Source organism: Sceloporus occidentalis, unplaced genomic scaffold, assembly GCF_023333645.1.
Source record: "Sceloporus occidentalis isolate IW3139 unplaced genomic scaffold, rSceOcc1.0.p SCAF_5, whole genome shotgun sequence".
In the NCBI taxonomy this organism is placed as follows: domain Eukaryota; kingdom Metazoa; phylum Chordata; class Lepidosauria; order Squamata; family Phrynosomatidae; genus Sceloporus; species Sceloporus occidentalis.
Genome location: NW_028316985.1, coordinates 75,876,535 through 76,020,713, shown reverse-complemented (window position 1 = coordinate 76,020,713; position 144,179 = coordinate 75,876,535). Strand labels below are relative to the sequence as shown.

Sequence of the window (144,179 nt, the reverse complement as noted above, 5' to 3'; positions counted from 1 at the left end):
CGAGATATCATAGGTAAGGGAGCGATTTCTGAGTGCATGCTTTATCACTATTATTTCTTTACATGTTTTATCACTGTCACTTCTAATCATAGTTCAGGGAAAACATAGTGATGAAAATGAGTAACAGGCTAAATCATAGTGAATGGATGCTCAACTCAGCATGCATTTTGTCAGTAGGTCTGCTGATTTGGAAATGTGGCTATAGTCTCTTTTGGGTAGGTTTGCACTCCACTTGAAAGATCAGGATTGACATTTTAGGATTCCAAGAAGAACATGTGGCCAGGGGATGCTTTTGATTTTTTCATTTTGCTATTTCAGTGACTCCACTGATATCTTTCATTTGATTTTATCTTTATTATTTTATTTATTTTTGAACTAAAAGCTGCCATAGGATCCCAAGGGCATGGACAAAAGTTGAGATAGACATTTTCTTCAATAAATAAATTAAGGGATGTCATATTGAAGAAGAAGCCAACTTATTTTCTGCTGTTCCAAAGATTAGGATAGGGATCAATGATTTCAAACTACAGGAAAAGGGATTCCACCTGAAAAGAACTTTTTGATGGTAAGATAGTGGAATACACTGCCTCAGAGTGTGGCGTTTCCCTTTTTTGTAGGTTTTTAAACAGAGACTGGACAGACATCTGTTGAGAATGATTTGGCTGTGCATTCCTGCATGGCAGGGGATTGGACTGGATTGGATTGGATGGCCCTTGGGGGTCTCTTCCAATTCTTTGATTCTATGAGCCTGTTTTACAGATGAAGAATATTGCTGGGGGAAATCAAATGAGTGAAGGATGTAGAATTTCTAAATGAGAGCAATTTCTAGGCTGGAGAAAAGACTCAGTGAGCCATAATTTTATGGAAGAATGACACATTCCTGTCTGTGTCAATGGGACTTAACATCTTCACTTTCTGTATTGTGTCCTTCCTTTCTCTATTCTCTCTTGCTTTTCATCCATCTAGCCTTTCATATCCTGATTAGATTGTGAAACATGCAATAGCAAGTACATGTCAACTTTCTTTCACAACCTGCTAAGTATGTTTCTAAGACCATTGGACATGGTCCAAACAAAAAGTAGTCCAAAAATTGCTGCAACAGTTCTTATTACCATTTTGAAGATGTCAGCCATTTTCATATTGAGTAATAGACTTGCATTATGTCAAGGGAGTTGGTTGGCATATTGCTCTGTCTCAGAACATTGTGCCAGATGTATTGGTGTCCTTATGAACTCCCACTTGCAGTTCTTAAAATTGGCTTTGTAATCAATTATTGCCTTTGGAACTTCTCTATGTGACTGCAACTGGAAAATATGGGGTGTGCCAATGTATAATAGTGCGATCCCTACTTATTTGTCTGTGTATATCAAGTAGTTAAAAGAACATGTTGTACTTACTATAGGCATGTTCATCATTGTGTTACTTTATTTGTTCCCCCTCTTATATTTTTTAGACTTTTAGGTTCCCCTTCTTTTTCTTTTCTGGAGACAGACAGATCATTCTCTCTCTCTCTTCTCTCTTATTATTGATATATATAATTATAGATAGATGCATCCTTCATTTGACACATTCTAGAATCTGAGTCTGTCTCCAAAACATATTTTTGGTGTATTTTATTTTTGTATATTAAGATAATTAAGAATAAAACAACTGAACATCACTGTTTCCAAGCAGAAACTGGATCACCAGAAAATACTGAAAATCGCCTTCATAAAATGAATGAATACAGGGATGAAGTGTATATGAAGTAAGAGCAATTAGGGTGCTCTAGTGTTGTTGTTTTTTAAATTGCAGACAGTGAGGTGATTGAACTCTAACACTGCTGACATGTGGCGGTTTTATTACTTGGCTCTCATTAGTATACTAGGTCAGGAATTAATTGAGGCAAATGCAAAAACAGCCCAATGAAAATTATTAAATTGGGTCCTTTATTAGACAGAATGTAAGGCCAAGCATGTCTAAAAAAATGCATTTTTCCCTGTATATGTTCTTTGTAACATGTATTTTAATTTTGTCTTTCAGGATAATTAAGATCTCCAAGGTGCAAGGGGGTAGTCAATGGGAGTCACAATCATTTCCCCCACTTTAATCCTCCACTCATACTAATGTAAGAAGAAGAGAAGCCTTGTTCTCTCATTTCAGATGGTCAGTGTTAAAACAATACAGCCATCGTTGTTTTAAAGTGGTAAATATGGGTGCCAACTCTGTACCTCTTTAAAATAATATACAAATCTTCACTTATTTTATTCTAACATGCAAGAACAAATACCTTCAAAATTTTTCTCCCCACTGGGTGAATTTATGAGAGGTTTTATGTCAATGATGTCACTAGGGTTGGTGACAACCCAGTGCAGTAACTCATGCTGCCATCTCAAACTGCCAGTCACCCCTCCAATGGACTAATAGGAGTAGATTGGGCCACAGTCAGGCCAGTGGTCCAACAAATTGGGCCACTGTGGAAGAGAGAGACTCTGGTCTACTTGCCACCACAGGCTGATGCACTGGGACACCCAAAGGGACTGTAAGTGTTCTGGGTTGACCTGCTCTACCCACCTTGTTTGCAGGTCCTGAAGGTGTGCAGGCACCATTCAGCAATAGAAAAGGCCTCTGGGGGTTCACCATAGCATGCCAACAGCATCTCAGTTGGCCTCCTTGCCACTTCTAGTAGGGTGGACTGGGTACTTTTCAGAACCTTCAGTCTCTGGCAGTCCTGGTTCACCCATGGAGAGGTGCAGCAGTATACTCCACTCCAGAAGGCAGACACTTCCCTCTGAGGTGTCACCCAGTACAGTCTGCACTCCCCACACCCCTATAGAAACACCCCTGTTTTATGCATTCTTGGTTTATTTTTCACATGTTGGGACCTTTTTTTGCAATATATCTATCTATATATAGATAAATATATATATTGTAGAGAAGAACCTGTGTTCTATGCAAAAAGACCCCCCCCCCCCCCACAGAAATCAGTATATTTTTGTTTGTCTGAAAGGCCACCCATCCCAATCTTTTGGCACTGATAATTTTCTGATCAAGGAGTCTTGAGCTGTGGGGGCACCCTTTTTTGTTGTTGTTGAGGATGAGCACATTTGGAATCATTTTTTTTAAATCCTTACACAACATACACAAACACATATGTTCAATCAAGTCCCTTATTCTTTTTGCTTTTAGCTTTCAAAACCATGTCTTCATTCTTACAGCAAAGTCTGATAATAGCACCCTTGGACAAATAACATCAGCAATACATGCTGCAGAGGTTTTTCCATTCTGCGCAGACTGGGTGAGAGCCTTGTCACCTGTAGCCTTTTAGGTTTCCTTAGATCTTTGCCACTGTTTGATTTTCCAGTTCTTGTCTGAATTGCTTCACATTCACCTGTTAGTGTTGGACAAGGTACAGTTCTTGGTACCCAGAGACGTGTCATCTTGAGAAACACTGTGTTTGACAATGGAAACAGAATGGCATTATCTTGCTTCTCAAATAGAAAAAGAAAGCTTTGAACACTTCTCTGGTGATGTCAGTGTGTTTTAGCCATACAAAAGCAAACTACACACACACACACACACACACACACACACACACACTTGTACTGTTAATTGGACACCTTTTTCTATTGAAAAATGACCTAGTACAGAGGCTGATAATAATGACAATGTCAAAGGTAAAGACCCAATACACTGTCATTATCTACATATATTCCTGAATGTGCAGTTTATGGGAGAAAGTGCAGAGATGTACAGTAAGTTTCTCTTCAGCATATGTATTACTGAATGCTGTTTGGATTTCTGATTTGCTAGCTATCTACATCCTTGCTTGTGGGATCTAATCCATGCCTCATTTTTCCACTGACGATTCATTACAGAAAAACAAATAAGAGTGAAAAAGCCACTACTTATATCTCAAAAGTCACCAGACTTATCTGCACTGTAGAGGTCAAAGTTTTAGGATTGTATAATTTGTTTGGATTGTATGCCTGTGCTTTACATATGTTATGAAACTTACAAGGTCTTCTGAGAAGCTAGAAGAAGCTTCAATGGAATACATACTTCCTGCAGGCAGAGATAATAACAGTAAATTCAATAGGCCAAATTGATTTCAGAATTATCAGTTGATCAAATTAGGCTACAGTCCACCAGGGAATAAGTCCTACTGAATTCAAGGAAGCCTGCTTCTAAGCAGAGTTCCAGAAGATTGTGTTGTAAATTATTACAATTCATTTTCCATTATGAGACATGCCAGTGCCATATACTAAAATAGTAAATAACGGCAAGGGATTGCTGATCTTCAGGAAGATATCTTCATAGAGTTTAGAGCCATTTCGGATACAGGCTGCATATGCACACAAACCTCCATCACCACCTACGTCAGTTTAACTATCATGGCATCTTGCCTTGATCTGTTTTTATTGAAAGGCAGCATACAAATGTTGAAATATATAAACAATGAATTCGGGGAATTGTTGTTTTGTGAGTATATTGATTCTCTCTCTCTCTTCTCACCCCCCTCTGCCCAGATCCTTAGCTGTTGTTTCTAAACACAGAATTATAATGCTGGGTTTCTTTGGGAAGAGGAAATGGCAATTAAATCAATTGAAGTCTGAATTACATTGCATTTTAAGTATGTACTAATATATGTATGCATTTTATTTAACTGAATATGTTAATAGGCTGCTTAAGTGCCAGATAGACTGCTAAGGAACCTGACAAAGAATAAAATTTTAACATATCATAAATGCTGTCTTGAGTCACATTAGCCTAATGAAATTTACATGTGCTGACTTACCATTCAACAATTGATTCAATGGGTCTGTTCTAGCTGGACCTTATTTGGGTTAGTTAAATTAAATCTGTTTGTTTTCAGTGGGCCACAAGCCACTTTATTGTAGTAGAATGGATTAATATGGTTTCCCTATAGGCTTTTTTGTGTCGTTTTAAGGGGTGATGAAGGCATTGGCTAGGACAGTGATGTGACATGTCAGCTCACAAGTCCGTAGATAGTATTGGTGTTCTTGCTGTACAAGTTGCTCTGATACAAATGTGCTACCTGGAATTGACAGCTAAGTAGCATCAGTTGACTTTGGCCCTAGTGAGACAGGCTTTTCTTCATTCGATCATTCTACAGCTTCTGGATGATCCTTTTAGCTGGATTCGGAGTAGATGGATCATGCAGATGCTAAGTAGATGGATGATGCAGATGTAAAATATCCAGTCCTCCGTCTATGGATAGACTGGATAGGTCAAACCCTACTGCTCTGTAAAGTTATCCAATCAGATGATAGATGATAATGTTCACAAAACACTAAAAACAGATTTTGTGTTGCTTTTGAGGAAATATTGTGAAAGGATCCTTTAGATTATTCCATTTTATTGATGTGCTTCCATGCAAATGACAGTTGTATGTGATCCTACCATGAAGAAAGTTACCATGCATGTGTTTACGAATACATTTTAGGGATGTAATTCCAAAATCAAAACTATAAGAATTAAAAGTACTAGAGCTCAAATTATGTTTTAAAAAACAGATTGGATTTATAGACCTGCTTAAATTCAAGAGAAGAGCTAGATGTGAAGAAACTGTAAGTTTTCCCCATTCCAAAACCAGGGAGCTGGTTATGTTCAGCCCGGAGAAAGAGATGATTAAGAGGTGATATCATAACCCTGTTTAAGTATTTAAAGGGGTGTAATACTGAGACTGAAGCAAGCTTGTTTTCTGCTTGCTTCATGGAACAATGGATGTAAACTCAACATTAGGAAGCACTTCCTGACAGTAAGAGCTGTTTGACAGTGGAACATGTGCCCTTGGAGTGCAGTGGAGTCTCCTTCTTTGGAGGTCTTTAAATAAAGGCTGGATGGCCATCTGTCAGGAGTGCTTTGATTGTGAATTCCTGCATGACAGAATGGGGTTGGACTGGATGGCCCTTGTGGTCTGTTCCAACTATGATTCTATGATGCAATAAATATTTTCTGGGTTTGATTCCAGACCTCAAAGAAACTAGCTTTTTTCCTTTCCAACTTCATATAATATTCTTCTCATCAGATGGTTTTTGACTGCTAGCTTTCATGAACTACCTTTTTTTCTCCATTGCATCTCACTCTCTAGGTTACTGTTTTGGAGGGTTAGCATCTAAAAAGAAAAAAGGACTGATGACTATTTTTAGATCATTTCCTGAGGCTTAAATGCATGAAGGCATTTAGAGTGCACATTTTGATGCCCCCCCCCCCCCATAAACAGCAACTGGGATGTCAGGAATCATGATGGGCTATGCTTTCATTAATACAACTTCCATATTCTCCTAGAAAGTGCCACCAATAGACATGGTAGCTAACGGGATCCAGAATGTTGCAAATCCCTGTAGTAATTTTTCCAAGCTATGTCCTCTCACCTCTAATTCTCATTGCAAATATGTAAAATATTGTCCTTCACATGTATTCCTCTCCATGAGAAGCACTATTTTAAAAAAAGTATTCATGTATTGTTTTTGAATACGTCTCTTTGGGATAAGATCTACTTTGTGTCCATCTTAAGTCTTAACTGAAACTGTGTTGTACATGAATAGTAGCAAGGCAAACAGTTGCAGCTGAAGATCTGTGTTTTTTGTTTGTTTCAGCTCTAACAGTGACATCAATTACTTTGTATCTAATGAGATGGCGTCATACAGGCATCACTCTAAGTAAGACAATCCTGTTTGTTGTGTTCCATGTTGGAAAGGTCAGTTGTAAATCCTAAACAGTCATAACATATTGAAGAGATTGCCAAATTTCCATGGCGTTGTTGCACCCTTTGCCCGGGTGAACCCAGCACAGCAAGCCTTTGCCAAGATCTGACATTTAAAAGTCAAGCTCTGCTTTGCTGTTTTTAATGATAATATTTTGATAATATTTGAATTATTTGTTAGTACAACATACATGAAAGACACTGAAAAGAAAGCAAGAGTAACTTGCTCCCATTCTTCTGGGTTTCTTTTGACTGATGAGATCCTGTTGTGTTTCTTGCTTTTACAAACCTAACCACTCTGTCCTTTAGTTCATGCTTTCTGGTGCACAACCACAACACAATAGTAGTTTCCTGTCTAGGTCTGGGTTAAATTGTAAATACACAAGGCAAAATCCAACAAGTTTCACTTCAGAAATGAAAGGTTTCTGCCAGATAAATGGAAAAGAAGAATTATCACGATTCCCAAATGGTCTTCCAAAAGTTATTGAATTGAAACTACTAGCTTTTCTTACAATCGTATGTACTGGCTAGGGTTGCAGAAACGTGAGGTCAAGAAATGTTGGGTGAGCTTTATGATTCTCACCCCTGATTTAAACAGTGAAACAAGAACTACATGAATTTCAGGCAATTACATTGCTCTTAACCCTATATAACTGACTATGCCATTCATGAGAATAAATTAGGTGAAAGCAAACAGTGTAGTCATGAAATGAAAAGGATGGATACTGAATAAAGCAAAACAACAACAACAACCCAGGGCTTTAGGAGTTATAGTACTTCATCTTTAGACAATTACCATATATACTCATCTATAAGTTGACCTCATGTATAAGACGAGGCCATGCTTTGGGACCAACATTATGGATTTTGATATGAACCATGGAGAAGTCGAGGGTAAAATTTAGGGGCACACAACGAAGGATGTAAATGATGAAGCAAAGAAAAATGATGCCAAGGAACTTACAAAATTCCAGCAGGCATAACTATTTGTGCTCATCCTAAAACCTGGATAGATGACAGAGTAGAGGCATTCAGTGCTTCCAGAACAGATCATACTCTTGACTTTCACTGGGGACAGTTGCTTTTTAAATAAGAGTTTAAGTACAATACTTATACTGAACCGTGGATAAGTTGATTCAGGGTTTTTTGGATCAATTTTTAAACTAAAATTTCTAGACTTATACATGAGTATATACAGTATATCAATTAGCCAGAATTTTTTTTATTATTATTATCAACAAAATCAATACCGTAGAATTTGCCTGAACTAATGCAGAACTCCAAATTATTAGAATGGATGGATTCAAAATTCCAAAACAGTGATGAGGTTAAACAGTAATTTCCAAATTCCTCTTACAAAACAATAATAATAATAATATAATAATAAATTTTTATTTATATACCGCCCTGTGGCGAACCAATCCAGGCGGTTTACAACATTAAAATAACATACAGCATAAAAACAATATATTTCCCTCCCCCCTTAAAAAGTTATTAAACAACATATCTAATTTAAAACCACAATAACTAGTTAAAATAACAATAAAGTAAACAAAATAATACCAACCAATAAACAAGGTAGTGACAAGGTAGTGTCCTAAAGATCTGGGGGGGAAATTAAAGTTCTTCCTGAAAATTATATTTCTGAATCAGGCTGTGAGTGGTATCTTTCTCTTTTTAGAAGTTATAAGTTCTTACTTTCTAATAAATAAAGTAAATGAGAAAAGAAAAAAAGCTAGTGTCGTATAGTCGTTTGAGTCTTGTAATAGAATTCCAGGACATCTAGTTTCAATTACTATTTGAGCCATGGAAAACCACCGGGTGACTTTGGGAAAGTCACATTCTCTCAGCCTAAAAGGAAAGGGATGGCAAACATCTTCCAAATAAATCTTGCCACAAAACCTTATGAGAGTGTTGCTTTAAGTCAGAGTCAGCTTAAAGCCACAACTATAGTAACTATACAATAAGCTCATTTCAGGGGAAAACAAGAAGGAAAATCAGTTGGCACAGAAAGGGCTATGCCTCTTACTCTTCTGCTTTGAGTCTTTCCTCCAAATGCTCCTCTTTGCAGTTCTGTGTCTGCGGCACCTTGCCAACAACACACATTTGGCAAAGAAACATGCTGTTCCACCCTGAGCCACAATGGCTCGCATGTAAATGTATGTTTAAGTATTTCTGTTGGTGGAGGAATCAAAAGTAGAAAGCCCCTTCAGGCATCTGGCTGGCAACAACAGCAAATGAATCGGCTGTCTTATCTGCAGATTATCAATTCTTCATCACCCTAGGACAGAATCAATCAATGTCCCTTAATGCCTTGAAATGTTTTCCTTTTCAGATGGCTCCTTCCATTTTTCAAGGCTTTTGATCACCAAGGAATGGGAATTAATTCCGCAGACAACAAATTAGTCCAATCGATCCAACCAAAAAGCTCTAAATTATTAATAATTTGCCTTTCTGTGGGTCACCAGGTTTGCTGATGTATGCATGTGTGCGCACGTATGCCTTTCTAAAACATGCGTGATCGGATAAGAATCCATTACGCCATACTTCCCAGATAGAGAGAGGGAGACAAACAGAGACAGAGAGATGGCTCTGCACCAGGTTGCCAGGAATGCAAATCCAGTTTTTTTTTAGAAAAGAAGAAGATTGTGCCAATTTTCCTTTCATGTTTTGGCAGGTGACTGGAATTCTTAAATGCCTTCCAGTTCTCCCACTGGGGAGAAAGATTTTTTAAAAAAATAAACAAGTAAGTCAATACTCTTTAATGGCATTCCAGCTGTCTCTGTTCTCAGATCCTTGTTTGTAGACAGCCATGTCAGCATTCTAACTGAAATAAATGTTATTGGCCTGAAGTGCCAATACAGAATGGCTCCACAACAATTGCTGATGTGCACACTTTTGTGCCAAAGATTGCCTAGGCAAAATGAACATGTCTATGTATACATTTAGATATGTATATATCCCCTTGGGACATGGGCAGGGATCAGAGGAGAAAAGATTCTGACCTCCATCATCTGACAAACAAAGGGAAGACAGTGTTCTCCTTATATCAAGTTGTGTGTGTGTGTATTTAAAAAGTCCAAATTAATACAGAGAAAAAATACCATTCCTTTGGGTTTACTTCTCACAATTACCAATGCAAATTCAACATTGTCATTCAGTGCTTCAGGGTTTATCTAAGATTCTTTAATGTGGGTTGCTTGACACATTGCATGTAGTTCAGTCTCTAATTTATCTAGACTTTAGTATAAATATGTAAAGGAATTGTTAGAAGGAAGTGCCTATGAGGATGTGAAGAAGACTTCCTTTCCCCTCCCCACTAGATTTGTTAGATCATCATTAAATATTGCTTTTCCTTTAGGCCAAAGATGAGGAGTGACTGGCTTTTCTGATACTCTCCTGCACTGGCTATCATACCTCTTCACTAAGTATATGGAGCTTGGAGATTGTGTGAATTACAGTCTTCCAGCATTGGAAAGCCATGCATTCCCCACCCCTACTTTAGGCATGGAGGAACCAGGTCAAGCTACTTGTCCATTAAACCTAACGTTCTTCACTCTGACTGGAGAAAATTTTCTGGGTCTCTGGACCAAACTACTTCCAAATGTATCTTTGCATCTAACATGCATATTTGGGATTTGTTTTAAAACAGGTAGTAATAAGTAATGGAAGGAATAATAACTGATAGAAATAGAGTAGTCATGGTTGATTAAGCTTTTCATCTCCTGTTTGTGGTCTAGAGGACAATTTTTTCTCTAGTCCTTTCTGGAGGAGAGGGAATTTGTCATCAGCATAGTTGTTTCAGCAATGTTACAACATCAGGTATTGGCAAAGCATTCCAACTAAACATGTACCTTTCACTTATTCACCAATAGGTCTTTTAAAATGATTTTCAGAGCAGTGAAGACAGTGAATGCATTTTACTCCCCGTGGCACAGTATTTGTGATTGCTTCTTTACCTATGGAAGCCAACATTTCTTGGCTGACAGATCATGCAGTGAACAGAGATAAAGAGGCATGAAGATATTTCACCAGTGTTTCACTTGTGTTGAGACAGGCTATCTCAGAGTGGTTTGTGCAATTTGTGAAAACAAACAGACAAAAACACACAAAACCTTCTCTGATGTCTTTTCCTTTTGTGAAACTAAGCACACACACACACAGAGAGAGAGAGAGAGAGAGAGAGAAAGCAAAGAAAGGATGGAAGGCTTACTCGGAAAGAAGCAAACAACCCATTGAATGTTTCTACTTTTCAACAGTCCGTGTTAAGGGGCAGCAACTAGACATATATTGCTTGAAGTGGAATGTCTGCATTCAGTTCAAGGTTGTGGGATCAGAGTTGTACATGCTGTGCCATTGTTCATGCAGTGCCACTGGGCATGTGGTATACATGCTGATGCACATCTGGTTGTGCATTCAGGTGCACAGTACATTGTGCATTCAAGTGTACATTCAGTTGCACAATATTGCAATTCTGCCCAAGGGTTACATAGCAGTACAATCATAACTCCATATGTGCAAATTTACTCCATGAAATCCCAGTGAGAAATCTTGAGCATTGTCTGTGAAATCCCTATCATCTCATAGCTGCATATATATATATATATATATTGGCACATTCTTGAACAGCGAGCTAAAATTTATTTACCTACAAAGAAGCTATAAAACTATATTGTACACTAAGATTCTCAGTGAATATCTTCATGGCTTAGAAAGCTAGTTTAGAATTATTTAATTGCTACAGGAGTACTTGCTTTTAATGCAACAGACTAACATGATGTTAGTCTTTCCAATCCCCTTTATTTGATGCCAACTAATTCCAAAGGATTATTTAATTTTATAAATTCTACTCTCAGAAATAGGTGGGATGCACAACCCTTGTGTTTTTCATTTGTCTGTTTTGCTCAACAAAAGCCTACACTTCATTCTTGACTCCTCACAGTTGTATTTTCTCCCTACACTTTTTCTATTTATGGGCATCGGCTTTTGCAAAAGCTTTCAAATGTCGTCAAATTGATAGCTTCTGAACTCAAACGTAGAAATGTCAACAAAGTTTGGGTTCAACTGAAATCTAACAAACCTTTTGAAGTTTACATCTGTTTAGGTTTTGTTCCCAACTGTCAGACCAGCCCAAGAATAAGAAGATATAAATAGCCTGGCAGCATCTTCCACATCCAAACCATCTACACCTAATTTCAGTAAGTTTTATGTCTTTGTCGATTAATATTTTGGAACCTGGCCAATCTGTGTGCTTAAACTTAGGCAGGGATGCTAATAAGAAGTGTATTTTAAACAGTGGAACAAACCTCTGTTGTCTTTGAAAAGCATAGTGCTTCCTTTGGTCATGTAAATAGTCCTCCTCCTGCTTGTTTTCTTTCAGTCTTTTTTTAACTTTGGGTGGCAGCTGCAAAAGAAAATTCAAGGCTTAGATTTCCTTCTGAAGTGCTGTTTGCCAACAGGAAAGGGGTGAGGAGAAAAGAAGTAAATCTGAAAATAAAAAGTAGTGTCCAATGTATTGTCTTTAATATAATGAGGAAAGTGTATTTGTATTCTTGCTGAAAAAGATATTTTTGGCCTAAAAAGAAAATTTAACCTAAAATTAGCAGAGACCTGGAAATTGTGTCTGGAAGGTATTGAGTGGTAACAATTCCAAGAATTAATACTGTATCTTCAGGTTCACCCTGAGAATCAATGCGGTATAGTGATTAGCATTTTGGACAAAGGGTTGGACAATTCGGATAAGCAAAGAAATTCAAGGTTGGGTGTGCTGGTGAGATATTTCATCTGTTCAAAGTTGCGGTCTAACATTTGGCTGTCTGTGGGATTACCATCTTTGTGTTAAAAGGTCTGCATTGTCAGTGAGGAGACCAACTGGTAAAAGGAGACATGGGATGCATATCTCACCTTGGGCTATTGGATGTGCAGCCCACATTACATCTGAAGAAGATACTGTAAGCAAACCAAATATTCTATAAAGCAACTTTAAAAGGCAGACTTCTGAGTGGGATATTGCTGGTATATAGATAGGGATTAGCTCATTAACCTTTTATAATAAATAATAATAATAATAAATTGTTTATTTGTTAACCACTTTTCCTATGATCAAAGCGGTGTACAGTATCGTTAAAAACAAACAATAAGAACAATTAAAATTCCACATCTAAAAATACATATTAAAAGAAGTAAATTCAAACAAGATTAAAAACATATTATAACATATAATAAGCTATTAAAACCATGACATATTTGAAAGGATGTCATATTGAGAAGGGAGCAAGCTTGTTTTCTGCTGCTCCAGAGAACAGGACCCGGAACAATGGATGCAAGCTACAGGAAAAGAGATTCCACCTGAACATTAGGAGGAACTTCCTGACAGTAAGGGCTGTTCGGCAGTGGAATGCACTTCCTCGGAAGGTGATAGAGTCTCCTTCCTTGGAGGTCTTTAAACAGAGGCTGGATGGCCATCTGTCAGGGATGCTTTGATTTGGATTTCCTGCATGGCAGGGGGTTGGACTGGATGGCCCTAGTGGTCTCTTCCAACTCTACGATTCTATGATTCTATTCTATGATTCTATGATTCTATGAATTACTATATATCAAAGACAACAGCGGGGAGATGGTCTCAGACGGAATTGGGAGGGTAGGCTTGTAGGAAGAGATGAGTCTTTAGAGCCTTCTTAAGGCTTCCACCGTTCCACTGAGGTGAATCTCTTCCGGTAGGGCATTCCATAGAGAAGGTGCCACTGCTGTGAATGCCCTTTGTTGTGTGATCGCCAGTCTCACCTTACAGTAGCTGAGTAAGGATGAGCCAACATGTGATTTGCAAAATAATTATGCAAAATAATTTGCATAATATACAAAGTCTGGCTACCTGGATGGGAGGAACTAGACTATGGAAACCGTAAAAGGAAGAAAGAAAAATCCTAGTGCAGATCTCAGTCAGAACTATTAGATGTTGGAAAGGCTGACAGAAAGAGCAGGGTGGAAGGAGAGATTAGCAAAAGTATTCTGGTCAATTAACTATTTACTGTTAACTATTCCCAACCCAAATGTATAACTAAAGGTAACTCCTCTTGCTGTTCTTCCTGCAGAGTGTTTTACAGTGTTCCTTTAACAGTTTGTTAATTTCAGATGGGGGGAAAAATAGATCTGTCCTGCTCTAAGTAAAAGTGTGAATCATATGTCCCATAACTAGCTGTTTATATGGGCAATTATAAGAATTACATTGTTTGCACATTAGGTGTGCTTTTTGCAGCCATGTAAATTATATATGAGTTTACACAGGGATATTAAACACATCTGGCTGGGTATATTCCCCATATGGCTTCAAGTGACACATATTTTACTAATAATTTACCCATCTTGCCAATGATCTATACTCTTTCTTCCTATTTTGTTTAACTTTTTTTAGAGAGATATTCCTTGTAGCCTCCTGGCTCTTCTTTCTGTTTATCATTTTTTAGACATGCACATCAAATTTCACATTTGCCTCTCCTTGGGCCCATGCTTTCTGACTTTCCTCAATTGACCACATTTACTATTTTATACTTTTATGATCTTCATTCACTCTCTGGCAGATATGTAAATCTTGGTTTATTTCATTCTCAAACACAGAAACAAATTTCTTCAACTTTTTTCTGCCACTGGGACACATTATAAAACACTTTCAGATCAAGGATGAAAAATGAACAGAGCTTCACACATTTTCATAAGCCTTTTGCACAAAGTGTATGAAGGACTCTATTCAAACTACCATGGTTTTGTACAAAGTATTACTTTTGCTACCTTCTTCTTTGTATACACTTTGTATACACATTCACATACAGGAGGGCATTTTGATGTGTTGTAAGATGCTTTCTCATTGAGGATGAGAAACTGTGGATCTTCTAGACATTTCTGCTCTAAGTAGAGAGGTTGGAGGATTTTGGTTGGTCCACATTTTAAATGAACTGACTTGATTCACACTTCCATGAACTATTTGCAGTTTGGTGTTTTGTGTCCCCAAGTTATTTTTGACATGATGACCCTATCATAGAGTTTTCTTGGCAAGCTTTTTCAGAGGGAGTTTGTCATTGCCATCCTATGAAGCTGAGAGAGTGTGACTTGCCCAAGGTCACCCAGTGGGTTTCATGCTTGAGTTGGCAATTGAAACTTGTACTCTAGTGCTCAAACCACTACACCATGTTGGTTCTCAAGTGCCATAGCTGAAATTAAATGAGAAAAAGATGGCTTGGGTCCTACCCTGGGAAAAAAATTGGGATACATATAAAATAATACATTAAATACATGGACTAATATATAAATCAGAATGCATGAAACACACCCTGACTTTTCTCCCAGGGCGGTGTGATACTGTGCCCCACTCCACACAGCATGCGGTGTCATGGCACTTCTGTGATGCTGTATCCATATGATGTAGTGCCAAAGGAGTGCATTAAAGCCACAGTGCCACAGCAATTGTGCACTGGAAAGGTCAGATCATGGCTGCAGCATGTGGTTGCTGCGGCCCCAATCTAGCACAGCTGGGGGTGTCTGTGGGCCGCCCCTTAGAGGCGGTCTGCACAGCCTCTATATGTCTTTTCAATTTCTGATGCAGTTCTCAGCTCAAAAATTGTATAGAAATGCATTGAGTAGTGAATTTTCAGTAAACCTAAAGAAACCACACTGGGGTCAACATTTTGAAGGGCTCTGCACATCCAGAAAATGCATTAGGCAGAGTGAGGCACTTCCTGAGGTGAAAAAATGACAACTTTAGGAAAGACAGAGCTGAAAGAAGATCCCTTGAGCCTATGTGGTGGAGCAAACTACCCTGTTGCTAGTATTAAAGTAAGACTAATGGGAGAGGTACTATTTTGTGATAGAGGTGCTGTTTTGTGCATCATACCTAGCAGCAAAATGTCTTGATCTGGCCTTGTTTACCAATATCATTACTAGATTTTGCTGAAAGCAAACCTTAAAGTGAATGTGGGCAGATTTTTTTGGAGATAAAATATCTGAGGATTTTTGCTGTTTTTGATGAATGAGGCCCGAAGAGTAGAGTGTCTTCAAGAGTGTATTGAAAAGATATGCAATTTAGCTAAGGGGGGTGGGGAGAGCTGTTGCACAATGCCAGTGTTCTCAGACCCTTTGGAAAGAGGCATGGGAAAAAGGAAAATAATGTAGTAAGTAAATCAAGTAAACAAACAAATGCAGGCCTGTGCCCAAGATCCTGAACCAAACCATGCAAGCCAAAAGAAACTGAAGTATAATCTGCCCATTAATAACAAACATCTGCATACGTGAATGAGTTTCTTCTGCAGTAATCTCTTACAGGAACTTCTTTCATTCATGTGCGCACGTCACAGCTTAGAAAATACTACTAGAGTGCATTGACCTGCTAGGTAAACACCATCCTTAATAAATCCTATGAACTGATCTTTTGTTTGCCAGTTGCTGTGCAATGTGTCCCTTGAAGATGTATGAGATAGCGAAGTGTATAGCAATGGCTTAGGCCACTGGCATATTTAAAGGTCCTTCCCCCTTCCTCATGTGGCCTCTTAAACTGCTACAATGTGGTAATGGCTATGTCACAGCAGGGGTGAGGGATGTGTGTGGAGATGCTGAGCTAAGCTTGAGACAAAGGAAATATATTAAACAGTGCAGCCGTGGTCTGCTATTGGTGCCCTAATAGGATTTATGAACAATGAGGAGTGCTGCTGATGGTACTGCTTTTCTAATGATGTGGAATCATATTTCGCTTCCTCCAGCAATGATTTAGAATGTCAGCTTGTCTTGTACTTATTCCTTTTGACAGCCTTTGGACATTTGCATGGGAGGGAAAGTTAAAGGCAGAAAGCACCGGGATATAGTGGACTGCAAGTGACATTGTGGAAATGAGCCATTTTTTGCTGGGAAAAGCCAGTGTGCTAATTACAAGTGTTGTTCGGATGCTGCTAGCTGCCCAGGATCCCAGCTTTGTAAGTCAGCACATGGTCATGATACAACTTGACAGGAAGGATGACTGCGGTGGCTCATCTCCAGCTAGATGTACAGTAGCTAAGAACTAGCAGCTCCTTGGTTTCCTTGACTGAAAATACGAGTTTCAAGTCATTTGGCAGGACTCATGATGACAGGAGGCAAGTAAGGGCAGGGAGAAGATAAGGTTTTGTAATATGTTCAATACATGTGGACATGGATTATGAAAGCCACCAAAGTTCTTCTGTTTTTATCCTGTACTGTAGGGATGAGAATACCTGTCGGTTTTGCTTTCTATCACATTCAGTTCTTTTCTGTCCCAAAGATGGAGATATTTGGGGATTCCATCCTCATTTTCATTAGCCAGATTCAGTAGGTACCTCTGTTCCCAGCATGGTCAGGACTGTGATGTACACAGGTCAAAAAGATGAGCAAATATTATTTCTCCAAAACAATATGGCAGCAACCCTAAACCTCAAATAGTCTTCAAAAACTGTGTGATTGGTGTTGTTATTTCAGAATGTTCCAGTAATCATAAATAAAAAAATATTTCAAAATATGGCAAACAGAATTATCTAAATTTAGATGGTGGTTGTTGGTGGTGGAGGCACAGAACAAAATGCACAACATTAATTTAACCAAAAGAAAAAGGAGGATGTGCACTGCCAGATGTAACAGTATTACTATGGCACTGAAGACTGAAGAATGGATAAAAATGAAAGACCAAAAAATGTTGAATTTGGAAAGCTTTGATACAAAGTTCAGTTGGCAAGCCTTTGTACAGAACAATAAAATGTAAGAAAACAAAGAATATGAGCAACAATACATAAGAAAAGTCAAAAGGAAATTATATAAGAAAATTCCTTTTTGGGTGTCCCTGCAAGAGGCTTTCTACACTAGAAGCAGACTAAATGGAGAGCTGTGGATCAGATGTGAAAGCATCTTGATAAAGGAGCATGCAAACCACTTTAAGTTGAAGAAAAAAGAAGACTTCGATGCAGAGGGCCTAAATGACAATTAGTTGTTCTATAAACAAATAATAGAGAGGTATAAAATGGGCAGAAAATTAGAAGGTTTTGAACCAGTTAAAAATGAACAAAATACTTTTAGATGACGGTAGAGAGAAAAATTCTACGAAATCTTAAGAGAACAAGAATTAGAACAGGATGTCATAAAAGATACCATATTGAAATGGATCAAGGACATAGGAAGAACCAACAAATTACAATCTTGGGAATAAGCATGGAAAAACAAAAGTTCACCTTGTGTCAAAATCTAAAAGATAATTATTTTAAAATGATCCACTTAACACCAACAAGATTATATGCATTGTACAAAACAGCTGGCAAAACAGGGAAAATAAGATTTTGGAATACACACACACACACACACACACACACACACACACCATCAAATAACAGAAATGATACAAGTGAAGATTCCAGTGAGTCGGGAGCTATACTTACTGAACATGACTAGTTCAATTAGTTGTGTCTAATTCTATTAGACTAATTTATTGAGCAGAAATATTGGAAATTGCTTCTTTACATGAACACAGCAAGTAGGATGCTGTATGCCTAGAAGTGGAGGAAAAGGGGAAATACCAACAATGGAAGAGTGGCTAATAAAACTGAAAGTGATGATGAACTTAAGACATTAATTGCTCTTTTAAAGGAGAGTACAACAAAACAAACAGAAGAAGACTGGAAACTGGTTAGTTTTTGGAATAAGAAATGAACAAGTTTAGATGCCATAGATAACAGAATAATAAAATCTCAGAAGATCCAGAAGAAAAATTTATGTAAGAACTGTAACAATGGGCAAAGGAAAGAGGAGGAGTGTTGAAGTTGTTATAAGTATAGAGGTTGTAGTTATGACTACAGAAAAAGAAATCCAGGAAACTATACAATTGAAGAGTTCCACAGAAGCTGGTAGGAAGTTGACAATAGAACATAACATAACAAGAGGCAGATGATATGAATATGAGAATTAGTTTATTGGTAGGAATTAGAAATTATTCACAATCACACATTTAAGGTATAGCTCTGTAAATATGATTTATTGAATTAATTATTTAATGATATGTGACAGCACATTTATGATATACTTCTGAACATATCATTAATTGATTCACTGGCATGTGTTATCAATCCCAGAAGAGATTATTACAACTGACATTATTTTATTCAATAAGGAATATATTTAAAAATCTGTGCCATTTGCCAAAGTTTTCTCAAAGCAAGATGAAGATCACTAAAATTACTAATTGTTTGCTTCAATGAGAAAATTAATGATGAATTACACCCTGTTCTGCAGTGACCAAGAAAACATCTCTGGAAAGACTGCAAAAAAAAAAAAAAAAAAAAAAAAAAAGGAAGTTTCCAAAACAGATGCTTGAAGACTTCATTGGGTTGCGACCTTTAAGAAAACAGTCCCTCTTTCAGTTCCCAGACTAAGGCCCCATTCTCACTAGCCCACTTGCCCTGGATAGAACTGAGTAGATCCGGTTGCCCCCATACCAAATCAGCCCAGTTACAAGTGCTCACTACCCTTCACCTTGATCGGGGCAATTTGCCCCTCTGAAGTTCACATTTGCAGTACCGCTTTAAAATAGAACCTCCTTTGTTGTCAATCAAAGTCACTTCCGCTTTCGTCAAAGGTGACATACCCTACAGCCATTGGCCAGAGGAATGGGTGCTTTCCTCCCTCCTTTTTGTAAAAAAACCTGGCAGCAGTGTGTGCATATTCTGTCAACTTGTCAAATTTAAAAACCTCCAGGTGTATGTGTGTGTGTGTGTGTGTTGTGTGTATTACCCTAAAACGACTCCATCCTGGGGGTTTCTTGGCAAGATTGTTTCCGAGGAGATTTGCCATTGCCTTTGCCCTGAGGCTGAGAGAGTGTGACTCTCCCAAAGTTTCCATAGCCTTCCCTCTGAATGCCAGTCTCTAGCTTCCCCTTCACTTCCAGCCCAGCATTTCCTCCTCTTTGGAACCTCTTCCCTTCCCTTCTCTTCCAGCCCAAAGCATTGGCATAATCTGTCACAATAATAATAATAATAATAACAACAAATGTCACTTGCAGAGGAAGCCACCTGAACGCCATCTCTGTATCTGCTTTCCCTCTGATTGCCACCCCAGAATGCCACCTCTCCTTACATACACACATGTAGCACAAGCATTCACACATGGTATCAATTTGCCAAATTGAAAGGGAAACATTTGTAACATTCACATTGTAGCATTTGCATATTACACACACAAAAATAATTTTAAAAATGCCACTTGAAAAATGACCTGTTGTGCCAGCAGCAAGCAAACAAAAGGGAAATGCAGCACAAGCAGACACATTCTATCAATATGTATCAACCTGTAAAGCAAGAATTTGGATAAACTGCCACAACAACACCAATAATAATAATACCTCACCTCAGAATGCCATCTCTGCATCCTCTTTCTTTGCTTTCCCTCTGATTGCCACCCCAGAATGCCATTACATACACATATGTAGCAAAAGCATTCACACATTGTATCAATTTGCAGAATTTAAAAGGAAACAGAAGCATTCGCATATTCTGTCTCTCTCTCACACACACAAAATGCTACTTGCAAAGTGACCTGCCATGCTGGCAGCAAGCAAACAAAAGGGAAATGTAGAACAAGCAGACACATTCTATCAATATGTATCAACCTGTAGAACAAGCATTCGCATAATCTGTCAAAAATAAAATTACAAAAGAGAGAGAGAGAAAGCATATTCCTCCCTCTGCCCTCCCTCTGACCTAAATCCCTTCCCTGAACTTGACCCGATCATGACCGGGGTCAAGTTCACATTTGCCAGCAGCAGGGAAGAAATGGGTTTTCCTAAAAGACACAGGAAATAATCCACTTTCGGAAAAACTGCTCTAAGGGGGATTTGCCCTGGTTCGGGTGTGTAAAACCCTAAATCTGAGGTGTTTAAACTGGTGCCAATGGGAACAATTCTGTATAAAAGGTAGTCTGAATGGCCCCTAACATACAGATTGGAATATTTAAGTTTTCAGAGTTCCCCAAATTCTCCACCCCCATGCATTGTTTCATAAACTTCATAACCCTTAAAGTCATAGTGTGTGTGCGTGCGCATGTGTGTATGTGTTTCTGCCTTCAGATCCACTTTACAGCAACCCCATGAGTTTCATAGGGTTTTCTCCAGACTATAAAGCCCAAAACACTTTCCCTAAGAGGAAAGGTATTCTAACCTGTTGATCTAGTTAACTAGATCAACTAGATCCCATATTCATAGTTCAATGGTGCTGTTAGAAATCTATTCAGTATTTCTTTTAAAATGCAGACCCCATACTTCTAACTACCAAGGTCCCCCACAATAACCTACTATAATTTTTTTAGCAGGTTTTAGTTCAGGGACTGTATGGACTTCCAGATGCTGAAATTCTCATCAGCCCTAGACACTGTAGCCAAATGTGAAGAAATGCTGAGTGTTGCAGTCTGGAAGGGTTGCCAAATGTTGCCCACATTACAGTAGGTATTCAAATGCACAGCAGTGTTGTTTTGTAGGACATAAGAACTCTGCTGTAACAGGGGTGAAACAGATAGGCAGGAAGGAGTGGCCAGAAATTGCTCCTGTCCCAATTGCCCCGAGACTGTGGCAACCACATGCTGCAGCCCCAAAGGCGCTTGCTGCTGTGATGCCAAATGTGCTGAGAGAAGAAGCAGGAAATATCCACTCCATTTTGGGCCACTGAAGGTGGCTCCAGTGCAGCCCTGGCATGGCTACAGCACAGTTTGGGAGCATGATCATCTAATCACCATGCCCCGAAGCTGCATGGAAGGCACCTTCTTTTTTCTGTTTCAGACCCCAGTTAGCCACCCTGAGTCCCACTTCTGGAAAGACGTAAGATAAAAATAAATTGGTGGATAAATGGGGTGGACAAAAGATCAATCTTGTCCATCATCTTGTTTTACCTAGAGGCCAAGGAAGCTCACAAGGAAGACACAAACACAATTGGCATGCAGTGAAATGAATATTCCCTTTAGCCAGAATCATAGAACTTGTGTGCAGCACATGTCACTCTCAACCTAATTTTGAAAGCCCCTTTTCCACAAGTGATCAGAGCTGTGCCTTCCCCTCCACGGAGTTAGTATGGCTGTGTGTCCCATGGGATGGTCCTGCATTTAAAGGTATTCTCTATTTGAAGGTTTGTCCAGCCAAAGCTGGAATGCCCTCCTCATACTTGTGCCCCACTTGACAATGGCTCACACCCGGTCCACTTATGGCCTGCAGCTCTTGATAGATAAACCTTGAGAGAATGTGGCTTTTAACATAATGTGCCTCCCTGCCTTTGCTGTATACTATCATAGCTGCTCGGTATTGCTAAAGAGATCATCTATTAATTTGTTTACTCCCTTAAAAAGCTGATTAGGACAAACCCTAGAAGTTCGGCTTGAAGAAATACCTCCTAATTTACAGATATAAAAACAAATATGACAAAAGCAAGGGGGGGGGGAACACTTACACATTTTTCTCCATTATTCATTCTCTCCCCATTTCATTTTGTATGGTCTTGGTTATTATTTGTAGGTGAACATGACTCTGAACATCTTCAGTTTACATTCATTACCTCCACCACCACCCAAGATTAAAGCAAGAAATGAAATCCCTTTGGACGAGGGACTGTCAAGTGCCAGCAGACCTTTAAACTGTAATGTGAAATCTGGCAAGTCCTCAACAAGCTTTATATGTGTGAATAATGGATGGAGCCAGAGAGTTTGAGCTGGCTTTGAAAAGCTGAGGAAAAATAAGCCATGAGTCCCTACGCAGATAGTGAATAACTGTTTAAGTCAGCCTCTCTATTCTCATGGGACGTCTGCATTCTTTTAGGGAGAGTGATAAGAACCCTTTGCTATTTACCCCTATGAACACATGCCAATGACTTCAAAGGACTTTCTTAATTGACTTCAGATTGAATAAACAGAGTGCTTTCTGCAAATGCTGCTGCAGTCTGCTTTAACTCTCCAATGTGAGCACACTGTTGGCCCCACACATGCTTTTAAGAGCAGGGAGTGAATTTAGGATTTGCCAAAAATGACAAGAGATTGGTGCAATCTGCTAGCTTGCCCATCTGTGGCACAAGTTTGCAAGCTTGTTTTCTTGTTTCCTGAATGCCACCATGATAGAAGTCCACATGAGTTCACTGGAGTTGATGATAACTCCAAAGAGAGATTATAGCTATGTCTGCTGTCTATTCAGTTGAAGCATGACTCTGAGGCCCAGCTTTAATCAAATTTCTTCCCCTCCCCTCACCTGACTGTAAGTGAATTCATTATTATATTTATTTTCTTTAAAAGATTTAAAAGCCACTCTACAAAAGAGTGACCTTTCTAGGTGGTTTACAAAATTAAAAATACAATCCCATGTATTAAATTAAACAAAGTGATATTCAATTAACTGTAAATGCAGATTAAGCAGAATTGCATCATGGTGGGGTAAAACAACATTTCTTTTATTCTCAAATGTAGGAATAAAGGATTCATATCAGAGGTTGGCAAAGATTTTGCACATTTTTTGTTTCATCACCTTATTGTGAAAAAATTGTTTGCATGAAAACATTGAGATGTTTTGCAAAGCTCTTTTTTAAACAAAAGTAGTGTCTTTTATACTTACTGTAGTTTAATATATTTTTGCAAAAAAAGAAAAGAAATCAGAAATACAAGCAACCTCATAGCAGCTGACCTTTTTTGATGTGATGTACTGATAAGCTGAAAACACCTTCTTGTGTAGGATGAGAAAATCAGTAAGTATGATTTATATCCATAATAGTACCATATTGCTCTTTTTCGAAGGGAATCTGGCTTTTCATAGGTCTCATTTGACCCTGGCCCTTGTTCTTTTTGAAGGGTAAGCAGGTGATTTCTGTTTAGGAATGAAAGAAGCTGAGGTAGCAGAGGTGCTTGTGGTTGTTTTGGGAGCCTGAGTCCCTCCATCTTTTCATGATGAATGGGAAAGTTCTTTATCCTAGACTATGAGGGAAGGCATGGTGAAGGGGCTGGAACAGGTACTTGGTAGCACTGAAGTTCAGCCCAAGAAACTGGCAGCTAAACCACCTCACGTCCTCTGAAATGAGGACTAAAGGGCCCGTGTTAAGGTCTATCAGAAGAAAAGGTAGGAAATCTCCCTTCCAAACCTGTTCGTCTGTCTGAGATACCCCATGTCAGCACAACATGACTCTATTTGGCTCAGTAAAGCCAATGTTAATTGTACCAGACCCACACTTCTCTCAACACAAAGACATAAGAGGAATGCAGCATGACCATGGTTTCACTTACCTATGCATGAAAAAAATATGTTCTCTTTAAGCATTTTCTAGGTCCTCCAGTGCAATTCTATGCTATGCTTCTGATGGATGTTGGCCATAGAGTTACACTGGAGGACCTAGAAATGCCTAGAGAGGTGTTGTCTCAAGGAACCTTTAGGTCCTCCAGTGTAATTCTATGGTCAACTTCCACCAAAACATGTTGTTTTCTGTGCAGAAAATGAAGCGCAAATCTCAGCTAAATATTTTGCTATACAGAAAATACTGTTTGTTTATTTTTTGTGGGGAAAAATACCATGTGTGAATTGTGTACCAAAACAGTCTTTAAAAACCCACATTTTTCTAAGACTTTCTTGCAGTAGGAAGAAAATTCCTATCATTGCCAGTTACTTCCACTGAGAACAAAATTAGCAAAGAATGAAATCCCTACCATATATACAGACCTTCATATTAAATGTGCAATTGTTTAGAAAGAAACAGTAGGGCCAGAACTTATATCCACACTCATGCCTCTGAATACAGTTTTGCCCTACATGCAACCAGATAAATACCTGAATAGGGATAAAGAGGCATGTCCTAATAAGAGAAACTGTGGAACATGTACATCAAACTGACTGAGATTTTCATCTTCTTATCACTGTGATTTAGGATTGTAACTTTCTCTAAAATAGGCTGTTTTATACTAAAGAAAATTTTACATGCAGCACTAAATAAAGCAAAATGTGTCCCTTCAGAAGTTGTTGAAATGCAATTCACATCATTCTCTACCGTTCAGTGCCCCTGAAACCTGATACTGGGCCATGGGTGAAATGCATAATTGTGCCCCTATTCCTCAATCTTCCTATAAACCAGAGGTTAATAATTCTATTTCAAGGCATATGTTGCACTTTGCCAAGTCTGAATTATACTAATAAAGATTTGCTTTTTGGATATATATATATATATATATATATATGTCATAGATGGTTGAATCTGTGGATAAAGAATCCATGGATATGCAGGGCTGACTATAGAAAACCTTGAGTTTCTGAGATATACTGTAGTACTAAATGATATAGCCACTCTGATCTGTTGAGATGGGAACAATTATTTTGTAATGTATTTGATTTTTTTTTCCACTGCCCTGGTCTCTAAAGGCCCAGGCCTTTCAAATATCTCCTGCTCCTTCCCTCCTTCATTTCTGCCACCTTTAGCTGTACTAGAATAGCTAGAGCTGCGGTCCAACAATACACCTCACCCACCCCAGTGGACCAATTGACTAAATACAGTCGGGACGTCCCTTACATGGGGATCCGTTCTTGCCCCCCCCCCCACGTAAGGGAAAAAAAGAGGATGCTCAAGCCCCATTCAAATGAATGGGGCTTGTGCCCATGGCAGAGCAATGGTGGCACGTGGGACACACACCACAGGATCGTGTGCCATTGTTTCCTTCTGGCACACAGCTCCCTTCCTTTTGGGTGCGGCTTCCAGCATATGCTGGAAGCTGTGTAAAACGCACCTGCGTATAAGGCAGGCACACTGTACTAGCAGAAATGCAAGCTTTCCCTGGATTAGAATCCCTTCATTTCTACTCCAGCTTTGTGCTCTTTCTCTTTCACTCAACTCTCCTTGGCCTCCTGCACTGTTTCTCTATCCCACTTAATTTTCTGTCTCTAACCTGATGTGATCAATCAACCTTTTCTCTTCTTCTCTATCTCACATGTACCAAGTGCAAGGAACTCTCCTCCCCATAAAGCATGTCCCCTTCTCTGGGATCTGGTGAGGGAAGCAGCAAGTGGAGTTGTCTAAAAGCCCACTATAGAAATACAACTCCTCAGCCTCTTCCAGCATTGTTTTTAGGCTGGATGAGGGATATCTACTGTCTAAAGATGGTACTGCAGGCTATACATAAATTTCAATTAATAAACCAGAGATGCCTGCTACCAGGGCTTCCTTAATATCTATGCCAAGTTTGAATTGGCTAGGTTTAACAGCCTGAGAGTGTGACTTTTTTATATTTTCCTTCTTCAAAGCATCTGGTGAAACATATATTGCTCCCAGATACTAAATCCTTGCAACAACCCAGTAGAGGTTGAATATTTTCTATCCAGAATGCCGAAATCCAAATACACCAAATTGAAAACTTTTTGACGTACAACGCAAGTAGTGTCGTATATACTTGTACTGTATCTATGAAGTTGAACAGAAGCATGGTTGGAGAAAGATGCAAGAATCTGAAACGGTGGGAATACATGCCTCCCGCCATTTTACAGATCCTCAGTCTTTCTCCAGCCCCATTATGTGTCATTATGTATATGCAAATATAGGCATTTCAAAAGGATACTCAACCTTTAGATCAGAGAAAGAGGGAATGATAACATATGTTTCAGTTCATATCAGAATGAATCCAATTTGGGAGCCCTTGAGAACTGAATGCAGGCCAATATCCAGTCTAAAGTACTTCACTTCAAGCTTGTAATGCAATTGGTGTAACAGTAAAAATGTGTTTGAAAAATATGTACAGTTGGCTACAATTTTGTGTACATTTGAAAAAATGTTTGAAAAGCTGTGATTATTTGAAAAAAATGTGTAAATATAATCAAAAATGTGCAAATATAATAAAATAAAAATGTGCAAAAATAAATTGACTAAAGCAGAAATTTAGTCAATGGGAGAGCAATGTATGCATTTCAAAAATGTGCATAGATAATTCATTATAAAAATGTGCATGAAAGTACACATGATGAATTTGCATCAAGTTTGTGATGCAATTTGTGCAACAATAAGGATGGTTATGAAAAACCTCGTATACATTTGAATAAAAACATGTACTGGAGGGGATTTCACAAACATGTTGCAGCAAAAGGTAGAGAAAATCAGGTATTCCAAAAATGTATACAATTAATTCATGCATTTTGAAAAATGTGCATGAAGGTATACTTGCATTTTTAGTCCTTGGAAATTTCAGGGGATGCAGAATCCCACTGGGAGAGTTTGGAGGGCCACATCTCCACCAGCAACCACACACACAAAAAAATCAAAAACATACTTAACCCCCCTCGATGTCTTCTAGGACATTTTGGGGCAATTTTGGGGGCATTTGTTTTAAAATGAAAAACTTTTTTTTGCATTTTCTGTACTGGGAATCATCAAATTGTGGCCCACATCTTTCCCTCCACTGCTTTTTGGCCATGCTAACTGTGACATTTTGGGAACTGTAGACCAAATAATTAACTTCCATACTCTGTGATTTTTTGTGTCTCTCACACACGTAGCTTATGTATAGCAAGCACAATTTATCATATGCCACATACTTGTAATACATGTTGAGATGGAAACTGAGACACCTTGATAAGACCTTAGCTGCATATGGGTTGGAGCCTGCAGTCAAAAATTCTTTATGGGACATTAGCAGCATGCAGTTTTGTCAGACTGAGAACAAGAAAAGTTTCATCACTACACCATCACCGGGTGATTTTAACATTTGATCTCATATTCAACACACACTTCTGTGTTCTTGTGTTATCCACCTTACTGTCTCTTAAATCTGTTGCCTTTAAATCTGTCTCACTATGTTGCTTGCCAGCTTTTTGCAACAATGTCTGTCTCAGCTGTAGATCATTGCAGTGCTACTGTGATGGCTGGTTCTTGGCACAGTTGAACTATGCTGCACCAATACACCTCCATCTGCACTGCATGTGGTTGCACTTTTGATTTGTATGCTGCTTTTTTGTGTCTGTGGTTCCTTGCTTTTTTATTGTAACAGAAATTGTTTCATTGAGTGTGCAGTATATGTAATACATTGTGTGTCAATACACTGCTTTATCACCAGTTTGCTCTTTAATAACCTCCTGGGAGTTACACCCCATTTCCCTACAAATGTTACTCCCTGTTGTGTGCCCAAGGAGTTTTCCCAAGGTAAATATTGCCAGTAAATAAGCATTGCTATGACTCAAATGGCAGCCCAGGAAGGGATTAGAGAGCATTTGGAATAAGGAAGGCTAAAATTACTGTGCAGTCACAATTTCTTAGTGTCAAAGATCTTAGTGAATCAGATAGGAATCTCTGCCACATCAAAGAACACATTTTTATATGCATAACTAAGTACTTCACCCTGTTTCACTTTTCCATTCGGACTCTTGTACGTCCTAGTGACTTTCTGAAATGCAACTCTTTATTTTCCACATTACTGACCCAATGAAAGAAGCACCTTTTCCTTGAGTTGTTACTGTGGTGGACACAATTACCAGTCATCTTTTGAACTTTTCACCATAAGTAAAAACATGACAGCTGTGCTTTTCCAAAAGGTAGAGGAACTGGTGGGTTCCTACCATCTGTGACAGAATATTTGAAAGGTTGTGGAAATGCTTTAGCTCAAAGGATGCTTGCAAGAGGCTGGGTAACCATAGTATCATTTGCACCTATGTATACCACCAGTATTTACTGAGCCAGACTCAAGGTTTTGGGTTAATAAAAGTTATTTATTTAGAAATATGCAAGAGTGCAACCAAACATTTGAGAGTGATTCAGACAGATACAGCATTCAGAGCTAACCAAAATAAAGGTATGGAAATTAGATAGCTGAGTTTTAGGAGTGCAAAGGGGTGATAGTTATCTGTCCTGGAGAGGTGACCATGGAAAGTGGGATGTGGCTCAGACTGGGGAAGAAACAGTGAGTAGAAAGGCCTCTCTGGGCTAGGGTTGCCATCCCCGAGGACCTCCAAACCGGGAAAAATGTAGGACAAGGTTTTAAAATGTAGGAACTTTTTTTAAAATTTCCTTGCCAGGAAATTAAAAAAAGGTCCTACATTTTAGAACCTTGTCCAAGGCCTTCCTGGGGCCTGGGAGACAGCGTCTCCCAAGCCCCAGGGAGGGCTTGGAGGACTCTGCGATCGGGAGCCGCTTCCAAGGCCTCCCTGGGGCCTGAGAGACAGCCTCTCCCAAGCCCCAGTGAGGCCTTGGAGGACTCCGCAATCATGGAGCCACCTCCAGGGCCTCGCTGGGGGGGGGGGAATCCTGGGGGCGGGACCAAACCGGGGTGGGACCATGCGGACCCGCCCCAAACTGGGAAAGTCCCACCCCCAGGCGAGATATGGCAAGCCTACTCTGGGCACACTGTATCTATGCTCAACCATGCTGTCTTTGCAACTGATATTTATACCTGGGTTCCTAGGCTTGAGGAGTGCTAGGTGCTATAACAAAGACCTGATGGCTTTCTCATGGAATCATCAATGGGAATTTGGAATGGTTGATGGTTTTAAATTCAGAGTTACAGAAACAGTGATTGGAACCCCAGGACCTCGGCTATTCCAGTTTCTAGGTCATGTTCATGACTGCCCAAAGGCATCACAGGTGTCCAGGGAAACATTTGTGGGCTGTATAATAAGGAGCTATGGTTTTGTTGTTGTATTTCATCAGTGTCATCACTTACAAGGTAGAAAAGCATCAGGATGTTTAGATTCCAAGGGATGCACATTCTTCAACTAAAAATAAGAGGTGTAAATCAATAATCAGATTAGGTACTTCCTCTAGAGACCAAGGGATTTGATCTTCCTGAGTGACAGCAGTAATGTAGTTCATTAGTAGGATTAGGTCTTCTGCCAGATCTGTGCAATTATGACAGTAAATGAACAAGACTATCCCCCTCCCCATAAGCCTCTTCTGGCACATGAATACAACTTCTGAGATAGAGTTTCAATTTTTTTAGTCTTTTCTCAAGATTGGTGGACAAAGCCATTGAGAGTGTGATGTTTGTATTTTAAAACTGATAGAATTTGGCATTTTGAAAGATGCTCCCAGCAAGAAGGCCACCCCTGCTGAAATATGTCAGTAGCCATCTCTCCTCATTATCCAAATAGCCCTTTTGATGGATGGCAGTAGCAGTCTTTTCCTCCTAGTGCCAGTTAGTGCAAGGCTCACCGCTATTGTTTTAGCATAATTATCATCAGGGTGAGGTGGAGGCCAGGCAGTTCTCCATGGATACAACAAGCTGAGGTTGATTTCTGTTCATCACTGTTTTGCCATTAAGAGTCAGACACAAATCCAGACTATGAAAGAGATAACAGAGATTGCAAGGTCACACAGGATTTGGGAGGGGGGGGGGGGGCAAGGACACTTTGGATTCTGTTCCTCATTTCCTTAGAAAGCATAATTAACAAAATTCTTTCTAGTGTGTAAAATTTAAATGCTTCCCTTCAGATCTTCTTTGACAGGAGAACAACAAGAAGGGGAGCATTCCTGAGAATTTTTTTGCTACTTGAAAAAATAAATCTCTCTCTGCTTTTTCATATCCCGTTAATGTCAGAGATGTATAGTATACATCTATAAGGCCAGGTCTATTGTATGCATGTCACTGGAATAGAAGCCAACATTTGTTTGCTGGCCCAGTCACAGGTGAAATAGAGGGCACCTTCTGTGAGATCTCCAAACAAGGTTTTATAAGCTTACTTCTAACAAGTTTCCTCTCTGCTGCCAATAGCTGGGGCCAGTTTGATTATGCAATGGTTTTATTAACATTTGCACTGATTGCAACTATCTCTCAAAGATACAAACTTTTACCAGCTTAAGGAAACAATTTCCAATTGGAGTGGGGGGGGGGGTCAACTGCTTGTTTTATTCTAACTCAACTTAGGTTAGCTGGAAAGAAAGTAATCTAAAACATAACAAGTATGATACTTAAGGAAAACCGATGGATGTTTGTGAAATTTCAAAGGAATTTCTTTTCATAGTTGGTTTTATTTACATTTAAACCTTAATCTCTTGGAAGAGCCAGGGATGGTGTAGTAATTTGAGTGCTGAATTGGAGACAGGGGACTTACAGGTACATGAGACTTGGAAAGTAGAATTAGAACAGAACATGTCTTCTCACATGACATTGTGTCTGTCCAGTAGCTGTATTCCATCCAGTTCTGGAGTGTTCCAAACCCATCAATGCTTCCCAGTCACTCTTTTTCACTGTTGATACACACATAATAAGTTTCTCCTGAGACTGTACTGATATGTGGACAGTCATGTGGTGTGAGAGGCATATTTATGCTCCTTTCCACCTCTCTCTCCTTCCCTGTCACTATTCCCAAGTAGGCTGTTTTTCTTTTTCTTTTCCCCTCCAACTTACTTTCTTTCTTTCTTTCTTTCTTTCTTTCTTTCTTTCTTTCTTTCTTTCTTCCTTCTTAATGGATTTCCACAATGTGCAGATGCAATGAAAAATAAAAATATATACAGACCTGTGGAAGCTGGTGTGCAGAAGACAGAGGCCAAGACAGAAGGCAATTTGGGAGAGCTCTGCAATAATGTCTTGTCGCCAACCTAGCTTGGTGTGATACATTTCTATGACTCTGGAGAGCAGGGTTCAATTCCCCATTCAGCCATTGAAACCCACTGGGTGACCCTGGGTGAGTCAAACAGTCTCAGAAAATCCTGTGATCAGTTTGTTCAGGCTTCCTCTAAGTCAGAAATGACTGAAGGTATACAACAAAAACAACAACAACAACAACAACGTCTCAGAAACAGAATACATCTGCTTTTGCTCCTCAACTCTTTGCACTTACAGTTTTGCCCTCAGGAGCCTAAAATGGGATGGAGATCTGGGTGGGATGAGACAGTATATGTCACCTGTTTCCAGGTTACAGCTGTACCTCTCTTGATAGCAGGATTTTGCACCAGCAATACTACAGTTTTAAATTGCTGCAATGCTAAAAATTTGGGACTGAAAGAAATGTTTATGGGAGTGGCAGAATTCTCATTTGGAGGGTGTCCCCAGATTGCGATATACCTGATGCATATTACCCATAGGTCATATCAAAATCCATAATTTTGCTCCTAAAACCTGCCCCTAAAATTTATACAGTGGACTTTTGTTATATGCTGAGGTTTGGTTCCAAGATCCTCCATGTATAACAAAATTCATGGATGCTCAAGTCCCATTAAATATAATGACATAGCAAAATGGTGTCCCTTATAAAAAATGGGAAATCAAAGTTTGATATTTGAAATTTATACTTTTTTTGAACATTTTCAAACGTGGATGCTTGAATCCATATATAAAAAAATCTGTGTATAAGAAGGGCCGACTGTACAGTGCCCCCTTCCCTTATGTGGGGATCTGTTCCAGACTCCCCCCCCACATAAGAGAAAAAACGTGTAAAGTCAAACCGCATTAGAAGTAATGGGGCTTGTGCCCGCGGTGCACCACGGGGCACATGCCCCATTACCTCTTCCTGGCACACCGAGGCTTCTTCCAGTGCAGGCTTCCAGCGTATGCTGGAAGCTGCGTAAGCCATGCTCGCGTATAACCCGGGCGCACTGTATTTGAAGTTGACTTATAGTCATGTATATGCAATATAAAAAACAGAAACAAGAGACCCATGTGACTGCAGGCGTACAATCCACTCTGGCCACCTTTGCTACTCACAAGTCCTCTTGTTTCAAACAGCTCTGAATTGTGGCCCTCCTGTCAGCTGCATCTGTTTCTTGGCTCTTGAGCAACTACTATAGTTTTGTTTTGTTTTCCCTCTGATGGAATTAACTTTTGTGTTGCAATAGGGACTCTATTCTTCACAACACTAAGAATAAGATTTTAAAAAAAGAAAAAGAAAAAGAAAAGAAAAAGAAAATCAGTTTCATATTTGGCTGTTTCCCAAAAATGAGTGAAATTTTAATGTGGGAATTTTAAACTTCAGAGGAGGTGGCTAATTGGTGTTGTAGGTGTTGAAATATGAAATAGTTTATTTACTCTGCTCTGTAGAATGCTGTTCACTGCAGTTTCTCCCCCCCTCCGCCCCCACTACCTAATTTGGTGTGTCTTTACTCATGCAATTTTTCTGCTATTCATGAGTGATGGAATTTGCAAATATCTGCAGAAGTCATATAAGGACAGCAAACTGCCTTTTCATATAACAGAACTGGGAAAACCATTCTGAGAATTTTATCACATGAGGCTAAAAAGTGAAATTTTAATAGGATAAATGTGTCTTGGGCTGGCACTTATCACATGGATGTTTATCACACTATGCTCTTAAAGAGGTACTATTCCAGTGTGACTCCTCTAGCTGCCTCCTGTTGCATGCTGGGATTGGCAGTTTTAAGGAGGGGTATTTAGAATTCTCAGGCAGAGAAGTTCAGCTCCTTAAAACTGCCAATCCCAGCATGCAACAGGAGGCTGCTAGAGGAGTCACACTGGAATAGTAGCTCTTTAAGAGCATAGTGTGATAAACATCATGGTGTCATGTCCATCCTGCTGTTTCCTTGCATTCCATCCATTACTGTTGTGCACCTTTTCATTGGTGGGCAAAACCCACCAATAGGCTCTCAATCTCTCTGGTATTCTATTGCTGTTTTGGTGTGGTAAGTCCCATCCACTGCAGCTCCACTTCTCAGGCAGTCACATGATGTGAGTGGACATGGTTCTGCTCCTCTGCTCACCTCCCAACCCCACCTTCACCCCAATAAAGATCATAGCTGACAATACCTTCCCAAAGCAGTGTGCTGTGTGCATGTTCACACAGCAGCTGGCTTGGGAAAGATGTTGGCAGCTGGAATTGTTTGTCCCCCCCCCCCACTTCCTGCAGAAGCATGGGGCTGCTGTGTGCACATTCACACATCCACATGGGAGGAATTGGGGGGACAAGTGAGCCTTACAGCCAACACCTTTCTGAAGCCAACTTCTGTGTATACCTTCACACAGCAGCCATCTTCAGGAGGTGATTGGTTGCCATGACTGTTTGTCTACCCTTCCTCCCAAAAGGCAATGTTTGGCAGTGCAAAAAATGGATCACACAACCATGAATTGCCAAAGCACTATCGTGGGGGAAATGCCCTATTTTCTTGAAATTCTAAACTGCTCTATTCTCTTCCCCCCCCCTCAGTTATATGGTTCTTGTGAAAGAAATTATGAAGTACAGCCAGTTATAGTTGGAAAAGGTATTCACTCTAGACAAACACTGTCTGTGGTTTCCCACTCAAGAAGGTTATGCTTGAGAGAGAAACCATAGATCATGGCAAGATAGAGTCCAGTTTAGCACCCAAGCCGCTGCCACACTGTAGAATTAATTCAGTTTGTCACTAATTTAAATGACTCCATCCTATGAAATCCTGGAATTTGTAATTTGTTGTGGCACCAGACTATTCTGACAGAGAAGGCTAAATATCTTACAAAACTACAAATCCCAGAATTGCACAGCGCTGAGCCATGGCAATTAAAGTATATCAAATTACATCAATTATGCAGTGTAGGTGCAGCCCCGAGGAGCAGAGATGTGGCAGCAGCAGCAGCAAAAGAAAAGGACATTGAGAGGTCCATCAAGGGACCCAAAGACTACAAGATTCCTCAAAGGCATCATGAAGCCTATGGGACACTCACATATGATATGTATAGAAGGTGTTATTTCTGCTTATAATTACAGCTCAATTTTATCAATATTTATTCAGAAGTATGTCCAGCTGGGGTCACAGAACTTACTCCCAGGTACATGTGCAAAGGATCTTAGACTGATCATAGACTTCTGTGGCCCAATTGTAAGCTGAATGAATGAATGAATGAATGAATGAATGAATGAATGAATGAATGAATATCACTTTCCCCTGCTTCACCAGTAGGAAAGGAAGGAAGCCCAGTGGGATAATAAATAGCCTTTACAAGTGTATAATGAATATTTCTGAGTAAAGGAAAGATAGTGTTGACAATTGTTGATCGGTGGAATAAGTGTTTTTAAACTTTGGCAACTGGATGTTGTCTCCTAGGTAGTGCACTTTGCTCTGATCACTCTCTTTTGTAAATTAAACTCGGTTAAATTTGGCTTCACAATCTCAGCTAGAGAGATTTGTGCCATTTCTAACTGAAGTTCCCTCCCTCTTGGCATTTTTTGATTTAAACGATCCAATCAATTTGTTTACTACACAGGGATGGTATTTAAGGACATCTTATGCAGTTTTCCAGACCTGCAGGTGCTGTTTATTGGCATTTGGTAGAAAGCTTTTAAATGTACAGTTTTTCCTTGCAATTAGTAACATGGCATCTGGTGTCAGATGAAAAATAGAAACTCTGTCTGGGCCTGCTTTTAGTGACTGGGAAAGTTCAACAGGATGGGTAAAGGCGTTAAAGAGGAATTAATACAATTTGCATTGTGTGGTTTAATATGGATATACATTCATGTAATTGCCTTGTAAGAGTTCAGTATTACATAGACTCAGTGTGAGACACTAAAATATGATGAGGCATTATTGTACTAATGCTGGCTCCAAATAGAGGGGGGTTCGTTTGACAAAAGTACCTTTAATACCCTGCTTCTTGGAGTAGGGCCCCATCCTTTTGGTCACTGTCATTGTTTTTTGAGCATTGTTCCAAAATGTAGGAAGATTAGAAGAGCTCGGTTGGTTCAGCCAAAAGGCCCATCTAATCCAATGTCCTGTTTCTCCCAGTAGCCAACTAGCTAGGTAGCCTAAATACAGGCTGTCTCTCAAATGCCACTGCTATTTTCCCAGCAATTGTTATCCAGAGGCATTCTACCTCTGACAGGAGGAAATGTAACATAACCACCATATCTAATAGCTTTTGATAGTCTGATGCTCCATGAATGTTGTCCAGTCATTGTTCAAAATCCCATGTTGATGGCATTATCACATGTGGCAGTGATGAATTTTGTTCCTTTAACCTTACTAACCAGCATCATTAGGTTTGAGATTGGGATTGAATCCTGTGAGAGAGGGAGGAGAAAAAACAACAAGACTTCTCTCTGTCAACTTTCTGCACCCAGTTTACTTTTATAAATGACTGCTGTTGTTGTTGCATCTTCAAGTCATTTCCAATTTATTCCAACTTTTTTTTTCCATTCTGGGCCAAATCTACACAGCTGCCCAGAATAAAAAGGCAAGGCATATGGAGGTCCATCTCCATTGGACTTGTATGTTTGTACTTTCGAAGGGGGCAAGTGAACATGGCAACTGCAAAACAGGCAGGGAAGGCCCAGGGGATCGAGGGGTAAGCTATCATCCCCCAGGAAGGATAAGACCCTCCAAAAATGCATTTTGAAATGCTGGCCATTGATTCATGCCATGGGGGACATCTCTCTGAGACAACTAAATAGGTGCTACTTGTGAAACAGCTGTGATTTTCGTAAAGATCTTCATAGATATTTCAGGTAAAAAGCATCTGAAAAGTCTCAGCTACAGAGTATGAAGTGATACTTGGATGCATTTGTTAGCAATAGCAATAGCAAGTACATTTCTATACCACTTATCAGTGAACTAACACTACCTAAGTGGCTTACAAGGTGTAAGCCAATTGCCCTCAACAAGCTGGGTACTCATTTTACCAACCTACAAAAGGATGGAGGGATGAGTGGATCCCGGAACCCTGCCTGGGATCAAACTCAAAACCTTGTGGCTGTGTATGGCTGCAGTATTGGCATTTAACCACCGTGCCACAGGGCTTCAAAGTGTTCCAAAGTGATTTTAGTATCTACTGGCATCCTATTAGTGAATTGTGAAGGCTATTACAACTCACTTTTCTGGTTGGTATGAAGGTCAGAATTCTATTTCAATGATAAAACAACAGAAATTACCAACAAAATCCACTTTCTAAACAGCACAGCTCCCAATCATTTTCTTGTAGCTGGATGTGCTACAAGGATGTATGCGAGCAGCACAGACATCCAGGAGATCACATTGCATATGGCTACAGGAAAATAGCTGGACATATCCCCCTTGATCTCTCCCACTCTGACAACATGGAAATTGCTGTGTTGGAGGGAGGGGGCTGCACTGCTTACAAGATGAGTTTGGGGGTAGTAGTAACACGATACACAGCTGTAGAGATGTAACTGCATGACACATGTAGTCTCTTGAACCATCATCTCAGTTGATATTAGTGCTCATGTCTCAATTTTCTCCATTTAGAAATGGCATTACACAATTTAACAGGGGAATTTTAGATGTAGTGGGCTGAGACATAGCACATTTTCATTTTAAAAAGAACCTCCTACACACTGCTTTCTCTGTTCTCTTCACTCTTGCTGCTTGTCAGGTAAACCTCATTTAATTGCTTTTGTAATACTAATGTAGCAACAGCACGAAAAGATAAAAATCTTATCCAAAGGAGGGGAGATTGAATACTCAACAAGTTTCAACAGCAACGTGCACATCACAAATGAATGTCTTCTCTCAAACGTGCCTCTCATGCCTGTTAACAGGTGTAAGCGATAGGTTCATAGAGACCATCAATCATGTCATTTGTAGTACCTGAAATGAGTTTTTTCTAACATCTCAGCTGCTACAAAATGTTTCCAATGATTTAGATGTACACTATGTTCCTGTCCTCTTTGTTCTGAAAGGTATTTGGTCCCAAAGCTGCCGTTTCAGTCTTGTTCAATATCTATGAGAAAGTCTATTCATCACAAGGGTCTCTGAGAATAATAAATGTTGCTGCTGCTATTTGTTTTTGGCAAAGCCTTCTTTGTGCAAGGCAATGCACTTTGGGCTAACTTGAAGTGGTGTGTCCCACTTCTCTTTCTCAATACACTATTGGATTTCAGTGGAGTAAAGAGGCAGGAGGTTCAGCCTGCAGACCCAACTGAAATTGACCATCCCTAATTTAAATTGTGCTTTCACAACAGGACATGATATGAAAGGATAGCTTGATCCTGGTTTGTTTAAACAAAACACCCATTTCCTGGGTGATAAGAGGGATGTCTGGCGATAACACAAATGCAATAGGGTTGGAACTTTCTATAAAAGAAAAAGTGAAAGCTTATAGTTTTGTCATAACTGTGCAAGAAGTGGGCAGGAAGTGAAAGCACATGAAGTCACACAGGTTCATTCACATCAAGGTTCACGTTTACCACAGAAAACATCATTTTCTGCACATACAATGCTATTTTGAAGCACAGTTTATATTTGCTAGGGACTGTAAGACACCATAGGAATTAACACTGCTGTTCACTGAGAACACAGGTACTTTCTTTTGTATTTGTATTTGTACTATAAATCACAGATTAGTAACATGGGCCTTGAGGCCACAAATGGCTCTTGGGACTGTTTTTGTAGCCCTCAATTCTTTCAAACTCTCTAGGCTGCCATTTTTATGTCCACCAAAAAGGCAGAATTGCCAGTTTTGGACTGTATGTCCTATGTCTCCCAGAGTGGCATTAACTTTTAAAAGTATTTAAACTTTTAAATGTACCTTCCCTCAAACATTTTAACACTCAAACACTCCAGTAATTTTTGATGTATAGCAGTGCAGGAGACTTGCAAAATATTTAAACTCTGCAGAATTTCAAGATTCTTACAAGCCACATTCCTGGACTTCATGTGACTTCAAGCCCCTTTCCAGGACTGCAAGATTCTGAAATTTCCCTCAACTTTTTGGTAGTCCTTGTAGCCCCCAATAGGTCCCAGAGGCAGAAACTGGATTGCAGTTGGCCACTTCTGATATAAATAATCATATATTCACAGGAATTGTCCTAAGTGTGATAATGACTGAGATACATGCATATATAAAGTGAATTCACCATGATGCACACATTCTCCCACCTTAACATTTGTCTCTACTGTGCCAGCAGATGCACATTCAGGAGTTTATGTCATTGACTTTGCTCCCGTGATAGAAACGGGATGTAACTTTAAGAAGGCGGATGTTATCACATTTTCTCATCACTGGAGAGTATGCAGCCCATTTTCAACCCAGCCGTCTGCCATCTTGAAAAGATATGAGAGGAGTCTGAGATGCCTAGGTTGCAAACAGGCTGTGTACTCCCCGGCGATGGGGAAATGCAATAAGATCCGCTTTCTTAAAGTTACATCCCACGTCTATCATGGGAGCAAAGCCAAGGTGATAAACTCCTTACATATGAATTTGGCTTTTCCTTCCTACTTCCTTGTTTGTCTGGTAGTAGCTGCTGCAGCCATGTCCATTTCCAACTCCATTTGTACAGACAGCCAAATGTCATATTATTTCCAGACAAAGGGCATTCTTTGAAAAGGGCTTCTGAATCACAGTTTTCTCATGGAAAGTATACTTTCAGTCTCCCCAGTCAACATATTGTCATAGCATGTAATTTCTCATCTCAGCTGGTAGCAACCAATCATTTGAAGCAAGGATAATGAAACATATAATATGACTGTGTCATGTCAGAAATAAAATGAAATGTTGCTTTGCCTGAGGCAATGATTTCACTGGAAGATGGGATGATGTGAACTGAAGATGAGGCTCGGTGGGAAAGATCTGGAACTTTCCACCCTTCACTTTTCTGTCTCTCAAACTGGATAGGCCTTAAGCTATTCATACATAACTGTTGCCATGACTAGTGCACTGAGGCATTTTTTCAGGACTGGCAATTGCAGTTCCTGCTGCTCCACAATCTGTACTACTCTTTCGTACAAGACCTTATATGACACAACCAAAGTGATCCTGAACAGAGTAAATGTTTGAGCTCTATCCTCATTTTGCTCCACTTTCACTGACTGCACTTAAGAGCAATAAGAAACTCTCCTTCCCTTTTCTCCCTTAGGCCTACTTGTTATGTACACAATGTGCTTGAAGGTACTCTCAGAGAACTGAACAGCTCCAGTAGGGTTTCAGGTTATTAAACCAGAGTTATTGGTGTGAACAAAATAATTGCAGTGGGAAACAGATAATGGCATTAAGTCATTACAACTATCTGTGCTACAGACCTTCTTTCAGAATATCTTACTGAGCTGTGCCTGAGGCATTAAGATTTATAGTGCTTTCCTGACACAGTTGCAGAGTGAGCCCAGGTTGAGGGGGGAAATCGTAGTAAAACATGTGCAAATGGAGGGCATGGCTTGAATGTAGCCTTACTTGCTCTAAACTATTAATTTTGCCTAACACATAGCTCAGAACTCTGAAATCCAATGGCAGTTTTGGCAGCAGTGTGAAGTGTTAATCTCTCTTGGACTAGAACCTACTGCTACCACCACTACTAGTCATAGAATTGTTGTGTTAGATTGGGCCTTAGTCATGAGTAAAGAAGACCAGTTGATCAACAAGGCAAGTTAATATTTTGGTAGTTTTTGTTGTAGTGTGCCTTCAAGTCATTTCAGACTTATGGCAACCTTAAGGTGACCCTATTATGGAGTTTTATTTGCAAGATTTGTCCAGATGGGTTTTTGTCTTTGCTTTCATCTGAGCTTGAGATAGTGCAACTTGCCTAAGAGCATCCACTATGTTTCCATGGTGGTGTGGGGATTTGAACTCTGATCTTCCAAGTTATAATCCATCATGCTGGCTTTCTATCACACTGGCTCTCAAAAAAAAAAAAGTATTTTCTTTTTTTTAAAAAACCCTTATTATTGTAAGACACCTACTAGCACGATGTATGTTTCTTTTCCCCTATTCAGCTTTATCATTTTACACCCTTCCTAGGTGCCTGCATTTTCTGCTATAGAAAAGCCTCAAAGGTAAGTGTTATCTCATGACATCTTTCCATTTAAATTGAAGCCAAGTGGCCCAAAGCAGCTTTATTTTGGCCTGTCTGTTTAGGCCCTAAGATGTCTAAACAGAGACTGTTGTACCATGGCCATCATGAAAAGACATGACTCACTAGAAAAGGCAATAGTACTTGGTGAAACAGAAGGCAGTAGGAAAAGAGGAAGACCACATTACAGATAGATAGACTCAATCAAGGAAGCCATGGCCCTGACTCTGCATGACTTGGACAGGGCTGTTGATGACAGGGTGGTTTGGAGATCTCTTTTTCATAGGAATACTATAAGTTGAAGCCAACTTAACATCAGATAACAACAACAACAAAATTTGTAGCAGCAACCTGCCACACCAGCATTCCAGGCACATGAGTAACTCCAGCTTTAAACCTCAGAAATATTAAAGGAATCAGCTGGTTTCTGAGAAGTTGTGGGAAATGACTTTCTTAACCAGAAACTCAAACTATAGAAAGAACTTCAAACATTCAACTACCAATGTACTTTTATTGAACCAAAATAATCCGCAATGCCTTGCTTTTGGACCATATGTAGTTCTACATATTTGAATACCCTGAAACCCAATTACAAACTGAAACAAATAGAACATCTATGCTATTATAACCAATTAAAATATGGACAGATAAAGTGACAGCTTTATGCATTTCCTCTACTTAAATAGCACTTGAAGCAGGCATAGCTGTGTTAGTCTGTTTCAGCATAAAAAGAAATAAATTCTGTAGCATCTTTGAGACTAGCTGAGCAACAAAATAAAACAAACATAGCACATGTTTTCATGGACATAAGTTTTTGTCATCTTAATTTATAAAGGTATCTAATGAGGTGGACTGGAGTAGGTTTGTTTCTATGAAAGGTTATGTTAGAAATGTCTTTTTTTCAGTTAGTCTCTAATACTGCACAGGATTCCTGTATTTTCATATACCACCAGTTATAATTTACATTAAAACAGTTTACATGCATTGGCCTCTATGTGTCCATGCACACACATATGGGTGGTCTAGGAAGAGCAACTGCTGGTGATAAACAGGTCAAAGGTGTCATTATGCATTTTTGTTGCATTCTGTATTTTGTCTGGTCACTATTGAAATGAGTCCTCTGGATTAAATAGTCCCTGGCTTGAAACATCATAATTTTATGTCTGGACTGTATGGAGAAAAGAGCTTATTTAGAAATGGGATGTTTATCTGTATTTCCCAGAATCCCCCAGCCAGCATGACTGGTTGCCAGGGTGGCTTGAGCAGTTTGTGCTGACTTCAGAGAGAAACCAGATCATAAAAGAACCCATCATTCACACTGGACTTCATATGCAGGTGTGGATTTGCATGGGGGAAATTAATTGAAATTCTAATTGACATGGTAATTAGAATGGAACCAGAGCTTAATGCTGAAGCACATGCTTTGCATGCAAAAGGTCTCAGTCCTTGACACCCCCATTTAAAAGATATGATCCAGTTTATAGGAAAGAACATTGTCCCAAATCCTGCAAAGCTACTACTGGCTAGAACATGTAACATTGCCCTACATAGACAAATAGTTCAATGCCATATAAAGTAGCTTCTTGTGTCCCTATAATTATAGCCACTTATGCAGAAAGAACAAAGTGATTGAAAATGTTTCTCCAGTTCTTAGTATTCTTGTTCAGTTTCAAATTTCCCTCCTCAATTCCCATTCTAAGAATTTTGGTCTTTGCAGTAATCCTATTTTGATTTATTTATTTACCAGATTTTCTTAGCTGCTTCTCAAGTTTCTCTCTTCAAAAAATAGCATATGAACAGGAGCACACTTGAGCAGATGGCATAACAGTCATGGCAGCAAGCATGCAAAATAGTTTTTTTAAATCCACTGAAGCCAAAGAAAACATTAATTCAAGTGTAACTTGAAATTTAACTTTGAACAGAAAGGTCTATATGCCTTGTAGAAAAGGGGCTACCTGCACATTGAAAGAAATTCCATCATGTTGGGCAACCATTAAGAAGGCCCTATCTCTTGTTCATGCTGACCTAAAATTCTGAAGAGTGGACGCTCAAAAAGGATACTTGACATAGGTCCAAAACATACTGGAGAAATAACCCAAATTGACTGCTTAAACTGCCCTGGCTCAATGCTAGGGGATTCTGGAAACTGTAGCTTTGTGAGACATTTCACCTTTCCTGTCAGAGAGCTCTGGTGCCACAATAAATTACAGTTCATAGGATTCCCTAGCACTGATCCAGGGCAGTTATTTCTGCAATGTGTTTTGGACCTCAGATATTAGTTTATAGACAAGATGGTATGGCTTGGGATGGTTCTTCAAAGACACTGGTCCCATGGTGTTGAGAGCTTTATGTGTTCAAGAGAATTTATATGTGTGTAACAAGCTTCATGTATAAGATGTTGCTGTACAATATTGCAAATCAAACTACTTCCTGAGTAAGTCTTATCTTCAAATACAATGTTTGATTTAACTCCAACAAAAAAAAAAGGGGGGGTGGATGTCTGAGCAGTCTTTTTTGTTTGTTTTTTGCAAGAAAAATTTGACTACTGCATAATTTTCCATCATTTCAATATAACAGAAGAGACAGAGAACAACTATTCTCTGGATACAGAGTAGGTAATAAAAGGTTAATCCATTTTCCTTATGACTGTTGTAGGACTGAAATAATAGAGATCACACGTGCATTGCTGACAGAATAAATAATTGCTCAGGACCTTTAATTGTGTAAGAAATTGTGGTGAAGAGGAAAACAAACCAAGATGCTTCGAAACATGCCCTTTCAGCATGAGATTTAACCTGCCCCACCTATTTCTCTATCCTGGTTCCCAAGGATTCGCCAGATATTGGATTCAACCACCATGCTGTGCCGTAAAAGCTTCCTTAAACATGACATTTAGAAAGTAAATATTGTACTGTATTATGTGTCATTTGCAACTTCAGGCAGGATTTGCTAAACTATATTTTTTATCTAACATAAGTAAATCCCAGCTGTAAATAGGCGTTAAGTTCTACAGGAGTTAAAGGTGAACTGGAACTGGCTTTAGATTATTAGGTTTTATACTTAGATAACTTAAACATGTTGTCTGGTGGACTACCCCATCCTTTTCTTTTAGGATAGAGGGGTCAAAGCTTCAGTGCTCCTGTGCTAATGTTGGTGAACCACTACTGCTTCCATGCTACACTATTATTTAAGGCTGATGGGAACTGGAATTCAATAACATCTTCAGGGACATAGATCCCACAGTCCTCTGTAAAGGATAAATCAAACCATACTTAGGAACAGCTTTTAGAAAGTCCTTCAACTGTTAGCAAATCTGAACATTTTCATTCCAGGGCTAGGAATTTATGTTAGGATTTTTAATTTTTAGTGGTAGAGGGCATGGTTTATGGTGTACACAGTTTCAATAAATGCATGGTTGGAGAAGTTACTTTTGGGGCCACAGCACCCAGATTTCCCAGATTAACATGGTAGCAGTACTCCTAAAAGGAACATTATTATTATTATTATTATTATTATTGTTTAGTTTATAGCGCTGTAAATGTACACAGCGCTGTACATACAAATGATCAAATCAATAAAAATGAAACCTGCCAATGGCGTACAATCTACAAAATACATATAAAACAATAGGTAATAATATAAGATAGAATTGGTTAAAATAAGCAGGCAATAATTAAAAACATTAACATTAACTATCCAATCAAATATCAGATAGATAATCACACAGTGCCTGGGAATGCTTTTCTGAACAGGATAGTCTTTAACTCAGATTTAAAGGTGGTCAATGAAGTGATGACCCGTGTTCGTGGGGGAAGAAGGTTCCAGGAGTGAGGGGCAGCAAGTAAGAAGGGGTGAATCCGGGACGGAGCAGTGGAGATCCTAGGCTGGGACAGCAGACCTTGACTACTAGAACGGAGGGTATGAGTGGGAATGTAAGGAGAAAGAAGTTCAGATAAATAAAGAGAGGCCAGCCCACGCAGGGCTTTAAAGGTCAACAACAGAAGTTTATACTGAATATGGAAGGGAAAAGGGAGCCAGTGAAGGGATGATAATAAAGGAGAAAGCCGTGTATATTGCTTGTCAGACCTCACCATCTTACACTGCTTCCTGAAGGTACAACAAGGCAAGACTAGTAGCCAGGAAAATCTACTACAAAACAGACCAAAAGCAATTTAAAAAAAAAAAAAAGACAAAAATAGTGCTTCTTTTAGTTTCTCCTAGGATGGACTAAGCTCTCACCGTTCACTACTCAGAGAAGGGGGTAGTTAATAGTTTAATAAGAGTTAAAATACAGTACATACACTGACTCATGGATAAGTCGACCCAGGTTTTTTGAGTTGATTTTTGACTAAAAGTTTTAGACTTATACATGAGTATGTATATACAGTGCGCCTGCGTCATACGTGAGTGCAATATACATGGCTTTCAGCATATGCTGAAAGCTGCGCCAGAAACAATAATGGTGTGTGAGCCCATGGTGTGCGCATGTCACCATGCTACTGTGGGCATGAGCCTCATTGCTTTAAATGGTGCTCAGTCATACGCGGAATTTCCCTTATGCAGCGGGGTCTGGAATGGATCCCCCGCATAAGGAAAGGGCCAACTATACTCATTTACAGTCCATGGCTGAGATCACTCAGATGCATAATCAAACATCTACAACCACTTTTGGAAAATAGAATGGACTCTGGCAGGCCTTTATTTCCTTACAGACAGCCTTCTAATTTCCTAACTCATCTAACAAGAGGACACATGACATAGATGGAAATACAGGAACTAAACTCTGGTACCAAAAGGAAACTTTCAGCTTCCATTCATCATAATGCTTTATTTACATCTTTTATACCCTGAGTATTTGATCCCACACTGGAAGAAAGACAAGATATAAGTACAATAAATAATAAGACGTCTGAAGGAAGGAATCAGAGAAAGAGGCTGGAACCAAGAAAATTATGAAAGAGAATATTCTCTGTCTTCCACTCACACATGAAAAAGCACACATGATGGCAACATAATAAATCTTATGCATGACCCACCCTTAGTCGTTTTGAGCCCTTCTGAGTAGGGATGGAAAAGGTATTTGAAAATATTTGAAAAATTGTTGAAAAACATATATTTTGAGTGTTGAGAAACCCTGACAACAAGAAGCTTGCTCTGACGAGAATGTCTGCAGTTCAGGAGTATTTCTGTGCAAATTTTGCAGTTTTTTTGCACAGAAAATAGCATTTTCTGCATTGAAATATGCAGCAATATTAATTTCTGAACAGAAAATACTGTAATAGGCACTTATCCTATGTAACCTTTCATCACTAGGGGTGAGTAATCAAAAATGCACAGGAATTGGACAGGAATTTTGAGTCAGATAGCTACATAGTATACTACTCTGGAAATAAAAAGACAAGAAGAAACAGTAGTAGTAGTAGTAGTAGTAGTAGAGGATTTACATAAATTCAAACTAGATGATGAGGAAATTGGAATAGTTAAAAAAGAAAATTCCCATATGTTCATCCAGTCTTTGATCAGAATGGAGATTGCAGTCAAGAACTCAAAAGAAAATTAGGAATGGGAATGGCAGCTATGAAATAAGTAAACAAGTTTCTAAAGTGCAAAGATATAAAACTGAACACTAAGGTTAGGATTGTCCAAGTCATGGTATTTCCTATCACCATGTACAAATGTGAGAGATGGACAGTGAAGAAAGCTGATAGAAAGAAAATCAATTCATTTGAGACGTGGTGTTGGAGAAAAATGCTGAGGATACCATGAATGGACCTAAAGACAAATAAATGGGTCCTAGAACTTACTCTTCCTGGAAGCGAAGATTAATAAATTGAGGCTTTTGTACTTTGACCACACCATGAGAAGGCATGACTCACTAGAAAAGGTAATAATGCAAGGAAATGTGGAGGGGAATAGAAAGAGAGGGAAACCATATACCAGATGCATAGACTCATTCAAAAAAAATCATGGGCCCGAGCCTGCCGAACTCGAGAAGAATGGATGAGGATGGAGGGATGTCTCATTCACAGGGTCACTATGGCTCAAAGGCAGGCTTGAAGGCAGTTAATAACCTAAACAAAATTTTGCATATAGTTGATTTACACAGGACATATCATTTTGTCATAATTTACTTGGGGAACAGATAAACTGTGTTATTAGGTAGCACTCCAGAAGTGGAGAGCAAGGGTATCAGTTAGAAGCTGGGGAATGAAAACTGACAGGGGGCATGGAGAAGAGTAATCTGGATTCACAAAAATGAGGAAATCTTAGAGATGGCTTGAATATCTCTCACAAAGTGAGTGACTGATGTTGTTTCCAATGGCTGCAGAATGTTTGCTGTCCGCCTTATTTAGGTAGGCTGATTGTTCAGTGCAAACAGCTTGGGTGTACTGAGCCTCTCCCCAAACACACCAGACCTGCTAGTTTCTCTGAGGGAGACTCAACATATTTTCTGTGCAGAATACAGCATGTTCTGCACAAAAATAATAAGATGTTTGCATCAAAATATTGTTTGCCATGAAGAAAATGCTGCTTCTGTGCAAAAAGACCCATATGTGAATTTTGTGCAGAATGAGTGCCTAAATTGTAAATAGCCTTTGAAAACTATGGTTTTCAAAAACTTTCTAACTGCGGAAAAATATTTCTGAAATTACTCATTGCTACCTTCAAGAACAAAATCTCAGGGAAGAATTACATCCCTACTTCTGAGTCATTGCTGCCATTTCTTGTCACCATGTCATAATCAGATCTCTCTTCTGTCCATCATACATTTTGGTCAGCAGGACTGAGCAACTGCTCTAGGGGTGAATATCTTTTTTCCAGTTGGCCCAGTGCTGCAGGGCTGTGCTTTTTGTTGTGCATGCTGTTTAAAAAGTTGAAAATACATAAACATTAGCTAAATATATGTGAAATAGGCTAAAGCTTAGTTGAAACTAAAGTACTTTATTCAATATTAACGGAATTCATTAAAATCTTCCACTCATTAATAATCAAAAGGCTGAAAATATATTGATTTTTAATGAATATGATATAGGCCATTGATAATAACCTTAAAGGATCTAAAAAATTAACTGTGGCCTGTTACAGACTGCCAAAATAAAGCTGCTTCAGGTCTCTTTGGAGATATGCTATTTAAATGCTGCATGCATCCTAAGAATCCAGAAGCTGCACCAAAGCTGCACTCCAGTGCTTAGGAATGAAGTGTGGCTTTGGCGTGACCTCCGGACTCTTAGGACCCATGCATCATTTAAATAGCATACCTCCAAAGAGACCCGAAGCAGCTTTATTTTGGCAGTCTGTAACAGGCCTATGAAATTAGCTGTAGTGCATTTAGCTGTTTGCTGCAGTCAACCATGCTGTCAAGTTTTTAAAAAAAAATTTAAAAAATCAGGATTTACAAAAGAGAAATAAAGCAGGGCTTTGGTACCACAGGGAGCCCTTACTTTGCACTTTGTCTACCCAGCACATGGGACAGGTGTGCTAAAACACCCAGAAGCCCCACAAACCACTACCAATGAACAATTTTGAACTTCATCTGCTTGAAGCTGCAGCTAGCATGACCACTAGCCAGCCAGGGAATTTGGGAGTTGACGTGTATAATACTGTGAATGTCCAAGGCTGTGAACCACTCTTCTAGAAAACATCAGTTTGTCTGCTACTAATCTAAAGTATAGAAACAGTATGTACAGTACTAAAATGCTGCATCTTAGATGATATGGAAAGTATTTCTAGGTTTAGAACACAGCCAAGTTCCAACATCATATATCTTATGCTGGACTACCAAATCTGTCCTCACCAGACATTGCTAGAGTATGCCCCAATGGTTATATAGTGGCTATTCCTGATATTCAGGGAGTACACTGACCCAGTCTCATTTCTCAGCAATAGAACTGCAGCTGAATGCTGCCTAGATGTTTCCCACCCTCTCTGGCTATTAAATGGTTGCGTATTCTAGTGCTGGGAAGCTGTTTTCCACTGAAGGTATTATGTAAGGAGGTACCAAACAACTCCGTTTATAATTTCTTCAATATTATGTATGCTGGCCAAACCCCAGGTCACCAACAGGATTCCAGCTTAAATGTCCACCTAGTCTAGTTTCCTATTTCTCACAATGACCAACAAAAATCTCAAGCATATGCATTTATTGTTCCCTCCCTGCCTCTTGGAAGTTCATTAGCAGTAAATAAGCACTATAGTATCCTGTCATGCATGCTCCCTCACAATTGGCATCCTATTTCTTATGCATATAGCCATTATGAAGAGTGACCATTAATAGTTTTGCTCTGCATGAGTTTCCCTGTTTTACCTTTAAAGCCCTCTGGCTAGTGTCCATCAGCACATTTTTTTTCACTGTGAATTTTATAAACTCATCCTGTGCCCTCTGGGCTAGAGATATCCTGTGCTTCTAACTGCTCGCCTAAATTAGACATGACTGTTAACAAATTAGGTTAAACATTTCTAGTCTCCAGGAGCAGCAATGCTGTAGAATAGCTACTTTTCCTATTAAATCCCACCTTATCCTTTGTGTAAGTAAAGACATACTGCAGCAAACTTTAACTGTACTAACATCATCCTACTTATATCAAAGTGTCTCTTGCTATACTGTGATCTGTAAAGTTTCATCTCATACTGTATGAATTCAAATAACTCACAGCTCTATGAAATGGGCAAATCTGTGCAACATTTTGCTAACAGGGCTATAATGCATTTTTGTAGCTGGTATCTAATGAATGAATGATCTTTGAAAAATCAGAAGACTGAAAAATAGGCCTTTGAAATAGACCTTTGGATTTGACTGACATTGTTAACACTTGATACACACAAAATATCCAGCTCAGTGAAGATGTAAAATATGTTTATTATGTCACAAAACTTAACTATTTGTCATCAAACAATTTTTCTGTAAGTTTGCAAAAAAAAATTTTTTTTTACACTTGGGACTTATAGTAATAGAAGCCATAGAACCATGGAAACAGTTCAGAATCAAAATATATCAACATATTGCATTTGTTGTTGCTGCTGCTGCTGCTGCTGTCAAGTAAGTTTTGACTTACGATGATGCTGTGAAGGGGAGACGTCCATGGCCTCTGGTCATCAACATCACCTCTTGCAAATTCAGGGTCATGGCCTCCTTGACTGAATCTATCCACCTGCAATATGATCTTCCTTTTTTCCCCCTACGGCCTTCTACTCAACCAAACATCATAATCAACTCCAGTGAATCATGCCATTTCATGATATGTCCAAAGCCTTAGTTTAGTTGTTTTACCTTCTAAAGAGAGTTCAGTCTGAAAATGCTCTAAGCCCCACTTGTTTGTTTTTGGCAGTCTGTGGTATCAGCAGAACTTTTCTCCAGCATCACATTTCAAATGAGTTGATTTTCTTCCTGTCAGTCTCCACTGTCCAGCTTTCCTAATAAAACATAGGAATTGTAACTACTATATCAAGGAAACACAGCTTAAAAGTTAGTACAGCATAACAGCAAGTTATGGAATATGACAAAGTCAATTGCACTTTAAATCTCTCTCTCTCTCTCTCTCTCTCTCTCTCTCTCTCTCTCTCTCTCTCCACACAAACACACACACACACACACACATTTCTACATACATAACAATATAACAATTTATATATTAAATTTAACACACATGCAGTCTCCCAGATATTCCATATATCAAATGAGATGCCAATGCAGGACTTGATTCTTATGCCTGCGCTGCTCATTATTACTACAATCTTAAAGCCTTATATAATAATAATAATACAATAGAATCAAATATAAGATAGAAATTAGAGTACAAAGAATTTACCCCTTTGTTCCTCCTTAAACACACAACTGAAAGAACCACCTAATTCAAAGTGAGAAGGCCCTTCAACATAACTCACATTCTCCTTTTATTATCTGGTGCTGTAAGACCTTTGGATATGAGGGGATATATAAATATTTAAATAAATGGATGAATAAATATCATGACAAGTAGAGCATCCAACCAGACAAGTTCATGTGATGCTGGGAGTCAAGTGACATTTTATTATGCTGGTCCTGAGGTGTTAAGCATTATATAAATAAACACCAAAGACTTGAATATGTCCCAGTATAGTATATATATATATATAAAAATCAGGTTAACAATAAAATCCAGTTAAGTTTTTAGAATTTCTGACTTTCCAGGTCTCTGTGTGTTCTGTATTGATACTCATAACTACTCTGAAAAGGTGCTGTTGTGCTATTGACAAGCATGAGGCCTTCCAATAATCATCTGGTTGAGTTAGGGCATTCTGTTCATTGTAGAAAGAAAATGACAGGTTTGATGAGCTTTTGATTTGATCCAGCAGGACTCTTCTTCATTATCGTAACCATCCTCAGTCAAATTAACTCGCATTTCATGTGAATTCTGTCACCTGAAGAAATGATCAAAGTAAGCACATTTGCATGTCTCTGTATATATTCCAGACTCTCCTGCCTCACTTCTGTCAGTCATATGAACGCAAGGATGCAAGCCTTTTTCCATTCCTGCCAATATGTTTGGGAGCAAAAGGACTGCTCAGCAAGACAGAGTTCAATTATGTTCTTTCCAGTGTTTCTGCAAACTAAGCGTCTGGTTAGTCTCTGTAGTTCTATTTCCCCATTTCCTTGACTATCTCCCAGTGGATTTTTTGCACTTGTTGGCAGACAGCATCACATAAAACACAGTCATTGTAGGTGACCTATATAGTGACACAAATCTATTTGGTTCTTTAATTCACTGCCAAATAAAGCTGTTATCATCTTGGAATGGATAAAGGGAACTAGGCCAAATGGTGATAAAGCCTCAGGGATGAAATGAGATTAAACCAATGCGAACTTACCTTGCTGTTTTGTAATTATGCATGCACTGGTCAGCTGTATTTACTGTCTATCTAATCATGTGTCTAGGGGCCAATTAAATGGGGCTAATGTCAGCAACATAAGCAAGCCACCAAAAAGAATGCGGGGCATATTCTTTAGAACTTCTTCTGCCAAATGAGGATACATAATTGATTGAGAAAGTTAAAGTTTTAGTGATCAAATATTTGAAAAGTAAAATATTACACTGTCCAAATAATTTCCTAAATAAAACCATAGTTCAAATATATACAAGTTCTAAGAAATGTTCCCAATATATTAACCTTTTAAAAAAGATCTTATTTTGCATTCAACATATATTTGCGAGCAAAGCTATGTGTCTTGCCACTTGTCCAGCAATAGTAGTACAGGCTGGTGTTTTATGCTTCAGTTCATAGTCAATGACATTTTAAAATTACATGCATTTAACTTTATTACCCTATGCAATACAAACTATTTCTACTAGCAGCATGCAAGGGTTGGATTGTGGAAACTTGGATTAACATAGGTGTATACACATGGAGGTCCCTTGTTAGCCTTGGGGCCTGGACAGACAGGCCAAAATAAAGCTGCTTCGGGTCACTTTGGAGGGATGCTGTTTAAATGATGCATGAGTCCTAAGAGGCTGGAAACCATGCCAAAGCCACGCTCCAGTCCTAAGGACTGCAGCACTGCTTTGGTGCAGCTTCTGGCTTCTTAAGATATGCGTGTCATTTAAACAGCATACCCGAAGCAGCTTTATTTTGGCCTGTCTGTTTGGGCCCTTGGATAATTTTCTAGTTTTCAGTTTATATCAGGGGATATTATGGAAATAAATGGGATAATGACTTATGAATTCACATTCTACTCAAGACTCTTTGAAGGAAAGTGGGATAAAAAGACTCCTCCAGGGGGAAAGAAGCCAAACATATTCTTCAGAATCCATTCCTGAGCAGAACCTTCTTTTCTACATTTTGCAAACATGTTCAGCAATAGCTTTCTGAATATTCCTGACCAAAAATAAAGTGAAATGTAATTTGTTTAAGTTTCCCACTGTCTCAATTGCCCTCCATTGTTTTCACTGGAAGGCGAGTGATGGCAACTGACAGTGAAAAATACCACTATTATATGAAGTACTTTGGCCAGAATCTTATTGATAATCCCAACTAGAACATGCCAAATGAATCAGTGAGATTTACCTATGTGTCATCTCATCAGACAACAATTAATTCAGTGGTTCTGCTCTAGCTAGGATCCAGGTCATAGACTGATAGAGACTGTGTGGCCACTGACATATTTCAAAGAGTCAGATAGGGAGAGAAATCCACCACGGTTTCAGCACTGGAGTATGACTCTGGAGTCCATCATTTGAATTTCTGCCTGGTTTGAAAACCTACTAGATATAAATTATATATACATTTTCTTGTCATGTCCATGTCTGCCTAGCTGACTAGGGTGTCTATGTATTTATGCAATCCATTGTCGGTAATTAAGCCATCGATCTAAATATGAGGCATGTGTCATTTTGTTTTACTGTCATTAAGACAACCTGTTGTAGAGGCTGAGTCTTAGGGCAAGCCTTGGAAACGCCTCATGAATTTCTTAAGAGTCTTAAAAGAACTGCATGGAGGAAAAGCTGAAATTTGGTCCTTTCATGGCTTAATGGAAATCAATGAAAGATGTCAATAATAGTACCTGCGTTACATGGTCCTTATAGTACTGCCCTTAGGTAGTTTGTCCTAACGTGACTCCTTTCTCAGTGTCCGCGAAAAGGAAATAAAGAATTTAGACATTGATTTCTGTACTGCAGGGGTGTCCCTAGCAGGGATACAGAAAGCACAGTTAATTCTTGCAGAAATTCCTTTTGGCATAATAAGCAGGTTGTGATGAGAGGAACACACCAAAGCTTAATGTACTTGGGTTCTCTTTAGCTTCTTTCATGATTAGCTCAGGTTGTACCAAGGAATCAATAATCTGTCACTGTCTTAGTTCCTAAGAGTATCATAAAGATAACCTGAACAATAGCAATGTTGCATATCCCAGGCAGCTTTCTAAATCTGGCAATTGTTATGCAGGGCTGGATTAACCAATCCACTAAGGACAGAAATATAAGTCTGAGTCAGGAATGAAGTGGCTTTATGGCTAGAGCATAATGTCCTATTACAGTGTAATTACCTGAGACTTGATCCTTGACTCTCTGTAGAACTAGTTTGATAGAGCAGGTCTTAATGGCATCATCAGAATGTTATTCTTAGTTTCCAATGCTGAGAAGAGATTTATTTAAATTACTATGAGTTTGAAAATAATTCCACTTTTTCTCTCTCTCATGGAATGCTAGAAATTATTACTCTATGATGAAACTGAAGGTAAAGATTTTTAACAGAACATTCTTCACCATCAAACAACAGTTCCCATCATTCTGTGGTAGACCATGACAATTAATATTTTGAAGAAAAAAAGGTAATTGTAGTGAAGCTAAGGCCTTCTCTGTATGGGCGAAAATCTCTGTTCCCACCTGGATGCTAGTGCTGTCTGTATGCAGCAAGGTGACTTCCAGTGAAATACTGTGGGGTTCTCCTGTTAACCCAGTTCTGCCCCAGAGATAGCAAAGCCCCAGGAAGCCCCAGTGTTTCCCCAAAATCCTGGGTTAGCATGGGTTTTGTGGCATGCAAACAGCTGGATTGGGTCCAAATTGGGCCAGGCCACTGTTCACATGTCAAGCACCATACAGTTCCCCTTATCCACTGCTTAGTGCAGGGAAAGGGAAATGTCCTGTCTCCAGAACCACAGCCACACTTCTGTACTTTCAGGAGCTCCATGTACTGGTCCCCCACCCATGCAACCAATGAAAAGAGTAGAGAGACCCCCTCATCACATGGCTGGGGCCTAAGACATCTGAGGTTGCTTGTAGATGGAGGACCCCAATGCTACCAACCCACAAAGCCTTGTGGAAATATTCTATCCTGTCTTATTCAAGATTCCATTCCTCTCACCAGGTGTCATGTGCTGCAGACTGCTGGATCTGAGATGAGTGTCTGGGATAGAATAAAGATTCTGCTGCACTACTGTTCACCCTGCTGATCAACAGGCTTCCATCTTGAGCTAGCTGAGTTGGTCTGGTCACTGTTGCTAGAGGCCCTTAAGTCTATCTTACTGAAGAGGCTCTATCAGGAGTAGGTTGTCAGGACTTCATTTCATTTATGGCAACTGCGGGTCTTCTTGAAGTAGTATTTTGTACCATTCAAAATACAAGTAGCTCCTTCCTTCACAGACTGCCGAATATTACTGACTAGAGTTCACATCAACTATGATTCAGTTTCTGTTCAAGAATCTAAGGATGCATCTGCACAGCAGAAATAATGCAGTTTGACACCACCTTAACTGTCATTGCTCAATGCGATGGAATTTTGGGATTTGTGGTTTTGTGACATATTTAGATTACTGTCAGAGAGCTGTGGTGCCACAGCCACCTACAAATCCCAGGATTCTATAACATAGAGCCATGGCAGTTGAAGCAGTGTGAAACTGCATTATTTCAGAAGTGCAGATACAGCCTATTTGATAATGTGTTATGCATAAAGTAGTGTTACTTTTTGCAACTATGCAATTGTAATTCTCTATCCATCCATCTAGACAGATACAAATCTCCTTAACAATATTTGTGGCAATTAAAAAGGTGGAAGAAATCATAGGAAAACTCCATATGGTTGTGAGTCGAAGATGTCATGTGGACACACACACACCCAGTAAAATTATCTGAATGAGTCAGGCAGTTGGCAGAATAAAAGACTAATCCGAAAACACCCTGAGATATTTTTATTGCATTCCAGTACATATTTTAAAAGTATGGCCTTGTGTGCATTGGGGTTGGAATTCCTCTAAGGACAGAGAGCTCTTTGCTCCTCTAGGCTTGCAGGAAGCAGAAATAACCAGGATCAGGGAAGGTGGGGGATATATGAAGGTGAAGGCCACTTCCACATTTCATCTAATCCCTAAGACAGAGAGAGCTTTTGGGGAAATCAAGGTATGTTGGGGACAGGCAACAGAAAGCTGGCACTTCTTCTCTAGGCTGGACCTTAATTCAAGACAGAGAAGTATTTGGACGTAAATGTCACCTCTTATTTGAGGAAGGATTTTACAAGCGCCTCACTTCCCAGCCATTGCTTATCTGAGAATGGCTCAGGAGAACCTTAATATCTTGATTAAAATCAGGGAAGTAAGGGCAAAGAAAGGTCAGGAAATACTTGGAACTTCCTACAGGGAAAGCTTATTGTGTGGTCTCATGTTTAGTTCAATGTTCAACATTTCAAATAATCTGTGTTCACATTCCCTTTGAGAGGAAATTGATTGGTTGAATACGTAAGCCTCTTAACATGGTTTCTTGTGATATCCCAGGTTATGACAGTGACAAAATGAAAGTTCTGGTTCATTGCCAGAGATTATGCAACTGGGAAAATACACTGTAGCTCATTACTCATTTCTCCCAACAGGTGAAATATCTCTTCATTACTCCACTGTTCCTTATTGAAAGGAGCATTAAGAAAAATGAGTGCTTTTGTATGAAGCTTCACAATGTAAATTTGTCATGGGGTAAATCAGATGTATGAGCATCCCTTGGCTATGGAAGCTTTCAAAGCTTTTTCTAGAGGCAGCATTCCTAACATTGCATTGGCTATAAATTCCTATCAGTGTTTTGGAAGGCTGATGTGCACTGCAGAAATAATGCAGTTTACACCACTTTAACTGCCATGGCTCAATGCCATGGGAATTCTAGGATCTGTAGTTTTCTGAGCTATTTAGCCTTTTTTTAATCAGGGAGTTCCGATGCCATAACAAATTACCAATCCCAGAATTCCATAGCATTGAGTCATGGTGGTTAAAGTTAAATCCATCACAGCTGACAACTGTGATGTGATGCCTGATCCGGCCATGGTGACACTTGCCTTACTAGTTATGTCCCATTTGTATCACTGTAACACATTATGCATGGGGCTGCCTTTGAAATATTTCAGAAACTTTTTTTTCTGGACAGACTCTTGGCTGGGACTAGTTATGGAGATCATGCAACACACTTCTTAAAACAGCTTCACTAGCTACGAGTATATCTCTGGGCAAAATTCTAAGTGCTACTTATTAGAACCTGAAGCTATGTTACTTGAAAGACCATATTCTCCCATATGCGCTTACTTGGGCCTAAAAAAGTCTTTTATTGTTCAGTATTCTGACCAGCATTTTCAGTGGAAAGAGAGACTGAATCCTTAGGCTGGAATTCTGTTGGCTGGGTATGCTAACATAAATACAGTGGGCCCTTCCCTTATGGGGGGAATCCGTTCTGGACCACCCTGTGTAGGGGGAAAATGTGTATGCTCAAGCGCCATTAGAGATAATGGGGCTCATGCCTGTGGTGCACCACAGGGTGTACACCACGGTCGTGCGCCCCAATACTTCTGGGGTGCGCCAGGGTTTTTTCTGGTGTGGCTTCCAGCATAAGGAGAGCCCGCGTATGATATTGGTGCACTGTACACTGTTGTTGATGGTGGCAGAAGGAGGGCAAAGGCTGCAGGCAGAGCAGGGTGGCACATAATATGGGGGTGGGGTTTCAGGGGGCAGGGCCAAAAGGGTATACCCTCACCTCCCTGCCTGGTGCAACTTTACACATGTGCAAAGCCAAGCCGGTGAGGGAAGAAGGAGTGCCCTGGGGCTCTCCTTCCCTACCTGGCATGGCCTTACACATGCATAAAGCCATGCCAGTCAGGGAGGAAAGGGTGTCCTGGGCCTCTCTCTCCCTGCCACAGGCCATTGTGTGTGGCCTGGAGGTGTGGGTGGCTACTCAGCCAGGTGTCATCCCTCTTCTGGGATGTCAACTAGTGCAGTCCACACACCCTGAATACCCCTAGTGACACCACTGAGGCAAAGTAGCTGTGAAAGAATCAAGAATAGCAAGTACATTTCTATACTGCTTATCAGTGAACTTATGCGGTTCACAATGTGTAAACTAACTGTCTCCAACAAGCTAGGTTCTCATTTTAGCAACATATGGAAGGATGCCAGGCTGAGTCAACCTGGAGCCCCTGGTTGGGACTGAACTTACAACCTTGTAGTTTGTGAGTGAGTGGCTGCAGTACAGACATTTAACCACTGCACCACCGGGGCTGCATCAGACACTGGAGAACTAAGATGGTCCAGGTTGGAAAATTTCTTTTGCCTTCCAACTCCATTGTTGCTCAGTACTGGAAGAAAACAGTTATGAAGTTCACTAAGAGAATGTCAGTCTGAATAAATAAATAAATAAATAAATAAATAAATAAATGTTTAGATTATCTGCAGGAGCAAAATAGAGAGGCTATGCATACATTCATGCCAGGCTGAGGAGACTATTCACATTTTCTTGAGTCTGGTTCATCAGTGTAGCACAAACACACAGGCCACCTCAAGTATCATATCATACCTCAAGTATCATGCTTAACCTGGCAGTAGGCAATGGGCAGCAGGCAGTACCAGTGGGCCCACTGATACTTTTTGAGGTCATAGCAGATGCCCAACTGCACCAGTCTCTGGAGCTGGCCCAGCCTAATAACCATTGCAAGCCAATGCCCTCCCACCCTGGACATTCAAGATTACTGGGTACTATTTAACCTTCAAAATAAGTGAATATATTCCTAAGCATCATCATCATCATCATCATCATCATCATCTGTTTTTTTCACCCAAATGGTTCAAAATCAGTACCCAAATCATCCAATAGTAGGTTTTTCTGTGTGAGGAAATAGCATGGTATGTGTGTAAACAGTCCAGAATTTTTCATTTCATTTTATTTCTGTACCATTCACATATCTTACTAATCTTGCGCAGGATTGACTGGATACTGAGTGACACAAAGGCCTCTTGCCAAGATTTGATTACATAATATTTACTTTAGCTTATACATTTGCGTGAGGGTGAAATCCTGGAAACAAATATTAAAAAGGCCTCAGGTTGATTATGTTTGGTGCCCGGATATCATATCAAGTTGTGCTATTATTTTTGAAATTATTGTTTTTAACAATTCCAGTAACCCTATCAATGACCTTAGAAATTCACCTGTGTGCATGTCTATCTCATTACTTGAGAAAAGCTTCCTTCAAAGTTTCCTTCAAAGTCACAGAAAAAATTTCAGCTAAAGATGTGCAAATCTATCAGTTTCACTTGCTCCAGCTTTTGAATTTGGAGGATTGGGGTAAATTCTCATTCTTAATGAGAAAAAATCTCCCACCCATCCTGGCTTCAGCTAGATCAATCAAAGAAGTAATAAATGTGGATTCTCTATAGATGATTCTGCATCTGGATATAGGGACACAGCCAGATGGTTTTCCAATATGCCCTGGTCTCCACCAATCTCTAAATAGCCTTGGAGTAAGAATGGACATGTAGTGTAGATCCACATGCAGCACATTTACACTACACCAGTGCAATGCAGGATCTTGCCATGTACCTCACCATGTGCACTTTTGAGTGATAAAATTTGGAGAAATGCACTTTCCCACAAAATAACTGTTGCATGGATTTGGGGGGGAAATATGAATTCGTTTGGTTTGAAAGAATACAGGACAGGATCCAGTTTTGTTAATCATTGCCAGCAGAGCTGATGCTTTATGCCTTTTTGTCTTCCTGTTGTAGCTCTCAGAGGTGCCAAATCACCTACTTTGGAGGTGTTTACCAGCTCTCTGGAATAGGTTTTAGGGTAAACAGGGATCTGCAGGAAGGAGGAGGGATCATTAATTCTGGCAGAAGCAGTGGGATTCAGGAGAAGCACACTATTAGATTCTTATCATGAGCTGAACAAAATTGTCAAATGCCCTTATTAAGAGAGCATTGGGGGAACAATATGGTGGGGCGGACAGGTCATTATTGTGAACAGTTTATAAAGGTGAGCAGTGAAGGGGAACCAAACATATGTAATAGATTTAGAAAATGCCACTTCATCTTCCACCTGTTGTATTTTTTAAATATTGGCTCATGTGAGCATGTATGGAGCTGGATCATTCAAGATACTAATTAGAGTCAATCAAATTGTTTGATGCAAAGTACTCCAAACATAGTTTGAATGTTTTAAGTATTTCAAATACCTCCCATCTGAGAACCTGCCATTCCAGTGTGTTCTGAGCTGAGACAAACAAAGACACCCTAGGGCTATGGACAAAGCTTGGGTGGTATGGCTTTCAGAAGACACCCTCTATAGATATTTGAAGAATTTTTCACTCCTTGTGAGCATTTCTTTGAAGCAGAGTAGGAATGCCTATGTTTGGTTTTTTGTTTTATTTTGTTTTTGGTTTTGTTTATTTTGTTCCCATAAGAAGCAGTGACTAATCTGAACAATCTTATTTCTGCTGTGAGAAAGTCTTTGAAAACCATACTGTTTCAGAGATTATTCCTAGTTCAGGACCTATTCTGGGCAAAATGCACATGTTGTATTGTTGTGCAGAAAACTAAACAACATTTTTCTTCACAGGAAAGAGCTATTTCTGTACAGAAATATTATTTTATGTGCAAAATATACTGTTATTTGTGTAGAAAAAATTATAGTTGACTTATTTTGTGCCAAATTCACATATGGTATTGTTCCACAGGAAATATTTTCTGCTCAGCATTTTTGTGCTGTGCAGAAAACATTTTTTTTTTTTTTGGGGGGGGGGGTATAAAAATGTCCCATGTGAATTTTGTACAGAATAAGTCCCATGTTTCAAATATTTTTTTTACAGTATAATTTCATCACTGATCTTATTAGGTTTCCCAAAACATATTTTAAAAAACCATTTTTAAAATACTTTTAAAATATCCTTTCTATTCCTACAGCACAGCTTATGAAGTTATGCTTAAAAATTAGTTACTTAAAATTTTAATTCCAAGGCACCAACTAGGAGGTCATCATTATAGTCATATTTGTAAAACCTTTACTTTCCCACTTTTCAAAGTCTAAGGTTTTTTTTTTTTAGTTTATTTTCTTGTTAAAACAGCAACAACATTTGAACCATGTGCTATTTATTTTCTACTATTTAATGTAACTAAACCCCATCTCTCTCTCTCTCTCTACACACACACACATACACTCTCCATTTCACAATTAGGGCATGTGCAGCCAAGCAACATCAGAGAGTGGTCAAGTTAGCAAGAGTTATTTATGAGATAGAAAAGACAAACTAGAAGAGGCTATAGCAGTTTCTTTTTGCCTGAGTCTATTGGGAAGGACAAGATTCTAGCCTGTCTCTCTTCATCATCCAAGTTAATTGAGCACAAACTACTTTTGCACTTTGAATTCCATTTGCACCAGTTGTAGTTACAATCATAATGTAATGTAATGTAGTAATACTTTAGTTAGTGGAGAAGGAAGTACTTAGAAGGTACTTATTTGTAGCTACTGTATATACTCATGTATAAGTCTAGAAATTTAGGTCAAAAAATTGACCCCAAAAACCTGAGTCGACTTATCTACGGGTCAATGTAAATACTGTATCTTAACTCTTATTTAAAAGAAGGAACCATCCCATGGTGAAAATCAAGAGCATAATCTGCCCTGAAAGCACTGATCCATCCAGCCTTAAGAGTGAGCACAAAGGTTTACAGTAAGTCTGCTTAAATTTTGGAAGTTATTTGACATTGTTTTACTTTGCTTCATCCTTTAGATCCTTTGTTATATGCCCCTAAATTCTACCCTCGACCTATGCAAGGGTCATATCAAAATACATAATTTTGGCACCCAAACCTGCCCTCGATTTATACATGAGGTTGATTTATAGTCAAGTATATACGATAAGTACCTCCAAGCTCTGCTTTTATGAGCCTAAGTGTACACATTGAAACTATCATGCCAATATGCAGACTTGGAGCATCCTTGCTAAAGCAGAATATTTGATAAAGTGTTTCTTATGTGTAGAGTAGTGGAACATGGAGAAGCTTTACTGAGACAAAATGTCTGGAGGAATTTTGATGAATGTTGGGCTTCAATATGCACCACCCTAAATAACTCCCCAAATGATTCTTTCTCTGTGAAAATGGATAGGTATTAGGGTCTCCATAAGTTGGAAACAACTTCAAGGTACACAACAGCAACAAATTGATTCCTTACAATGAGGGTTACAATTTATTTTCTCGGTTTTGCTACTTTCCCTGCTTAGTCTTACTAACAGCTGAGCGATTCCCAATAGTGAAAGTTGAGCATTGCCTCTTTTCACTGCTCACAGAAATGCAGTGCTCTCTTTTCAGCTTCCTGAAAAGCTGCACTTCCTGTAATGTCTCTGGAGCAAAACAAGATGACATGGTGTTGCTCCTCAGGCATTCCAGGAACTGCTCTTTCCCGGATACCATGGGACCAATGTGATGTGATCTGTCATGACATGATATTGCTCCCAGGATATATCAAGAAGGTCATTGAGGTCATACCAGGAAACTGAAGAAGGAGTGGCCCTGTGCTGCCATGAGCAATGTGGAGCATGAAAGACTGAAACAACAAAATAATAAACCCTCAGTCACTTCAGAATTTATGTAAAGGAAGCAGCATCTTGCATACCTTCTTTTAAAACTGTGACTCAGCACAGAAATCTCTGAATGGAAGTGGCTGATAAGTGAAGGATTAAACTTTCCATTCCTGTGTATTGTGGTACACACCCAAATAAAACAAAAACAAGAAACAAGGGAGCTGCACACTGCCTAATAACATAAAATGTAGCTTGTGCCTAGGAGTATCCCTTTGGTGTTACCTTCTATGTATGAACTAATGGACTAGAGATTAAAGAAAGTCATTCTTGAAGGCATCTGCAACTTCAGAGCTGCTCCATTCTAGAGGTCCACCCGATTCAAATCCATTTCAGTAAACTAAAGCACATTTAATTGTATTTGTGGGATTAAATTTTGTATATGGAACTGTACCCTTCTATGTCTGTAGAGCTGAATACATAATAAAGAGCCCAATCAACCAGGAAGAACTTTTGCATAGGTCCCAGTAATTTAGGCTTGCCATAACTGTCAACCTCCAAACTGGGACAAATATAAAAAAATGTAGGACAAGTGTAGGACAAAATTTAGCCCCAAATGTAGGATATATTTTTTTAAATGGAGGACACATGAAAAAATTGCCCACTGCTGCCTTGCCGGTCCTGGCCCACGTCGGGACTAAATAGAGGAGGAGCTCATCCTCTTGAGGCTGGCTGGCCAATGGGAGAAGACTGGAGCTAGAACAGCCCCGCCCCCTGCCAGCAGTCACAGGCTCCTGCCTGCAGCAGGGACGGGCTGTTCAGCCATTGGCCAGCCAGCCTCAGGAGGAGGAATTCCTCTTGCTTAGCCCTGCACACAGCCATATGAGAGCACACAGGGCAAGCGGAAGTGCCAGCCGCACGCCTCGGCCAAAGGAGCCGTGCCATGGCCAAAGGAGCCGCCCCTCGGTCGAAGGAGCGTCCATGTGCTTCAGCCGAAGGAGCCGCCCCTCGGCTGATGGAGCGGTCACACCCCTCGACTGAAGGAGTGACTGCACGCCTTGGCCGAAGGAGCTGCCACTCGCCTCGGCCAAAAGGAGTGGCCACAGCCGCTGCAGTGGCAGCTTACCCAACCCAGGACAAACCCGGGTCAATGAAGAAACCAGGATGGCACCTCCCCACCCTGTTGAAAAGTGGGAATGTCCTGCCCCCAGGCGGGACATGGCAACCCTACAGTAATTGCAATGTACGTTTTACAGATGAATCTCTTAACATCTCATGCTCTCAAACTAACAGTTGAGTGCTGATCTCAGAATGAATACATATTAAAGACACACAAGGCTATCTGCAAAGTTCTAATCTAACATGGTTCCTCAGTGTAACAAGATAAAGATGTTATCACCAATTCATCTTAGGCTCCGTCCTGCCCCACTGCAGAATTAATACAGTTTGACACCACTTTAGCTATCATGGAATCCCTCCTGTGGGAATCTTGGTATTTGTATTTCTTGTGGCACCAGAGTGCTCTGACAGACCAGGCTGAATACCTTACAAACCTACAGATCCCAGAATTCCATACCAGTGAGTCATGGCAGTTAAAGCAATATCAAACTGCATTAATTCTGCAGCATAGAAACTCCAAATATAGAAGATTTAGAAGATGTTAGATGGGGCAGAGCAGCACATTAATACATTCTAGGGACTGCTGTTCTAATCCACATTATGTTAACTCCTTCACTCTAAAGCTTAAATGGAAAACACTGCTTTGTCTTGGACATCAGTCTGTGCTAATGAATGGAATGAGACACATTGCATTCCTCAACTGTATTGCAATCTCTTGTTCATTTTTGTACACTATTTTTGTTCACTCTTGTACACTTTTTAGATTTTGAGCAATGAAAATCACTGCAAACTGAAGAACTCAAAATCAAATCAAATCAAATCAAATCAAATATATATATATATATATATATATATATATATATATTGAGAAAAGCTAAGAGAAAACAATGTGGGTATTTCCTTCCTTTACTGTAGCTAGATGGATCTTGATTGTTTTTGGACTAAAAAAAGAAGCTTTTACAATGTGATTGTGTTCCTGTGGGGGAAACACAGAGAAGAAATTACAGTCTTCTGTCTTTGCTTGTCTTTTTACTACTCTAAGTATTTTCCCAGAAATGAGATATACAATATACTTCATTCTAACTTTCCATATCTGAATTCCCCTGTGAAGCTTCATCCAGGATCCAGCTTGTGTTTGGTTAGGCAATTTACTGAGTTAGCTTGGGCTTTGAGCTGAATTCCGATCTGGTGAACATTCTTAGAGCAGGCTTATGTATATTGGGGTTCTATGCAAACATTAGAATACATCGACTTGGTTGAAGACTCTTGTAGCACCGTTGACACTAACTGAAAAAGAAGTTTGCGTGCTGATATACCAGACTAACACAGCTATGTCTCTGGTCAAAAACCTTAGAGTTGGGAATAAAGGCAAAAGAGTAAATTTGAGCTTTTAATGTGTTACTCAGTGAATGCTGGCTATGTGCAAAAGGTAAGGGCAATGCAAGGTGACTACCATAAGCATGTGCAGGATTTCAGACATTTAAGAGTTACAAATCCAGCCCGGGAGAATCAATCAGACAGTAACACCATGTTAGCTAGAAGCTTTAAATATGATTTATAGTAACTGGGACATTTTTTTTTTGCTTTGCGAATCATCACCAAGTACCCCTTTCTACACAGTAAGGTTTTTGAACCATCTATCTTTATATGTTTCATTGGCTTAAGCATACTGAGCAATGGATCCAGTGCCCCTTTGGGGGACGTCAATGGGACAGACATATGACTAATAGATATGGAGGATCAGATCCTGGACTTACAGAGGCTCATAGGACACAAATTCTTTACTGTGAAGTGCTCTCCTGTATTCATCTTCAAGTCTCAAATTGTTTAGTGAGGGAATTTCTGTACGCATCTAGAGATCATTCCACAATGAAGGGGCCTCCATTTACATGGACTTTCATAAGCATACTGGAGTAACGGGAACATATATTTTGACTGGCACATTGCCTTTTCTCTGTAGGTTTATAACATGGTACATACCTTCTGAATTCAGTGGCACCCTTTACTACTTCAGCTTCATTTGACTATTTCAGTCACCATTTATCACAATATTTGGTTAAAAATATTATTAACAGGAGTATTACATATTAACATTAAATAGGCTAGATGGGGGTGTGAGAATCTTTTCCCTAAAGTTATCTTTGTCTGTGGTGTTTTTGGGTGGTATAGTAATAAAGAAAGCAAACGACTCATGTATGTGGCTGTGGAGACAAATTTGAAAAACACATTCAGCCTCTTTGGAGAAGAAGTAGTAGAACTTGTTGGAACACAACAACTGCTCCACCTTACAATTATCTCCATTAGCAGGTACACTTGTCTGGTACCTTTGCAATACCTAACCAAAACCTGGGCTGTTTTGTTCTGTTTTGTTTGTTTTTTGCCCCTAGCTTGGGTAAGCAGAATACTAAAGCAGGCAAAAGATACCTTAGATGATCACAGTCTGAGAACATGAAACAGAGATATATTTACCTTATACTGATCAAATTTAACATGTAATGAGGGCATCAAATTGTACTGCTTTACCTTAGCTGCAACTACACGGCAGAATTAGTGCAGTCTGACACCACTCTAACTGCGAGGGCTCAACACTATGGAATTCTGGGATTTGTAGTTTTGTGAGATATTTAGCCTGGTCTGTCAGAGAGCTCTGGTGCCACAACAAATTACATATCCCGTGATTCCATAGTTTGTAGTCATGCTAGTTAAAGAGGTGTCAAATTGCATTCTGCAGTATGGAAGCAGTCCTTCTGAATTAAACAGAAAGGCATTTACTGCTGAAGGCAATGGGCTATAGGTATGAGGACGTTATTTTAATGGGCTTCTTAAAATGGGCACATTACTCAACCAATATGCTTGAGATTGATGAAAATAATAATAAAAAATATTCCTATAGACTTCTTTAGGGAGAATGAACCATAGGAAAAAAATGTGAACTTTTATTTTTTTAAAAAAAGTAGTTGCATTTGGATGTTTGTCTAAGAGTTCTTTCCCATTTTATACATTTTCTTAGAATGATTTCTTCTGTTAAATGAAAACTTGCTTTGCCAGATGTTTTAAATACAGCTGCTGTCCTTCAAAAACCAAGGGGGAAAATGTGTGCAGTCCAATTTTATGCAGGTTTCCTCATAGTTCCCTGTGAAGTTTTCCTGACCTTGCAATAAACTTTGGAACTCTTCTGAAAATCCACCAGAAATGTTTTCAATAAGCCTTGAGAGAACTACATCTCCCATAGCCTGCCTGCATCAGAGCAAGGAAGAACAAGCAAGGTTGTTTTCAGACTATTCTGTTATATCACTTCAATAACACTTTACCTCTCATGGTTCTAGCCTATGGAACCCTGGGATTTACAATTATGTGAAATACATAAAATTCTTTGCCTGCAGGCTCTTGTGCTATAGTTAAGAGAAATGCACAAGAGAATGCCAAACCAGGACAATTAAAGTGATATCAAACTGCTGTAACTGCACAATGTGGGTATATCCAAGCAGATATTTTCTTCTTTTACTGTTCATCTTAACTGCAGCTTTTGATGCCTTTGATTTGCAGACAAAGAATAAAGAATGTATCTCGGAGTTAAGGGCATACAGGAATAACAAGCAAATAGTTGTTTCTTTTGATTTCCTAAATTTTCCTGACCTACTTGCAGTTCCAACAGTCTTGAGTAATTTCCATGTTAAACTGAGGTGACCTTCAGAGAGTCTGTCCATCTGTTTTTAAAGGCTTTCTCTCCTACAAAAGAAAACACTTGTCTGGGAGCAAAAGAGCAAGGGGGTAAGAAGTAAACAGTCTGGAACTGGTGGCAGGTCATTGAGCCCATGGTGTTCAATAAAGGTTTCCCTTTTATTTAAGCAAGAAAATTGCAACAGTTCCCACTTGTATACACTTGCCTTGTGCAGCAGAAAATAACAAGCTTGCAAGCACAACAGAGCCCCTGGAACTGTTTCCTGGGCTCTTGGCACCCCACCGAACTGATAAAAGAAACTTTAGCAAAAGATTCTGTAAGCTCTGGAAAAAACATTTTTGAAAACTATCTTCCTGGACGGCAAGAAAATACCAAATCTGCAAGGGGTTTTGCTTTTGTTTTTAAAGGGAGTTAACCAAAAACAGTCAACCACTATGGTGGTGTCTGCACAGAAATGTGCCCATCCTGTTCTCTTATTGTGCTGTTTAGTTGATAAATGAATCAAAATGGACGGCACATGGATCCAATCTGTGCTCCAGGGCAATTTTCCCCTTTTGGTCCAGATTAGGGCAGAAACTCTGGAGAATCTCATGGGAGTGCAGACCGTGGTGCTAGTGCAAGGACTGGGGAAGAGCATCCTTAGGCTGTCAAGCCATCAAGCTCTTCCCATCTGGAACTTCAAACTCAACACCATAGCACTTTCACTTTCAAGTTTGCACGGTTCCCCTGGTCCCATTCCTTTTGTAGATGCGCAAATTGATTGCCAAAGCACGTATCAGCACACCAGTACCATTAGTACAGTGCACCAACTCCCAACCGGATGGCCATTGGTCCCATAAGGCATGGGAAGGGAGGGAGAGAGGGGTCTCTTGGGGTATGTGCAGCTGGTATTGACATGTAGGCATCCCAAAAGATCTGGATGCCCCAGTGGTAAACTGGGTTTTCCCATCAGCATGGACACGACTTTATTCATCACATCACTCCTTAATAATCATTTTTAAATGAGTGCCTCTACCCCAAATTTTAAGATTTTAGAAGCAATGGAAAAGTCCAGGTTGAGTGAGGATCCTAATTTTCTAAACAAGAATCAGTTTCATATATCTGAAAAAGATCATTTTCTAGTTTGTGGGTTTTTTTCCTAGTGTTCCTAAATCTCCTTTGAAAACTCCTGTCAAAAACAGATACTATTAATTTGACCTGAGGCCTAGAAAAGTTACCTAATTGGACTAAAACCCCAAGCTGTCTGGGAGATATGGAGTTATAGTTTCTCACAACAACTTTTCCAAGTACTGATATTACCTATTCCATTACGTTGCATATTACTACTACTACTACTACTACTACTACTACTATGTTTTCAAGTGGTTAAATTAACACAATGTCACTTGCCCAATGTACCAGACCAACACTCTCATACATGATTCTTACAGTGGTTAGTGATTTTGAGGGTAGCCTTTTCAAAGTCATTCTGCTTTTCTTTTACTTGGTGTTCCTTTATTTCTCTAGAAGATAGCAACATCTTGCTAAACTTACAGCAGGGACGTAGCCAAGGGGGGGTTTCTGTGGGGTCCAGACCCCCCCTTCCGTTAGATACAATGAATGGTATGTGCTGCCATGCCGCTTTGCCCAAGCCCCATTATAATGGTGGCACTTAGTCTGCACCCCCCCTTCCCAAAATCCTGGCTACATCTCTGCTTACAGACTAATATCCTCTGCTTAGGTGTCTGCATAAAATCTGCACAATACAGGCACATCTCAGTTAATAAAGTCTCTGTTAGTTAAGCTCCTTTTTATTAAAACTTTTTAGATTCACATCAGGTGGGAAGCCTTCTAAGATCACAAAGCCATCTTTTCCCTCCTTATCTTCTTTTTAGCTGGAAATTTCTTAGCAGCAACAGAACTGGGATGATCTTAGAACCAGTGAAGGAGGACTGGAGAAACAAACATTTAGTGATCAGTTGCAGAAGTAAGTCATCAGTAAACAGTGCAAACAATGCAATGAACAGATCTGCTGTAACCATATGTATCCTACAGCAGACCATGCAAACAGTAGCTGCCTTCAGAATCCTTACTGAGTATCCAAGGGTCAGTAAAATAGAAAGAAAGGGGAACAGCAGGTAAACTGCCTCAATAGCTATCCAAAGCATGTCAATAAAGCGTCTTTAAATCTGGCCACCAAAATAAAAAAGGTAAAGATGGAGACTGGTGAAAGAAGAAGTCATCTTTGCACACCTTTGGGAAATATCCTTCAAGTGGTCTATAGAAGCTTCAAAATGTTTTTGTTTACTTACACAAGGCTTACCTGGTTGTTTCATTTTACATGTGCATATTTTTAGTTTTTAATTTAAAAAAAGCATTTCCTGCTCTTCTTTTCTTTTCTTCCATTGATGTCTTTTTGTCCTCTGTGTTCTTGATGTGCATATTTCCTCTAATAAAATGATTGCCCTCTCCCAAAAGAAAGAAGGAAGAAAGAGAAAGAAAGAGAGAAAGAAAGAAAGAAAGAAAGAAAGAACTGTTTTGGCAAAATATCTGTGCTGGACCTAGATTTAGTCAGAGCAGAATAGGCCATAAAATAATTGGGACATATGTTATTTATGACAAACTAAAGTCCCCTTGTTTTCAATGCATCTACTGAAAGTATGATCATGACTGCCTAAAGTATTTTGTGCAACATGTTACTGATGTATTCCTACAAACAGAATCTTCCTACAAATCAGTTGCATGCAGAAAGCTACACTTTCAGACTGGTTAAGCACTGTGCAACTTGAGTCTTAATACTGTCTTAATATGAACAAGTGTATTCTATATAGCTGTTGTGTGGTGCCTTGTCAGGGCATCATTGTTCATAACACCAACAAAACTGGAAAGCTGTGGCAAAGAACAAGTACCTGTAGGGCACCCTGAGAATAATAACCATGCATGGTTCCTGATGTATCTGTTCCACTTGGGAAACAATAGTCAGAACTCCAAAATCCAAGTGGAAATTTGGATAGGGCTCCTTCGAGAAGCAACCTTGCCCTTGAAAGATCTGCAGTTGCCTTATAGTGACTCACTTGCATGGAGAGCAGGTTTGAAGGACAGTATTTGCATGATAGCAGGAGAAACTCCTCACAGCAAGGTTACCATGGCATTATTCTATAGCACACATCTAGCTGCAAATGAGAATATGATCATTACTTTCAAGTCCTGAAGGAGCCCTTGTTGAAATAATAAAGTTTTACAATTGTTCTAGCTGAAGTTCAATTAAAGTACCCCCTTTCATTCTTAATAGGATGCTTGAATCAACTGTGAAAGCTGCCCTTGCCAAGACAGGATTATAGGCTTTGCTGTCTTTAGGGTTATAATTTAGCTGAAAGGAAAATGTATAAAATGTTTATGAAATTTTAATAGATATTCAGTGTAGAATACAGATGTGAACTGCAGAAGTGGGAAAAGAAAGAATATCTGGTCTTCTTGGGGAATGATTGTGCCAGATTGTCCAGAGGCAAACTGACAGGCTAACATGATGTCTGCTTCAGTTCGTGGAAGATGTGGGAAATTGTGGAAGCATTCTACACAATTATTAAAAGAGACAGACAATAACAACATGAAACATGTTGAATAAGCTGACTGCGAGGAAAAACCACTTAGATGTCTTATGTGTGAGGAATCTTTAGGTTTTGATGAAAATTCTTTGAATAAAGATCAAGTCTTTCAACATTTTCATGTAATACATTAATATAGCCAATATCTAACTACTACAGTCTGTGCCTTTATGTGTTATAAATGATATTCATATATGTTATAAATGATACTCAAGGGTATATGTCTTAGAACTTCTTCAGACAGGATAAATGTGTCAGGAGACTGGCATTTGCCCCCTCAATAAGAGGACAATAAGAGGGTCCAGGCTTGGGATCTGGGAACCCAATTTGAGTCAAAAGTACATTATTATTTTAGCTATGTTCTGATTTTCAAATTAGTCTCAGAGCTGCAGTTCAGATCACTTCATAGCTAAATTTTGAAGATCAAACCCTTCACACAAATCCTTTATTCACAAAGATTACCATAATAAACTATAATGAAAGCACAACACTTATATTATCTCAGTCATCCTCACAACAGATAATAGCATGCTCCCCATATTACAGCATCCAAAACTGTCTTTCAGAACTGTGTTGATGTTTTGCCTATGGACCTTTTGGGTCATAACTTCTGTTCTTCACCACTAGATTACAATAGCTTGCAGTGTTTGAAATACAGAAGGCTAAATACACCCCCAAATATTAGATGAGTGGGAGATTCCCAGACAGAAGTTTTCCCTCTGCACTCTAAATTACTGTAATCTTCCGAAGTAATTCTGTATGATTATTTGTAAGATGAGATAGTAGCTCATGAGTACATAAATTATAGTGACTTGTTTTCTTCACAGTGTTCAACAGCACCTTTTTCCCCTGTGAAGAGGTTATTTCTTTCTTTTTCTTTTTAACAAGATACACAAACACGTACCTTCTCACAGAATATTTGTTATTAGCTACCATTTGTCAATGCAAAGAAAAACAGAGACTGAGAGAGGAAGGGGGATTGGCAGCTCCTCAGAAATTCTTTGCTCAGATTTAAGTCTTTGTAACGTAACAGGGCCAGGGCAGTGCAATGGATATTTGAGTGCGAATTTGAGTGGGGAGATCAGATTTGAAATTCCTGCTCTGACATGTAACTCAGTGGGTGGTTTTGGGGCAAGTCACTTTCCCTCTCCCTAAAACTATGGCCGCACAAAGAGAAAATGAGGTAGTAAACATGTTTCTCACGGTACTGCTTAGATTTGGGGGGAAGAGGTATCACATGATTTAATGTTTTTCTGCAAAAACCACACAGCAAACTAGTAGCATATTAGTGGGACGGAAAGATCAGAGAAGCCTTGTTCTTCATATCCTTCTCACTAAGGAGGAAACTTTTTGTTAATTTAAGCTTTGACTTAGATGACTCTATGAATAAGACATCGTGGAAATCCCCCGTCATCAAATGTCTCAAACTCAAGGCCATGGCTTTCTTTATTGAGTCAACCTGTCCGAAATCTATTCTTCCCCTGTTCCACTGCCTTCCACTCTACCAAGAATTATCATTCCACAGAGTCACATCAACTCACAATGTATCCATAGTACAACAGCCTGAGTTCAGTGATTTTGGCTTCTACTCAGACTTTTTATATGGAGGAGCAAAAGAACTAGGTAAAATCCTAAATATACAACTGAGCGCTACAGTCAGAATGGTCCAAGCCATAGTATTCTTCATCACCATGTATGGATGTGAGAGGTGGACAGTGAAAAAATGGACATGGGGGGGGATCAACTCGTTTGAAATGTGGGGCTGGAGAAGACTATTAGCTATCGTATTTTGGTCACATCATGAGAAAACATAACTCACCCGAAAAGATGCTAATGCTAGGAAAGGTGGAGGACAGTAGAAAGAGAGGAGACCACACATAAATTGACTAGATTCAATTAAGGAGGTCACGAGTCTGAACCTACAGGACATAAGCGGAGCAATGGAAGATGGGGGGAGGCTTGGAGATGTCTCATCCCCAGGATTGCCATGAGTTGAAGCTGATTCAAGAGCAATTAACAACAACAACAACAAATTTATCCATGCAAACTTGAGTCTTGAGTCTAAAGTAGTAGAGCTACTTATCTATAATTTGTAACAACAAAGCACTTGCAAGGGGGGGGGGACCTGGGAAACCCATGTGGCCTGTGTACCCTGAGATCTTTTGAAGAAAAAGGAGGTGTAAATGTTCACATTAAGGTGGTCATGGGGGTATACGTTTAGGGAGGATAGCCCTCTGAATGTTTACCTGTGAACTTTCTTTTATTTGAAGGCATCCCCAAAAATAGTATAGTATGGTGCATGATGTCAATTTTGCAGCCCTTGTCACCAAGAAGTTCTCTAGGTCACTCTTTTTATGGGTTAACTTCCTCTCCTAAAAACTTCCAGGAGCAACATCTCACCTTTTAAGTAGGTTTGACATAAAAATAAATGCAAGAGCTTTTTTTAAAAAAAACAAAACAGAAATGAACTTCTGTACACATCTAGCCCCCCTCCCCTTTGGGACATTTTAAGCAGTTTGTACAGCTGGCAAAGGTTCTTAGGGAAAGAAAAATGGTCCCTCTATCCTGCCATAATTGTCCACCCTTGCTCTGTTGGAAATACTCTCCAGGTCGTGCACTGTTTAGAGAAAAAGTACTATAAAAAGAGAAGGCAGAGCCTTAAAAGTTTCTATCAAGGCTTACTACCCAAACAACTGGCTGTTATAATGAGATATTTCTATTTTATTTTAATCCCACCTAGCTCCCAGTATGGGACCCAAAACAGCAAGTGGACATACAGATAATCTGGCTACAGTTTTCTCAACCTCAGTGACCTGTACTGCATTTCTATTTAATTTATAGTAAATATTTAAAGTGTGAATCTATATAGTCAAATTAGCATGCAGATATGGATTCTCTTTCTGTGGTATGTTTCATTGTTTCTGGCAATGTGTTAAATGGCCACTCCCAAGTAAAAATACTATTTTAATACTAATAATAGCCAATATATGGAACAGTTATCCAGATTTAGTGATCCGTAAGTGTGCCATATTTATTATCATTACTTAATCATGAGTGTGACACTATTATCACTACCATAATTTCCCCCTCACCTTACTGTGCATCAGCTACATGGGGAGAAGATGTATACTTAACCAAGCAACTGATACAGAATGTATGTGTGCATGTGACTTCAAGTCCCATGTCAGTTTATGGTAAACCCATGAATTTCATAGGATTTTCTTAGGTAAGGACTGGTGATTTTGCAAGTTCTTTCCTCTGAAATATAGTCTACAGCACCTGTTATAGATTGGTCCTCTCCTCTCCAAGCACTAACCATGGCTGATCTTTCTTAGCTTCCAGGATCAGATGGGATCTGGTGCCTTTAGGGCACTGATACAGAATACTGGGCATAATTTTTTTTTATGTCTTTAATAATTTCATTGTTTATGCCCTGTTAATAAACATATTAGTGAGATTTTTACCAATTTTGCAGCTGGTGACTAATAGAACAGAACTTGCCCAAGATTTTAAAAAATAAATAAAAATGAGTCTGTGGTAAAAGTACACCTTCAATTCTAAGCCATGTTTTCCATTGCTGAGTGCTTTGGACCATGCAGGCAACTGCAAGTATCTCTGTAGCAAAAAAACAAAAAAGCAAACAAAAAACAGAGACCTGCAGTGTAGGTGTTTTTTGTATATATGAAAAAGGCATTTATGAAAATGTCAGGAATAAAAAGTCAATATTTTCCTGTTTATTTAAGTAGCACTGAATTTTGCCTAGACGTCAAAGCCAAGAAGAAAAGTGTGACTGCAGCAGTTGCTTGCAATTTTTAGATAAAGTAATGCTAAAGCATTTCTCAAAGGAATGGATTAAATGTTCATTATGTAAATGTACTTCCCCATCAATCTATCCTTTGTTCATTTAGATAAAGTGGCATGCCAATTCTGTGTCAAACAAGTGCTGATTACAAATAAATAATTCAGCACTGAAATGCTGTCTCCAGACTAGGAAAAAGAGCAACAAATTGGAATAGAATGTCAATAAATTTACACGGCTAAATTTCAATCAACTTTCTCTGAACGGATAATTACGTTCCCAGGTTGCTGCAAAGGCTAAGGGAAAAGGAGAACATCATCTGACCAGAGGGGATTATAAACCAGAAGAGGATTTGTAGTTAGGGCTGCATCTGCACTGCAAAAATTACCCAGTTTGACACCTCTTCAATTGCCATGGCATAATGCTAAGGAATCCTGGGAATTGTAGTTTGTTGTTGCACCAAGACTCTCTGACAGAAGGCTAAACATCTCACAAAACTACAATTTCCAGAACTCCATAGCACTGAGCCATCGCAGCTAAAGTAGTCTCAAACTGGATTATTTCTGTGGTGTCGATGCAGAAGAAGTGGGAAGTCAAGAAAGAAAATATCTGTTGGTGTATTACACCAACCCTTGGTGTGTAAAGAAGCATCCATGTCTTTTAGAGCAGTGTGATGCTCAGTAATTGTGGAAACCAGAGTTCACATCCCCACTAGAAACCTACCATTGGGCAAATATCTCATCCTTTAAAGAAAACAATATTAAATCTGTTAATAAATGTTGTGAAAAGACAACCCTATTACTGTATAGGCTACCATAAACTGGAGTGGACTTGAAGGCGCATAACAACAAATGGGAAAAGATATTGAATTCTTCCCCCATATATCTGCCTGATGAAAAATCTCACTGCTACTAGAAATTAGTGATGGGGGTGGCGAGAAATACAGGTCTCAAACTGGCACCTTCCCTTTTATTCCATTAGTAAAGCTTTTAGCAGTTCTGGGGAAATTTTAACAAAGCAACACAGGGGAGAAGGTTAAACTTTATCCCCCTATTATTGTTCTCCCAAGCCAATTAGGAGCTATTCTCTGGCTTCTCTGAAAAACAAATACAGTGGGACCTTGTTATCCGCTGGAGTTTGATTCCAGGATCCCCTGTGGGTAACATAATCCGTGGATGCTCGAGTCCCATTAAATACAATGGTAGAGCAAAATGGTGTCCCTTATATAAAATGGAAAATCCAAGCTTTTCTATCAGGAATTCATACTTCTTTTGAATATTTTCAAGCTGTGGATGCTTGAATCCATGGATAAGAAATCTGTGTATAAGGAGGGCTGACTGTACAGTCACAAATTCTCCACATCATATCTACATTCATTCTTAGAATGCTGTGCAAGTCACAGAAACAGAGGCTGTGGAGGGCAGAGAAGTGAGTTATCCTGATTTTAAAATTTAGGCTTTAATTTTCCCAGCTAACAAGAATTTCTGAATATATGGTACATTACTGCTATATCAAGAATAGTATATACGAGGGGTGCTTACCTTAGTTCCACAGACTTCTTCACAGAAGCAAAGTTCTGTTATTTTTAGTGAGGTGAGTGTATTGGTCATTCTTTGTCTTATGAAGAAAACCCAATGTTTCCTATTCCATGTTTCCAACTGAAAAAAATCAAGTGATAGAAAACTCCGATGAGCTGTAGCAAATCAAAGAGATCAGTGAACCAGATGATAAATCGTCTGCCCTAGTATGGGGTCTTTTCAATGGGATTTATTTCTCCTTGTGGATAGGAGCTTCTCTTTCTCCAATATTTGGTTTAAAAACAGAAACCAAAATCCTCAAATGTTTTCCATCACTAATATGACAAGATCTTTGAATTTGGGGGAAAAAAATTAAATAATGAAACAAAATTATCCCCAATCTCTTTTAGACAAATTCTGTAAGTATTGTTTGCTTCTTGTTGTGTGCCTTCAAGTCATTTCTGATGTATGGCGATCCTAAGGTGAGCCTATCATGGGATTTTTTGGCATGTTGCTCTGGGCTTGGATGAAACATCAGTTTCAAGGCTCTTCCAGACAGTTAGTCCCAATAGTGAGGTGCTATGTTCCTAGGTTGCATGGTGCATAGCTGTTGTTCCCACTTCCACATCCAGTCATGTTGTAAATATCCAGGATTCTGTGTCCTGCTGGAAGTGAATAGTGATCTCAACAGGGTTCCAGTCTTTTCCTATCCTTCCAGATGCAACATGACATCAGTGGGACACCCAAAGATACAGGAGGAATGAAGAAAATGGATCCTGACATAGAAAACTGCCCCTGCTGATATCAGGATCCCCTGGCATTAACAAACAAAGTTGCCCCTGCTGATATCAGATCATCTGGCATTAACAAACAAACAAATAAAAAGAGCTCTTCTTCTGCCCTGTGTTTCAAAAGCCCCAGCTGGTGTCTGAAATTCATGGTGAACAACCTGGAGAGACATCAAAACCTTTGATCCAAGCAGATACAACTCCTGAAGCTGTTATTTAATGAGCTTAGAGGTTCTCCCATGTTTGCATTTATCTAAGTTTTAAATTCTTTCTTTCCTAATTTGAAGATGTTTGTAAATTTTAAAGAACACTTAATAAAACCAAACTGCTACAAGTGAATTCCTGAATTTGACAGGCTCTGTCATCCTAAGGTATTTGCACAGAAGTAGGGATAAGATGTCATCCCTACTTCTGTGCAAGTACCTTAGGATCACAGAGCCAGTTAAATTCAGGAATTCAGGGGCTATGCAAACTGGCCATTAAGACCGGCCTGGGGGAGAAGTCGGGGTGTGGTGTCCACATGACACAGTGCCAAAGGAGCACCTTAAAGTTGCAACACCATGGTTATTGTGCCTTTTGCTCATTATATACTTTTTGCAGCTCCTTTTTGAGCCCTGGAAAGGACAGATTGGGCCTACGGCATGCGGATGCTGTGGCTGTGATCCAACACAGCTGGAGGTGGCTGCAGGCAACCCCTTAGGGACGGTCTGCACAGCCTGTCAGTCCCTTGAGTTACCCAGCCATTTAAAGAGCTCTGTCTCTGATCCTTCCACATACAGTTTCCAATAGAGCAAGCAAGCTCATCATTTTTCACATGCAGGCTAATGAGTTCCCCCCCCCCCCCACCTTAATCTAGCATGTTCATATTTCATAGCAGGAGAAGTTTGAAGCAGATAGAATCGGTCTGTATTGGGCTGAGAAGATTATGTCCCCATTCTGCCATATTAAATCATCTCATTATATACTGTCATCAGAGTAGGTGCAATTGCACATTGGGATTTTCTCTGCACTGTTTGCTGCAGTGTCTGCAATGCAAATCCTGGAGGACAAACCAAGGAGTCGGTAGCTGCATCTTTTGCATGAGTCTATTACAAGAATTACAGGAAATATTTGGGTCTGTTGTAAGGCTGGTGTGTTAGAGATGGAGCATTACTATGGATGATTAGACAATTCTTTGGCTGTGTTTTCTTCCTGCACTGTAAATAATCCAAGAATATGGAATGTCTAAACACTCCTTTTTCTTGTGGTAGAAGTTTTTGGATAATCTTTATTACTGGATTATTTGAAAGTGCAGGAAGGGAAACACTGTCACAGCATTGTTCAAGCCATGATGGGGTAACTGCTTTGAAAGTTTCACCAGTTGTCCCTTTGTACAAATCCTAACCTGGACATAATCTATAATAATAATTGTCCTAATCTATATTTTAGACTGAGAGCTTGCCCCAGGGAGCTCTGGGAATTGTAGTCCCTGAGAGCTTTATGGATATCTAAGGCCCTCTATAGATGAGCCTAAAGTGTGCCCCCGTCATGTGCTAGGGGTTGGCCAAGGGTGCACTGCCCATATGTGCCTCACCCCTAGCACGTGACGAGGGTGTCAAAATGGCGGCGCCCTGTACACATGGGCGCCATCATTTTGACGTGATGGACGCCTAGCTTCTGCATGTCCCAGCATCACTTGCGGCGTCACAATCGTACCGCAGAAAGCTCCGTGGTCTGGAGGCAGTGCCTTCCGCGTGGAGCAAACCAGGGCGGCGGGAGACCGCCCTTTTATGACGGTCTGAATCCCACCAATGACAACAAACAAGTTTTTCAGGGTTCCTTTGGAAATGCCCTGATGACTAAATTGGCTTAACTTTCATTATAAACTGATACCATATCTGTTTATCAAAACAGCCACACTTTTGAATGCTAGTAATTCTTTCCCACCCCCAAATATACACATACTTTGATTATTGCTTCTCCTTCTCCCTTAGACACTACACACTGATTCTGAGCATCTAATTGGTTGTAACCATATACAAATTTCAAAAATGTGCTTACACTTGCTATGAGGTGTGTGTATGTGTGTGCTTGCTTGCTTGCTGGATTCCAATGACTAGTATGGAAGAGACTATGGAGCGAGTAAGAGACCTTTTTTAAAATCCAGACACCCATGACAGTTACCTACTAAAAATCTCTTCTGCTTTTTGTCCATATTTTATCTTATTTTATTTTTCAATGGTGAAAATAACAATGTATGAGTAGCTTAAGTATAGAGAACTAGTGTGGTGTTGTGATCTGTATACTGGACTACGACTCTGGAGGTCAGGATTTGATTCCCCACTCAGCTATGGAAACCCACTTGTGTGAGGAGATTACCACACTGGCAAAAAAGATAAGGGCATAGCAGTATCCTCTCATCAATATAGCATGATAACATGATGATTATCACACAACATCACACAATGTCGCGATTATCCCACAATTATCCCGTGAATAAAGAGGAATTCTAGAGCCTCTTTTTATTCATGAAAAATCCAAGTGAATAAGAAGCAGTGTTAGAATTTCTCTTTATTGATGGGATAATCATTGGATAATTATGACATTACATGACATCATGTGAGAATCAATGCATTATCACACAATATTGACAGAAGCATACCACTATGCTCCTATCTTTTTTGCTGGTGTGATAATCTCCTGAATCACAAACTCTCAGCCCCAGAAAAGCTTGTGATAAGATCACCTTAGAATTGCCATAAGTCAGAAATGATTTGAAGGCACACAGCAACAACAACCCTAGCTACTGTAAAGGCACCAGATCCTGTCTGATCTTGGAAGCTAAGCAGGGTTGGCATCAGTCAATACTTGGACAGGAGACAGCCAATAAATATAAGATTCTGTAGGCTATATTCTGGAGGAAGGAACTGGCAAAAGCACCTCTAAAGTTGCATCTACACTGCAGTATGACATCAGTTTAACTGCCATGGCTCAATACTATGGAATTGTGGGATTTGTAGTTTTGTGTGCTGATAGCCTTCTCTGTCAGACAGCTCTGGTGCCACAACAAACTACAAATCCCAGGATTCCATAGGATAGATTCATGGCAGTTAAAGTGGTGTCAAACTGCATTAATTCTTCAGTATGGCAGCAGCCTGAGTATTCTTTGCATAACAAAACCCTATGAAATTCATGGGGTTTCCATAAGTCAACAGGTGATTTGAAGGCACATACATACACATTCAGTGGTGGCAGAAAATGGGTCAGAAAAAGGGATTCTATCCTCTGCACGCAACCTCGCTAGATACCACAAGAACAGGCTTGGCTCATGATACTTTGGGGTTAGTTACACTGTGAAAATAATCCAGGATGAATCTAGGTTAAATCTCCATTGTTCAATGCACTCAATTAAGTTTTCTTTGGGGGGGGGGGGAGAGCTGCCAAAAACCTACTTAATCCAGAATAATTGATATCAAGGTTTTCCCCAATTTTTTTTAAGATCCACATCCTCAGTAGTGTGAATAACCAATGCTAATAGACCCAAATAGACCCGAGATAAAATGCTGCATACTAAAAAGGGGTTCTGAATGCATTCACATCATTAGCTTCATCTTTATTTTAATGCTTGCACATGTGAGCAACCAAACTTGGAGAGATGCATGTCGATGCGGATCAATGCGGTTCCATAATGTGAATACCAAACCCAGGATGCATGGTGTTATGCTAAAAAAATGATGTATGAATGACCCCTTTGTCACCTGAGGCATAACAGCAAATGATGCCTAGAGTCTACTAGGCCCAGGTTTAAAGTACCAAAAGAATTTCAGAACATGTAAAAGAAAAAGTCCACATTAATCCCCCCACACACCTTTCTCTAGGAGAAAAAATGAAATGCTCACAGATTAAATAACTAATAATCTCTTACATTTTCATGACACCCCAAATTTCCTGTCTGAGGCAGCTGCTTCACTCTAATTCAGGCTAGAGTCAGCTCTGCACATCCCAGCACTCTAAATAAAGAGGAACAACCACTCTAAAGCTATTTTTGAACTGTGAATTTAAAGTCAGGTCTAGCTCGTCTGAGTCTTTCCAAATGGGGGACATCCCGAAATATTTTTGCTATATATTCCATGTATTAGGTCTAATGAACAGTCTGTCAACTGCTGTCAGCTTAGTTAAAATAGCTTCCTACAGTTTAATGTCCTATAATTTCTGATTGAGATGCTTGATGGCAAGCACAATTAAGCAGAATGGAATAATTAACAAGAGCATTGTTGCCTTGCCATGTCTCAGACGATCATCATTACAATGAGAGAGGACAGCAAGACCTTTAAGCAGCTGCAGTGAGCGAACAGCTGCCAACCTTTGTTGGGTGTAAATGACAAATGTATGCTCAGTGTACTTGTTTTATCTTTTGTTCCAACATCTGTGATATAGTCTATATGCCACTAGCAATTACTTGTGGAATTCTGGTAAGGAAAATAAAATATGATTACAAGGACGGAAGCAAATATGATGAGTTATCATAGCCATTATGGCAAAGAATACCGATCTGGCATTCTTGAAATTGCTTAACTGCCGACTGAATGGAATCAATCAGTTTTATTTGTGTAATATATTAACTCCTTTTAAATAATCTGCTCTTTAAAAAAAACCAAACCCTTCCAACAAAAATATAGCCTTTTTATAGCCATTCGCAGTGCGCACAACTTTCGTATTCAAGACTGTGCTTCCAGAAGAGCTCTTGTATCTCAAATGTGGCCCCAAGCTGTTAGCACTTCATGGATCATCAGACAGGAAATGAAACTTCAATTGGAAGGGAAAATATAGACTTTTTGTGTATACAGGTCATAAGCAAGTTTCAGAATTGGGCTATTCTTCGCTTGGGTCTCATTTCCAGCACAATTAAGGCCAATTCAAATGTGATGCCACCCACAAAGAAGCCTGGAATGTATGTCTGTGTCACCACATTTCATGTAGTGACCTGACATCACTAGGTCTTCCTCAGATCATCAGTGCCAACCTAGAGGCCTGCCAGGGTCAGGTACAGATTTCAAGGCTGAGGCAGACTTTGTGGCAGTAAAATACTTTTTAAAAGATGTTTCAAAAAAGACGAAAATTTCACTGAAACTCTCATGGGCAAAGTTGAGACCAGCAAAGTAATTTTTCTCACCTGAGGTGAAGGACAAGATGTTTCTCTCGGCTTCCATGGACAAAAACGGATGGACTGAAAGCTCTTTTTACTTTTCAGGTGATAGGATGGGACACAATTTAAAGCACCAGATTCTTTTATTTATTTATTTTTGGAGGGGAGGCAGAACAGTCTGTGTGGTGTACCCCGCTCTGTCTCAGAAAAGAGAATGTGGGGAGAGAGGTTGAGAAGCATCCAGGAGGATGGCATTGCTGTGTCGTAGCATCTGCCACCTGAGATAATTGTCTCCCTTTGCCTGTTGGCATAATTCTTCTGGTTCATTGAAGCTACAGAATCACCAAAGATGTGGGTGAATGCCCTTTATTTCATTGAAAATCCTCTTTGTCTGGCCTTCTTGACTTTCTGCACTTCACTGAAAGTCCAGAGTAAGTTGTCGAGAAGTGACTCTTTTCATGGGACATTTTTCAGACAAGGAAATGCAGGCAGCCAGAAATGCAGAGGAAAGGAGAGATGTGTCATAGGCTGGATCTACAAAGCAGAATTAGTGTAGTTTGATACTCCTTTAACTGCTAAGGCTCAATGGTATGGAATTCTGAGGTTTGTAATTTTAAAAGATCTTTAGCCTTCTCTGTCAGAGAGCTCCTGTGACAGAACAAACTGCAAAGCCCAATATACAATAGGATGAAACCATGACAGTTAAAACAGTGTCAAACTGCATTAATTCTGCAGTGTGGTAGTAGCCATAGAGAACAGAAGAACACACAGCATAAATAGACACATTTCAGTGTTAAAATAAGTTCAAAATACCACCAATATATATATTTTTAAAAAACCTATAGCACCCTGATAATGAAAACCTCAGGGATTTTTTTTTTTGGGGGGGGGGCAGGGGGAGAAAGACCAGGTCCAACACACACCAGAAATAATCCAGTTTTAGACAGATTTAATTGCTCTGGTTCAGTGCTTGGGAATCCTGGGAACTGTAAATGCTATGCCCCCCAAGTGGCCTGAAACTGCTTCTTTTGGCCTGTCTGTTTGAGGCCTACATCTACTTCCTAAGATGAAGTCTATGAAAGCTTATGCTACAGCATCATTTGCACAGTCTCAAAGATGCTGCAAGATCCCTTTGCATACTGATATTCCAGACTTGAAAGGCAGCATGGCAGAGTGGTTTGAGAATTGGACTATGACTCTGAAGACTAGGGTTCAGATCTTTGCTGAGCCATGAAACTCACTGGGTGATCTTGAGCAAGTCACTTACTCTCAGCCTCAGGGGATGGCAATGGCAAACCCTGTTTGAAGAAACAGGCCAAGAAACTTCCATGATAGGGTTGCCTTAGGGTCACCATAAGTCGGAAATGACTTGAGGGCACACAACAACAACAACATTCCAGACTAACATGGCTAGGTCTCTGAATTCTACTGATACTGAATATACAAAGTTTTGTAGGAAAGTTATTCTTTGCATTTATACTATTCTCTCTCTCTCTCTCTCTCTCTCTCACACACACACACACACACACACACACAAACACACACACCAGTTTGAGGACTGAAATATACAATTATATATTTTTAAAAAGGTCACCTGTAGAAAATGACAACCTTAGACTTTCAAGGTAGTTTCATCCCTGATTAAGACTTGTTAATTGAAAATATTTAGTAGAGATGTCATGTATGAGCCAGGAATTTCTGTCGTCTCTTCATTATGACATTGCAAAAAGTTAAAACAGGCAGCAGCAGGGTGGGGTAGGTGGACAATTTTCTCAAATCTGAAAGCAAGCAGGATTATGTCTTAAAGAGTGATTCATGATATAAAATGTGAGGGGGAAAACCATTGTTATGACAAATGACAGGAGAGGTGGATGGCATCTTTAACCATTAATATAAACTGAGAAAGAGGAGGAGGGAAAAACTTATTTCATAGAAAAACCAAATAGCAAAAGAGACCCTTCCCTCGCCATGCCCCTGCCTCACCAACGCAAGCTTAAGTAGCATAATGATTGTTTGCTCAACATCTTCATTTGCCACATGGGCACAAAGGCTGTCATGTTATTATGCATTATTTTGTTGATCAACAATAGTGAAAGCCATGGGCACGCCCAATCTGTCAGTCTGCCGGTGAACTCTTGACATTTCCTCTCCCTGCTATTTGTTCCTTCTCGTGTTAGCAAACATGGTTGTGATGACAACACAGGCAAATCATAGGCTGAGGATCATATGCAAATGTTTTGTTTGCAAACAAACTGATGGCCTTTCCACTGAAGTGGAAGGGGTGGGGGAATCTAAAAATTCAGTGCCATTTAATTTTCCTTCATAGTATCAACAAGAACATTTGTTTGCATGTTGTGGGGGGGGGACAAATATCCAAACATCACTGATGGTGTAAACAAACACTCATATTAGTTGCTATATGAACAGGAGTAAGAGAAAGCCCGAAGCTTCCATGCTAAGTCATGGTTGGCTTATATCAATTATTTGCAATGGACCATTGAGGAACAATGAGCATGACATTTTGCTTTCCCTTTTTTTTTCTTGGTGGGCCTCATCCAATGTACACAAAGAGAACTGGAAGATCCCCAGTGACATTTGCAAATGTGGCTTCAGGCCTTAAAATGGTAAAAGTATTCTTATGGCAGATCTCAAAAGATTCAGGAAACTGAATCCTTCCCAAAGCAGAGGCTCTTAAATTCTGACACTCTCAATCCCTTATGGTATGAACTGTGGGGAAGTGGAGGAGTGGTAGTCTATATACTGTACTTTCGCACATCAAAATCATGAAGACAAACAAAAATAACATTCTCATACCAATGTTCTAAGGTCTACGCTCAGAACAAAAGACATGACAGTCTGCAAATTCAGAACAGAAAAAGTTGTTATGTGGAAAGCCTCTCTAAGGTAGTGCTAACTCCTGGAATAGTTGGAGGAGGAAAAGAAAGTTAGAGCGGTCCAGTGTGCCAGGGGCTCCCTGCTTGTAGAAATCTAGCTATTCAGGGAGAATGGACAAGTACACCCCGAAGGTAGAAAACTAGGTGCCCAGCATTGATCATGAGTGGGAACCTCTTTGTGAACTCAGATGATCCACCCTGTGTCACTCCAGAGTGCTCTAGATTTTCGGGAAAGAACCAGAGCAAATCGTGAATAACAATTAATATGATTATTTTGTACATGTATTTTGTAATAACTAAACCAACCAAATAAACATTTGATCACAGTTTTGTAAATTAAAATATTCTTTTCTTTCCAGACATAAAACACTCTTACTTAAACTCATTTTGGATTTCCTTGATGTAGTTAAATCAAAAAACTTCTTTACATGAGATGAAGCAGAAGGCAGGCCTGATACCCAGCTGCTGTTGTGTTGGCTCTACCAGTGGGATATTTGTTTGTTTGTTTGTTTAGGGATGCATAAGGATAAGGGTTTTCCCCTCCCACCTGCTCATAGAAGGGGGAAGTGTCATTTATTATGGGAATTTCCCTGTAGGATTGCCAATATCTCAGGGTACATCCTGTCTATCATAGTAAAGGGATACCATAGTAAAGGGATATTGAGTCTTGGGGGACAACTCTCACTGTTGTGTAGGCCAAAATGTGACATGGAAATTGGAAATGTTTACCCTTGGGAAAGGGGATAGTAACAGTATGCTGCTTGCTTTAATATTGTCCCCCAACTCAAATAATCTGGGGAACCTTGACAACAATTCCTCCTCAATTGAAAATGTTGCTGGCCAATGCCAGATCAGCGAATGGTAAAACACAACTTGTTTCTGGATAAACATGATGATCTGGGCTGTATTTCAGAGATCTGGTTGGAAGAGATGGATATGTGTTTCTCAGCTTTGTCTACCAGGGTTCTCAAGTAAGACCTGGGTGTGAAGGTGGGAAGGCAGACTTGTAGTTGTCTGTTGTGACCCCATCACCGTCACTAGTATATCCAAGTATGGGTATTTGAAAATGGGTCATCAGGAAAAAGAAGGGATTCTTCTGGTGTACCTCCTACCCTGCTGTATAGCAGTCTTCCTTTGTGAGCAAACAGAGATGATTTCAAGGTAGGTATCATGTAGCATCATAGAATCACGTCACCTTGCTGTTCAGAGAAACTTCAACACTGCTATGCTCAGACTTCCCTGTTGCAAGAAAAGGGGGATCATTGCTATGGTGACTGCATGTCACGGCAATGATGCGCCATGAAAAAGGAACCGCAAAACGTGGCTCCTTCTGCTGCTGCTGCCAAGGCACAATTAGAACCCTGGAGCAGCGACGTGATGTCCCTTGTGCACTGTGCTGTTTGGATGCAGCACACAAGGCACGTCATCGGTGCACGAGCCATGTGAACGCACACATGCCAAAATGGTGTCCGGATGGCATGGTACGCCTCGGGAGCATGCGGACACTCCACATTCCTGAACCCTAAAATCGGCCCCAGGCTGGCGCTTTGCACCAGTCTGTACCAGACCTGAGTTAGCACATAAGGTCTGCCATGGCAACTATGGATTGGTCCCAAGTCATATCTGGCTCTTCCCATGCTACTAGAGATGGATGGTGGAAATATGGACACTCAATTAAGGCCAGACAACACCATACAGTGTCACAGGCTCTCACAAGATAAGCAGAAAAGTCTAAAGAAGATATTTGGTTTAACATGGTTATAGAACTTCCAGGATCACAAAGCTGATAAGATAGGACTTCTGATCTTGGAAACTCTGTACCCATGTTTACAAAATCCTATTCAAACCTTCAGATTTAGTATTTGAATAATTTTTGTGAGTTTTTTGGGCTATGAGGCCATGTGTGAGAAGAGTTTATTCCTGACGTTTCACCAGCAGCTGTGGCTGGCACCTTCAGAGAAGATGCCAGCAACAGCTGCTGGTGAAATGTCAGGAATAAACTCTTCTCAAACATGGCCTCATGGCCTGAAAAATCCACAAAAAACTATGGATGTCAGCCGTGAAAGCCTTTGACTTCACATTAGTATTTGAAGTTCTAACATCTTTGGTGGCACTGGCTATGGGAGGCACAGGACCTACATATAACCTTCGCACATTCAAATGTGACCAAATAGGGGCTGGTGTGGAACCACTATGGTGGCATCAGCATTGTGCTGTATGGCTTGATGTCAGGCATCAGTATATTTCAGCACTGGACACTCATCTGTTCATCTCCACTAGAGTTGCAGCAATAAAGTTGAAACCTTCTCCCAACAACTCAGACACACCATCCTAGGTATTTGCATATGGGTTTGCACCTGGAAACCTGAAACTTTGGATTCATTTTGTGCATCCTTGTTTACAGGGTCAATTTGAGTAGCTATCTAAATAAAAATAGCCGGCATTATGGAAATCATGCTAAAAAGCCACAGGCAAATAATTTTCTTGGGAAGCCCGCCCTAGGATTTTCTAATTCAGGAGAAAAACCTCAAACATGATGGATAAGGAGGGTGTTTACATCAAAGACTGCAATGAACACAGAGATAGATTACATGCCTAAGATTAAGGTGAAATGCTGTATCCAGTTACCTAGGCACAAGCCCATTAAACGCAGTAACATTTACTTCTGAGTAAACACAATAATGCCTGTGATGCAAACCTCCAATCAAAATAACATTTCATGGGATAATGATCCATAAAACTCTGTAAGCCTTATTTCTGAGCCAATATAAATAGGATATTTGCAGCTTTGGCAAGTACAGCACAGCTTTTCTCAGACTTTCTTTTCAAGACCTCAAATACCCTAATCCATGGATGCAATGGAATTTACATACAGTAAATATAGTTCCATTGATTCAATGGGCCTATTCTAGTTGGACTAGCAACTGGATTTAATCCCAACTGTTTAAAAAAGTTTCATGTATGTATTTATTTATGAATTTATTTATTTAATTCAAGCAATGCCTTTCTATGGGGAAAAGGCACTCAAAGCAGGTGGCAGCAACAAAATTCAAATAAAGACAAACACAATTAAAGAAATTAAAATTTCAATTAAAAACAAATTAATAAAAAAGAAATAGCTCTTATACCACAGTCTATTTTAAATGCCAAAATAAAGCACTATTGGCTGTGGGTGAGAGGACAACAAAACAGGGCCAGCATAGCCTTCCTTGGCCATGAGTTCCAGAATCTGGGATTGGCCACTGAGAAATCATTATTTCTCTCTCCACCAAATGTACCTGAAACAAAGTTGGGACTGAAACCAAGCGCCCTACAAATACTTTATAATCAGGACAAGCTCATATGGCAGAATATGGCTCTTAGGCCCTGTCTGTGTGTGCAAAATAAACTGGCCGACCCCCTGTCCTCTTGGCGGGGGGGGGGGGGGCAGGCTGGAGACAGTCTCTGCCTGTTGAACACCACATTTTAATAGTGTTACAACCTGGCTCTGGTGCTGAATGTGCCAGATATCATTTGTACTATTCACACCAGAACTAGGATGTGGGCTGTGTGTTGTCCAAACAGGATGCCACTAGAACTGGTGGTGGCGGGGATGGCCTAAGTAGTGATTGTGAATACAGAACAGTTACCAAGATTTACTCATCCATAATGGTCCATACGGATGCCCCTGGTGATGCAATGGTTAAATGCCAATACTGCAGCCACATTGTTGTGAGTTTGAACCCACAGGGCTTCCGTCCTTTTATAGGCTGGTAAAATGAATACCCAGCTTGTTGGGAGCAATTGGTTAACACATTGTAAACCACTTAGAGAGTGATTACTTCACTACAAAGTGATACAGAAATGTAAAGTGCTATTGCTATTGCATATTCATGATCACTTAGTCATCATTGTGTCATTATTGCCAGTAGGTTTGTTACACAATTGTGTTACTATTGCCACTAAGTTAAGTATATTGTTGTTGTGTGCCTCCAAGTCATGTTTGATTTATGGTAAATTTTACAACAAAATCCAAAATCCACTCTAATAAACTCTATTAGCAACAGAAAAGTAATTTCTTTTGAGATCCTCGGTCCCTATCCTGTGTGAAGCTAACCTTTCTTTTGTTAGGCAGAGAATATTAAATTTATCAATGAGTCTCCATACTTTTATATCTGGAAAAAACTTTTAAATACTCTAAGGGTAAAACTTGCTAAATTAGTCCCAAAATATAGCCCAAAGAAATAGTTTACCTTTTACTTCTTTGCCTGTTGAAGAGGCCAGTGAAGCTCTGAAAGCTTGCAGACTGTATACTGGCCTCTGGAGTTCGTCCAATAAAGGATTGTGGATTTTGTTAAATTTGCTTCATGGCCAACATGGCTACTCCTAAATATATCTAACTAAGTGGCTGATAGAGAATACTGACCATTATCTTTTTCGACAATAGCTCCTAGTATCCCTCATGGGATATTCTGCCAAATGGCAATGTTTCCAACTTTCCTGTGTTTCCCTCTTTGTTTTTATTTATTTGTAGCAATGGAGTTGTCACCATCATTGTCAGTCACTGTAAATATGGCAGGTCCTTCCTCTGGGGAACATTTGAGGAACTGCAAGGAAACTCAAGTGAATTTCCACAAGACCAGCAAAATGTCTTAGGGTGGATCCTGCACATTCCAATGCTGTGACCAGCTTTCACCTAGAACACACTTCAAAGCAGATATGGTGATTCCTCCTCTGGCAAAACATTTGAGGGATTTCAAAGGAAGCCCAAAGCATTCAGATAAGACAAAGGAAAAGTTCTCTGGGAGGTTTCATATTTGCCCAGCCCTAATAACAGGCTGCATGCAGAAAGCAGTTCTACCTATTGTGCTGCCTTCCCACACAATCATGTTGAAACTCCTCAAAATGTGGAGGAATGGCTTTGCCCCTGGTCTGTAATAATACATGTCAGCTACAAAGCCCTATGAAATGAAAACAATGACATTGAATTACAGTTTTGCACAGATATTTTTATCCTCTGTAATATAGAAGTCAGCGTATCAAAGGGCTTTAGTGCATTCTGAGGAGGAGGGGAGTTGAAGTGGTGCAGTCTATAAATGAACTGCTTGGGACCGACAGTAGGCACTGCTTATTTACTTTCTGTTTATAAACCTTAATGTGTGTTTTCCATGCATTCTGCTTCATGCCGATGATCACTAAGTACAAGCGTTCCTTTAAATCAGCAGTGACTGTGGTTTGGCTTGCTTCAAACTATGTAAATTTATAGTTCGGCTGAAGGCTCCAGACTTTTCAGTTTTGGTCACTCCCTTTCAGAATATCAGTGTGTGCATAGCCCCTTATGTGGAATACTATGCAGCCTTTAGAGCATTGCGGGTGAGGAGGGGTTGGAGAGGAGGGAGGAGAAGAATTAGTCTGCATATGGTACAAGAAACAGCACATAGTTTGATGTCAAGTCCTTCAGTAGTTATGATATCAGGCCCTCTACAAAATTTTGATTAGAAGTCCAAGGGACTTGAAAGTAATATATGATTCAGTATGCAGACAACACAATGAAATATTTAAAACATGTTTTAGAAATCTGAAGCACAAGGCAGGCAAGCCAGGGTTGTCATTATTTGTGTACTACTGAAAGGGTTTTGATATTGGGAGAATAAGAGAGAATAAGGGCTCTCCCTATGGACTTGGTGGTAGTGGCAGCTATTCTTTAAAAATAATTAGTTACTTTCTGAGCTCCCAATCAGTTGCCCCTATAATTACTTTTTTAAAGCGCACCTAGTTATTCACTATTCAAAGGTAACTGAATCAGTGACTTTCTCTTACTTTTGTTAAAATATCAGAAAGTTTTAAGGCACTTATCTGTAGTAAACAAACAAAAACAGCTGTTCTGTGAGATCACATAGCTTTCTAACTATAAAAGTCACAAAAAGTAGGTAAAAATTAAAATTATACAGTATCTCAAAAGGAATGGATTTATCTTTTGTCGTATTGCAGTTGTTGTATATGCAGGCTGTATCAGTTCTGCAAAAAGATGTAAATTACAAATAAGCTGTTATTTGTGACAATTTATGTGACTATTTACTTGGCATCTTTGCTTTTGGATCAGGCTTACATTCTTCAGACACTACATAGTGCCATGACATCTCACTCTGGGTGTGGGATAAATCTGGTTTTATATTTGTTAAACTTGAACAAATGTAATTTTCCATTCAATTCATTGAGAAGGAAATCTTCATCATATATGACTTTTCTGCTCCCAGATCCAACACAAGTTTCTAATGCCTATCTTCATCCACATCTACATAGTTTTACAATCTGTCTTTCTACTTCTCTATCCTAATACATCCATGGCTTTCTTCTTTTCTTTCTGTAAGCGTCATACAACCAAACATCTTCAATTCTCACCTGCTCTTCCTCTCAGAAGTGGAAATTTGGAAGGGAAAAGAGACATATTTGCATAAAATGTGCATATTCTAATGTATAATTACTAGAACTACAATAAAAAGAAATACATCTCATCATATTGAAGAATATAACCAGTTGTTGATGGGCAACAAAGGTCTCACCTAAAGTTCTTTATCTTCAAACAGGAGGAGATATATCATTCTTCAACTGTGGTCCCTCAACACTGGAAATAATGCAATTTCATGCCACTTTAACTGCCTTGGCTCCATCCTACAGAAACCTGGGATTTGTAGTTTTGTGAGATACCAACTCTTCTGGGCAGAGAAGGCAGAGGAGGATGCTGTCTGAAATTCTCTTAGAAAAGCCCTCCAGCTATTAGGGCTGTTAGAAAAAGGATCCTGCCCCTCAGACTAACTCAGCTCAGTTATGTAATGGGACTTAGCTCACGGTTTCCTCTGAAGCTCTTAAATGTCAGGGAAGAGCTACTATAAGAGGGCTTGAAATAATCATAGCCTAAGCCAATGGTTCTAACACAGTGGGACGGGACCTTCAGTGGGGTATAAGAGTTGCTCAAGGGGGATGTCAGACTCTGATCCCACCATGAGCAACTCTTATACTCCCCTGGAAGTCCCGTCCCACTGTGTCAGACCAAAGAAAGGTAAGGATAATTCCTTTGAAAGCTTAGGAGAGTGTTACGTTTTGTTCGTTTTATCTTTAAAAAAAAAAGCAGAAAAGAGGTCACATAAGGCTATGGGCAGTCCTATACTTTCCTAACCTACTCCCCACCATGAGCTGTTGTATCATTCTGCACTCTGAGACAGTTAGAAACTGTGTGCTCAAGAACTTGAGCAGAGAAAGGCACATAATTTGTCAGATCATTAGGTACTAATGGCTCTCCAACCATTTCGTTTCATGAATTAAATTATGAAGGTTTTTTCTTCCTGGTTTGTGGTTGGTGCTTCCATTTTCCACCACATGTTGCCACATTGAGAGCTTGGAAATATTCCTTTTATGCGCTACAACTTCCAAGCTCCGTTAGTCAGCAAAGCCACTGGTTATGCAGACAGGAGCACTCTGGAAGTTTCAAGTCCTGGTTACATTAAAAAAAGGAAATACATATAAAGAGGCAATATTTATACAATGTGCATATATCTTTATGTGGGAAGATCTATTGTCTTAAACCACTGCTCAGAGGCTGTAGATCTCAGCAGAATTAGGGGGGGGGGAATAATCAGCCTCAGATTCATCACTCATTTTTTCCTATTGATATGAGGGGCACTGCTAAAGGATGCTGAGACAGTTTTGAGATTATATTCTGGGTGGCTCCTGGAGTATTCTGGTTGATGCAGACACCACCTCTGTGGCCGAACAAGCCTTTCCCAACTGGGAGGATTGATCCACCCATGAAGTCTGGGCTATTGGTGGCTTTAATTAAACATGAAATACTGTTCATTTGAACATTTTTGACTAACTTTGTTTGGTTCAGTTTTACAGTAAATCTGACAAAGTTCCAGCGACCAGGTTCACTTTGTTAAAAAGAAGAAGTGTTAATGGTCTACCAAACAAATGACTCTATTATGAACACACAGAGAGTACATTCCTCTTTTGCCATTGATTAAAGCAGGACTGGCTGTTCCTTGATTAAATACCAAAAGGACTGATACTCTCTGGGTTGTCCCAGCATTATATGTATGTGACTTTTTTGCCTTAAGATAGTATCTTTATAATAGTTCTTTACCATTCATTTCATAACCATGTCTGACAAGCTGTTTCATTTGAATCAACAAGATTGATTGCTTGTTCTCTAAAGAATAGTTTGTCAGCTTAAAGAATGAGTGGAGATGGTGAAATTTGGGCCTTAAAAGATGGCTAATCTTCAGGAATCTATCTAAATCTATTTATCTGACTGCAATGTGATGATTCCTTCCTTACAGTTTAGGGTTGCCTGGATATGGGCATGAAAGATTTGTGTGCTTTCCCCATCAAAACAACTGGCAATAAGCATTAGTAAATTAATTTATTACAGTAGGCTAAGTGCATGTCATTGCTAAACAGCAGCTGTTCTGATTATCATTTGAAGCATTTATGCCATATTCATGAAAGGAAAAGAACATATGAATACAAATAAATGTTTTGCTTTTTGTCCTAATATGAGATCTCAGTGTCACCTAATGAAATTGATTAGCATATTTAGGATAAATAGAGAGAAATAATGCAAGCAATACAATTAGCTACAGTGGGTCCTTAGTATTCACTAGAGTTTGGTTCCAGGACCCTCCGTAGATACCAAAATCCATGGATGATCAGGTCCACTCTATTTGGCAGACTGTATCTCTTTGTATGAACCAGCTCAGACTCTGAGATCCTCTGGAGAGGCCCTTCTCTCCATCCCAACATCATCACAAGCATGGCTGGTGGGGACATGAGAAAGGGCCTTTCTGGTGGCTGTCCCTAAACTCTGGAGCTCTCTGCCCAGAAGGATCAGAACAGCTCCTTCCTTGATGGCCTTTCACCAGGAGGTTAAAACCTACTTGTTCACACAGGCTTTTAAGGAATTGTTATAAGGACAGGCTGGGATGTTGTACCATTTATAAAAAACAATGTTTGATACAGATATATATATATATATATATATATATATATATATATATATATATTTAAAATGTGTTTTTAATTCTTTTAATAACTATCTTTTAATGTACTTTTTTCTATGTTTTTAATTGTACTGTTTTTAATATTGTGTAGTTCTGGGAAAAGAGTGGGATACAAATAAATATAATAATAATAATAATAATAATAATAATAATAATGCTCAAGCCCCATTAAATGCAATGGCATAATAAAATGGTGTCCCTTGTATAAAATGGCAAAATTAAGATTAGTTTTTGGGAATTCATATATTTTTAAAATATTTTCACGCCATGGATAGTTAGATCAATGGATAAAGACTCCATGGATACAAAGGGCTGATGGGTTCACTATGACAGCTGAATGTGGTGACTGGCAGCCAATAGCTTTGATGGATTAAAAATGTATTTAATGAGGATGAGGCCTACTGTAATATACAATAGTGAGGCCTACAAGTGCATGATAGTGATGGGTGAACTTAATGTAATCTAATTTGAATTATCAATCTAATGTTATAATGGCGATATAAATTTTCCTGCATTATCACATTTGGAAATATGTCACATTTTTTGCATATACAAGAACAAAGTGCATTATTATAATATGGAAAGTACAGTATTATATTCCTGCCTCCTCTCTCTGTGTTACAACATCACACATCACAATGTAGCTTTCTCTGTTTGGCTGTTATCACACCTATTTCATTTAAAATAAACTTATTTGACATGGAACCACAGGCAGAGATAAAGCTGATGACTTTCTTTGGCAAAGAGTAACTAACTAATAGGTTAAAATAAAATCATTTAGTGCATGTACCAAGAACAGATATTTTAATTTCCTTTGATAACTAAGATGACACAGTAAGCAGTACTGTCTGAGAAGGATCAATGGTGGAGTTTGACTGCTTAGTTATGACACTTGCAAACCCTCTAACAATACTGGTTTGGCAAGGACGGCTTTCCTTAATCCTTTGCCATCCAAGTCTCTCATTTGCTTTTATAATGTCCCAGTTTCTCCCTTCTTTACCACTTCTGTCTATCATCCTCAGCTTACTTAGATTGCTACAAACTGAGTTCAAAGGGTAAAATTAGTTTGCTCTCCATTTACACAGAAGAAGGTAGAGGAGAGAAGAGCGCAGAATTTTGCCTTTCAGAGTAGGCTCAGGCAAAGCAAACTGCTGCAGCCTCTCTTACCTTGTGTGTTTGTCCTCATTCATAACTTTTGCCATCAAGATCACACTCTGATATTGCTTGGCTACACATGTCCTGGCTTTTATCTGTGAAATGATGGAGGGTATTCAATTGTACAACCCCCCACCCCCCCACCCCCCAGAAATTAATGTGTAAGTCTATTTGTGCTTTTTGAGTTACCAAAAAAGTTACTATTTTATGGCATCAAAGTCAGTGCTTGTTGTACATATTGGAATTACAGATCAGCTTTGAAATATAGGCCAACTAATTATAAGTGGCACTGGCATTGCAGGTGTGAGGAGAAATAAATAAAATCTTTAGTTTTATATGTACTTCTGAATATATACAGTGCAAATATGGAGTAAGGAAGTTTCTCTCTCCCCTCCCCTATTTCCTCCTTTTTTAAAATGAGAAAAATAACCCTTAAAACTCAGTATACTCCTTCATCTAAGCAAGAATGAAAATGTGTAGTACATGATACTAGACATTGTTGTTGTTATTATTATTATTATTATTATTATTATCTGCAACCGGACTTGTTTATCTCGGATTGGCCTTTCTAGTCATCAATGCGCTTGTAGAAAGCATGGGATGAGTCCTTCCTGAATCTTCGTTCGCGAAGAAAAGCCAGAGAGAGAGATTATTAATTTTTCTTCACCATAATGAAACACAATATCAATCCAGTTTATACTTCAATCCTGATAGATTCATTTTACATTGGAAAAAAGAAGAAAAGAAAAAAACCTCATCCCCTTCCCCCTTTGGATATTTACAAAATAACAATCACCTATTTTAACAGCGGTTTTCTACCTTATTGGCAAAGACATATAGCGCATTCGGAAGGCTTCACAAAAGAGTCTGGAGTAACAAACACTTGAGGCGAAGCACAAAAATCAGTATGTATAGAGCCACTGTACTGTCTATTCTCCTCTATGAGTCTGAAACATGGGTCACCTATCGCCAACACCTACGACTCCTTGAACGCTTTCATCAGCGCTGTTTACTCACAATTCTACATATACACTGGACTGACTATGACAAATGTTGCTGTCCTCGAGCAAGCAGGAATCACCAGCATTGAGGCCATGCTATTGAGGACGCAGTTGCGCTGGGCAGGACATGTTTCTAGGATGAAGGACCATCGCCTCCCCAAAATAGTATTCTATGGTGAACTCGCCACGGGTCAGCGTAAGAGGGGCGCCCCAAAGAAGAGATACAAGGACTCCCTGAAACAACATCTCAGGCTTGGCCAGATAGATCACCAACAATGGTCCTCCCTGGCCTCGCATCGGGAGGCATGGAGACGTACTATCCATGACGCTTCAGCCATCTTCGAAAGCTCACACCGAACGAGCCTTGAAAAGAAACGACAATGCAGAAAGAACCGCAACCTGGAAACATCACCCAAGGAGACTTTCTGCTGTGCTTTCTGCAACCAGAACTGTTTATCCCGAACTGGCCTTTTTAGTCACCAACGCACATGTACAAAGTGCGGGATGAGTCCTTCCTGAATCTTCATTCGTGAAGCAAAGCCAGAGAGTCTACCTTATTTCATCTATTTTAAGAAGTACAATAGCAGATCAATTCACTCCTTAAATAATAAATCTTTTTGCTTATATGTATGAATTATACACTTATTCTCTACTATGTTCATTAATCTATAAAATATCAATTTTGTTTACGTTTATCTTTCATACCTCCATACCATCACATTCATTGATTCTTTCCTTGTACATATACATTTAAATATTTACCTTTAAGTAGACCATTTCTTTTTTACAATATTTAGATATTGCTTCCCAATCTTTTTCCCATTTCTCAATTGGTTTTTCTCTAATTAAACTGTTCTGTTATGTTTCAATATACCACAGGGACATAGCCAAGGGGGGGGGGGGGTTCTTGGGGTCTGGACCCCTCCCTTCCATTAGAAAAATGAATGGTGTGTGTTGCTGTGCTGCCACAGCCAAGCACCATTATAATGGTGGCATTTAGTCTGGACTTCCCCCCCCCTTCCTAAAATCCTAGCTACGTCCCTGTATACCAGGAGTTTGGCCTTATTTGCTCTCTGCATGACTTTTCTCTTACATCCTTGGCAAACCTGCAGTGGGTTTGGCTGGAAGAATTTTCAGCTATGTTTCTGTATTGAAATTGAAATATGTACTTAAAAAAAAATTACCCCTAGATACTTCCCAATACCTCATTCTGAGCAGGCAATGTGGGAAACAATCCCGACTCCAGAGTTAAGCAAAGAATGTTTTCATTCATCTCCCCTCCCTTACAACTATGGCACACTTAAGACATGTCCCAGACTTCAACATGAATTCGACATAAATTTGTCAGTTCTCACCATGCTGTATAAACTTCACAGAATTGCTGTTCATCTCTGGGCCTTCAGCATGCAAGACCAATCTTAAGGATAAAGTTTAATTTTGGGTATGTGCAATGTGGCTTTAAAGTTTTCACAATCAGTTGGCCTGGAAACAATTCTGCCTCCTGCCTCACTAGCCCTTATTTTATTTTATTATTTCCCCAACTTTCTCCTAAATTGGGCCCAAGCCACTTGAAAGACTTCAGGGAGACTTCATTTGCCCTATCACACTACACTGTTATAGCATTATTATTCCACTTTAACTGCCATGGCAACATTGTATGGAATCCTGTGATTTGCAGCTCAGGGAGGGGAAATCAGAACCCTAAACCAGAGAGTACTTGATTTGATCAGTCAACATTCCAAGCAAAAATGACTCTGGTTTCAACTGTACCTTGAATTTTAAAATGTCTTCTAACATTAAATGAATTTGAGTCCAATATTTCTGTGCTTTATCACAGGTCCATGTAGTTTTTAAAATACATCTAAATGACTTTTCTGTTGCCCCAGACTATTTTCCTGGCAATTCTTTAACTAACTGCAACTTTTTATTCCTCTCCTGCCACACTGAATGGGTTTTCTTTTAATTCCAAGATTTATCAGAATAATGTTGCCTACTCTTGTTCTTTCTCTTTTTTTATTTGTCTTTTGAAGGAGTTATAATGATACAGCATATCAGTGCATCACTGAAGTAGCTCTGAAGTACTGTACGATAACATTAAGATCTTTAAAAAAAATGGAGAGGGGAAAAATCATAACACATCACAGTTTGTTTTTGAAAAACCTTTGGAATTGCCATAGACTTTAGTTCTGGATCTGAAGAATCACTACAAACAGACCCCAGAAGAATGGAACAAGTGCACTTGGCAAAGCCTGGGAAAACCAAATAAATTATATTATGAGAACTCATACTTTTTAGACCTGTCTGGAAGAGCTCTCATGTGATATGGTTTCTGGTGCATGTTGATCATGCTGTAGGACCTAGAGATCTCTAGTGAGAGAGATTCTAGATAGTTATAGGTCCACCAGTGTGACTCTATAGTCAACTTCCACTGGAAGCAGACCATAAAATTGCACTGAAGGGGTCATACTGTAGTGAAATCAAATATAGGTGTGCCATTCAGACTGGAATGCTAGCTTATCACCTGATCAATAAAATTCTTGGGGTACAAAGAATGAAATTATGGCCTGAAATAGATGGCCTGGATGGAGTGGTATGCTGCTGCAGTTTGTGCTGGGGCCATGGCAACTGCACATGCCTGGCCCCGATTTGGGCCACCACTGCAGTCTTGAACTGGAGTGCCTGAAGGAAGAATCCTATCTGCTCCTTCACAGCCTGGCTCTTCTGAGATGGTGCAGTGTTGGCGCAGTTACAGCAATGTACTAGGTGTGCACCATCTGCATGCCATGCCCCGAATGCAATGGGAAGCCACGTCATTTGACCCATGTGATTTGGGCCTATCTCACAGGTGCCTATCCATTGCATGTAGATTAATACAAATGCAGGTGTACAATTTAAATTTAAGGACTGAGTTCCAATAAAATGCAAGTGGCACAAAAAGGCCCACCAGTGTACTTATGCTGGATCCTGCAAAAACCAATTCATCCAACAGTTGGAACAGCAGCGAACTGTTCCAATGTCCCGAGAGCTGACTGGGCACTCCCAACAGCTCTTCTGAGTCAATCAGCTTGAGGGGTGTGACAAAACTGCACCTGACTATACACAGAATAAAGCAATTTCACACTTGGCCTTGCACAAAAGGATCCAGTGCTTTCTTGTGCAAAATCAGAAGAGATCCAAAATTAGGAGTTGCAGAAATGTAATACACCCAAATGGATATTGCCCAGAATGGCTAGAAACATGATTCATGGGCTGTGTTTCCTCAGATGAACATTTTTAGCACAAGATAATAGGTTACTGTAGAAAAGATAAAGCTGTTTCCCATCATTGCTGCTAGTTTGCCTAACCTTCCTTCCTATTTTCTTAAAGAAACAGAAATAAACAAACAGCAATATTTGAGGTTCCAAAGACGGAAAAAGGAAGGAGGACAGCTTTCTCTTTCTTTGCCACCAGATATCTATGCAAATAATTTCTGCTGAAAGAATTTGCAGTTCACTCTGTACACTGTTTCATGTAAGTGCCTCTTGCTATGCCAATTTAGTTCTCTGTGGGATTCCAAAGAACTGTAGTGGGTTGTATTTCCTCATTTCTTTTAGGCCTCATTAGATAAAAAGCAACTGGACAAGGAGAAGAATTGATTACAGTCCCTATATTTCACAGTCCTGTGATTCAGTGAATTGCAGCCAGTGGAGCTGATAACCAGGACAAGCAATCATAAATGTAGGACAGAAAAGAGGTTATCAATAGGGAGGATTAAAAAAAACCCTACACTTTCCTAAAATTCGTAACCTGAGAATTATCTGTACAGTGTGTGACTTACGCAGAAGCCGTGGGACAATGTAGACAATATAAACAATGGCACGCACAACTATGGCGCATGCACGCACTCTGTTGTTCCCTATGGGGTGTGAGCATATGCAGATTTTCCCTTACGTGGGGGGGGGGGGGGGATGGACAGATTCCCCATGTAAGAGGAGGGCCCACTGTATTTCTAAATCTAAGAACATAAGAACAGCCATGACAGATCAGACTGAAGGTATAGCTAAATCTAACTTTCTCTTTCCATAGAAGCTTATGAGATGCCTACAGGAAGCCTGCAAGGTAAACAGGAATACAGCAGCCCCCACCTGCATATGATCTCCAGCCTATATTCATCTATAAGACTAAAACAATATGCCCAAAAATTGACCCCCAAATCCCATTTATTTATGGGTCACTATGGAAATGTGATAGCAGCTCTTTCAGATTTCCCAATGCACTGTGGAGAGGAGTTTATTTCTCTCTGAAACCAGGCAGAAAGAGTCCTGATTGATTGATATTGCTGTTTGTTTAAGACTCCATCTCCCACCTCTTTGTCTGGCTGAAAAGATGAAGCAAAAAGCCTCAATGAGAGTCTCTCTTGCCATACGCACACATACAGAAATTGAAGGAGCCTCCAAGTTTTACCCTCGACCTATCCACAGATCATGGCAAAATCCACAATTTTGTCTCTAAAACCTGACATGAAGTCAACTTATAGTCAAGTATATATGGTAATACAGTATAAACTGTTGTAAGTAGCAGCCATTGACAGTCTTATTCCACATGTGTTTTTCTTATTCCTTTCCAAGTTGATCCAAGGGCTCATCTACATGGGCCAGAATACTCTGGGCTGCTCATGGAGTATTCTGGCCCCAGAGCTGTCCCAGATGCACTCTGTTACCTCCACATACCATAGCAATGCTGAGTGGCTGTTTGCACACACATCCCACCATGTTGTCCAATGGTGTCCCACTGGCACGTTGCTTCTTCTGAGGTAAAAAATGAGGTGCCCAGTGTCAATCAGTGGCTGGGCACCCCATTGTGACCTCAGAGGGAGGATCTTGCTGGGCAACACAGTGGGGTGCATGTACAGACAGTTGTCTGGCATCACTAAAAGCAGATCAGGTTTTCCTGCCAAATCTGGAGCAAAAAGGCAAAAATGATTTTAAACTGATTTAAGACTGGTATGATGCTGATTTGGCGGGGAACTGGGTTTATGTCGTAAAGAAAATCTGCATTCAAATTGGGGATCTGGACCTGCATCCTGTAGACAGGTCACCTTAAAGATGGAAGAAATTGTTTCATTTGGTCATACGCACACATACAGAAACTGAAAGAGCCTCCAAGTTTTCACAGAGGATTTGCCATTGCCATGCTATAAGGCTGAGAGAGTAGGACTTGCCCAAGGTCACCCAGTGGGCTTCCATGTCTGAGTTGCTAGTCATTACATCATCTTGTGGAAGCAAATTCCACAGTTTTGACTATGCATAGTGTGCAGAATTCCTTCCTTTTGCCTGTTTTGGATGTCCCAGTAAAGGCCCTGGGATCTTGCATCATGAGAGATGGAAACAACAATCCAATTGTTCCACATTGGATCCAAGTGTAGCTAATTTGTCCAGACCGTACATTATTTTATATGTTTCTGTTACATCTCATTTGTAGTTGTAGTGGGTAGCCTTTTGGCAGTAGGCTGGTGAGTCTGCTTCAGGTTTTAGTGCAATTCTAAAGGAGCTGGCTGAGATGCTAAAGTCTACCCCAAAAGTGGTCTAGAGTCTTTGATAGCTACTTTAATGCTCAGGCTAAAACCCAGAGTGGATTCACCACTCCGTCGATGCATGAACCAACTTTCACAATGCCTTTACCTACCTTTTACTCCTAATACCCAGATATTTTCTGACAGGTATCCTTATCATTTTAGTTATCTTTTCTTCGTCTTTCTGTCTTTACAATATCTCTTTTGTGGTATGGTGCCCAGGGGCCCTTTAAATGCCATGGTTCTGTCCTAAATCCAGGGATTTACAATTTAGAAGGGGATACTCTAAAGGAATCAGATCTCATATGTTCTTGGAAGCTAAGTAGTCTCAGCCCTAGTTAGCACTTGGATGGGCGACTGCCAACAAAGATCAGATGTAGTAGGCTATATTTCAGAGGAGGGAAATGGCAAAACCGCCACTGAGTAGTCTTTGCCTAAAAAAACAAAACAAATGAAATTCATGGGGTCTCCATAAGATGGCAAGTGATTTGAAGGCATATATACACATGTTTAGATTTCTCAGCCAGTGAATGAGCTATAGTGCCTCACCAAACTACAAAGCCCAGGATTCTCCAGGATATAGCCATGACAGATTAAGTGCAACCATAGTGCTATATATTTGTGTAGAAAGAAAGGGCCCCAGAATTTTATACCAGGAGCCCTGGTGGCACGGTGCTTAAATGACAGTACTGCAGCTACTTATTCACAAGCCAAAACGTTGTGAGTTGAATCCCAGCCAGGGGCTCCAGGGTTGATTTAGCCTGGCATCCTTCTGAGGTTGCTAAAATGAGTACTGAGCTTGTTGGGGGCAATTAGCTTACATGTCATAAACTGCTTAGTTCAGTATGAAGTAGTATAGAAATGTAGCTGCTATTGCTATATCCCAAACATAGTCATGCCAAAATATTTTGTATAAAGGGATTATGGGAGTTGACAGTTTATTTTGTAGTTCTTTTCCTATGCATGACTGTAGAATTTACTTTTTTCACCATGCACATCAGGCCAGCTTTTTCACTGAGCTAGCCACCACAACCTCAGGTTCCCTTTCCTAATCATTTCTCACCCACTGGACCTAAATAGCCTGATCTAAAGACACAAGATCCCATCTGATTTTGAGGGCTAGTTAGTCCTAGTTAGTGCCTGGCTGGGAGTACATTCCTACCAAGGAATGCCAAGTGCTGTGGGCTATATTTCAGAAGAAAGAACTGGCAAGACCGCCTCTGAATATTCCTTGCCCAAGAAAACCCCATGAAATTAATGGGGTCACCATAAGGTGACAGCCAACTTGAAGGCACACACACATACACATGAGCCCTTCAGCATCGGTTTTGCTCAACTGTGTATCCTTTTACACTTAACACTAAGGCACATTTGCCATTTTATGCTCATTCTCTATTTTTGAATGTTTTTCTAGAGCACTTCGAAGCCACAGTTTTTTTATTTAACTGGTTTTGACAGCAAGCTCTGCCATTTCATTGCTCACCCTGATTCCAGATATATGTACACACTGTAAAGCATTGGCCCAGTGCAGTCCCACTGTTTGCATTTCTCTATTATTTCTATATTGGGATAAATTTTGAATATAAATAAAACAAAGCAAAATAAATCTTTCCGTTAATAAATTCTTATATTCTTTTTACACAGCAAAATCATCTCACTGAAAATAGCAATATTGCATGACAAAATCATGTGGCTGTTTTACTGTACAGGATGTGTGTGTGTGTGTGTTTGTCTGTCTTGTGTCTGTGTCCCCATGTCAGGAAAAAACTTGAGTGTCAAGAAACCAATTTTTCACCCAGGAAATAAATAATAACAAATATTCTTTCCATCCCCACCTCTCTCTTTTTTGGTGTGTGTGTGTGTGTGTAAAAAGGTATTTTTTAAAATGTTCAAAGGCCATGCAACATGTCATATACCTCCAAAAATTCAGATGGAAACTGAGACATGGGTAGCCAAGCCACTGGTGTCACTAGGGGAGTGCGGGGAGTACAGCCAGCACCAGGTGACACCCTAAGAGGGGGTGACACCACTGCTCCACAAACATCTGTATTTTGGAAGAAACAGTTTGTGGCATTTACTTGTATCTCTTTAAAATGCTGAAGAGATTGTGTGAGTGGGGAGAGGGTCAATGGGTGGACAAAGGAGAGGCCCCGGGCTTTTTTTAAATTAAAATTTAAAAATGTTAAATTTTGAAATTTTTAGCATTTTTAATTTTTTACAATTTAATTTAAAAACATTACATTTGATCAAATTTTCACTTCAGTCACATGAAACTATGTATATGTAAACACATTTATTCTGTGCAAATGACATTGTAATTTAAAGATCATTTTAATTTTGCCAGTTGTTTATGATACAACTATTACCATTAGGTTCAGTGGTAGATGGGAATTACGATTTATGAGTAAAATTTGTACAAAAACATTACTATAGATTCTGTATGGGTGTAGTATGGGAGGAGATTAATGGGGGGGGGGGTTGACACCATGAGTTACTGCACCAGGTGACATCAACCCTAGCGATGCTACTGGGCCAAGCAAAATCAGAGTGTGGTCAAGATGGCAAAGGGAAAAACTCACAAATTAGGAGAAACTGCAAAAGTTTGCTTCTGTCTAAGCCTATTGGAAAGGGCAAGATTCCAACCTTCCTCTCCTCTTCTCTCCCCCACGCTGAGTTAATTGAGCACAACATACTTTTGCACTTTGAACTCAGGTTGCAGCAACTGAAGTAAGCAAGTAAATATAGGGATCAAGTGGGCAGGGGAAGAGAAAACTAAGACATTTTTGAAGCAGATGAAAAAGTGGGATCAATTTTATTTATTTATTTCATTTTATGCCAGGGTGGCTCACAAGATGATCAGTTGGGACTGTTCCTGCCAAACTGGGACAGATGAAAGGTTTACAATTTAAATGTCGAAATACCATTCCTGGAAGTTTTCAATTTAGTTTTATTCACCCTCTTTCTTTTCAAGAGAGGACAGAAAAAAACTAGCTGGCCTGTAATTCCCACACCCTGCCCCCCCAAATTCTTTGAGGGGAAACAGATTATATTCTCCACGGTCCATTTCTCTGCTCTAGATGTGATTTTATGGAGATGGTACATATGCAAAGGCAGGTCTGATGCAGAGCATGAAGAAAAAAAATATTACCACATAAGAAAAACACAAATTCAGTCTAGACAATGAGGAAACTGAAATAGTTAAAGAATTTCCATATCTAGGATCAAACGTTAACCAGAATGGAAATTGAAGTCAATAAATAAAAAGAAGACTAGGAATGGGAAGGGCAGCTAATAAAGAACTGGAAAAGATACTGAAGAGCAAAGACATACAACTGAACACTAAAGTCAGAATCATCCATGCCATTGTATTCCCAATTATGATGTATGGGTGTAAGAACTGGATAGTGAAGGAAGCAGGCAGAAAGAGGATCATCTCATTTGAAATGTGGCGCTGGAGTTCTTAGGATATCACGGACAGCCAAAAAAACAAATGGGTTCTTGAACAGATCAGACCAGGGCTCTCCTTGGAAGCAATGATAATCAAGTTGAGACCATTGTACTTTGGCCACATCATGAGAAGGCATGGATCACTAGAAAAATAATAATGCTAGGAAAGGTACAGTGTAGAAGAAAGAGAGGAAGACCACAAACTAGATGGCTAGACTCAATCAGGGGGGTTATGGGCAAGGACTTGCAGGATCTGGGCAAGGCAATAGAGGATAAGGATTCTTTGGAGATGTCTCATCCATGGGGTTGCCACGAGTCAGAACTGACTCGTGGGCATCTAACAACAACAACAAACATATTTTTCTAGAAGATCACAATTTTCATATCTGAGATATTTAAAAACCCTCAGAATAATACCATCTGGACCCTGTGGTTGGTTTGTTTTTAATTTGCGAATATAGGCTAGATTTTCCTCTCCTGTCACTATTGTTTGCCTCAGTTCATCAGACTCACTTCCTGTAAATGTCAGTTCAGACACTGGTATCTACTCTACATCTTCAGTAGTGCAGACAGATGGAAATAATTTGTTCAGCTCTGCAATCTTCTTATCCTCCTTTAATGTGTATGTATGCATGTGTGTGTAAGAGAGAGAAAGTGATAAGAGACAAAGAGAAGATACAAATATTTAATAGTGTGTTTTTCCAGTATTCCTTGTCCCCTCCCCAAAACCTATGAATAACGAATTTGCTGAAATGAAATGTCGGCAAGACCATGATTCCTGTTCATTTGTTTTCCTCATTTAAACAGAAGCAGTTTCTCACTTCATATCCATAAATAAGGAGGGAGGCAACACTGCTTTGCCAGCACTTACATTAAGTGCTCTTCTCTGGAAGGGTTTAGTAATTTGTTCCTGGAAAATAAATCTGAGCAGTCAGTTCTTATACTGGGATTTAATCATGAACACACCCTCCATGCACGTGGAGGCTTATGTGGGTTATCCTAATGACCTGATGCCAATAACAGCAGGAGCACTTAGACAGAAGACCATTCCCAAATGATTCTTCAAGGGAAATTGTTATTAATTTTGGAGAGATATTTGAGAGGCTGATGCTTTCTAAAGCCAAAATGTAAGGTCTTCAGAATCCAAACTGTAAGGGACAGAATATAGCCCTTCAATTTTGTAACCGCAGGGAAACCATTTTATTTCTTAGATCAAGGATGACCTTACCTTTAGACACATTGGGGTGGTCACCTTAGCTGGCAGTTACTGCGTTACAAGAATGGATAGAGCTGCATGTGCCATGTTACATGCCTTGCAACCTATAGCCCACTATCTTCATTTACTCTAAAGGACACCATCCTGCCGCTCTTGTTGAAATACGATTCTGGTCTGTGTAGCATTTGTGCATGGAGCATAGAAGAAATAGTGGGGTCTACATTGACTGGAAGTTGGGCATCTGCAAAAATAGAGGGCTGATTAAGATGGCCTATTCCAGGAGGTTTATGGATCTAGATACATTTCTGAAGCCTACTGCAGAGTTTCCTAAGCAAATGATTCTGTTGAAGCCTTGGCTCACCTGTGGAATAGGGAAAAGGTGAGGGCAGTGAGCATAATCACTCATAAGTATCATCTGCCATGAACTGGAGCCAAGTCCTCCATTGTTTTCCTAGAGTGCTAGTGATGATGAAATGAGTGGGATGGAGACTAGAGTGTTGATGGTAAAAAGCTTGGAGTAAGTCTGACCAAACAAAGGCTAGTACCAATTGGCAATCCTATGCTGTGACAGTGGTGGCAGCAAAGAAATCCTTGTTCTCTGCCACCATTGAGTATGCATGGTGTCACGTAGCAGAGATGTATTGAGTGTTCAGAGCCTTTTATGCTCTGTTCCACAGGAGCAAACTGCAGTCCTCTTGGCAATGTGCTGTGTAGAATTTGCTTAACACCTTGCAGATAAAATCTTTCAATTCTGTTCCAACCTGGATGCTGTAGTTCAGTGGTTCCCAGACTTTGGCTCTTCAGATAATTTGGTCTTCGGATTCCATAATTCTGACTGTCGGCCAAATTGGCCATGGTTTCTGGGAGTTGAAGTGCAAAACAAATGAAGGACTAGAGTTTGGGAATTATTGCTGTAGTTGATACAGTTCAAATGGATGTAATCCTGGCTTTTGCTTGTCCCATGTTATAGAATACATTTCAGATAGTGCAGCCTGGGGATATAGACTGGATCCTTGGAGAGGATGTGTACTGGATTGTTGCCCTTCCTAGCTTATAAAAGCAACCAGAGGTGGCCTGCCCAAGTAGGTAAGGGGAGTACTGAATACCTCATTACAGCAAAGTAGAGTCCTATCCTACTTTTTAAAAAAAACCTGTGGTGAGGCTTGTGCTAAACAAACTGCAAACCTGACCATGGCATATAACTAATGGCTCATCTCTAATATCATTTTTTGATCAAAGTTCTGGAGCATGTAGTGGCCTTTCAGCTTCAGGAGTGTCTTATGCCTATGGGAAGAGTGTCCTAAAGGGAGAGATTCACATAAGAGAAGCAGCTGCAGGGAAGTCAATCTGGTCCAAGAAGACTGAATAATCCAAGAAGATGAAGGGAGGCACAGGGGCAAGATCTCAGCCAATTCAGGGATCATTACATGAGCGAGTAGTGCAGATGTCCAAAATCAAAATGGGATAAGTAAGAAGTCATTAAAGGTAGCCCGCCCAAGGATCATGAAACAAAGGATAGCCAAGAACATGGTCAGTTGAAGAGGCTTTCCCCTTAGGGGAGATCCTTGTTGCAAACAACAAGGATTCCCCCTAAGGTGCTGGGAGATTTATAGGTGGCTGCCTCTGGACTCCATGAGATTAATTAGTCAGTGTTCTCTATTTAACTGACAGTTCCTGTAAGGTTTGTTCTTGTCTCTTCACCAGACTTCAGAGGGAAGGATTACTTCTTCAGTGTCTGTTAAGTCTTACCGAAAAGAGATCTTATTTGAGGTAGTGGCATTACTAAAAGGGTGTGGGGAATGCAGATCACACTAGGTGACACCCCAGAGGGGAATGTCACCTGTTGGGTAGTACACCTTAAGGAAATAGCACGGCTATCGGGCAAGCTTCCCACTTCCCAGCAGCCACACTGGACTCTAAATGGACCATTTGGAGGCTGTAGCACATCCCGTGCCTGGAGCCCCTGTGTGGTAAGGTCACTGGTCTTATGCATGAATAAATTCCCCTTTGGAATCAGTTGTACATTTTTGTCTGATGTGGAATATCCAAATTGAATTCAAGAATATGGAAGCAGAATTATGTCTGTAGTGCCATTGTGGATTCAGATATGCATGCACATGCACGTTCAGATGTTTATTTTGTTTCAGTGCACACATTTCAGTGCATTTTCGGTTGTTCATTCAACAAAGGAGTTGCATAGCACTTTCAATACATAAGTCAACATGTGGAGATTTATCCTACTTAACCCCAATGTAGGACCTTGGCCTTCACCTGATTCTTTCCTCCTAATTTTTAATGTCCCATTCTCTGGATCAACCCAAAACACTTTGGGTGAATAATTTCACTCTGGAACCAAACTGGGACATTCTGTTCCAATCCAGCACTCAGGCAAACTGGTCTGAAATGGTCCAAGGCAATTTATTATTTGGGATTCAGCAGTTGCACAGCCCTAGTGAACAGTGAATAGAACCCTTTGCACTATTGGAAATCTTCCTCTATAAGGGTTCTTGACTTCTTGTAAGTGGCCATTCCCTTTTATGAGAATGCATATGGAAACCTTTTTCAGACCTTTCAACACCAATTGGGATGGTCAGAGACTGAGAAATTACATGGTGGGAATGAGGGAGGTCAGTATAGAGGTCCTGATTCCGCCTACATACATTGCTGTTTCATGGGTAAGTATTATGCCTTGACATGGCTATTCTGTGATCTGATCATAATACAGTTGGCCCTTCTTATACATGGATTTTTTATACATGGATTCAAGCATACACACTTTGAAAATGTTCCAAAAAAGTATAAATTCACCTTGATTTTCCATTTTTTATAAGGGACACCATTTTGTTATGTCATTATATTTAATGGGACTTGAGCATACACGGATTTTGTTATACACGGGGGATCTTGGAACCAAACCCCAGCGTATAACAAGGGTTCACTGTACTTTGACCTTTTCCTACCAAGCGTGAAGGAATGATGACTATTTACCACAGTATTTGGGTGTGCATAACTTCATTGTTAAAACAATGGTGAATAATCCCAGTGAGAAAACACTCTTTATACTCACACAGATGCAGAATTAAGATTTACTTAAAGTGAACACTTGGAATAGTTTTTACAACATGAAAAGCCTTTTTTAAACAATCCCTCAATGCCTGAAACTGAAACTTGCTTCTCCAGTGAACTTGCTGTCCGTTGGATGACTCCTCATTTTATGGTTTTTGAATAGGAGGATTCAAGCTGCTTGACACTATATGCTTTTAAAAAGTTTGACAGATTTTTTTCCTGAAGCAGTTATAGTGTTAAATTATATAAAATGTATGCCATTTAAGTAAATATCCTAGGACAGCCTGGGATAATTCATTTAGGTGCTCAGAACTATCTTCAGTTTTTCGATTAATACAGCTACTAAATGAAATATGCTAAAGACTGTTTTGGATGTAACTATATATGCCCCCCCCCCCACACACACACATACACACAAATATAGATAGATACACACAGATTTTGAAGTGATCCCTTGAATATTTAATCTTTATGAGTTTCATTCCTTTTGGGGATGTTCCAGTCCCAGCGGAACATATCAGGTGACACTACATTATATTCACATTATACTTTCAAGATTGCTGGCAACCATATAAAAAAATTAACTGATCAGGCCCCATCTATTCAGTTCTGCAAATCAAGTTCTATGAAGAATGTTTGAAGGAACTGGGTATGTTTAGCTTGGATTAAGAGTTCATCTACACTGCAGTTAGACTCCACTTTAAGTGCTGTAACACCATCCTAAGGAATATTGGGATTTGTAATTTTGCAGAGTCTTTAGCCTTGTCTGCCAAAGAGTGATGGTGCGTCACAAAACTACAAATCCCAGGATTATGTAGGATGGAGCCATGGCAGTTAAAGTGGTGTCAAACTGCATTATTTCTACAGTGTAGATACACCATAAGAGAGGACATGATAGTGTTTCCCCCCATTTTAAAACAGCTGAAGGACTAGCATGTGAAGATGGAGCAGTTTTATTTTGTTTTGTCCCAGAAGGAAGTACCAGCACCTTATGAGTGGAAATAGTAGAGAAACAGATTTGGGCAAAAATTAAGAGAAAAATCTTAACAAAAAGAGTTGGTCAATAATGAATGTCTTGCCTCGGGAGGTGGTGGCTCTTCTTCTTTACAGGTATTTATATAGAGGCTGGATGGTCATCTGCCATGGAAGATACATAGTTGTATCTATAATTGCATTTGGCAGGAGAATGGAGTATCTTATCACCACAGGAGTTTATCACATGGGACGAATTTCTCTTAATTTTGAATGAAAAGAAAGTAGGGCCAGAACACATGCACGTGAATTCGCTAGTTCAGTGAATTTACATGAATTCAAATTGCATTCAAACTGACTTCCCATTGCCCAAAAATAGCTTGCCATTGCCCAAAATTGCATGTGGTTGTCTATCATGCAATAACGTGAAACTCCATGATTGCGTTCGGACTGACTTCCCATTGTCTGAATTTGCGTGTGGTAGTCTATCAAGCAATAAAGTACAACCCCATGATTGCGTTCGGATTGCCATTGGATTATACTTCCAATTTCCCTTGTCTGATAAACTCCATTGTCTCATCCAATTCTATGAAACAACATTTCAGAGTAATAAAGCACACCACAGAGAAAATGAGAACATGAAAACATCACAGCAGTGGAATAAAATCAAATTCAGATGATATTTTAAAAGGACCGAGAAAAAAATGTCTTTACCTGACTTTAAAAAAATGTGAGTGGGCTAATGACACTCCCTAGGGAAAGAATCTCAAAGATGAGACTTTGTGGTGTCCACACAGGCCAGAATATTCCAGGAGTAATCCAGAGTACTCTGGTCCCAAAGTTGCAATGACATCCTTTCATTACCTGGAGCCCCGGATCAACAGCAGGAGACTGTTTGCATGCATGTCTTGCTGTACAGCCTGCTGTCACTGCTGCCACCATGAATCACACCCTCTGAGGCTGAAAATGAGGTGCCCAGCCTTGATCACATGTCTGAGCACCTCGATCTGACCTCAGAGGGTGTGACTTATAGTGGTAAGTAGCATGCTAGGATGCACATGTGAACAGCCACCTGCCATCACTCCAGAGGGCTCTGGAAGAACCAGAGCAAAATGTAACTTTATTTAAAATGGTGTAAGGGGAGGAGTTATATGGTGGATTCAGTGCTGAACTGGCTGAACATCATCCAGACAGTTTGTACCAGAACAAGGGATTGACCCCTGTGTTGACTACACACCATGAGGATAGGCAGTGGCATCACTGCTGGGTGGTGTGGTGGTGCTGCCTGCACCAGGTGTCACCCCATAAGAGGGATGACACCCAATTTAGCCATCTTCTCACTGGGGGAGGGATGAGTTCTCCTGGCCCTGCTTCCTGGTGGCAGCAGTGGTTCTTTGCAAGGTGTCACCACAACCATGGGGAAGGACAAGGCCCTGCTTCCCCACCATGGCAGCAGTCTCTTCATGAGGAGGCTGCTGCCACAGCAATGAAAGAGAAGGGGTGAGGATGGCTTTTTGGGTCTACCCAGAATTTCAAAAGTGGGGCACCCAGAGAAGGCCCCTTTGATTGCTTCACCTGAATCAGATCAAATAGTATGTTGTATCATTGGCACACTGTTGGTGCACAAACTCCGCATATCCTGACCTCACTCAGCAATTTAATTTAGAAATTAAATATCAAGGGATCCAAAATGTAGCTTTTTGTGAGTCAATAAGACAGCAGTGATTCACAGGATGCAGTGCTTCCTCTATTACCCAACCTAGACAGACAATCCAGAAACATATGGCTAATGTTGCTGAGTGCCTCTGGGAGGAGCAGGATAATTAATAGCACTGTACTCATTTCTCCACTGTAGGATAACTTTTTGCTCCTTAAGTTTAAGGTGACTAGGTCAGTTTCAAAAGGGGATTGAAGCCACAATGAAATAGATTTTGGATTCAGCAACAGAAAAGTCAGTTGAATATCCAGTTGCCACATGATACAGTCTCCTGTAAAGGAGGCATGAAATTGTGTGGAACAGCAAAGTTCAGAATACAAAATACTACCATGCAAGAGGCCTGAGATGTTCAGAGTTTAGATCATGAGAAATGTTTCCATGATCTGTTTTTAATAGGCTAGGAATGTGGTCATCACAGTATTCCAAAGCTATCCTAGATGAAGAGTTTTCCACATAATAGCTTTGTTTTAAAACAATATTTCCACCCAAACTAATGCTCATTTCAGCAAAGTGGAAAATCCAGCTGTTGACTGATCTCTAGGGAACTCGCTGACTAATCTAGCTGCTAGGGTCTGAACCATCAGGCAGCACCACCTTGTTAAAGACTGAACACAATGCTGATGTTTTAGAGAAAGAATCTCTACACACACACAACACACACACACACCGCCACAGTAAATCAACTCACACCATCTGAACTTGTTACCTTAGGCCCCTTCAAATGTTTGGTGAATCATCTAAGCAGCTGGGAAACAGGGCTACAACCCTTTGTCCTCTTCAGGGATCCCCAAATGACAGACTGATTGCTGAGTACTGCATCTTTTTCTCAGTTCTTTCATCTTGCATTGCATTTATTTTATTGCTTATTCAAAGAAGCCATAATCCTCTGCTAAGGCTTTGGCAGTCTTGCGTATCATGAGTGATTTGGGCTGCACAAAGAGAAGATGGTATTAATCTCTGAGTGTGAACAACCCAATAAGTAAAGGTAGCCTGTGAAGAACTCCATGGGAGCTTCAAGAACAGTTGGCTCAATTCCTGGATATCTTAGTGTAAAGTAACTTTTAAAAAAGACACATTCCCTTCTTTCTTTCTTTATTTGCAAAGTTGGTACGTTGCATTATTCATAAAGATACTTAGTACTCTTTTGCTGTTGTGTGCCTTAGTCTTTTCCAATTTATGGTGACCTTAGACAAACGTACCAAGGAGTTTTCTGGGGCTGAGAGTGTGTGACTCACTCTAGGTCACCCAGTCAGTATCCATGGCCAAGCAGGAAATTGAACCCTGATCTTCACGTTAATAGTCTGACACTCAAACCACTATTGGATCTCTTTTTCTTTTTCTTACTTTTTCATTTCTTTTTTTAAAAAAATCTTGCTTGACAAATCCTACTTAAGATGCCTCTTAAAGTGATACTTTCTTCAATGTTCAATGATCTGTTGTTCTTGGCTGCCATCAGGTCAACTTTGACTAATGGCAACACTATGAATAAAAGACCTCCAAAGCATCTTGTCACAGCCCTGCTCATATCTTGCAGACTCAGGGCCATGGATTCCTTGAGTGAGTCTATCCATCTAGAATGTATCCTTTGTCTTTTCCTACTGCCATCTACTTTAACAGACATCATTGTTTTTTTCTAGTGAACTATACTTTCTCATGATAAGTCCAAAGTACAACATCATCATGTCTTTTAGGGAGAATTCAGGCTTGATTTATTCTAGGGCCCATTTATTTGTCCTCTTATCAATCTGCAGTATCCATAGACTTCTTCTCCAGCACCACCTTTCAAATGCATTGATTTTCTTCTATCAGGTTTCTTGACTATCTAGATTTCACAATCATACATAGAAATGGCAAATAGATTGCATGGAAAATATTAACATTAGTATTTAGTGATATATCTGAACACTTCAAAATCTGTCTAGTTCCATCATAGCTGCCCTCCCAAGCCCTGGCCTTCTGATTTCTTGACTGCAGTTCTGCTTAATAACTGACCCAATGTATTTACATAACTTTAAATTAGACAGTCAATATCTTCACTGTCTAATTCAAAGTTATGTAAATAATCTGTGTTTATGGGTTTTTTTCTCTTAATGTCTAGCTATAAACCTCCCTTTGCACTTTCTTACTTGACTCTCTTCAGCAAACATTCCAAGACTTTACTGTTTTCTACTAGTAATATGGTATCTTCTGCATATCTTAAACTGTTGATGTTCCCTCCTCATGCTTTCTGCCTTCAAGTCTATTCCTGCTTTATGTATGATATGTTCAGCATACAAGTTATACATAAAGGGTGATAAACTGCCATTCGGTCTGGACCCCTTGCCAATTGGGAACTATTCAAATCCTTCATATTCTGTCCTGACAGTAACCTCTTGTCTTGAGTACATCAGGACAATCAAGTGTTCTGGAATACCAATTTCTTTAAGAAAAACCTTAAAGAGTTATTCATGTTCTATACCAGTGGTCCCCAAACAGTGCTCTTTAATGGGTTTTGGACTTCATCTCCCAGAATCCCAGACTATTGGCCAACATGGCTGAGGCTTCTGGGAGCTGAAGTCCAAAATCTCTTAAAGGGCACAGTTTGGGGACCACAGGTCTATCCCATCAAAGGCTTTGCTGTAATCTATAAAGCGTAGAGTGATTTTCTTCTGCAATTATTTGCTGCACACCATCATCCAGCATATGTTTTCAATTTGATTCCTAGTGTCTCTTCCTTTCCTGAACTCAGCTTGGACATCTGACATTTCTCACTTCTTATATGGTAAAATTATTTGTTGTGGAATTTTGAGCATCACTTTGCTTGTATGGTAAATTACTGCAATAGTCCTGTGGTTACTTCAATTCCTCATGTCCCCTTTCTTGGGATCAGAATGTACATTAAGGGCTGAGCAGATGGACAGGAAAACCAGGCCAATCTCGGTTTTTCCCAAACTGGTTGGAAACCCTGCTGTCTGCACAGCCAGCTCTGAAGGCAGACAGAACATCCAAGGGCAATCTGCACCATGCGGTGTCAAGCTGCACCTCTTTTTTCTGCTCCCCTCTCCATGCATTCACACCATCACAGGGATACATCATCCCAGACTGGAATTTCCAGGCACAATTCAGTGTGCTAGTTATGGCTTATAAAGCTCTACACAGCTCAGGTCCAGGCTATTGGCAAACTGTATGAGCAGGCCTGGGCTCTGAGATCATCAGGAGAGGCCCTTCTTAGTCTTACCATCATCACAAACATGGTTGGTGGGCACACGAGAGAGGACCTTTTCTGTGGCTTTCTCCAGATTCTGGAACTCCCTTCGTAGGGAGGCCAGAATAGCCCCTTCCTTATTGTCCTTCCAGGTATTTAAAAGAGAAAGTTCTTAAAGAATGAGCTAGGGTTTTGCATTGTTTTAAAGTGTTTTAAACATTTTTTTACCTTTTAACTGTATTTTATGCTTTTAACATGTACTTTATTTTAATCTATAATGATTTTATTTTATTTTAAAGTACCATTTTGTATGCGCTATATATATATATATATATATATATATATATATATATATATCAACAACAACAACAATAATAATTCCCTCGTCTTGTCCAGCTGCCATCCATGTGGCTGGCCACACAGTCACGTGAACAGTACATTGGTGTGCCCAGTCACACATTGGCAAAGCACAATCGTGGAGGCCTCTTACACATGCCCGCTTTCTCCCCTTCACTTCATCCTCTGTTGGACCTTTTGGATGTTGTAGAAGAGGTCTCTTGTTCTTCCTTTTTTGTTTTAATCTTTATTTCTCTGTCTTGATTATTGTAACAGGTCTCTGTCCCTGTGCACAAGTCACCATTACCTCATGCTGGTTCCATTACGCCACAGTGGAACCATGAAGTAGGCCATTTGGATATTCACTATTATGCTACCACACTACTTATAGTTTTTTGTGCGTTTTTCGGGCTATGTGGCCATGTTCTAGAAGAGTTTCTTCCTGATGTTTCGCCAGCACCTGTGGCTGGCATCTTCAGAGAAGATTCTATGAAGATGCCAGCCACAGATGCTGGTGAAACGTCAGGAAGAAACTCTTCTAGAACATGGCCACATAGCCCGAAAAACACACAAAAAACTATGGATACCAGTCATGAAAGCGTTCAACTTCACACTACTTATAGCTTCATTGCTGGGGAAGAAACTTATTGCTATTTATCTGCAATTAGTTATTTCTAAGTTATTCAGTAAACTGCCAACTGAAACTGTGTAGTTACTCAAATGAAATGTCTTCTACATACAGGGATCTCAAGCTAACATTCTATACGAACAATGTGAATCCAGCCATCATATCTTATTCTCTCCATCATTTCCTAACCTAGTGTTTTGGACTATAATGTTGTCCTTTGGCAGGTTACAATCATCTGGATAGTGTTTACTCTGATTGGAACAGAAGCCAACTTAAAGTTTCCATTGCATGCTTAGTGCATTATTGATCATTCATGTGCGTGGCTGAGATTTTGACAGCAGCTTTTATCGTTTTCAATCTCAAGTCTCCCTGCAGGAGGAATCAAGAGCAAAACACAGACAGAAGCAATATAAGCATATGTCTAGCCATTTACTAGCCACTTGATGCAAGTGAAAGAGAGCACCATAATATTTACTATGCAGTGTTTCTGGTATGAAAAATGGTTTTAAAAAGCACAATAATCCCAGCATTCTGAGATGATTCAAGGTTTGTTTCTAACAGAGCTATTTGTTAAGTAGCTGTGGACCAGTAAACAAGAAAGATAAAAGTAGTAGGTATCAAGGAAGCACATCCACTATAGTGTGGATGCCACTTCCAGAGGTCTGAGGGCCACACACATTCCCCACCAGACCTCAGAGGGCTACTTCTCTCATGTTACTTTAGGAGCCTCTACCCTTTGACTTGAAAAGGTCCCTCATCTGGAAGCTATTTTTCTCTATATTTTTTATGCCGTAACCATTTTTACAGCATTTTTTTCCCAAAGCTGAAAGTGATTGGAAGTGGCTTCCTGGTTTTGAAACAAGCCCTTGGACATAAAACAGCTCAAGGGGATTTAAAAAATAGCCCCCTCCCCATGTGCATGGTGCTTAGAGAGCGTAAGAGGAATGCATGGAATGTTACATTTGAAAGATAATTTGTTCCACTACTTTGTGAAAAGAACCTTTCTGAATGAAGAAAAAAAAAGGGGGGGGGAAGCTGCTCATGGTTGCTAGAAGGGTGCAAACGGACTCCATGTGTGGCCATTGAGGTGTTTCTTGCCCATCTCTACACTATAGGTTGCCAAAGATATGGCAGGATATCAATCAGAGTTTGGAAATGTTACCTTTTGAGTGCAACTTCCAAAATCCTCTAGCCAACATGGGCACTAACCATGCAAGCTAGGGAATGCTGGGCATTGTATTTAAAAAAAGGAAAGAAGAAAAGCTGTGTTATCAGTATGTTAGTCACCATTCCTTACTCCTCTTTGTCTTATCCAACCATTCACTCATCTGCCCAGTCCAGACTTTCCCCAAGGCTAAGAATAGAGAATTCCATTCTAACAATTCTAACTGAATTTTATGATTAGCCTCTGCAGATACGAAACAAACACAGCTGAGCATTGTTTAGGAACAACCCTGCATGCCTTTATTCCATGACTAAGGGGCTCTACAGATGGGTGGCATGCAGCCACCCCTTTTAGCCCTGGATCCACATGCCACGGCAATGATCCCCCTCCCTCTAGGGAGCAAAAAGGAGCTGCTCTAAGCAGCTTCCTGGAAGGAGCATCATAAGCACCATGATCATGACGCCCCTTCCGTCCAGCCTCATTTGGGTGTTGCAACTGGCTTGCATCATCATGGACAGGTGCGTGCCATAATGGCAGACGAACAGCACATTAAGAGCTTGGAGTGTGGGGGATGCTCAGTGCACCTAGAGGCCGGCACAAAGTCTGTAGAGCCACTAATTCACCACAATGTCCAGCAAAAAACAGTTGCTTTATCACTTATCCAAAATAGGGTGCATCTAAATAAAATAGGATATCAACATATTTAATAGCCGTTGTTGTCATCATTATTTTATAACTCCATGTTAGAGGAACCCCATCATAGGGTTTTCTTGGCAAGATTTATTCAATAGAGGTTACCCTTTTCCTTCCGCTAAGATTCAGAGAGTGTGACTTGCCCAAGGTCACCCAATGAGTTTCCATAACTGACCAGGGATTCCTGAAGTCCTGGTAAAACACTCAGATCACTATGCCATGCTATCTCAGATTTTAGTAGGTCTTAAGGAAATTTAAAATTCAATAGTGTATGCAGAGTAAATGGAGGCCATTTGATTTCTACAATGTCTGCTGTGACAGGAAAATCAGAGCTTGTATGGCAGTGGTGATAGGTTGGATTTCACTGCTGCATGCCTGTGGTTTGTGGCATGTTTTAAAACCAGTGTCCTGGAGTTTGAACCAGCTGCCTATGTCATAAAAAAACATATGCTTCTCTCAAGCATCTGTGCTTTGTGGCATGATCAAAAGAAAAGTCAGCTGCTTAGAATTTGGTTTGTAAACTTACCTTAGCAACTTGCTTTTCATGTCATGGTATAAATGCCTCAGCATTTTTTTTTTATACTAGCAACTGCTCATTTGTGTCACAATGAAAGTGCAGGGTGGGGAAAGAGGGAGGAGGGAAGTAATACACTGTTTGCCTAAAGTACTCTCTTGAAACTCAGTGTTACATTCTTATTTGATTGTACGGCCAAAATATTTCATGACAATGAATCAAAGTCCAACAGCTAGGTCAAAATGTCTTCTTTGTTATACAGTATCCATTCAGGATCAAACTACAAGGCAAATAATTATGTTTGCTTAATTTTTAAAAAAAGCAACAATAAATGTCACATCAAAAATATATTACAGAACCACAGTGGTGAGGTTATATTTGAACTTTATCCCTTATGTATTCCTGATCAAAGCACTGGAATCTTTAAAAAAAGCAGACTTTTTCTGTTTCTGATTGGATAATGGGGAAGAATGCTGAACAATCATTAAACATGAGAAGAATTCTCAGTGAATGGAATGTGACAAGGCACCAGCCGTTTAGGTTTTCCTTTAGAAAGTAAAGAAATGAACCAAGGAAATAAGAAAATGTAATGATAATAGGACTGAAAGCTTGCACAGATATTAGTCAGGTTCTGCCAATGTATTATTAACTCAACGATCCCCAGATTTATGGTACTTGTGCCAGTTTTACTTTTTCTCATATTTAGATTTTTGAAACTGTGGGATCATTTAATCTTGTTTATGAAGAAATCAGTAACTTTGACGTGTCTTTAAAAAATATCAACCAAATATCATTCTCACCTAGAAATGGTTGAAAAGTTTATTGAGTTTTTATCTCAATGCAAAATTTACCAGATCCAACTTTTCTACACCTAAACACAAATTGGAACATATTTAGACCTCAGCATCAATACCCTCTTGATGCACTACACTCACAAAAAACACACACAAAAAGCATCTATTTGAAAAAGGACACTGAAAAATTGATACATTTGGAACAGTACATTAAAAAATGTGTATTTTGAACATGTGCACAAAAATACTTTTTCCTCAGAGGAAGTGACACTGAAAAAAAACCTTTGAAAAAGTGCACACAAAATACATACACTGAATGTGGCTTTGGACTTGATAGCCTCTGAGGCCCCTTGTGACTTTATGATTCTATGAATTTTATAAAATGCATGCATTGTTTTTTGTTTGTTTGTTTGTTTGGTCATTTTCAAATCTGTCTGTAAGCAGAGACTGCTTTGTTTGTTACAGATCTTATGTATACTCTTCTGGGAGCCTCTTCAAATGATGTCTGGAGTAAAAATGCTTTAAATAAATAAATGCAGTCATTAGAGATCTATCAGTAGATATATTATTAATAGCTATATAGTATTTCTAAATGAGAAGCAGCATATCTCTAAGGATCTTCTAGGAGGAGAACCATGTCATCCACATATGCCCCTGACTTGTACTCACTTCCTTTTATTTTTAGCTGCAGCATCACACTGGGACTCATCCTTGGCTTCTGGTCTACTAGGACCAGCCAGGTATGTCACTCATACTATATCTCATCCTTTCCTGCCTAAGTGTAGTACCTTATATTTATACAAAATGAAATTTATGGTCCAATTTTCTGATCTGTTGAGAGCATTTTGAATTCTGATCCTGTCCTCCTGGATATCAGCTACCCCTCCAATATGCATAATACAAATGTTCAACATCCACAATGCTGCAATGGCACCTTAATATGTGTCACCTAGTAGCACAGGGAATAATACCTCCATAAATGTCATTCATGGGGCATTTGACCACACAGTAATCACACAGCTGCCAAAGGACCTCAGACTGGGGTCAGAGACTCCAAATGCTCTTTCTGAGATCCTGCACAGAAGCTGTGATGTATAATTTTATAGCGATGAAGCTACTTCACTGATATTATACACAACAGTGTTAAAGGATTGGAACCAAACAAGATGTCCCAGTGCAATGGGGGTTCACACCACATAATGGGCACCATATGAAGTGAGGACATTTTTCCACCTAAGCAAAGGACACCCATGCCTTTTCTCCAGATTAACAGGGTCTTGGGGGCATACCCTCTTGTGCAGCTATTGTGCAAGGATAGCCTGTCCTGCAAAATGCTGTACTGTTATGCATTGTGACCATTGTGCAATGTCTATGCTGTTCACTCTACTTGCACAATGGTCCCAATGGTGCAGATAGGACATTTCCTTTCTGAAAAATATGACTGTTGCACAACATCATAATTCTAAACAGCAGATTCATAGGTTGGTTTATGACATTGTAAATTCCCAACAGGATGTCAGCATCTGTTTGTAGCTCTTAAGGTTGAAAAAAAAATCTTCTTTCAAACTCTTCAGACTGTATCACACTTAAGTATGGAAAGGAAGCACTATACTGCAGAAAGAAATGTTACACAATATGTATTTTAGGTAATGTATCATTCAGCTTACCGATTACTCCTGAGGGGATCTGTGGAGCCCTGAAACTATTATGTTACAAGCTACATACTACAAAGTGCACCAGGTGAAGATGGCTTGCATGATACTGCTTTAAATGCTCTGTCCTGTTTGCTTACATAACTATACCAGCAAAAGAGGTGGCAATGGAGGTGGTGGTGTCAGAGCCAAAATACCCTTTAGCCCTGAAAGCAGAGGAGGGAAAGCAGCAAAAGTCAGTTATGAATAGTCCATGCAGTTTTATCTCCTGAGAGGGATGGCTTTCACTGCCATCCCTCACCACCACTACGTTCCTGTTGAAGATAAATTTATGCCAATAGAAGTGAGGCTTTCATCAGAATAAGTTACCAAAGAGATGCTAGATAGAGCGTGACAAAAGTTTATGGACAGAAACCTCATCTAAACATGTGACTGGGTGAATGCAGTTGGGATGTATTGGTGGAACTCCCCACTCTTGCTTACTGCTTGTAGTTATGCTGTTCTCCCTCTTATTTATTCTCCCCCTTCAAAAGCCAAGACATCTTTATGTATGTATTGTTCTTCATCATCACAAAGCTTCTCCTTCTCCTCTTCAGTGACACATTGCATAACCACACCTATATACTCTCAGCAGTTCTAGTGCCTTAGGCTCTTGATATCTGCTGGGGTTTGGTTCCAGAATCCCCCATGCATATCAAAATATATGGATGCTCAAGTCCCATTAAATACAATGGGTTACTAAAATGGCATTCCCAATATAAAATGAACAAATCATGGCTTGCTTTTTGGAATTTCTATATTTTAAAAATATTTTCAAGCCATAGGTGGTTCAATCTGTGGATAAGTAATTCATGGATATGGAAGGCTGTCTGTACAATGTATGTGTTGACAAATTTCATAATTTTGTTTATTTAGTTATTTATTATTAATTAATACCCTGACCTTTCTCCTGGTACAAGTGCTTGGTCTGGAACATGAAGTTTTGAAATCCAGAATGGTCAGCCCTGTTACAAAAGGAGTGCCATCCAACTGCTTGCCGCCCATTCACTTATGGATTCCATCCATGGTTCTTCTCAAGACTGGGAAACCCTGCCAATGTGTAGACAGCACACACTAGGAAAGGTACGAAAAGTCTGCTGCTGCAGCACATGAATATGTATTATTTAATGCTTACCCGATACTTTCGCTGGAAGTGTCACTGGGCATGCAAAATGTAATGTGACCATATATAGGAGCCTGTTTAGGTTGAGAATTTTATCTGTATAGATAAATCCTTTTGACATGAATCCATTCCAGGGTTTAGAAAATACTTCAAAGGAGCTATCCAACATTCTGAACTTATTTTGGTAGTAGGTTTCAGAACCTAGGATAATAGCTCTTTGAACATTTGGATTCACTTTTTTTTTTGGGGGGGGGGGGGGCGGTTAATCCTGATAGTGATATATGTATGTACAATTTGGGTTTATGCAAGTATATTTGTTTGGAGGTATTCATTACCTCCTTGTGCAATTCCAACTCTGTCCCCAGCATGCCCAAGGGGCACTGCCATGGGAATGTAATGGATTGGGAGAGCTTGGGTAGTGGTGACCAGGCAACACCTATCCTAGTTGCAGTTCTGCATTCAGAGGAAGAGAGCTGAAGCAGAGTTTCTAACTTTTCCTTCTAATGGTCAGGTTTTCACCTTTTTATTTTAGATTTTTAGTTTAATTTTTCTTCTCCTTGCAAACCCATTTGCCAACAAATGTCAGTGCTCATAAGCAAGTCCTTTCCCTGGATTTGAGCCATTGTCCACTCATAAGAGTTAAGTGTTAGGGCAAACAACCTGAGCATTCAGTGTACAGTGGCATATTGATTCTTATTTTCAGTGTAGTTCACTTTAATAATATAAATTTGTAACCTGCCCCAGTTCGTTCGAGGACACTTTGCATGTTATACATTGCCCTGAAGCATCATTGTGTGAGTGTGGTTAGAAACTGAGAAAGAAAAGAAAAGGAAAAAGACCTCTTTACACCAAACTTGTGTACAAATTAGAATAACCTTTCTGTATTTCTTTCAGCTGGGCTTCCCCCAAGAATTCAGCAGTCGTGGCGTCTCCTCGTAAACTCTTCATGTTCCAGACTCCTTCAATTTTCCTATATTCAAGCCAAGTTGGATTTGTGTGCCATAAGTACAGCACAGGCTTTCTATCTTTTTAATTTCTCTTCCATGTGCATCTTCCAAAATCATCCTGATGACTTCAGTGCCTTATTTCTCCCTCCTTTCAAACCACAGCTTCTCCTTCAACAGTAAGGCATATATGTAGGTACAACAAGATTATTGAATATAAGTGTTAATGCCTTAAACATTAAAATAATGCTCTGTTGAAACTGGACTGCTAAAAAAAAGGGTTTCTTCCTGTGGATAATGAACATACTTCTGCATGTATTCATACACTGGAATGAAACAGTAGTGTTTTTAGCTTTTATTTTCTAATGCCCTACATTTTTCTTTGAATGTCCTACATTGTGTGGTGCTTTGTCCTGCTTTGCAGTTTGGACATCTGGTCATTCTGACAAAGCAGAATTCTTTGGCTTCACTTCTTTGACAAAAACTTTGGTACCAAAGTAGAAACAATATGCAAATACTAAGATCCTTATCATACAGGGAAAATTGGGGAGGAATTGGGGATTTAAACAGTGATTATCCCATGCAAAATGTGATATCCCAATTAAGATTTTCACACATATCACTATTAAATGGGCAATAAAGAGGAAATAAATAGTAAGAAATCATTTTGGGGATTTCCCCGTGAATGATTTGTTGTTGTTTATTGCCTGTTTATTACCTGTTTAATATCAATGTCGTATGAAAACCTTAACTGCGATATCGCATTTTGCCCGACTTTCCCCATGTGATAAAGTTCTAAGAGCAGGTTCCTACACCACAAAAAACAAGAGCAGTTCAAGATGTTTCAGCAAACTTTTTAATCAAGATTAATATTGTAAAATGAAACGACCCTTGAATACATAAACAAAAACATCTTAATCTTCTAGAGTATCCTTGAAAGGTTTTTTCAATATTTCACCCCACAGTGATTTTTTTTCTTTCAACAGCTTCCACTTTTCTTGGGATTTCCAGTTTTGCAGGTAAACCGATAGGTCAATGCTTTTTCATCATGCCAAGGCATCTGTTGCAGGGGCCGAATCTTCTTTCCGCTTTTCTTTCTGGGCTCATCTACACTTGCCAGAATACTTCAGGCTGCCCTAGAGTGTTCTGCCCCCCAAATTTCCCAAAAGATTTATCCCTTACTCTGGAGTCTCTTTCCAGCAATAACAGGTGGCACCCATTCATTGTCTGCAGTTGCTACTGAGATTAGACTGAAGCTCTCAGTCACACTATTGATGCTAGGTGCCTCATTCTGACCTCAGAGCAACTTGCACCCAAAGTGGTGGCACCACCAGGTACTGAACAGGGACCATGAATGAAAACGCAGCAGCCTATTGTTGAAAACTTGACAAAACCCACTGCAAAGGTGAATTTTTAAAATGTGGATTAGGTGAGAAAGCCCCTAATCAGGTGCAGGCAGCATGAAAGCAGTTGAGATGCAATTTGGGGTTTTGACTCTGCATCATATAAGCAGGATGCAGTTAGTCCAGAGGAATCCATGTAGAAAAGACCTCTTTTGCTTTCTTTGCCAGGTTAAGTTTTTTTGCATTGTTTATTGCAGACAAGCGACTGCAACCCAGCACTGAATGTCTGACTTTCTCCCAACTTCCTTTGCCATCCTTCCAATGCCAATGCTGCAAAAAAAACTTCCAGCTAAACAGAAGACAAGAAAATGGAGGCTGGGCTGGGCTCTCACTAAAAGACTTTGTAAAAAGAAGCTTCTTTGTCAGAAGCTTTTAAAACTAAGCTTACATGAAGAAGATACCAGGAGGTTTGTTTTTCCTAATAGATTCTGTTGCTCTAACAGACCTAGTGCTATCATTAGGCAGAGCAAGACCATGAATGGTAGTGTAATGTAGGACCACAGAGCTGTATGCTCACATCCTGTCCAGTGTCCCTTAAGCCAATGCTTCTTAACCTTTGTCCCTTCAGATATTTTGGACTTTAACTCTTACAATCATTGACCGCTGCCCTTTGGGGTTTAGAGAAGCTGAACTTCAAATGGGCCAAAGATTGAGTGTCAGTGGCCTATGCTAGCCTTGATTCTCTCAGTGCTCTCCATGACATTCACCGAAACCCTGATCCCAAGAAGACTTCAAACAGTCAAGCCACTGTACTTTTGCATTTTCCCTTTTCTTTCCTTTGTCTTATATACATAGATATACAATTTAAGGCAATATATAAGGTACTAGGGAGGCACTAGGGCTGAGAATCCTAAATATCCCTCCCTATACTGCAGATCTCAGGATTCAGTAGAGTAGAGCCAGAGGAATCTTAGGTCCAAAACACACTGCAGAAATAATCCAGTTTGAGACCACTTTAACTGCCCCTGCTCAGTGCTGGGCAATCCTAAGAATTGTAGTTTATTATGGTACCAGAGCTCTGCGACAGAGAAGGCTAAATGTTACAAATGAGAGTCCCCAGAATCCCCTAGCATTGAACCGGGGCAGTTAAAGCAGTCTTAAACTGGATTATTTATGCAGTGTGTTTTCGAGCATAGTGCTATGGCAGTGTAGTGTGAAAGGGTCTCAGTTGTAGAAATACATTCCCTCTCCTACTGTGGAGATTGCAGGTAAACTCAAAAAGTACTAAGTAGTGTGAAGGCAATGACACCATTGTCCCTACTAAAGAAAAAATCTCAGTTATTTGTCTATGCAAATCCTGGTTCTATTACACAGAAGCTGATCAGATGCTGAGTGTAGAAATCAGGAGGGTGGCTCTTCTCTACCTCAGCTCAGGCAGCAGCATAATGGCCTCAAGGTTATTACAGGTCACATCATGGTCTTTTCTTCTTCTTTGCAACAGATTAACACTGATATCCCTCTGGAACTTCTTTTTCTTGATGCTGTCTGAACAACTGAGTGGATTTTCAGCTTTTTTCTATATTTATGATGGCTGTTTGCCATCCTCTGCAATCTTAATCTCTTTTCCTGTCAAACTTTTAAAACATGTGTCTGATTTGGGTAGTTAGCCTTTTTTTTCACGAACATAAGCCCCTTTCAAGAGCACCTTGCAATTGGTTTAGTGCTAACACCAGCTTAAGTACTCCTCTAGCAAGAAACTAATTTCTACCTACAGATGTCTCAGGTAAAATAGTGATGAAAAATTAACAGTGAGGCAATTGAGTAGCATATTCTAGCACTGGTTCCAGTGCAGTTCATGAGGAATGCAATCTGGACTTCAGTTTGGCTGCTAAAATGAAATTTTTAAAGAAGAAAGATTTAATCCATGGGTGAGGCTACAGATCAATACAGTTACTGGGGTGCTTCTTTTTGGGGAAATACGGTGCTTGTTACGTTGTTCAAGACTTTAAACTTCCTGAGAATGTGAGAGCTGGTACATTGTTCTGTGCCTTCAAGTTGCTTCTGGCTTATCATGAGATTTTCTTGGCAATATTTATTCAGAGGAGATTGGCCTCTCTGAAGCTGAGAGTGTGTGACTTGCCCAGGGCCACCCAGTGGGTTTCCATGACCAAGGAGAGATTCAAGCCTGGTCTCCAAAGTCTAGTCCAATGCTCAAATCATCTTGCCACCCTGGCTAAGGACTGATAAGGGAATGACATAAACTTTTCAAATTTCATCTCAAAATACCACACAAAAGGACTTGAGCCATACAGGGCTTTATAGATCATCACCAGCACTTTGAATTGTGCTCGGAAACAAATAGGCAGCCAGTGGAACTATTTCAAGAGGGGCACTGTATGATCTGTATAACCTGCTCCTGTTTGCAGCCTGGCTGCTGCTCTTTGGACCAGCTGAAGTTTCCAAACATTCTTCAGAGCCAGCCCAAAGTATGTAACCAAGGCGTGTACCACTGAGGCCAGATCCAGTGTCTCAAGGAACGGATGCAGTTGATGCACAAGTTTCAAATGTGCAAAAGCTCTCCTGGTCCCTGCATAGACCTGGGCCTCCAGGTTCAGAGCTGAGTCCAAGAGTACCCCCAATCTGTGAACCTGTGTCTTCAGGGGGAGTGTGATCCCATCTTACAAAGGATGCATCCCTATTTCCTGATCTGCCTTCTGACTGACCAGGAGCACCTCTGTCTTGTCTGGATTACGTTTCAACTTGTTTGCCCTCATCCAGTCCGTTACTGATGACAGACACTGGTTTAGGACCAAGACAAACTCATTGGATTGAGGTGGAAAGGAGTAGTAGAGTTGAGTGTCATCGGCATATTGATGACATCACACCCCAAAACTCTGGACAACATCTCCCAATGGTTTCATGTATATGTTAAATAGCATAGGGGACAACACAGAACCCTGAGGTACCCCACAGGCCAATGGCCAGGGGGTCGAGCAGGAGTCCCTTAGCACCACCTTTTGCATTCTGGGAATTGTAGTTTTGTGAGAAATGTAGCCTTCTCTGTCATGGTGCCACAACAAACCACAATTCCCAGAATTTAATCACATTGAGCTGTAGCTGTTAAAATGGTGTCAAACTGGATAATTTCTGCAGTGTGGACACAGCCCAGGCCTGGAAACATTATTGTTTAGAGAGAAACTCCTGGAATCCCCAGCCAGAATAGTCATAAGATAGTGAGAAAATGAGTTTTTGTTTTTTAAACAAACTTCTAATCTATTAAAGTATGGTTTAATAGCATATGATTTTTAAAAACCCCAATTTGCCAAGGTTCAAAAGTATAAGGTGACCATGCTCTGTCACCTTTGCAGTAAGGGGCACAGTCTTTACCTGACAGAAGAACCATGAGGGAAAGTAATCTCTGTGTGGGAACTAGCAGATCTCTTGTGATCACATGAAGGAAAAATAAACAGTAGGATCTGGGAAACAATTCTCCAGGTATTCCCATCCCATCCTCCAGGCCCTGAGGAAACAGGGAAAAAGTACAACTTTTCTCAATAATTGTACTTTACCTTGGCTCTAGACAAATTGGCACAAGAAGCAGCACTTTTGATGTGCAAACTTCTTTGCTCCTTAATTAGTGATTAATAGCCCTCAATTTGTGACTAACGGCATGTTGGACTAGGGCTGGGGCAGCTTCCGTTCATGTCTTTCTCTCTCATACTCTTTCTCTTTTGTAAGCACAGACATGTTTTAATACACATGACTCATTAACATGTTCACGCTTGTATACTAAAGTGTTTTTTTTACTCAGAATGCACATGGCATGCCTTCAACATAATGCCAATTTAAATTTTCAAAGGCGCCAAAGAGTCATGGCTAGATCAGAATGCTATAAAATTTACTAAATTCATTCCACCCCTCCAAGCCTTTCCCCAAATACCTTGAAGGCACCAGATCCCATTTGATCTTGGAAGTTAAGCAGAGTCAAGCCTGGTTAGTACTTGGATGCAGGACTACTAAGGAATGCCAAGTGCTGTAGGCTATATTTCACAGGAGAGCAATGGCAAGCCACTGCAGAGTATTCCTTCCCTAAGAAAGTCCTATGAAATTCATGGGGTCACCACAGGCCAATAGGCAACTAGAAAGCACATACACACACAATCATACACTTAAGAAGTGCTGTACTTCAGTTCCCATAATCCCCAACAAGCTATGCTGACTGGGTGATGGGAGTTGCAGTCCAACACATTAAGGAGAAACAAGGACAGGGAAGGCCAACCTCTCTGGTGAGTCAATATTAAAATCAGAGCACATCTGAAACCAAGCATCTCAAGACAAGAAAAATGTTCACACAACAAAAATATTTGCATTTGGTTATTTAGGTCCAAAACATACTGCAGAAACTATCTAGTTCGACACTGCTTTAACTGCCATGGCTCAGTGCTAGGGAAGCCTGGGAACTGTAGTTTACTGAGACATTTAGAGAGCTCTGCTGCCACCATAAACTACAATTCCCAGGATTTCCGAGCACTGAGTCAAGGCAGTTAAAGTGGTCTCAAATGTGATTATTTCTGCAATGTGTTTTGGACCTTAGTCTAGGGTTTTTTTTCTGGTGCAGTCATTTTTTGAGTTTTAAATGTTACTTCCCTCTCCCGAAAGCTAAGATTCAGGTTTGCCACTGTTATGCCATGTAAGCAAAATATTCAGCTGCATCACGACAAGATAGCGGGTCCTATAAACTGGAGATAATGGTGATACTCAATTTCCATCTTTTATTATCACCATCTGATATATATGTACCACCTCTCAATATGGAGCCTCTGTTTAGCTGTCATGCTTAATCACTCTATTTTGATAAAAGAAAAAGAAGAAAAAGTAACTTCCAGAGAACATTTAAGCCTTTCTCAAATCCATTCCAAATGCACCCCACAGGTGGGAAATGGTATGTGATGAGTAAGCCTCCCATATTAGCAGAATGCTATGATTTGACACCATGCAACTGGCATCTGACTCAGTGTGAATCAGCACATCAAGGTTACTCTTTCAGCATTGCTGAGTGAAAGAGAACGTGAAATCTGATCGTGTCTGGCATGTCAAGGAAGTTGCCAGTGCCTGCCCATAGCCCTGTGAGAATTACATGAGATGAGTAGTTTCTGAAGAGAGGACAGCAGGGCAAGGGATTAAGGAATGCTAAGGTGTGTTGGCAGACAGTTATAATGAGGTTTCACTTGGCAGTGAGTTTTCTGGGGGGAAATGCTGTTTTCAGTTGTACCACTCATACCTAGAGATACCACAATTAATTTGTCATAATTTACAGAGTGGGAGAAACACCTGAAGCACTGTACCATTTTTCTCCTCTTGCCCATAGGCCTCCACTTGTCAGTCTGGAATGCTTTGCATTTCCTGCCATCTTTTAATTTATACTCATCAGCTCACTTTCTTGGACTGGTTTATGCACTCAGGGTGGGCCTCATCTTGCTGGAGGGGAACATTGTGGTCTACAGGCAGGGAAACTCTACAAATGGATCCAAAAATCCACTGGGAAAGTCATTGGGAAGGTACTATTCCCACTTCTCCCCTCTCCTCCTCTTTCTCTTTATTTAAAAGCAAGGCTTCTGTCTGCATTCGAATTTGTCCTAGAAGCATATGAGGTCCGGAAGCTAAAAGCAAGTCCATGTTTGTGAATAAGATGAAGAACTTTACAACAACACAGGAACTGGAGCTGGGAATAGAATGATAACATGAGCATTCCCCACACCAAAATAAAAAAGAAAGAAAGAAAGAAAGAAAGAAAGGGAAACCACATCACAGAACGAAGGCAGAAGATTGTAGAGATTTGTATCAAATTGGCATCTGCTAATATATATGTACAGTGAGCCCTCCGCATTCGCTGGGGTTAGGGGCAAAGGACCCCTGTGAAAGTGGGGAAAATGCAAAAAACAACAACAACAACAAAAAACACGGAAGGACCTAGAGATTCCTTGAAAGAACACATCTCTAGGCATTTGTAGGTCCTTCAGTGCAATTCTATGGTCAGCTACTGGCAGCTGTTGATCATAGAGTTGCTCTGGAAGATTCCAGAGAATCCCAGAGAAGTGCTTTCTCAGGTTAAAATAACACCTCTCTAGGATTCTCTTGAGTCTTCCAGAGCAACTCTATGATCAACAGCTGCCAGTAGCTGTTGCACTGAAGGACCTACAAATGCCTAGAGATGTGTTCCTTCAAGGAATCTCTAGGTCCTTCAGCACAACGTCTGGTGGATATTGACCATAGAATCATGTTGGAGGACCTAGACATTCAAATCTGTGAATAGACAACTTTACAAAAATTAAAGCTGCAAATGTGGACGGATGACTGCATAAATCGAGTGTAATTAAGATAATCATGCATTACAGAGAAATGCAATGCATTTTTCCCTAATGGGAAAGACTGTGGGTTATCCAGATGCTAATTGTTGACAGGCAACCTCAAGGTCCCTGCTTTGCCTCCTTAGCCTTTAAACTACTTGTGGCTTGGATCTGAAATAAGGGTTGGAAACCTGTGGCCCTGTAGATGTTTTTGCACTACAGATCCCATCATCCCTGCTTGTCTGATCAATGGTCAGGCATAATAGGATATATAGTTCTACAGCATTTGTGAGCCAGATCTTCCTCCTCCCTGAAACAGAGGATGCCTTTGAAAATACAGCACTGTCTTCTCTAAAGCTGAACACTGGAGGCATTATTTTAAAGAAGTGGCAGGTTGCAGGGAGGCTTAGCCCTTACTTTTACATGCAAAAATTTCCCCCTCCCAGACCTTCTTTTTCTATCTATATGTTGAATTATTTAATGTGCTTTGTAAAGGTAAATATTGAAAATAGTGAACCTTCCTTCCTTCCTTCCTTCCTTCCTTCCTTCCTTCTTTTATTCATTTATTTACTGCTTTTTTCCTGGTATAGGGACTGAAGATAGCTAACAATAATTTTTTTCAAATAATTTTTCCTTTCAGTTTATAACTTGCTGTCTGCTGGTCTCTGCCATGCGTTACCAGAATGCCCTTTGTATAACTATGAAATCTTACAAATTTTCTTTCATTTTTCCACCTGTCAATCCATGACGGATCAATCCGTAGATCCCCCTGCTAGCTTGATGCATAAAAAAGATCAACATTTTACTGTCACATCCATTTAAAAATAAAATAAAAGATTTTTTATATATTTCTTATATATGTCCATGCATTTAGGCTCAAAAAAAGGTTCAGCACTTTGAACATTTTCATTCAAATGTGAATTAAACCCTGGAGTAGATTCATTGCCATAACGTCATGGTAGCCACCAGACTCCATTTCTTCCTGCTCTTTACTACCTCATGGGAAGAATGAATAATCAATACTAAACAGTCATTTTTAGAAGAGTTTCTCCATAGCTATTTTTCTCCATCAGAATTTTCTTTGATTGCATGTTATGTTGTTTACTTCTTTTTGCAAACAAAAAACCTAACATTTGTTTTTATTTATCCTTTCTCTGTTTCATTGATTGTTTTTTTACACACCCAAAGTTCCATGTTATTCTCTGAAATATAATGAGTAGCATGCCTCTATTTTCAAAGACCAAGACCAGACTTTTAGCATCAGTTTCTTTCAGGCTGTTCATCAGACCTCATATTTCCCTTGAAGACTTTATTTCCTTTATTCCTGTCCTGTGGTAAGACATAGAAAAATGCAATAGAAAGCATAATGGTGGATACATCCCAAGAACAAGCTCATGCACAAATATATAAACTCCACTGGGTTTAAGAGCTGGATTTTCCAGTTGAAATGTTTTCCACGCAAGCTGTAATCACGTCTTCCATTAAGTTTTTATACCTTTTGCAAAACAAACTCTCCATGAGAAAATTAAAGGTGAAGACTGGGATTTGGGGATAAGTATATCTATGATCTGTCTTCCATCTGTGCCATAACATTGATGTCATTGTGAGAGCGAGACAAGGGGTGTCTACTCTACTTTCTCTAAATCCATCGTAATCCTCCTAAATGCAACAAAAGATGTATTTCTTTATGCCCATGTTTTTTCCGTCTTTAATTATGCATCATGTACTACTACTGTTCCATAACAGCAATAATCCTGCTTCTCTACAGGGTGTCTGTGTTTAGCTTTTAAAAAATTGCAAAACACATATATGTTATTTTTATAAATCAAGCCTTTCATTCAATTTTGTCAAGCTTTCAACTTTTTTTGTTGAAAAAAAATCCTCCCCCTTTTTAAAATGGAGCACTATTGCATAACATGGTGAGAAATATTAATGACTCACCATTCTGCCATGGAAATTTCTGCTTTATTCAGGGTCCATGTTGTGCCAATACCGAGCCCCTCAACACTGTAAATAACAGAGTATTAGTCACATGTTTGTAATGCCAATGCCCAACTGGGCAGAGATCCAATCCAAACTTTGGGAAGAGAAAAACAAAGTGACAAAAGATGTTTTTGTTTTACTGTTAAGTCCCCTACTCAGTTGAGATTATTGAATTATGTGCACTCCAACTGATTTATATTCAAATACTGAAATACTTTGGGCATGATTTTGTGCCATGTGGACACTACATTAGCATGTGGAAGAATCACCATTGACTCTAACAGAACCATGTTTTCTCCCAGCCTCCTTTACTTGCACGCACATTATGGCAAATCCATCTCCCATCTCCAACCTATCCTTTCTGCTTGATTCAAGAATATGATTTAATTGATCTGGATCAGATCAAAGGCGGTAAGGCAACACAGGACACTAGGACAGGGATGAAATTCCTTACTCATTTCCCCAAATATTCTCTCCCTGTAAAAATGATGGCTGTATTTACACTGAAGAATTAATGTAGCTTGACATCACTTTAACTGTCAGGACTCAATGCTGTGGAATCCTGGGATTTGTAATTTGTTGCAGCACCAGAGCTTTCTGACAGAGAAAGCTGAATAACTTGTGTGGAGTGAAAAATAAATAAATAAAATCAGCTAAATAACCCACAAAACTACAAATCCCGGAATACCAGAGCACTGAGCCATGACAGTTAAAGTGATGTCAAATTGCATTAATTCTGTAGTGTAGATGCAGCCAATGACTGGGTTTATGCTGATTGTTAGGATATAGGAGAAGCAAAGTTCCAATATTTTCTATTTCCAGGGGAATGTTCCTGAGAGTTTCACATTTTTCTTACTTAAAAACAAAACAAAACAAAACCCTGCCTTATGAAAAAGCAGAAGTCTTCTCTGCAGCTTCTCAAAGCTAAGAGAGCTACTTTCTGGGACCACTGTCCCCTAAATCTTCCCACCAGTATGCCCATTTACTAGGTTTTGGCGCTTTCTTCTAGCTCTACTTCATGGTACATGAGATGCTGTGGCACTCCAAAGACATGTCAGTGGGAAGCTATGGAGAATGTCCATGGCACATCCAAGCAGTTGAACTTCCCAGAAAATTGTTGAAATGACTCAGGAAAACCTGATGTAACATCATTTGCAAGGTGTCTAAGAAGTAGCAGTGTCACTAAGGCCTGTTACAGACAGGCCAAAATAAAGCTGCTTCGAGTCACTTTGGAGGTATGGTATTTCAATGATGCATGCGTCCTAAGAGTCCAAAAGTCGCACCAAAGCCACGCTCCGGTCCTAAGGACTGGAGTGCAGCTTTGGTATGGCTTTTGGACTCTTAGGACTCATGCATCATTGAAATACCATACCTCCAAAGTGACTCGAAGCAGCTTTATTTTGGCCTGTCTGTAACAGGCCTAAATTTACCTTCCAGTATTCTGAATGCTCCTTTAGGCCACAAAATTCTGCTTCCCCACTCCTTATGCTAAATTCTCAAAAATGTTTAGAATATCTGTCAAGTTTCTTCAGTGGTGTTTCTGAGCTTGGGTGGTGTTTCTGAAATGCTCTACTGGCTAAGAAACGTCGAGAGAACAGCTAAGAGAAGAGTGGAGAAGGGGAAGAGTTGCTGGGCAAAGAAGGAATGGCTTGGGTCCAGTTTACTTAGGGGATTGCCTTCTCCCATATAATCCAACCCGCACAATTAGGTCCTCTAGCAAAACTTACTGCAGCCAGCAAGAACTAGGCTGGCTGCAATTACTCAGAGGACCTTTTTTTCTGCCACCCCCAAATTATGGAACAGCCTGCTAGAGGAGATCCAACATATGACTAGCCTTAAATGCTTTTAAAAAAGCGATCAAGACGTATCTCTTCCGGCAGGCCTTCCCAGATTAACATCCTAGTAATTTATCTATTAATTCCATCAATCATCCACTACTGTCAGGAGGTGTCTCTGCCTTGTTTTAACAATTGTTTAATATTTAATTATATTTTATTGTGGATGGGTGGTTTGGGAGGGTTGGGATATAATGATGTTAACTGTTTTATTGTGTTTAAGGGTGTTTTATTATTGTTAGATGCCTTGATCTGCTTGGAGAGGCAGGATACAAATAATAATAATTATAATTATAATTATAATTATAATTATAATTATAATTATAATTATGGCCCAACTAGACCTCCTCAACCCAGGGACACAGTTCTGATCCTGGCATCGTTAGGTTGCTTAGGCAAGAGTACTCCCAAGGAACTTCCAACATCCTTAGGCTGAAAAGAGTTTAGAGTCAGCACAGCTTCAGCTGGCCTAAGGTCATCTCAGCAGGCCCATGCTCATCTTGGTCAGTTAGGATTTTCCTCTAAAGCTGAGATACAGTTTTAAAAAACACAGTGTGAATGTTCAGCTAGTAGAACGATGATACATCCCTTTCTGCAGCTCCTACTCTGGATTGGGAGAACTGCGGCCAATGGGATGCACTTTCCCTATCCTTACTATAGACCAACTATAAGCCATACAATGTATACAAGGTATGATTGCTTTCAGTCTGCACTTGAACTCACAACAGTTGCACGAAGCATGAGAAAGCTATGAGACCAGTGTGCATTATAGTCACAATCCAAGGTGTGTTGTTGATGTGGGGCCAGACCACACCATCATTGTGGGTATGGGAAAACTCCTGCACAGATACAACCTTATTAAGTCATAATCTTTCAAGTAGGAAATAAGCTTTCAAATTATAATTAACCAGCCTATTAGAATTGACACATTACATAGGATTTTTTTCTGTTGAAACACACAAGCACTTCCTCATGTAAACGAAGCACACAGTGGGTGATGATTATGGTAGCTGATTGAAATCCATAAACAGATTGGAGAACATTAAAGTTTTATACCTCCTTGCCATCTGCTTTCCCTTCACACTACACAAAGTGTTGTATGTATTACATACAGTGTACTAGGTCTTTACACCACTAGGAAAGACACTGAGAAGCATACCAGCAGTGAGTTGACTAATTCATAAAAACAGCCCCCATGCTGCATCTTGATCTTGTTTGTTTCTCATATGATTTTTGGCTTTGAATTTGAGATGATTCATCTCAGTAATGACACTCCATGGGAGAGGGAACAAACAGTGGATATTTTGTTCCCTGCACTAGAAAAGCAATTTGCTAGTTTTTATTGAATGATATAGATCCATAAAAAGAGAACCAGGGATGACTCTGGTACTTAAATATTGTGGCAAGTGAGCATATAAGAAACTACGAGTTTATGACTGTATGGTTTTCAGGCAAAGACATGAAAGATGTATTGTCAAAAAAAGATCTCCAAATACACTGGTCTTCAGAGCCAAACATTGGTTTGTCAAAGACATGTACAGCAAAAGCAAGGAAATCAGCCTGAGGGGAAAATTCAATTTCAGATTAGTTCTTAGGAGTCATATTCTAGTGGTGAGTTGAATTTAAGGCAAAATGGGAAAAACAAAAATGCCAAAATATTTAGTTGAAAGGTAATACTGCCTTTAAGTGAGACTTAGGCCCTTATCACACGGAGGCACTTACGTGGGTAAAACGGTGCTGAACTGTTGTTGCAGTAGTGTGAAGGTGGGATCATCCATCGAGCTTCTAAAACGTAATTGAGGCTTCCAGCTTTCCTTTCGTCAATGAAGCGTTCATGGAGAAGCCATTTTTTGAATAACAGAAGATCCTGTTGTTCAAAAAAAAAAAAAAAGGCTTCTCCTGGCTTCTCCATGAACACTTCATCAACAGAAGGAAAGCGGGAAGCCTCAATTGTGCTTTAGAAGTGCGACAATCCCACCTTCGCACTTTGGCAACAGTTCAGCAACGTTTTACCCATCTAAGTGCCTCCGTGTGATAAGGTCCTTCGAGAATAAAACCTTTTGGAATGAAAAAAAAAATCTGTACAAAAGCTAGGAAACCATCAAATGTTGGTGTCATGGGCAAGGGGGGCAGCCATATTGGAATGCCCACTGAGTCATAATTGGGACACCATTGCTTGACAAAGGAGATTATTGCATTTACAAATAAAGCTACTGCTCCCCAATGGGATATAGTGGCAATTTGGGTTGCTACCAGGAATTATTGCACATAATTTGCCAACATTGCCACTGGGTGGTTGCATCCCAGCTGCATCCCATGCCCCAAGCACTTTTCAGAGGCCACTTTTCAAAGATGGAAAGCTCTCATTTCGAAAAAGCAGCCTCTGATACATGCCAAGATGCAGCTGGAATCGGCAGCAAATTAAGAGCGATAATACCCAGTAGCAACTCACAACCTGACTGTATCTGATGGGATAATCTCCAAAATTATAACACTATGATTGCACTTTTAATGCTGTGACTTCATCCTATGGAATCATAGGGTTTGTAGTTTGCTGAGCCCCTTGAGTTCTCTGGCTGAAAATTCTAAGTACCCTTCTCTAAACTGTAAATCTCAGGATTCCATATGATGTTGTCATGGCAGTTCATACTGAATCATAGTACTATAATAGACATACTTTTTCATTGATAACAAGGAGATTTGTGAGTATTCTTTACTTCCCTAGGTACCAGGACCTGAAGTTCTCCATCCATGATTGTAGGGTAATTGGTCACCTCCGGATCTGCCTGCTCAAAATTATTAGGTTCAAGCTCTTCAGAGAAGGATTTGTTCTGAAAGAAACACTAGCACATTTCACCTCAACTTGAGTGGAAGACTAGGCATAGATGAGTCTATAGGATTTGCTTTCTTCCACATTCATTCCCTCCCCCATCTCTATCAAAAATCAAGTCAGATGAACTTTTCAGCCACTACTGTGGAAGACCAAAAGCTTGATAAACATACATGAGATCTAAGACTTCTATGCATGCAGATATAAGTAATAAGCCCAAGGAAATACTTTTGTGCTGTAGTTTAGTGAAGAGAGAAGGTGATTTAATTTTTTTGCAAATCTTTTAACAAAAGGATATCTCTATGTTTTCACGAATCGCCAAGACAACAAACAAATGAAAGAGCAAGATAAGGGTAAGCAAGCACTTTCATCAGACACTGCCCCGCCCCACAAATCAGGAGATTTCCTCTTCTCAAATTTATCAGGTTTCTTTACAAGTCTTCCTCTTAGGACGTTATCATATGAAGAAAATCAAGGGTTTAAAAAGACATTTTCCTGGGACATTCAACCAATCACAGCAAAGATTCTCCCACACATTGCTGTTAGAAAGGACTTATCCTAGGAAGAACCAGGAATGCTCCAGCAACAAATCATTCACAGGATTTCGGCATGAATAACTTGTTGCTGGAGCATTCCTGGTTCTTCCCGGGATAAGTCCTTTCTAATTGCAACATCATGGAAAAATATTTGCCACGATCATGTGAATGTCTCAGGAAAATGCCTTATTAAACACTTGATCCCCCCCCCCCCTCCCGTGATAAAGTCCTTATATTCATGAAAACATTTCCACATAAAACAGAGGGGGATAAGTCTATGTCGTTCTTGCTCTTGCAGAATTAGAACAAGCTATTAGAACCCAAAGGCTTTAATAAAAAGCAGATGTTTTTATCCTGTAATTTGTGTAGTAGTAGTAGTAGTAGTAGTAGTAGTAGTGTGAGGCATCAACACTCTTTGGCTGAGAAGGTGAAAGACCTTGGAAAACTACAAATCCAAGGATTCTATAGGATGGAACTAGAGCACTTAAAGTGGTGTCAAACTGCATTATTTTCACAGTATAGATATACTCTTGAACTACTGTCAAGTTATTCCCAGTCACACGTTCACACAGGGCTGGAGCAGACAGGCACGAGAGTGGCCTTAGTCTGCTCCAGCTGGAAGTGGGTCGTAACCCCACTGTCCACACGACCCACTCCCAAGGTGCCACCAGGAGTCGGATTATCGTGGGTCCTTTTTGCTCTAGTCCAAACGGGGCTTTGGCATGGCTTCAGGCCTCTTTAGAGGTGTGCTTCGTGTAATTGGCACACCTCATCAGCCCATCTGTTTCACCTCACAGTCTTGATCTTATTCAGCATCAGTTTGCCCTTATCCAGCCCAGTACAGCCTCCAAATGCTTGTCCATAATTTTCAGGGGACCAAATGACTCAGAGGACAAGGAAGAGTATCACTTGGTGTGATCAACCTACTGATAGGACCCAGCCACAAAACTCCTAATGATCTTGCCCAATAAGGGACTATCCTAAAACATTCATCCTATTTTTAAAAGAAATCTAAAAAAGTGGTTTCATATATATATATATATATATATATAGACAATTCTTAAACTTTTTTGACTGAAGTTGTGTGTGTGACCTCATGCTACTAAGGAACTACTACACCTGCATATTTCAACCCTTTCCTACATAGACTTCATAAATAAAGGACAAATGGATGAAGGTTAATTCAGGAATTTATTCTTGCTCATCCCAATTCCACCACTGTGGTTGGACACCTTACTTGGTGCGCTGTATCCAAGTCTTCCCATAGTTATGTTTTATTGTAACTCAGTTATAATATTGCAGTTATAGTTACCGTTTCACAAGCTTTTGCGGTGTTAAATGCTACTGGTTCAACCAGCCTGTTAGAATTGATACATTGCATAGGATTTTCTTCTGTTTGAACACAGATCTCACAGTCTTTCATTGGTCTCAGGGCAGCTCAAATTACTCATGGTTCCCCTTGTTCTCCTCCCCTTACCTTCCTTTTGACCTCCTGACTTCAATTCCTTTACCCTTTTACCTTTTTGGAGGCTTCTTCCAACAACCAACTTCTTTTGGTTGCTAACATATCAAATTGTATGAATTAACTTTGATTGTCTTTTTTCATTCTCCTCTGCTGCTCAACCAGGTCTCAGACCAAACAGGAAAGCTTTTATAGCTCTTCCTGTCTAGGAGATTCCAATGGCAATCCTAGATGGACCAGGCCAGTCTAAAGTGTAAGAAAACTTCACTGCTTAGAAAAATATTCCATCCGCAATTTAGATAATCACATCTTTACCTCACCCCCCTCCCAATAGTCTTTCAGGTCCTGCAGTGGCAACTTCCTGCACACTGTAAGCATGGAACTTGAGCTCTACTACATCTATGCTGTTTTCTAAGTCAGTGATCTCATGGAGTAACTCACTGAGATCTCTATTGATGCAAACCTATCTATTGCATCCAGCCAATATGTAGGTAAAAGTAACAAACAAACAAACCAGGTCTATGGAAAGTCATATAATGAAATGTTTGCGTGAAAACCATTTGTTCCATCTGCTAATCATTGCCATTGGTCTGTAATGTCCTCTCAATGTTGAAAATCACCCTGGGTCAGAGAAGTCCATTTTAAATATCTCTCAGAACAATATGCATTTCCACAGTTTGGCAGGGCTCTGTTAATTGCCTAATGTTTAAAGATCACTGGCATATCAATAAGCCTGCTTAATGAATCATGTTAGGTTCTTATTCATGCCCTGCTGTGGCCTGTTACAAAGTGTGCTTCATCCAGCTTTGGGTGCTTAAGTTTGTTGACAGCATTGTGTTGTTGTGCTTGTTTTAGTAACGGGGAGGGGGGAGCATGGGCTGGCGGTCAGCTTGAGCCTGGCATGGCAAATGCATTCAACTGACCCACCAAGGCCAAAACAAATAGGTCAATTAGAACTGTGGTCAATAAATCTACATTGCTTTCTGCATTCCTGGATCAAGTGATGAATTTTATAACTAATAGCTTTTTTGAAAGAGAGAAGAGCGGAGGGAGAATAATTTTCTGTTAACTGTCTGTGGCTTAGTGAGTTAGCAAACAGGATTGAATAAAAATAGGACAGTTAATCATCTGCTGTACAGACAGCAAAGCTGTTTGTGGCTTAGAGCAGGTCATTCACCCTACTGTCATTTCTCAGTTACTATTTGTTGTGTCTGCATTTGAGTTGCAATGAACCTATTGCCCCAGCAGTAAACTCAGACAAACATCCTATTCTCATCTCATCGGCATTTTGTATTCCAAACATTCTTCCCCCAGCAAATCCAAAAAAAGGGCCTTGTTCTTTCTTTCTTTTCCTTTTTTTGCTATGGTAGCACTGCAGCAACCAAAAAAGAGCGAGGCAGACAGATCAAGATTTTGATGCTAAGATGCCTGAAGGGTTTTAACTCTATACTGATTTTGCACACAGAGTCCCTAAGCAATTGACATATGAATGTTCCAGGCAAACAGATCCATAAATTGAATTATCTTGATTTTGGCTTAGAACTTCAATTAAGCTGAGGATCTTCACAGAAGAAAAAGCTTTCTGTACTTTCCTCTCCTTGCATTCCCACAAAAAGCAGGTAAAGGGCTGTGGTAGTTTGGGATGAAAGAAATGTTAAAAAGCATCTTTACTCCAGACTGATGTGAATTATGCATCCCAGCGAAAACACACCCATTCAGATGAGGAAATAAATGAACATGTGGTGACAATCTTGTCACCTAATCCACTTGCCCTTCGCCCTGAATTATTTGTTGGTAAATGGCACGTGATATAACTAAGGACAAATCCATGATAGAGGACATCATTCAAGCAGAAAATTGTCTTGCTGGACCAATAATCACATTTCGTGCCAATCACACCTAAAAAAAAGAAAGAAAGAAAAGACAAAGTTGCAATATGCTTAAACAAATTTTCAGCACAAATATGGCATGTCTATCAATCATCATTATTTTCTCTTTTTTCTGTTCTAGAATGTGGGATGCAAATAGCTAAAGCAACCTGATATTTATTTATATAATGAACAGCATATGGCTGAAACCAGATTATCATGAGATTAAACATTTTCAACAGGATTAACGTGAGGACAATTTAATCACTCAAGTCACAATTTGTGGCTGAATAATGCATCCTGCATTTTATAGTTTCAGTTAGTTATCATTGCACCTATCAAATGCGTCTATCAACAGTCTTTGACATTCCTTTTTTCTAAAAAAAATAGTAACACGAAGTGATTTTTGTTATACAATGGTAGAAGAGAAATTGATCTAATACATCTTTCTTAAAAATAAAAAACGTATATATTATTTGTGGTGTAATTGATTTTGAAATCGACACTATTGCTTTGCAAAAGCTTCACACATTATCTTCTACTAATCCTCCTAGTCTTGGAATCCATACAATTTTAAAAAACTAAACTGAGATTAAAGATGAGTTTTATATAGAGAGGTTTTTAGTGAAGCTACATGAGGATGATAATCCAATTTAGGTGAATGCCTAGCCTGATCATTTGTTCAGAGAAAGAAATTATAAATCTTGAGCTTTACTCCTGACTGCACTTCATACAGTAAGCCTTAAATAACACTGATAGAGACACACAGGCATGTACTGATGCTATAATGACCATAGCAATTTGTTTATGGATTTTTCTTAATCATATATTCATTTTGAAATAAAAACCAGAAATCAATAGTATACCATGATTGCATGTCCTGTAAGTCTGGGATATGTAATGTCTAATTCAATAGCTGTCTATTTATTTATTTATTTGATTTATATGCCACCCTTCCTTTGAAGAGCTCAAGGCTGCTAAAACTGACAATTATGATGGGATTTCACTCTTTCAGTATCCTCCAATACCTGTCTTGGAAAAGTGTGATTCTGGAGCTTCAGATTGACATATTAAAAAGTTGGATATGAATATTAACTCATTCTTTTCTTTTTAATGAAATCCCATTATTTGTAATTTTTTCTTAAGCACATTTTTGTGATGCCCACATAGATTTGATACTTATCCATGAGACCTTCAGCAAGAGTAACATTTTCTATTCAGTTTTCAGTACTCCAAGAAAACTATGCATCATCATCATCATCATCAACACCAGCCAGCTCCAAGCTCCAATCGTTAATATTACATTATCATCATCATCGCCATCACCACCATAAAGATTGCCACCACTATTATCATCTTCAGCCATCTGCATTTGTAGTGCATCTGTTTGCTCTCTATGTATTGAATAATGACAGTAACTTATTTCAGTCCATTTCCCCAGATATTTTCTTTTACAATGTTTTCTTGATCTGTTATGTATTCCCATTTCCTTCATTTACTCTTTGTACTTCTGTATATATTCTAAGTACTTATTTTACAATTTTCATCCACTTTATTATCATAATATCATTTATCTTTTATCATATATTAATGTTCCAATTCTTATTCACATATTTTATATATGTGGATTTGCCCATGGAAGCAATGCATCCTATTATTTATAATCATAAGTCTAAAGTACACAATCACTAAATCCTGCCCGTGATAACGTACAGAGATACACACAATCACCTTTCTACTCAGATGGGAATACTTGCAGCTGGAGTGATATCTCCATCTGTTATGATCACTAAATACATTGTTGTTGTTGTTGTTGTTGTTGTTGTGGGCCTTCAAGTTGTTTCTGGCTCATGGCAACCCTAAGGTGAACCTATCTGGTATTTTCTGTGGCTGATTTTGTGTGAATCACCTAAGGGCACCCTGAGGGGGGTGGGTTGTTTCATGGCCAAGAGGGAATCAAACCTGATACCCAGAGTTGTAGTCTAATGCTCAAACCATACACAATGCTGACTCTCATAACACAGGGGTAATTTGAAATTATGCCTGCATATGTCACGAGCAGGATACTGACAATTCTGTTCTCAACACACCCACACACAATCACGAAAAGGTTTATCAAATTACCAAAAGGTAATAAGGGTCATTTTTCCCATTTTTAAAAACTTCTTCTCTCCATAATCTCCCACCAAAGAGTTTATCTTTAAAAAATCTGTTTCCCTACATTTTTCATTGTTTTTCCCCACCATCTGTTAGAGTTAAGAGGCAGAATCTTTTTGGTAACTTCTCTTGGTACAGCTGGAGGTCATGCTAGTGAAAGTAATTTCTTGGGCATATAGAAGATGTGCAATGCTGTTGCATTTCCCTGTGGCTTTTCTAGTGGCCTTTCTCTTTGTGAATTGCTTTCTTCATGACTGCGCAATGGAAGCCAGGAGGCAATCCCCTTCCATTCTCTCAAAAGTCCATGACTGGACTTGGAGGTGCAACCTGCTATCACCTGTGTGCTATTGTGTAGCTCAAAAATTGAAGCAGACTTTGCAAGCATAAACATGCCATTGGGACGTTATGCTCCACCAGCATGATATAGGATCTCAGATGACATTTTCAGTTTCCTTTCTCTTGTTGACTGTGGTAAATTCACATTGTTTATTCTTATGAATACATTTACCCCCACCCACACATTTTCAAATTGGTGTTGGAAAATCGGGCACAGGTGAAGGAGGATGGGGAAGGTATGCAACTGCTCAACATAACAGGATGGACTGGCTGCTTGTGCAGCCTGGATCTGACAAATTACCAAGGAGCAGGAGGGATAGGGAGGATGATTGAGTGGACAGGTGACAGCATAGAGTGGCAGGAGAGAGCAAAGATGAAGACATAAGAAAAGCCAGGTTGAAAAAAGAAAGAAAAGAAAGACATATCTGGCCCAATACTCCATTCTAGGGCAAATCAAGCCTGAACTCTCCATAGAAGCCAAAATGACTAAACTTAGACTGTTGCATCTGAGATAACATGAGAAGACATGGAAAAGCAATAAAGCTTGGAAGGTAGAAGGCAGTAGAAAAAGAGAAAGACTGCATTCCGGATGGATAGACTCAACCAAGGAAGCCATGGCCCTGAGTCTGCATGACCTGAGCAGGGCTGTTGATGATAGGGTGACTTGGGAGATCTCTCACTCATGGGGTTGCCATAAATTGAAGTCAACTTGATGACATTTTACAGCCAATATAAACTCCATCTGGCAATGGCTGACTAGATGTTCATGGAAAGAATATGAGAAATACATGAATACTACTTCTCCCTCTGCTTGTTCCTCACCCACCATGATGAATATTCAGAGGCATATTGCTCCTATAAAGGAAATAACATATAGTAGGACTGTGTGAAGAATTCAAATGAACTCTGAATCCTAAAGTGAACTGGATTAGGGTTGTCTACACAGGGCAACTGGTCTTGCATCATCTAGTTCAGATGATGCAGGCCAAAGCCCTGGGGATAGTCCTGCAAGACCAGGCATGGATCTGGAGGATCTTTCCTGACCCCAGGGTAAACAGCTGATACCCCAGGGGAATTT

At 39.7% G+C, this 144,179-nt stretch overlaps 1 long non-coding RNA gene across 1 annotated transcript; it reads right to left on the bottom strand.

Moving 5' to 3' along the window:
• Nucleotides 1–53,403: 53,403 nt before the first annotated feature.
• LOC149312344 (uncharacterized) lies at nt 53,404–83,009 on the bottom strand. The gene is made up of 3 exons (XR_016281402.1): nt 82,873–83,009; nt 75,390–75,506; nt 53,404–53,480 (listed from the first exon to the last, which is right to left on the bottom strand). It is a non-coding gene; the product is annotated as an uncharacterized LOC149312344 (long non-coding RNA).
• Nucleotides 83,010–144,179: the final 61,170 nt, after the last annotated feature.